The sequence below is a fragment of the Suncus etruscus genome, chromosome 3 (assembly GCF_024139225.1).
Source record: "Suncus etruscus isolate mSunEtr1 chromosome 3, mSunEtr1.pri.cur, whole genome shotgun sequence".
Lineage (NCBI taxonomy): Eukaryota > Metazoa > Chordata > Mammalia > Eulipotyphla > Soricidae > Suncus > Suncus etruscus.
This window is the reverse complement of record NC_064850.1, coordinates 102,042,895-102,187,073: the sequence shown is the minus strand read 5'-3', so window position 1 is coordinate 102,187,073 and position 144,179 is coordinate 102,042,895. Positions and strand designations below refer to the sequence as shown.

General features: G+C 33.3%; 2 non-coding genes across 2 annotated transcripts; one reads left to right on the top strand and one right to left on the bottom strand.

Annotated features, from left to right (window-relative positions):
* Window positions 1–59,996: 59,996 nt before the first annotated feature.
* Window positions 59,997–60,129, bottom strand: LOC126005118 (small nucleolar RNA SNORA51). The gene has a single exon (XR_007494294.1). It is a non-coding gene; the product is annotated as a small nucleolar RNA SNORA51 (small nucleolar RNA).
* A 21,013-nt stretch (window positions 60,130–81,142) lies between these two features.
* LOC126005769 (U6 spliceosomal RNA) lies at window positions 81,143–81,249 on the top strand. Its single transcript, XR_007494804.1, has one exon. It is a non-coding gene; the product is annotated as a U6 spliceosomal RNA (small nuclear RNA).
* Window positions 81,250–144,179: the final 62,930 nt, after the last annotated feature.

Here is a 144,179-nt window from a genome sequence, read left to right as displayed (position 1 = left end):
GGCGGCTACCTAGGACAGACTTTGGTTTGATCCTCTGGCATCCCATATGTCCCTCAAGCCAGAGGCAATTACTGAGCACATAGCCAGGAGTAATCCCTGAGCACTGCAGGGTGTGGGCCAAAAACCAAACAAAAGAAAAAGAAGAAAGAAAAGAAATGATGTATGCTAGAAAATACCTCACTTCAATAATATATATGCTAATCGGCCATACTAATAAAATAAAAACAGAGGCATTTATGAGATAAATGAAGTGGAGAAAAATAATCAAAATTGTTTTTAATTTTCTTTTACTGATTAGTCTGTCAGTGCTTGGGGACTCGCCCACAGAACCTGTGACAGTTATTTTTGGTCAATTGAGCTAAACAGTTAAATGTTTCTAAAATGATTTATTTGTGAAGCTATCATAATTATTATTGTTTTTAATAATAATTTATTCTTATAGATTGTTTTTGCTATAATAAAATTCAAGAGGGAGATGGGGCCATTGGTGGTGGAAAGATTGCACTGGTGAAGAGGAGCACTTTTTATGACTTTGTAATACTTTTTTAAATGACTGAAATCCAACTACAAACATGTTCCTTACCATGGTGCTTAAATAAAGATGTGAATAAAAACAACAAAAAAATAAATGCAGCTGACTTTTTTTTTTTTGGTTTTTGGGCCACACCTGGCTTTGCTCAGGGGTTACTCCTGGCTGTCTGCTCAGAAATAGCTCCTGGCAGGCCCGGGGGACCATATGGGACACCGGGATTCGAACCAACCACCTTTGGTCCTGGATCGGCTGCTTGCAAGGCAAACGCCACTGTGCTATCTCTCCGGGCCCTGCAGCTGACTTTTTAATGTAGGTATTATATTCTGTAACTACTAAATGTAATAACACTTTGTAGAATATTTAGGAATCAGCATAGCTTATGACATCTGCACATGAGGTTAAGTTTACTCTGTTTTTCTTTTTAGAATTTTTTATTTTCCTTTTCTTTATCTACTTTTAATTTTCATTTGATTGTACCTGTCAAAACTTACATGTTATGCTGAAGAGAGATGGCAAGAATGACTATTGTTTTACTATACAGGAATTCAGCCATTCCTCATTGACACAATTTAGCATTGGCTTTTTATTAAATGTTCCACATTTCCTGACTTCTTTTGACACATGTTAGGGTTAGGGTTAGGGTTAGGTTTGAAATTGCCCAGAGGATAGAGACCCAGGATGAATACAATCAACTCAACAGATGTGATGTTTGTTGATGTCTAGCTTTATTGTTTGTTTTGTTTTATTTTGGGGCTACACCCGGCAGCGCTAAGGGGTTACTCTGCTGTGTACTCAAAAATCGCTCCTGGCAGGCTTAGGGGACCATACGGGATGCCTGGTAACCAAACATGGGTCTATCTGGGGCCGGCCATGTGCATGCAGGGCAAACACCCTACCACTGTGTTATCAAGTTGACCAAACAAATGTGATTTTTTAATCATGATACTTTTATCATGAATCCTCTATTTTTTTAACCAAATGTTTTCTATATGTCTATTGAAAAATAATGGTCTTTTATTTTAATGAGTATCACAATGATTTAGTTACAGATGTGAAATCAACCTTGAAAACCAAGAATAAATATAATTTGTGGTAGAAAATACTTTGATGTGTCTTGAATATGAATAATATTTTATGGATTGTTTTACTTCTATGTGTTAGTCATATTAGTCTATAGATATATTTTTGTTAGACATATAGGCCTATGGGTATATTTTAGTATGTAACATTATTTTACACTTTGAGAGTTCATTGTGGAACTCATCAGTAAGTACCTCAAGGTATTGGGTTCCATAATATATTAGGGATTTAATTTTAGTGGGGAGTTAAGCAAATGCAAATATAAATGAGTAATATTGCATCAAAATAACTATTTTCATTATATCCTCATTAAAACAAAAATAATACATATTTCTAAATGAGAATGAAATTGCACATTTCAAACATCTGGCAAAAGGCTAATGTTCAAGATATGTTCACAAAATCAAAGCAACAATAATACAGGACTCCTTTGGAAAATGGAATACCTAAATAGACCTGTCATCAAAATGGGTATATAAATGGCTAAAAGGCACAAGATAAAATAGTCATCAACTAGAGTCAGAATACAGGATAATGGTTAAGATAGTAAATAAATTTCCTGCATATAACAGACCCCTCTACAATCTCTGGAGTCCCTTGAGTCCATGTGGAGTGATCCCTGAGCACTGGCATTTGTGGCTTAAAATTTAAAAAATAGGGGCCAGAATATGGTGTTTGCCTTGAAAGCAACCAATCCAGGACCTAAGGTGGTTGGTTCAATCCTGGTGTCCCATAAGGTCCCCTGTGCCTGCCAGGAGCTATTTCTGAGCAGATAGCCAGGAGTAATCCCTGAGTGCCACCGAGTGTGGTCCAAAAACAAAAACAAAAAAATTTTTTAAAAATAAACAAAGCCTATTATCAATAGTTACTACTAAAATGTAAACTAACACAGCATTTATAATTTTTATGTCACATCTAAGACAGTCACTACATCAAAAAGACTAGTAACAAAAAGTGTTGGCAGTGATTAACAGTTTCTCATCACAATCATTGTTGGTGGAAATGTAAATTGTTACAGTCTTTATAAAAACTGTAAAGAAACTATAAAGAAAATGTATAATGTAAATTGTAAAAAAAAAAAACTTAGTTATTTCTCCAAATATTAAAGGATTATTTACTACATGATGCATCAATTGCATTCTTCAGTATTAAACCAAAAAAAACCAAGCACTAATTTGATTTGATATATGCATACTCATGTGCAATTCAGTACTACTTGTAATATAAAAAATGTAAAAATAAACTGTGTCGGCCAGAGAGATAGTATGAGGTAGGGTGTTTGCCTTGCATGCAGGAGGGTGGTTCTAATTACAGCATCCCATATGGTCCCCTGAGCCTGCCAGGAGAAATTTCTGAGCATAGAACCAAAAGTAAACCCTGAGCACTGCTGGGTGTGACCCAACCCTTCAAAAAATTTAAAAAATAATAAACTGTGTCCTAGATCAGATAAGAGAATAAAAATGCATTTTATGTAAACAAACATAGTCATTAGGAAATACAGAATATTTTATTTTGTGAAAATATAGATGGAACTAGAGTTTGTAATGTAAGTCAAATTAGTCTGAAAGAGAATGAAAACAATTTTATGATCTAAGTATATAGAGGATATGGAGAATAAAGCATGTAAAAAGACAATACCAAATAGAAAACAATACTAAATTCTGATCACAGAGTTGAAATTATGAAAGAGAAACAAAGAGAGGGAAAAATAAAAGTGACTCAATGAATTATGTTAATAGGATACTTTAACTTGGTGGTAGGTTGTTTGTAATAATTTATATTTGAAGAAACATAAAATTACACCTTTATAATATTTAAAGTGTATGAACCAAGTAAAACTCAATTAAAAGTTATCAGTTATTATAAAAATTTAAAACATAAATAATTCATAAATTTTATCATTTTATTTGAGAAAGAATTACTTATCATATACATTATAATACAATATGTAATAGTATATATTATAATAATATGTGGTAATTGATATATATATTTATTCATACAATATTGTATACACTATAAGAGTGCCATATCTATTAGTTGTTTGTGCAAACTTTAAAAATATTTATTTTTTTCTAGATACTGAATTCAGTGGTAGAACAAAACACCAATCATATTTGAGGCTCTGAATTCTATCTTGGTACCTAAAAAAAAAAAGTCATTATATGACAAATTGAAGTAACAATGTTATTTTTCTTTCAAATTCTTTACTTATTGGAAACTACAGATAAACCTTTAAAATAGTACTTTAGAAAAGAGATCTACATTGAGTATTGAATGAATAAGTTAAAATATGCCAGATCCCATCAAATGAGCCACAACATACAAATTGTGCAGTTACATTCTAGAAAAGAGTAGACGAGATGGAATAACTAAATAAAGCTGACCCTTTCTATTTGGGCTAATACACTAGGACAGAAAGAAGAAAGAAATTGCTCCATGTGCAACCCAAAAGTCAGAAAGATTACTAGTGACATTTGCAATAAAGTTAATTTTTATACATCACTGCTAACATAAAGGCACAAATAAAACTTAAGTTATTATTTAATTTTGATATTTTCTCACTTAGGTTATCACCCCTCTATATTATATCAGACTCAAGTATATTACCTTTTAAAATGAAGGCATTGGCTGTGTTTTCTGTTGGAGTTGTGGATTGTGCTGGTTTCCTTTGCTTGGCAGACACTTGGGGGCCTCCCCAGGCATCCCCTGACAGCTTGCCTCGGCTGAGGTGAGTGTTTGGGGGCCGGAGTTGCGGATCAGGCTGACTGCTGGACCCCTAGGCCCGGCAGACATTTTGGGACCTCCCCCAGCCTGCATCAACCTGGGAACTTTGACCTCATTCAGCATTAATCTCTTCAAGGCGTGTCTCGCTGAGGCTGTGTTTTCTGTTGGAGTTGTGGATTGTGCTGGTTTCCTTTGCTTGGCAGACACTTGGGGGCCTCCCCAGGCATCCCCTGACGGCTTGCCTCGGCTGAGGTGAGTGTTTGGGGGCCGGAGTTGCGGATCAGGCTGACTGCTGGACCCCTAGGCCCGGCAGACATTTTGGGACCTCCCCCAGCCTGCATCAACCTGGGAACTTTGACCTCATTCAGCATTAATCTCTTCAAGGCGTGTCTCGCTGAGGCTGTGTTTTCTGTTGGAGTTGTGGATTGTGCTGGTTTCCTTTGCTTGGCAGACACTTTCCATCCCGCACTGTTTTTTGGGCCACACTCTGTTGTGTTCACAGCATAATTTACTCCCTGATCCGCACTTAGGGATTAGTTCTAGAAGGTTCAAAGACGGTGGATAATGGAACGAGGGTCAGTTGCATACAAGACAAACAGCCTACCCGCTGTACTACCATTCCAACCCAAGAGGTCAAACTTTCTTAAAGTTCCTGGGGTTAGTGAAGCTGAAATAAGAATATTTGTTTGGAATATGACCTGGGGGAAGAAGTAAACAACTTAGAAGTAATACATTCTGGTTCTTAAAATTTGGTGAGACTGTCAAAATGTCCCCTTCATTTATATTTCAGAGCATCAAAAAAAACTTGTGATCAAGCCTGGAAATGGTCAGAGATGTTCTCAGCATGAAGGTTTATGATTCATACAGACTCTGGCAAGATTATATCGTCATTTTATAGGTGACAATAAAAAAGTCTAATATCACAATCACCTTTCTGCCTCTCAAAATTTCAATGCAGTCCTTTCAAATAGTCTCTCTCACTTTTATTATAGGGGCAGAACAAAACAAACTAAAATTAGTACTCACGTTTGAATTGGGCCAAATGCATGTTTTTCTTCCTCATAAAGGTTTATAATTCACATGGAAACTGGAAGGATTCTCACATTCTCATATAGGAAAAATAAAGTATTGAATTTACAAATCAAACATCTCACTTATCTAAAATCTCACTGTGTTATAGGTCATGAAACCAAGAAACTTGAAAGTACAGTATTTACCTTAGAAAGCACCCATAATTAAGTAAATCACTTTGATTCTGTAGTACATTTGGTTTTCTTTCCTTTACTTCTATTCCTTCTTTTTATTGGCCTTGTGCCGGAGCTATAACGCAGCAGTAGAGAGTTTGCCTTGCACGCAGCTGACCTAGGATGGGCCTGGGTTTGATATTCAGTGACTCATGGATCCCCAAAGCCAGGAGAAATTTCTGAGTGCAAAGCCAAGAGTAACCCTTGTGGCCTCTAAACAAACAAAGAAACAAACAAGAAGAATATTATGAACTTAAACTAAAAAATTTGGCTTAGGTATTGAGCCTGACTGAAAATGTTAGTAGAACATTTCCCAGATGTTCTAGAAGTAATGTAGAAATATTCATGATGCAATTATGGCCTGTGATAACATTTCAGTCTATTCTGAGATATGCAATACTATAGTTCATATTTATTTTTGAGTCATATCATGGTATAGTTATGCCATCTAGAGAATTGAATCATCATCTAATTTAATCTTATGAAATGTTAAATACATCTAACTCAAGAAAAACTAAACTTGTGCTGAAATTTTCAAATATTCAGCTTAATGAAGTATTAAAGATGTATGTAAAAAATTTAGCATAAAAGATCTGTATTATATATTAGGTTACTGCTGCTCACATCCACCTACATAGATTCCATTTTTATACTTCAATGACTGATGTACTACAAACTTTTCTTACTGGTTAGTTGATTTTGAGTTCTACGTACAAGAAATGAAAGAGACAAACTGCAAGACATGAAAATATGATACAAAAAGTGCTGGTTTCTTCTGATATTGTGAGGTCAAAAGGATAATGGAGTTCCTATCATCCCCTTGTCCTGTAGTGATTTGAGTTTCCAGATTAGAATATTTTGATTCAAATCTGTATACAGACTGTATAGTCTGTATTTATTTAACTGCAACAATATTTTACTTCTTTAATTGATCTAAGCTTTACTGTGTACAATGAGCACAGTGTTTTTAAAAATTTAAACGCAGAAATAATTTTTTAAGGAAAAAATGTTGAAGTGCATTTATCATATGTGACCTGCAGCCCATCCTCCATTAAATCTCTAATAGTGCCTAGAAGGCACTTCATTCACTCAGACATTGATAAATATATAAGTGAAACCTAGAATAATTGAAGGTTTCTAAAGTGGTAATCCACTATAGACTGGATATGACTGGGAAAAACTATCATTATGTTAGTTTGTCTTTTTAGTAGGAGTGTTATAATCTTAGTGTAATGAGAGCCAAAAGAGTTTTTAAAACCTGATGGACATGCTATCAGTACCAAAATTAATAAGATGTATAGCATAGGCTGTACATAGTGACCAAAATTCTTTGCTATACAGAAATGTTTACAAACTCTATGCTGTCACTTAGAGATGCTAAGTTATTAAAACTTCAGGGCTTCAGACAACATATGATGGTATTTATACCATTAGTCCTGTGAATGGTCTAGTTTGAAAGGAGATTTCCCTGCCATAGTCTAAGCTTCAGATACACTGATTCCAGTTGATTTTCTTGCCTGTAGTATCATGAGAATACTTAGTACTATCCAGTCATACGTATAATGGGTTTTTCACCCTCAGAAACTCAGAAAAGTTTTTAATGCTTTTATGAAAATAAAATATGAAAATGATTTGTTATACAGATAAAATTATATAATATGCCTTCATATTATAGCTGGTGTAGTATGACTGGGAGAGCTTAAGAAAGAAATTGTACAGTTTGACAATATAAAGTTCTTATGTTTATTTCATAGGTCTTATCTGATTTTCATAACTATGAAGTGTTTGAATTATGGATTTAAAGAAAAGAGACATTGTGAAATCCATAATTATTTTAATAAGGCTATTAAAATATTAGCTATGTGTTATTACATAGCTCTAAATTTTTAGTGTCATTTATATCTTTTTAAGAAATAAAATTAAGGCTGAATAACAAAAAATGAATATATTTCAGAAAAAATGATTTAGGAAAACAATACTCAAGGATAGAATCTTTTATCATTATTTTTCTTTTAGATTCATACTTTTTTTTTAAACACCTTGATTACATACAAGATTGTGTTTGGGTTTCAGTAATAAAAGGAACACCACCCATCCCCAGTGCAACATTCCCATCACCCATGTCCCAAATCTCCCTCCTCCCCACCCGACCCCCGCCTGTACTCCAAACAGGCTCTGCATTTCCCTCATACATTCTCAATATTAGGACAGTTCAAAATGTAGTTATTTCTCTAACTAAACTCATCACTCTTTGTGGTGAGCTTCCTGAGGTGAGCTGGAACTTCCAGCTCTTTTCTCTTTTGTGTCTGAAATTTATTATTGCAAGAATGTCTTTCATTTTTCTTAAAACCCATAGATGAGTGAGACCATTTTGCGTTTTTCTCTCTCTCTCTCTGACTTATTTCACTCAGCATAATAGATTCTGTGTACATCCATGTATGGGAAAATTTCATGACTTCATCTCTCCTGACAGCTGCATAATATTCCATTGTGTATATGTACCACAGTTTCTTTAGCCATTCGTCTGTTGAAGGGCATCTTGGTTGTTTCCAGAGTCTTGCTATGGTAAATAGTGCTGCAATGAATATAGGTGTAAGGAAGGGATTTTTGTAGATTCATACTTTTAATGTTTGCTATCTGTAAGTTTCTACAAATCGTATACTTATTGTTAATATTGCTTACTTAAATTCTAAGAAAGTCTTTGTTCCTTTCCAGGTCTTCAATTTTTAGATTGTCTTTCAATTCCTAACCTTGGTTTCAATGATTTACTATAAGTTAATTGATGCTTTAAAAAACTGTTTCATGGGCCAGAGTGATAACACAGTGGTAGGGCATTTGCCTTGCATGTAGTTGACACAGGATGGACGCAAGTCCAATCCCCGGCATTCCATATTGTCCCCTGAGCCTGCCAGTAGCAATTTCTGGATGCAGAGCCAGGAGTAATCTCTAAGAGCCTCCAGGTGTGGCCCAAAAATAAAAAAAGTTTTCTGAAATAGAGTGATAGGACGGTGGATAACTCACTTGCATTTTGCTGAGCCTGTATTCTATCTCTACCATGACATCTGGTTCCCAAAGAACCCCTAAGAAAGTTTTCTAAGAACAGAGCTCTGATCACTGTCAGATGTGCCTCTAACCCAAAACATATATTCAAGAATTTATATGTATAAAAATATGTATAATATATATAAAATTTTGAAAAGGTATTTTTTTATTGAGTGAGGGAATAACACATCAGATTCTTTGTTACCAGCCTAATTTTGAGACATATTTTTCTCAATTTTGTTTTTCTGAAATTATTGTTATTGACAGTCCAATTAGAGTTTACCAAATGTATAAAGTAGTTTCTGTTGATGAATTTATAATATATAATATAGACTTTTTAAAATATAATAACATTATTTATAATATAATAACAGACTTTTATGTTTGTTTATATTAAATTATTAAGTTTTCTGAATATATGCTTTATCTTTAGTGTTTTATATCAAGGAATATCATTACAGGTATATTGTAACTATGATTTAATTAATACTTATTTCTTTATTTTATTATCTTTCCCATATTTGAAGAGTAGTGATAGCTTAATTTAGAGTTTTTTATCACTTCATACATATACTCAAAAGATATTACTAAACTAAATTCTCACCTCACATATAACATGGATAAAGATGTTCTCAACAATGAGAAAGTATTCTAAAAATGGCAAAAAGTATGTTTTCAATACCTAGCTAAACTAGGCCTTAAACATTTAATTTAATATATCGTATTTAATTATGGCCATGAAGTATTTAAAATAAAATAGAATATTGCTTTTTAAAAAAATAGCTTAAGGCTTATGGCACAATTAGTTAGATCCTTGGAAACAGTTATCTAAAAACATCAAAAATGTGGTTATGGGTGACTGTGAGAGACCTAGGGGACCTGTCGGCTTACTTGTTTCTCTTCTCTTCTGTCTCCTGAATATCTCCTGAGAGGGCCAAGAAGGGCGCAGCAAAAACTGTCTCCTGGAGCTGCTCAGGCACATAAAACATACCTCCATAAAATCAAGAGGACAGATTTTTGCAGGCTACCTTGGCTGACCACAAGGCTTTGAAATTAGATATGAACCACAAAGAGACAAAAGAAAAACTTTAACAACTGGAGGTTAAACAGCCTGTTACTGAACAACTAGTGGGTCCGAGATGAAGACAGAGAAAATCAAAACTTTCCTGGACACAAATGCCAATAAAGACACAAACTAACAGAATCTATGGGTCACAGCAAAATTGATACTGAGAAGAAAATTTATAGCTTTGCAAACACACATCAGGAATGAAGAAGGAGCATACTTGAATAGCCTATAAAATTAGAAAATGGTCAACAAAAGAAACCAAAAAAAAGGGAGAAAGAAGGAAATAACAAAGCTTAGAGCAGAAATCAATGAAGTGGAAACTCAAAAAACAATCTGAAAGATCAACAAAAACAGAAGTTGATTCTTTGAAAAAATAAACAAGATTGAAAGACCATTGACAAAAACTCACAAAGAGAGAGCAACTTGACAACCTGTATTAGAAATGAAAAGGTTGAGATCACTACAGATATTGCAGAGATTCAAAGGGTAATCAGAGATTACTTTGAGAAGCTCTATGCAACTAAACATGAGAACCTGGAAGAAATGGGTAAATTCTTGGACTCATAACCTTCCATATTTAAATAAGAAGGATGTAGCATATCTAAACGCCCTGTCACTACTGGACAAATTAAAATTGTAATCAAATGTCTGCCCCCCCAAAAAAACAATGCCCAGATGTATTCACGAATGAATTCTTTCAAACATTTCAAGAGGAACTACTACCAATCCTGGCCAGGCTCTTTCATAAAATTGAAAAAAATGAGAAAACTTTTAAATAGCTATTATGAAGCCAGAATCACCTTGATACCTAAACCAGACAAATATATTGCCAAAAAGAAAAATTATAGACCAATATCCCTGATAAACACAAATGCAAATATCCTCAACAAAATTCTGGCAAATAGGATTTTATGTCTCATCAAGAAGATCATTCACTACAATGAAGTAAGTTTCACCCCAGAAATGCAAGGATGGTTTAGCATCTGTAAATGTAAATATATCAACATAATACACAAAATCAACAACAACAAAAAATAAAAATCACATGATCATATCAATAGAAGCAAAGAAAGCATTTGATAAGGTCCAACACCCATTCTTGATAAAGACTCTCAGCAAGATGGGAATGAAAGGAACCTTTCTCAATATAGTTAAGGCCAACTACCACAAGCCAATGGCAAATATTATTCTCAAAAAAGAAAAACTAAAAGCCTTCCCTCTAAATTCTGGTACAAGGCAAGGGCTATATTCTCTCACCACTCCTATTCAACAGAGTAGTGGAAGTACTTGCTATAGTGATTAGGCAAGAAAAAGATAACAAGGGAATCCAGGTAGGAAAGGAAGAAGTGTTTAGGAGGTGTTTAGGAGCTCTCACTCTTTGCAGATAATATGTTACTATACTTAAAAAAAAAACCCTAAAGAATCTACCAAATAGCTTCTAGAAACAAAAGATTTATAAAGCAATGTGGCAGGCTACAAAATTAACACACAAAAATCAATGGCCTTTTTATACACCAAAAATGATAAAAAAAGAAATGGACATTAAGAAAACAACCCCATTCACATTAGTGTCACACAAACTCAAATATCTTGGAGTCAACTTGACCAAAGACGTGAAGGACCTATACAAAGAAAACTATAAAACCCTTTTCAAAGAAGTAAGAGAGATCACATGGAAATGGAAACACATACCCTGCTCATTGATTGGAAGGATTAACATAATTAAAATGGCAATACTTCCCAAAGTATTGTACAGATTTAATGTGATCCCTCTAAAGATACCTATGACATTCTTCAAAGAAGTGGATCAAACACTTCTCTAATTCATTTGGAACAATAAACACCCTCGAATAGCTAACGCAATTCTTGGGAAAAAGAATATGGGAGGCATTACTTTCTCCAACTTTAAACTGTATTACAAAGCAATAGTTATCAAAACAGCATGATATTGGAACAAATATAGACCCTCAGATCAGGGGAATAAGCTTGAAAACTCAGAGAACGTTCCCCAGACATACAATCACCTAATTTTTGATAAATGAGCAAGAATTCCTACGTTGAGCAAGGAAATCCTCTTTAATAAGTGGTGTTGGAACAGCTTGTTAGTCACTTGCAAAAAAGCAAACTCAGACCTCAGCTAACATCATGTATGAAGGTAAAATCCAAATGGATTACAGACCTTGATAAAAGACCTTGATAAAGTATATAGAACAACGTGTAGATATAACACTCCATGACATTGAGACTAAAGGAATCTTCAAGGAGGAAACTGCACTCTACAAACAAGTAGAAACAGAGATAAATAGATGAGAATATATTAAGCTAAGAAGCTTCTACTCCTTAAAGGAAATATTGCCTAGGATACAAGAGCCACCCACTGAGTGGGAACAACTATTCACCCACTACCCATCAGATAAGGGGCTAATATCCAAAATATACAAGGCACTTACAGAGCTTTACAAGAAAAAATAATCTAATCCCATCAAAATATGGGGAGAAGATAAAAACAGACACTTTGTCAAGGAAGAAATACAAATGGTCAAAAGGCACATGAAAAAATACTCCTCATCACTAATCATCAGGGAGATGCAAATCAAAACAACTATGAGGTACTATCTCGCACCACAGAGATTGGTGCACATCACAAAGAATGAGAATAAGCAGTACTGGTGGGAATGTGCAGAAAAAGGAACTCTTATTCACTGCTAGCAGGATTGCCATCTATTTCAACCTTTATGGAAAGCGATATGGAGATTCCTCCAAAAACTGGAAAATGAGATCCCATAGGATTCAGCTAAAACAGTCCTAGGGATATACCCTAGGAACACAAAAATAGAATACAAAAATCCCTTCCTCACTCCTATCTTCATTTCAATGCTATTTACAATATCCAGACTCTAGAAACAACCAAGATACCCTTCAACAGATGAATGGCTAAAGAAACTGTGGTACATTCACACAATGGAATATTATGCAGCTGTCAGGAGAGATGAAGTCATGAAATTTTCCTCTACATGGATGTCATGGAATCTATTATGCTGAGTGAAATAAGCCAGAGGCAGAGAGATAGATCCAAAATACTTTCATTCATTTATGGGTTTTAAGAAAAATAAAAGACATTTTTGCAATAATTCTCAGAGACAGAAAAGAGGAGGGCTGGAAGGTCCAGGTCATGACATGAAGCTCAGCACAAAGAGTGCTGAGTGCTGTTAAAGAAATAACTACATTAAAAAGTATTATAACAATGTGAATGAATAAAGAAAGTAGAAAGCCTGTCTAGAGTACAGGCAGGGGCTGGGTGGGTTGGAGGGATATTTGGGACATTGGTAATGGGAATGTTGCACTGGTGAAGGGGGGAGTTCTTTACATGACTGAAACCCAACTACAATCATATTTGTAATCAAGGTGATTAAATAAAGATATTAATAAAAAAGAAAAGAACCACTAAAAACGAGAAATTATAACATTGATGTTGGAAAATGTGCACTATTAAAGTTTGTTATACATTTTATAACTGTAACTCAATCATGAACAACTTTATATGTGAAAGAAAAACTGTGTTATGAATAACCTTGTAACCATGGTGTTTAAATAAAAATATATTAACAAAATAAAATAATGAAAAAAATTCTCTGTCACTGAAAAGATGGAATTAGTTGGGAAACCCAATACAGTTTGTCTTTATTGGAAAAAAATGTGGTTACAAATTTAGATTTGCTTTTTAAGCCCGTGTTCTACCTCAAATACATATATGACTTATTTATGTTTGTTTGCTTACTCACTTCCATTTTGGAATCACCTTAAAAACATTCCTTTTTCTCTTTCTCTCCCCTTACGTATTTCTAAGTACTTTTCAGTAAAATCCTTCTTTAAAAAATTGAAAGAAAGCAAAGAACCTGAGTTTATTTCTCTCAGAGGTATCAAGTGTTTTGACATTCAACACCATCAAAGAAAAAAATAATTTCCCTTTCTTTGAAGATAGGAAAGTCAGATCCTACAGGTAACAATTTGCCTGCACAGTCTTAAAAATCATTTTTAATAGAATAAAGTCTGGGAACACATCTTAAAGAAGGTTACTAAGTGTTGGGCACCAGAAATCTTCCACTCTTGAGCTGGTTCCCTAGTCCCCATATATCTGAAAACATAAACCGTAGGTTTCTCAGTAAAAATTTAATCTGACCTTGTCTTAGGTTTATGGGAAAAGACACAATAAAGACATCTAAATTGTCCAAAGGAGACCTTAATGTTTTTTTTTTAACTTTTAAATTTAGCTCTTAATTTCTTTTGGACTAGTTTTAAATCAGAAGATGCATGATCAAAAAGAAAACTTGACTTGGCAACAATTGCTTCTTTAATGACAAAATTATTTACCTTAATTACTATTTAAATATTTAAAGAATATACAATGAACTTATGATTCTTTACATTTTATTTTGTTTTCTAAAATTTTCATTGATGCACCAAGATTTTCAAAACTGTTAATTACACTTTATATGCATAATATGTGTCTATATATTTTCACCGTGATATCATCACCTGAGAATCTGGTTCCCTCTATCAGCATCCCAAGGGTTCTCCTAGTTACACATCTGAATGCAGTTCATCTTTATAGACAAAAATCTCCAGTTCTGATGACATTTTCCCTTTATAACTGAATTTTATAAAATGTACTAACTACCAGCAAAACAAATTTATGTCAGTATATAGTCAATATATCATACCATTAAAGTTTGTTAAAGAGAATATGTATTGTGTTTTCATCAAAGCAAACAAAATGTGTAAGGATATGGATATGTTAATAGGCTTTTAAAAACTTTTATTAGGCAAATGTTTTGTTTTAATTCTTTATTTTAAATAAATAAATTAAAATCAAAGCTATGAGAAAGGTAAAAAAGTTTTGCTAAAATGAGAGAAATTTAACGATACCACTAGGATACTTATGAAGAACTGGCGGTTGAAATTTATATCACATGCATATGGGATATTTATGATAAATTGAATTTATAAGTATGTGGCATCTATGGCTGTATTCCAAAGTAAGCAATCCTCAAAAGAACCAATCAGATTGTCAGAGGTAACAAAGATAAAGCCCTATTTGACAGGTGGTAAAGGTTTCATTATTATATGCCTGACAGAAGAAAAAAAAATAAGGACGCAATCAATCAGGTCAAATTTCAAATGTTTCCCTGGGTGGCATATGCATATTGGGGTAGATACCAAATAAATCGTTTTTCTCCAAGAAAGTGGTAGGCCTGATAGTTTCTGTGAAGCTGACTATATGTAAAGTTTTAAGAACTGTTCAAGGGTATAAGTTATGGGACCTCAAATATTCCCATGTCCAAATAATTTTTTTTAAAATCTGTACACATAGACACATGTGTGTGAGGCAGTATGATGATTGCACACTGGAGCAACATTGAAGAATTTGCCTATAGCTGTATTTTTCTTTTAAAAACAGAAGGTTGACAGAGTTTAAAAAATTTGATAACACAGGTTACATAATATGTAATATACATGGCTTTTGAGGAAAAAACTTAATAATAGATGTCATAAGCTAAATAAAAATGATCACAAATAGTAAGTTAATTTTGGAGTTTATAGCATGCTACTTTATGCATGTATATAATTAAATGAAATACATACCATAATTTGTTGCTTATGTGTACAAGAAATTATTTATAATCCTAAATGTTCACTCATAAAAGAAATATTAAATAATGTAAATATATTCAATTATTTAAAATATATGCATAATGAAGAAAAATTATCAATATAAAGTGAATAAAATAAAAGGTACAATGAGCTATTTTTTGTCTAAATATATGTACATATATGCATTTTCTTATAGAGGAATTATTGCTCATTGTGTAAATTGGTCTATTTTACAAACTTATAGAAACTTATGGGTGCATAATAAGAATTTTTATACATAGAAATTTCTGAATAAACACTATGAACAGAATATGTTCAAAGAGATTTCATTTGAATGTAGAATAATTCTCATTCTATCTTTCACTATTTTATTTAACACAACTTTGAGAAATCAAGTGGCTATAAAAGTGAATACATTTTGAGGCCGGAGAGATAGCACAGAGGTAGTGAGTTTGCCTTACATACTGCTGACCTGAGACTAATCTGGGTTTGATCCTGGTATCCTATATGGTTCCCTGAGCTTGCCAAGGGCAATTTTTGAGTGCAGAGCTAGGGGTAACCCCAGAGCTCCACCGGATGTGGCCAACCCCCCCCAAATAACAAAAAAATACTCTTGAAATATATTTCTTTCTCTCACTGTTATTTAATTACCTGAATTATCAGGACTGCTATGCCTATTAGTCTTATTCTTATTCTCATAGAAAATAAATAAGGTATACAAGATTCCAAAACATGCCTAATTTTTTTTATTTTCATCATTCAAGACATTGTGCCGTTGTGCATCTTCTAATCCTCTCCATCAATCATTCATTTTCAAATGATTAACTAGGATAACTTTGTCCCTGCATCAGGTAAAACTTTCTTATGTTTTTCACTTGTTCTTTCACATTGTTAATCAAACTGAAACCTATGTCTCCTGTGAGGGCTGTTTCCTCTCTAACCATATTCTGTAAGATGAATTGACCTTATTACTTTTATTACTAGAGCATTCTCCTTACCTTACCAATACACTCAGAACTAATTGTCTTGTAAGTTTTTCTATTGTGTCCTTCTTTGGTGTGACCTTCTTTGAATAATCCAGGCATGTTCTCTAAAATTTTAGTACCTATTTCATTGACACTGAGAATTACTTCTGTCATATTTGGGGGTATTAATGATACAGTCATCATTTTAATAATCTAAGATACAATAATTTTACTTCACTTTGTCAGTGACCAATCTTCCATCCTTTCTGAGACATGCCTATCTCTTGTCATTAGAAACATCAAAATCCCTTGCAGCTCAGTTTAGTTTTTCATCTGCAAGTCAAACTCTCAACTCTCAATATTATGACAGTTGTGTGATTCAATTGATATATTGTTGTGTATGTAAATATTTTGGGGATTATTATGTTACTGACCCTACCCTGATCCAGTGATTGTGCCCTACCCTAGGGTGTGACCTGGCATTCTGCACCCACCCTAGGGTGGTACCTGATTCTGGGGGATATAAACAAGGGTCTGTGGAAGGCGTGGGGTGGTTGGCTGGAACTGAGGCTGAGACCTTGGACTTCAGTCTTGTCCACCGAATAAAGCTAATATTTCCACAAGCCTGACTGTCTGCGAGCTGTTTACCCGCCGTTTCACCTCAGAACCGTCGGCTGAACAGGGTGGCAGACGCATGCTCCGAGCTGGAGAGGAAAGACCTCATCCTCCATACCTCCATCAGTCAACCTCTTCAGGGGCTGACTTGCAACAGTATATTTTATTGATCAAAGTTAACTTGATGACAGGATAACTTGATACTTGATTACTTAAACTGATTACTTCCTTTTCTACCTAATCTTACTTTATATTATATCACTTACTTTCTTTACCTCTTTGCTCTTTTGTAACTTATTTATAATTACTTACATAAATGCCAACCCTGAATGACATCCAATGTTATTGTGAATTTGTGCCTACCTGCCCAGCTACATATAACTAGAGATATGTGTACAATCAATTTATTAGAGTGACAGTAAACACAAAACCACCCACTCAGTGGGACCTATTTCTGTTATGTATTTTATACAGTGTTCTAGTCCTGTCCACCAGTGACTAGTCTAGTCTAATTACATTCCTAGTGAAATACACTCTTCTTTCCTAAAAGTTTAGTATGTTATATAATGTATAAGTATACAAGTGAATACTTAGGTGCAATTCTTATCATTGTGCTCTTTATTTTGGGGGGGTTTTGTTTGTTTGTTTTTGGGCCACACCAGGTGATGCTGAAGGGTTACATTTGGCTATGCGCTCGGAAATTGCTCCTGGGTAGGGGGACCATATAGGATGCCGAGAAATCAAACTCCAGTCCTTCCTAGGTTAGCGCATGCAAGGCAAAGGCCCTACCACTTACATCATTGCTCCAGACCCTGTGCTCTTTATTTTTAAAAGAAACTAAACAATCAGAAAAATAATATTAGCATGCTACTCCCATATAACTCTCACTATATATACATTTTCACCCAAGCAAAATTCTTTCCATCATGAAAATAAGAATGCATTATTCGGGGCCGGCGAGGTGGCGCTCGAGGTAAGGTGTCTGCCTTGCAAGCGCTAGCCAAGGAAGGACCACGGTTCGATACCCCGGCGTCCCATATGGTCCCCCCAAGCCAGGGGCAATTTCTGAGCGCTTAGCCAGGAGTAACCCCTGAGCAGCAAATGGGTGTGGCCTGAAAAACCAAAAAAAAAAAAAAGAAAAAGAATGCATTATTCAGTTGTTCTACTAAAGCCTTACTTTTAGATAATTCTGACAAATCCACTTATTCTCAAGTAGCTGGTAGTTTAAATAATAATTAAATACTAACTTTTGATAATAAAAAGAATATTATTTGTAAGCATGTACAGATAATAGCTTTACAAATTCAGCTTCCATTTAGTCCTGAATTTGTTCCAGACAGACTTTGTTCCAATTACTCTGCCAACTATTGATTTTTACATTCCCTCATTATACAACCACTTCAGAGGCCATGTCCTATAGAATCTATTGGAATCATTTAAAAATGTTGACTATATGTCTGTTCTTAAAACCCACATTTTGCTCTATCATTGGTATATAATTTTTTAACCCCATTGTCTTAGATATCTCAATTTCCTTTAAAAATTCTTCTATGGGGGCCGGGCGGTGGCGCTAAAGGTAAGGTGCCTGCCTTGCCTGCACTAACCTTGGATGGACCTCGGTTCGATCCCCCGGCGTCCCATATGGTCCCCCAAGCCAGGAGCAACTTCTGAGCACATAGCCAGGAGTAACCCCTGAGCGTTACCGGGTGTGGCCCAAAAACCAAAAAAAAAAAAAAAAAAAAATTCTTCCATCTCTTTCTCTGTCTCTGACTACTAAATATTTGTGCTCACTGATTTGAAACTCCGTTTAATTACTGTGGTATATTGTTTGCAAAATATTCGTCAATTTTTTTCATGACCTGAAATAACAATGCCCTGGCTCTTGTTATTAAAATATGGGGTATATTTTCTACAATTTAGTCTTGGTCACTTTAACAGAATACAACATAAATAACATTGTTCCAGGGTCTAAATCAAGAGATTTATTTTTTACTTTCTCTTTGAAAATTTCTATGATCATGTGGACAATACTGAGTTAGCTTGGTAGTTGAGGGAAAGACAATATTCAATAGCTATTTTTCAAAATTAGTGCTAAGAAACTGATCATAGAAGAAACAAAAATAAAATTACTTGTTCCTGGTTTACATGAGATTTGAACCCAGGCATATAGAAAGATAGATCTAGGGGCCAGAGCAGTGACACAAGCAGTCGAATGTTTGACTTGAAAACGCTAACCTAGAGTGGACCACAGTTCGACCCCATGGCGTCCCATATGGTGCCCCAAGCTAGGAACAATTTCTGAGCTCAGAGTCAGGAGTAATTTCTGAGCATCACCAGGTGTGGCCCAAAAAAAAAAAAAAACAAACAAAAAAAGATATATCCAAAAATCAACTGAGTCTAACACAATAGAATTGCTGATGTAATCATCAAGAAGAGGAATGAATCTATATTATTTTAACCAAACTTGCTAAGTATCAGTTATTTTACAGATATATGAAAGAAGAGAAAATAAAATCCTTTATCATGTTATAAAATTAGGGAAAACTTAATGTGAGGTAATTGATTTATTGTAGCCATTAAGTAAATTATTATTTATACTCTTCTGTATTCTAAGACTTCCTGCTTAATAAAAAATGTGAATGATGGGCCCGGAGAGATAGCACAGAGGTGTTTGCCTTGCAAGCAGCCAATCCAGGTCCAAAGGTGGTTGGTTCGAATCCCGGTGTCCCATATGGTCCCCTGTGCCTGCCAGGAGCTATTTCTGAGCAGACAGCCAGGAGTAAAACCCCTGAGCACCGGCGGTGGTGGACACAAAAACAAAACAAAACAAAACAAAAACAAGAAAAAATGTGAATGATGTCTCAATGTCATGGAGTGTTTTACCCTATGTGTTGTTCTTTTTTTGTTTGTTTGTTTTGTTTTGTTTTGTTTTTGGGGCCACACCCGGGCGGCGACTCAGGGGTTACTCCTGGCTGTCTACTCAGAAATGGCCCCTGGCATGCACGGGGGACCATATGGGACACTGGGATTCGAACCAACCACCTTAGGTTCTGGATCGGCTGATTGCAAGTGCAAACACCGCTGTGCTATCTCTCCGGGGCCCTATGTGTTGTTCTTATACCTTATGGTTTTTGGGTCTGATATCAGAGAATCTTTAATCCACTTCGATTTTACCTTCATACATGGTGTTAGCGGGGGTCTGAGTTTGCTTTTTTGCAAGGTGATTAACGCAGTTGTGTCAACACTACTTGTTGAAGAAGCTTTCCTTGCTCCATTTAGGATTTCTTGCCCTTTTATCAAAAATTAGGTGATTGTATGTCTGTGGAATGTTCTCTGAGTATTCAAGTCTATTCCATTGATCTGAGGGTCTGTATTTATTCCGATACCATGTTGTTTTGATAACTATTGTTTTATAATACAGTTTAAAACTGGGGAAAGTAATGCCTCCCATATTCCTTTCCCAAGAAGTGCTTTAGCTATACGTGGATGTTTATTGTTCCAAATGAATTTCAAGAGTGTTTGATCCACTTCTTTGAAGAATGTCATGGGTCTCTTTAGAGGGACCCTATTAAATCTGCACAATGCTTTGGGGGAGTATTCTCATTTTAATGATGTTAAACCTGCCAATCCATGAGCAGGATACGTGTTTTCATTTCCACGTATTTTCTCTTATTTTTTGGAGCAGGATTTTATAGTTTAATTTGTATAGGTCCTTCACATCTTTAGTCAAGTTGACTCCAAGATATTTGAGTTTGTGTGACACTTACTTTTTTTCTCTCTCTTTCTTTCTTTCTTTCTTTTTCTCTCTCTCTTTCTTTCCTTCTATTTTCTCTTCTTTCTTTCTTTCTTTCTTTCTATTCTTTCTTTCTTCTTTCTTTTTCTTTCTTTCTCTCTTTCTTCTTTCTTCCTTCCTTCCTCACTTCCTTCCTTCCTTCCTTACATCCTTCCTTCCTTCCTTCCTTCCTTCCTTCCTTCTTCCTTCCTTCCTTCCTTCCTTCCTTCCTTCCTTCCTTCCTTCCTTCCTTCCTTCTTCCTTCCTTCCTTCCTTTCTTTCTTTCTTTCTTTCTTTCTTTCTTTCTTTCTTTCTTTCTTTCTTTCTTCTTTCTTCTTTCTTTCTTTCTTCTTTCTTTCTTTTTCCTGGGTCATACCTAGCAGTACTCAGGGGCTACTCCTAGCTCTATGCTCAGACATTGCTCCTGGCAGGCTCAGGGGACCAGATGGGATGCCAGGATTCAAACCACCATCCTTTTGCATGCAAGGCAAACGCCTTACCTCCATGCTATCACTCAGCCCAGAGTTGTTTTCTTAATGTCCATTTCTTTTCTATCATTATTGCAGTATAAAAAGGCCATGATTTATGTGTGTTAATTTTGTAGCCTGCCACATTGCTATATAAATCTATTGTTTCTAGAAGCTTTTTGGTAGAGACTTTAAGGTTTTTTTAAGTATAGTATCATGTCATCTGCAAACAGTGAGAGCTTAGCTTCTTCCTTTTCTATCTGGATTCCCTTGTTGTCTTTTTCTTGCCTAATTGGTATAGAAAGTTCTTCCAATACTATGTTGAATGGGAGTGGTGAGAGAGGACAGCCCTTGACTTATACCAGAATTTAGAGGAAAGACTTTTAGTTTTTCTCCATTGAGGATAATGTTTGCCATTAGCTTGTGGTAATTGGCGTTAACTATATTGAGAAAGGTTCCTTTCATTCCCATCTTGCTGAGAGATTTATTTTTTATCAAGAATGGGTGTTGGACCTAATCAAATATTTTCTCTGCTTTCTATTAATATGATCATGTGGTTTTTATTTTTCTTGTTGTTGATGTTATGTATTATGTTGATAGATTTACAGATGTCAATCCACCTTGCATTCCTGGGATAAAACCTACTTGATCATAGTGAATGACCTTCTTAATGAACTTCTATTTGCCAGAATTTTGTTGAGGATCTTTGCATCTGTGTTTAACATGAATATTGGCATATCTAAGGAGAAAACAGCACTCTCCAAACAAGTAGAAGCAGAGATACACAGATAGGAATATATTAAGCTGAGAAGCTTCTGTGCCTCAAAGGAAATATGCCCAGGATACAAGAGACACCCACTGAGTGGGAGAAACTATTCACCCAATACCCATCAGATAAGGGACTAATATCCAAAATATACAAGGAACTGACAGAATTTTACAAGAAAAAAACATTTAATCCCATCAAAAATTGGGAGAAGAAATGAACAGACACTTTGTCAAAGAAAAAATACAAATGGCCAAAAGATACATGAAAAAATGCTCTCCATCACAAATCATCAGGGAGATGCAAATCAAAACAATGATGAGGTACCATCTCATACCACAGAGATTGGCGCACATCACAAAGAATGAGAACAAGCAGTGCTGGTGGGGATGTGGAGATAAAGGAACTCTTATTCACTGCTGGTGGGAATGCCGTCTATTTCTACCTTTATGAAAAGCAATATGGAGATTACATGTATGTACATGAAATCTATTATGCTGAGCAAAATAAGTCAGCGGGAGAGAAATAGATGCAGAATAGTCTCACTCATCTATGGGTCTTAAGAAAAATAAAAAAAATTTTTTTTGCAATAATTCTCAGAGACAAAAGATATGAGGGCTGGAAGGTCCAGTTCAGGACATGAATCTCACCACAGAGTTGTGAGTGCAGTTAGAGAAATAACTACACTCATAAATAAAATAACACTGTGAATGAATGAGGAAAGTATAAAGCCTGTCTCGAGTACAGGTAGGATGGGGTGGGGAGAAGGGATATTTGGGACATTAGTGATGGGAATGTTGCACTGTTGAAGGGGGGTGTTATTTAACATGACTGAAACCCAACTATAATCATATTTGTAATCAAAGTGTTTAAGTAAAGATATTATTAAAAAATGTGAATGATGATTAATGAAGAAGTTGTTGTTTCTAGAGATTGGAACTTAATAGTAATATTTAAAGACTGAAAATACATAGAGAACTTTTCTATTCAATATTCTTATTTTCATTTACATATTTTTATTACATATATACACATGTGTTTATATTTATGTACATCTAGTCTTTTCCAATTTGTGAGAATTTCTAAAAACCTTGAAATTTCCTGAGAGACAAAGGTGTATTTTGTTACATGGTTAAAGTTACATTTGAAAGCACATCAGGATAGGAACTGGTTATCAGGAGAACCAACTATGTGAAGGAAAATAGGAACTTTTCATTTATCCCTACATATTAAGGAAGCGAAAGAAGTTAGAGCCTAAACCAACTGATAATGAGCAGAATTTTAAGGAATCATGAGTACCTAATGAAGTCCCCATAGAAATATAAATGAACAGGGATGAGAATGCTTTTATTTTTAGGATCACATGGAAATTTCAGAAGTAATACATTTATAAATATATATATAATACATATATACACACATAATGTGCAAGCTTATGCACCTGCATCCCTTACCTTATGCACTGATGTTTTCCTACTAGTTTATTAGAACTATATTATTTTATAATGTCAGTAATCTAGCAAGTATAATGGTTCTAATATGATAAGTTTAAGTAGCAATTTAATTGATCCTCCAGAGGATGTCATGGAAACTTCTGATTTGTAGCCAGTAAGTAGGTACATAATAAAACTTTGGGTTCATAATTAGCATTTGAAATGGGATATTAGGATGGGAAACTTGTAGAATTGAACCCTCAACCTATAAAAAAATTATGCCTTCTTTGAGATAATATTCTAATTTAGTTGAATTATAGGGCACACAGCTCATAGTTGTTTGTGTTGTGTATCTAGAATCCTAGCCTCTAAGTACATTGGAAATCAGGTCCAGACAGATCCTTGAATTTAAAAGTGCTGGCATTTTTGCTCTGCATGCAGAGGACACAGGACTGATCCCCAAGAGTAACTCCTACTGTCACCAGGTGTAGCCCAAAAACAAAACAGAAAAATTTCATAAGTATCTCTAAGTAACCAGAATATTCTTCCATGGAAAATGAAGTCCTCACACACAAATTAAAATTATCCTGATCCAAATTTTAGAATTTAATTTTATACTTTGGTATAAAAGTTTGATAAGTAAGGTTCAAGTATATAGAGGAAAATAGTATATATATAAAATGTATATGAATTGGTGTTGCTTTCTCTGTCATAAAACACACAAGTACATACATTACCTCTGTTCTGGCACAAATGAACTTTGTAATTGAGAGCTATTAGGCAAAGCTAATTCACGGAATGATCAGTGACTTGCATTGTGTGTTGGGAACTAACACAAAAATGAAAAGCACAAGGAAACAGGGAAGCAAGATGTTATTTCATAAAATTCTATCACCTCATAAGTGGTCAATGCACTTCTTATTTATTTTAAGAGCTATTGATAAGATTTATGATCATTTCATTTTCCCATATAATAAAGCCTTATATGTTGTTTTTGTCATTTAGAAAACTATAAATCAAATAGAGCACTAAAGACACCCACAGTTGAGCATATTATCTTTTAAGATGTTAAGCATTTTCCTATTTCCATTTTATTTGTGAGAATTCTTCATTTTAATATATACTATACCATTATAGATTCATATTTATCTTTTAAGGAGGGAAGGAAAATAGAGTTTTGATAGCATTTAAAATGCTTGAATTTGTTAAGGTGTTTTAAAATTCACGTGGGCTAATTTTTATAGCTATATAGTAATGAGTGTGCCATCTATGAAAAGAATTTAGTTTTCTGAAGACACAAAAGTGTGATATAGCATTAGCAAAGACATTTTGGAATTGCTCTTGTGTTTGATAATTTTATGAGTTGATAGAGAGTTGTTAAAAAGCTGTGGCCTGCACTTTGATATGATATTTTGACATTTCATGTAAGAATAATCTCAGTCTTTTCTACTGCTTTAGAACTGGTAAGTTCATTTGAATTTAAGATGTTCTCAAATCAAACAGGCATCTAAACAGCCTTAAAATTCAACCATAAAAAATGAATTTCCTGCCTGACACGGATGAAGCAACTGTGACATCTGAAGGAAGCTCATGTTCTTAGATCATTGGTGACTTTCACTTCAAAATGCTGGTTTTTTTTTTTTTTTTTTTTTACCGCTGTCATGATAAATCTACCTGTAATGAAATGTTGCCCACATAGTGTTTCTGTAGCTTATGTCTCTACATTAGATAAATTGCTTTCCTTTTTTATTTTATTAAAATGCAGCATCAAAGAACCAGCTCAAGGAGAAATAAAAAGAAGGCACTTGAGTGTAATATTTTCATGGATTTTTTTAAACATTTCAGACTTTGATCATTTTTCATTTGATCAAAGAGCATTTGATACCCTTTGAAAAGAGAGAGAGAAAGATAAAGCTGTACTGCTGTAGTATTTGTCAGAGCTGGTCCACTTCATAATGACAAACAGATAAAAAGAATTAAACTTTTAGTATGCATCAACACAGTTTTATATAAAGCAATCAAACATATATAAAAAATATATATATAAATGTATCTAGTTTTCAGTCTGAAAATCTTTACCTATGTATGCATATACAATTATACACATATGCCTAATTTTCAGTTAAATGTCTAATCAGTGCTCTTGGGTAAACAGATGGCAGCACTCAATAAAGAAAACTAGAAAAAAGATAAACATTGAATTAAAAATATATAAATTTGATAGTATAATTATAAATATAAAAATATCTTATACCAATGTATTTTATCATAAACTTAGTTATGTACTTTTTATACAATATTTTCTAAATATTTTAGTAAATATATTTAGTCTAACTCTATTGACTTTTATATTTAAAGCTCAAAACAAAGGCACTGATTCCTCTGTCAGATTGTTAAATATCAATTTTGCTAGAATTCTAAGGCACTCCATGAATTAAAGCAATACACATAGGGAAAAAAAAAGGAAATAAAAATATAATTGGAAGAAAAAAATATTCACAGACTTTAATTTGAAAGTATTTTAAACTGCACTCTCCAAGCAAGTGAAAGCAGAGATTAACAGATGGGAATATATTAAACTGAGAAGTGTCTGCACCTCAAAAGAAATAGCGCCCAGGATACAAGAGCCCCCCACTGAGTGGGAGAAACTATTCACCCAATACCCATCAGGACAAGGGGCTAATCTCCAAAATATACAAGGCACTGACAGAAATTTACAAGAAAAAATCTAATCCCATCAAAAATGGGGAGAAGAATGGACAGACACTTTGACAAAGAAGAAATACAAAGGGCCAAAAGACACATGAAAAAAATGCTCCATATCACTAATCATCAGGGAGATGCAAATCAAAACAACTATGAGGTACCACCACACACCCCAGAGATTGGCACACATCACAAATAATGAGAACAAGCAGTGTTGGCAGGGATGTGGAGAGAAAGGAAGTCTTATCCACTGCTGGTGGGAATGCCATCTAGTTCAACCTTTATGGAAAGCAATTTTGAGATTCCTCCAAAAACTGGAAATCGAGCTCCCATACGACCCAGCTATACCACTCCTAGGAATATACCCTAGGAACACAAAAAATACAATACAAAAATCCCTTCCTTACACATATTCATTGCAGCACTATTTACCATAGCAAGACTCTGGAAACAGCCAAGATACCCTTCAACAGATGAATGGCTAAAGAACCTGTGGTAATATACACAATGGAATATTATGCAGCTGTCAGGAGAGATGAAGTCATGAAATTTTCCTATACATGGTTGTACATGGAATCTATTATGCTGAGTGAAATAAGTCAGAGAGAGAGAGAAAGATGCAGAATGGTCTCACTCATCTATGGGTTTTAAGAAAAATGAAAGACATTTTGCAATAACAACTTTCAGACACGAAAGGAAAAGAACTGGAAGTAACAGCTCACCTCATGAAGCTCACCACAAACAGGAATGAGTTTAGTTAGAGAAATAACTACGTTTTGAACTATCCTAATAATGAGAATGTACAAGGGAAATAGAAAGCCTGTCTAGCTTACTAAAGGCGGGGGTTGGGTGGGGAGGAGGGAGATTTGGGACACTGGTGATGGGTGGTGTTCTTTACATGACTGAAACCCAAACGCAATCATGTATGTAATAAAGTTGCTTAAATAAAAAAAAATAAAATGCAGCTATGAAAAAAAAGTAAAGATCACGTACAAAAAAAGATAATTAATTTTTAGTTGTGTTTTACCATTAATTTTTCTTAAAAGTCACTTGATTTTAAATTTGACTACACATCAGTTATTAATGCAATATTTAATAGAAGTCAATTTTATAACTCATAGCCCTCTACTTCATACAAGGTACAAAAATATGCAATAATCGTTGAAAATTCTCATATGTATCTCTCTGTAGAGAAATAAATAAATGCTATTATTTACCTATTTTTTTAAAAAGAAAGTATTTTAGCTATGTTTAAAATGTTCTTCATTTTTGTGAATATTAACATCTTAAATGAATCACAGTTCAATGAAAGCTTAATTATTTTATTTAGTTTTAAATTATTTGTAATCTGTAAAAATAAATCCTCGGATTGTGAAATCTCCTCACATGCATATTTTCACCCAGGTAGATGCATCTGATACAGATAAGATTAGTAAAACGAGCCAGCCAGAAGAGCATCGAGGAATCAATCAACTTGTGGTCTTTCTGCCTGAGCCCGCCAAAGCCCAAACTGCCCTTTCTTTATTAAAGCAATACCAATTCACTAGGAGAGGGAAGGTCAAGTGATACAGGTGGGATTTTACATATTGAAGGAGAAGTTTAAAGAAAAGGGGGGGGGACACTTTCGTTTTGTGTTAATAGCTGGATGTCATCTTATAGTAATCTTAATGACAAATATCATAAAATAAAAAGATATATGTACAAATTGAGTCCTTAAAATTTCATGTTTGACATAATTATTTTTTTAAGTTGCATATAAAATTTGAATTTGAAATAAACAAGTGCAAAATAATATAGAGATATATAGGTAATAACATAATAATACAGAAATATTTATACACCTGTATAAAGGATGCATCTCATTAGAATTATTTAGCTATATTTAGATTATGTAGATACTTGTGAATTATTTGAAATATTCCAAGCTCTTGATTGAGAAAAGTTTAGATAGCAAAGATAAGCTATTACCAAGTGGATTACTAATATTAATTTATTTTAAGAAATTTTACATCATAAAATTATGCCCAGTATTATATCATCTCAGTGATTTATGTTAGCATAACTGCATTAATTTTTAGAAGATCTTTAAAGATTATTTTTTATTTTTCTTTTCAATGAGAAATTATGGCCATATAGATCTCCATTTTTTCATTGATTCAGGTTATTATTTTTTTAGGCATTCATAATTCATAAATACAGTAGTATTCTTATAATAAAAGTGATTGACATTAATATGTTTGTGTTTTAATTTCTTAAAAAGGAGATTATTCTTCCCATTATTATATTATAAAATATATATAATATTTATATTCTACTTAAAAATTTATGAATATTTTGAAAAATTTTTTAACTGCTGAATTTCAATTTAATATTTTTAATAGCTAGGTTATTTATTTTTACTTTTTTGATTTTAGCCACACCCAATTCTCAGGTGTGACCCTTGGATTTTCACTCATAAATTAATCTTGGCTGGCTCAGGGGACTGTATAAGATGCCAAGGATCAAATTTTGGTTGGCCTTGAGCAAGCTAAATGCCCTACCCAGTATGGTTTCACTATGGACCCTAGTTAAGTATTTTTAATATTGTGTACTTTTTTAGTTTCTTTTTACAGGTTTTTAACAGGTTAATGCCTGTTAGCTCTCAAAATAAATAAGAAAAAGTAATAGATTATAGAAGCCTAATAAGTTAGTAAATATAATTTTATCTGTCATATAGAGAAAAATTAAATTTAAGAAAATAAAATGTGCTTTGTATTTTATTAATAATTTTAGAATACAGACACAAAGTGATGAAAATATAATCTAATTAAAAATACAACTAAAGGGCCAGAGAGATAGCATGGAGAAGGACAGTGGTTTGAATCCTGGCATCCCATATCCCTGAGCCTGACAGGAGTGATTTCTGAGCATAGAGTCAGGAGTAACTCCTGAGCACTGCTGGGTGTGAGCCAATAACCAAAGTAAAATACAATAAAATAAAAAATAAAAATAAAATTACAACTAAAACAAGCTGAAGAAATATGAAGGACATAAAATGTTATATTGCCTGTGTTCATGTAAAGTGGTGTATTTTTCATTGGAAAACTAGAAACACTTCAAAATAGTAAGCATAGTAATGTCATTTGATTTAACAAATCTACTTCTAACAGTGCTCAATAAATAAATAATGAATGCATATAATGACATGACACCTAATGACTTATGCATACATGTTATTATATTATCCATATAACCCAAACTGGAAAAGTCAAGTGTGCATTATTTGATGTTATATATAAAAGTGATTTAGTTACCCAATATTGTATTATTTGGCAATGAAAGATGACAATCTGGCTGAGTTTTAGAAACATTGAAGAAAGTGAAAGAAGTTATAAAGAACTACCAATTGGCAATCTTCTTTTTATTGTCCTTTGTGTTAGTGAGCTCAAGAGAACACTTAACAAAAGTTTAACTGAAGATTTGTGGCAACTCTTTATTGAACAAAATCTATTGTTCATGTCTTTTTTGCAGCATAAGATTGTTTTCTATCTCTCTCACTTTATATTAATTCTCACACTATTTCAAACATGTTCTTTGTTACTGCATATTTTATGGTAATCTGTAAAAAAAGACCTTTCATTTTGCTTATTAATCGGGAAGTTATGAATCTTGTGCAGATAAAACACAAGCAGCTCATACAGGCCTTGTGTGTTTTGTCCGCTTCACTAACTGGCCATTTTTGCAACTTTCTCTCTCTCCTTAGGAATTGACATTTTTTAGACAAGTTTATTGAAATGATATCATTTAAAATCTTTACCTTTCAGGGAAGACTAGATAGTACAATGGGTAGGACACACTTGTTTTGCATACAGTAAGCCACATATCACATATGATCTAGTGGGCACTACCTGGTGTACCCCAATATAACAAAACAAAACTCCAAACCCTCAACAACACAATCAAAATCTTCATATGTTCTTCTAAAAATTCTGGTGAGTCATAGTTCTCTCACTTTGACATAAAAATAGAGATGACCTATCTTAAATGAGAAAGATTCAAATTAGGACCCTTACACAACTGCTAGTCAAATTACAAATGCACAAAAAAGTTCTTCAAGAAAATTTAAAATGGTATACTCCAATGGAAGAATGTGAATGACATTAAAATAAAACAGCTTGGGACTGTAAAGATAGCACAGTGATCTACTGTTGCACTTGGTCCAATAGGCTTGATTCCCGAACTACTTGTATGCTCCTCTCATCCCTAACAGAAATGACTTCTTAGCACAGAGTCAATAATAATCCCTGAGCACCACGGATTGTGGCCCAAATACCAACCTCTTCTCTCCAGGTATATTCAATTTATTGTAGATATGGAATAAAATTTAGCAACTTGGAAGAAGATCTAAACAAACTAAAAATATTTTAGTAAAAACTAATCCAGAGAAAATTATTAACTCTAATTCTATGAAGAAAAAGAGAAGTGAAAAAGCTAAAATAAAGAAAATAAAATTTTCAAAGGTTAGTTAATAAGTTTTTAGGGAAGACGCCATTTTTATATTAAAACAGATCAAGGTGAAGCAGTAAAGCTGATACCGATGTGATAGCAAGTTCTTCAGGAAAATTACCTGAGGTAAATGATAAAAAATAGCTACATTAAAAACATATTTCTAATCTAAAAACTCTTACTATAGAATATTACAGGTATCATCTATATAGAAGAAATCAATGTCTGGTTTCAAACATTGAAAGGATAGACTGACTAGAAAGAGCTAATGAATTTAGTGGATGTCAGTGGAAGACAGTACTTATCATTGTAAAATCTGTAGGGTCCCAGAGAAATATGTTAAATCTCTTCTATCTGTGCTCTATAAATGGAACATCAAAACTTGAATGGTGAAATATCCAAGTATAACATGATTTGCTATTTTCATGTATAATGATTTTGTACCCCTAGGAAAGATATAAGGAATAAAAAAGTACATGTTTTAGAAGCTCCTGAATCCCTTGCACAACTATGATCCCTGGCACAACCCATGTTTCCTTAGTATTTTCAGAAGTGATCCCTAAGCAAAAAGTCAGGAGTATTACTGAGCACTGCTATTACTGAGCACTACTGAGCACTGAAACTCCCTACCTCCATACAAAAAAAAATTTTTTTTTGTTTCCCCTAAATTATCAGGAACCCTGGTACCTCTTTAAACAATACTAGCCAGTTGGAGTAGGCTTTATTGTTCAGACTTCAGACCACTCATGCAGTGAAAACTTCATAACCTTTCCAGCTATGTTCAGAGTCCACCAGGGCAACAGCTGGTAATGCTCAGATACCATTGGGTGTCAGTGCCAGGGATCTAACTCTGTGCCCAAGAGCATACAAACTATACTTTCCATTATCTCTCCAATCCAGGCACAATGTGCTCAGAAAGTTTTTCTCATTTAGGTCAAGCTAAATTTATTTTAGAATAAGTTTTGTGTAGGAAACAAGGAGCATATTCACATGTACAAAAATTGTAGCAAAAGGAAGTTAGAAAGAAAATGTGAGAAATTTGTAATGGAGAAGTTTTTATTTATCATTTAAAGTGAATTGGGCAGATTAACATCTGAATTTTTGCAACACACTGCATGTTCTGAATATATGATTATTATTTAAAGTTACTTTTCAAAATATTATGACTCATTGGCAGTGTTCCCAATAATAAAAAATCTCTGATAGGGAAGTTTAAGATGAATATTCAAAGAGATAAATGCACATTAACAAAATTGCCATTTTTATAGCTAATGAATAAAGGATTCATCTTAATTTCTAAGTCTTCTTGTTTGATAAATACATTTCATTCATCTACCATAAATGGTAATTTCTCTGATGAATATCTTTGAAGTCAATTAAAAACCTTATGTAAATAATTCAAAATTCTAAATGCCAGTAAAAATATTACTCATATACAATAAAATTGCAAAAAACAAATATTTATAAGAATTTGAAATAACAATGACTATCAACATTAGTAACTTGAGGGATTTTATAATTCAGTGGAAAAATAAATGCAGAAGTGTTGAGAATAAATAAAAAAAAGATTGAAAAGCCAATAAACATGACTAAATTTCTGTAATTTCAGAAAAAACTTGAATCAAAGAAATGCTTCTTTCAGATGAGCTAGAAATAAAAACACAAGATGGAATTTACAACTTGTTGAAGATTTTGTTAGAATGAAGGAAATTACACCATAAGATTTAGACTAGTATATGAGCTCAGTTCATAAAGTAATGGCTGATTTTAAAAGAATGAATCAAATTATCTATGTTCAAATATAGGTAAAAAAAGCTATTGGAATAATAACCCTACTATATGGTGAAATGCTTTGTAAACAGAAAAGCCAATTAATATGATAACCTTAAGTTTCTTACTTTGTTACAGCCATTTAACTCCCCATCAACTATAATCTGGATCAATTCTATACTAAAATCTATTGGATTTTTTCCTGTCAGAAGGTAACAAGCATAGTTCCAAGTCAATATCATGCACCTCAGTAGATATAAAGGTAATATTTTAGAAAGCTTTTATTCCATAACTTCAGATATATCTTTCAATATTTGGTAGTTCACATGCTCTTTAAAAAACAAAGCAGACTTTTGTCTAGTGTCTTGGTGTATATATTATTTTATATAAGTCTGTGATACTTATTTCATTATTTTTCACTATTTTTAAATTTTAAAGGTGAAAATGTCAGGTGCAAATGGTTTTTTACTTAGAATTTGACATTCCCTTCCGCTTATTTTCATGTAAACTGTCAAAACAAAATTCCATAATATTTTATTCTAATAATATTTATAGTTAGAATGAATAGAACACTGGTATTCTAAAACAAAGAAGTCAGATAATAATATTAAATTACAAAATTGCAATTGAGAGTTTTTAGTTAAAAGTTTCTTCTTGTTCTGGAGTAGTATTACAGCAAAGTGTATTTCTCTTATGTACAATAGATGCGGGTTCAATGCTCTGCACCTCATATGACCCTGTCATCTTATCTCCTCCAGGAGGGATCAATATGTGATGATTGATAGTTGTTTATGCCAACATTTGCATAGAAATCATAAATGATATATTTCTTACGTTGAAATTTAGATAGGGACACATGTGTATTCTTTATTATCTCTGATTTTATGTCTAATTTTCCTGATTGAATAAATATAGCAACATATTTTTATTTACTTTATCTCTATTCATTTTACTTATGCAAACAAAAAAGGATATGACTTCCTCCCAGTTCTTAAAATAAGTTAAAAAAGTCACCCATGATTTATCTCAAATTCATATCTCTCAATTTACTCATAATCAATATGTATTCTGTTTAACACTCCCTTAAATATTCTGTTTCTGTTACTTTTTTTGTTTTGGTTTTGTTTCGTTTTGGTTTTTGGGTCACACCCTGTGATGTTCAGAGGTTACTTCTGGCTCTGTGCTCAGAAATCGCTCTTGGCTTGAGGGACCATATGGGAAGATGGGGGATCAAACTGAGGTTTGTCCTAGGTCAGCCAAGTGCAAGGCAAGTGCTCTATCACTTGTGCCACTGCTCTGGGCCCCTGTTTCTGTTACTTTTTAAGCTCCCTTTTCTTATCTTGATCTAAGTTGCCATCAGTTCTTTTTGATTGCAAAATAGATATCTAATTTGACTTCATGCCCCAATTTGTTTTCTTCTTTGTACCACAAAAAATTGTATAAACACAGAAGCAAGAGCAAGTCTTTAAGTTTTATAGCAGGAAATAGCACCTCTGTGTTCAACACGTTTGAAGGGCACCTCATTTTATTTAAAGTTAAAAATGAAATTTACTAAAATGCCTAAGAGTTAGATAATATATGGACTCACTACTCCTTTGACCACAGATTTTTATTTCCCTCACTATTGCTCCCTGGATTGTACAAACAATGATTTCATTCTGTTTTCATGCACAAGACAAATATTTCCACCTCCTTATATGTTCATTTCCAATAAGCTCTATTTTATAGCAACACAATGATTATTAATATTTGAGTAAAAGTGAATTGTGTTAGATAAATATCAATACTGTTATTGTGGAAAGAATACAGATACATGTGACTATCTATATAGATATGTGCATGATTTATTTATTTTTATTTTTTATTCTTTTGGTTTTTGGGCCACACCTGGTGGTGCTCAGGGATTACTCTTGGGTCTGAGCTCAGAAATTGCTCTTGGCAGGCTCTGGGGACCATATGGGATGCCAGAAATCGAATCCAATTCAGTTCCATCTTGGGTTGGCTGCACGCAAAGCAAACACCCTACTGCTGTGCTAACTCTCCAGATCCAATATGTGCATATTAATTTCATTTTATAGTACAGATTTCTACTGAGCCCAAACTTTGACTTGATATATTAGAACCTGGATATTTTTGTTATTGTAAATAAGTTTAATAGTACTAGTATGACAATGTGAAATATATTTTATACTGTTAAATAATTAACTAAAATCTGCATTTTCAAAGGAATACAAGTGATTATGGCCTTAAAACTATACAAATAAGTAGGTTCTGAAATCAGAAACTAATATGTGTGTCATTCTGAGGATCAGAAACTTGGTGCATGGGTCATTTTACACAAAGGAAAAACAAAGGTCTTGAGTGGGTATCCCATTTCCATATGTTCTAATCTCATTCATTTAGTTGGTATTATAAATTTCCTTCCTTGTAGGACTGAGTCAACTCTCTTCTACTTTGCTATCAGATAGGCTTCACTCTCTTCCTGAAGTTACCCTTTGTACCTACTTACATGGCTGTCTCTTTAACAGGTTACCATATATTTGTTGTCTTACATCTCATATAGAATGTATTTTATTTCCTCCTCTCCTTTAAGAATCCACTTATATAGGTTATCTTTACTGAGGATAATCTGCCTTTAAATTAAGTTTAAAGTCAAGCAATTGAGGTACTTAATTACATCTACAAAATCCATTTTACCATGTAATGTAAATTAATCATGGAACTGAAGTTCCTTATATACAAAGATCCGATGCATACTCAAGAGGAGGGAATTATCCAAGGACAGATATCATTGGGACCTATTTTTTGAGAAGTTTCCAGTGTCACATTCTATTGTGTATAAAGTCTTTTCCCATGCCTTAGTGATTTAAGTTAATAAATACAACTATTTTTCTTGTTTTTGACTTCTAATGTGTACATACTTGTTGAGTCGCTGGTGTATTTTATAATGTTTATAAGTTAGAAAAATCATGAATTATACAGATCATATAAAATATTCTTAAGTCATGAATTTAAAAAACTAAAAATATTTGAAATTCCCATTCTATTTTACCTCTACCTTAACTCACTATTTCTTCACATGAGTAATTTGCCCATCACACTCCCTAAGGGACTGAGAAAATTGTACTTGTAAGTTGTTGCAAAAGGAAACTTCCGCGGCCTTCAAGTACAAGCTACGTTATTTATTATCAGATCAATGTCCTGGCAGTGTTGCTTGTAAGTAGATATACTGATTTAATCTTAAGATCAGTCAGGTGAGCTGAGTTTTGCCTTGAGGTATAGGATAAGAAATGTATCTTACTTTGCTAGTATATTTAAAGTCAAGTTCTGAAGAAAATATTCAGATATACAATTATTATAATCTTTTAATATAATTGAATAACAGATTGGATGCTTAATTGAAAATATTATATGCATACTTTTGAAATTTTAACAAATATGATTTGATGAAAATAAAAATGTTAATATGTAAATTTTGTAAATGTAAATTTACAAAAATGTAATTTTACATTTACATTTTACAAAAATGGAAATTTACAAAAAATTTAAATGTAAATTTTGCTATTATATATCAAAATGGATGCTCAATCATTTTTAATATAAACATGTTATTGAAAAACTATCAATACAACAAGTTTTAGGATAAAAAGTTTAAGTTCATATAATCATTTAGAATTAGACTGCCAATATTGTATTTATTGACCCACAATTATGATAACTGTGATAAAAGCATAGCAACCAAATTTATTTAAAAGGAATATCAAGTAAATTGATTCATTTTTTAATGACATATAGTTATATAATGCATTTGTGTGAAAGCAAATAATTTAATCTCAAGATAGAAATAGTGCATTTTATCAATGTAAGGACTGATTCTCAGTGCCCCTGTTTTATATTCCTTTATTTTTACTTTCAGAGTAACATTATTATATTAGATAGGTTGACATTTCTGAAGAAACGGCATCAATTTGCCATATATGTTGTCAAATAGTAAGTGATCATTGTTTGTTTTTGAGATTTTTTTTCTAACTAAAATTCTATTGCTGCTATTATAGTTACCTTTTATTACATTCTCTACCTGAAAATCATATAAAAACCTTTTTGATTAAAATTATTTTCATTTTTCTTAGGAACTAGAGATATTAACCAGGTCCAAATAATTATCTACTTAATTGAAATTTTTAACTATAGCAACTAATTTCACACTACCTTTTCAGGATAACTTCCAAATACTGTACTTCCTTCAACAATCATAATTATTTTCAATGTTGTCCTTTCCATATGTGCAAGGAAAATTTTTTTTAATGCAAGGAAATTTAATGATTGTATTTGTATAATCTTCAAGTTATATCTACTTCAATTAAACATGAAAAAAGTTACAAGCATCATTGGCTAGCTTTGCTTCTGAACCTGTGAGTAATGTTTATTAAAGCTATTTTTATTGATATAGTTTGATTTTGAGCACTGGGAGTGCTCAGTGGTTACTCCTGGCTCTGCTGCTGAAATCACTCTTGGCAGGCTAAGGGGAAAATATGGAATGCCAGGGAATAAAACCTGGGTTGGCTGCATGCAAGACAAATGCCCTTCCCACTGTACTATCACTCTGGCCCCTAAAAATATTTTTAAATAAAATTTATAAGACAAATATATTGAGGCCAGAGAGATAGCATGGAAGTAAGGCGTTTGCCTTTTATGCCGAAGGTCATCGGTTCAAATTCTGGGGTCCCATATGGTCCCCCATGCCTGCCAGGAGCAATTTCTGAGCATGGAGCCAGGAGTAACCCTTGAGCATTGCCGGGTGTGGCTCAAAAACCACACACACACACACAAAAAAGACAAATATATTAAAAGAGAAATGTAGTTACCACATGTTAATATGGTAAATAATGATGAACCACTTAATTAAAAAATAAGTGGGGAAAGGAATAAATAAAACAGAAAAAATGTTTTTCTCATAAGTATGTGAAAATAACTTTCAATCTCACTTGAAAATGGATAAATAAAAATTAAAACTGCAATGCAATGATGCTCCTTTTTTAAAAAAATGATGCTGAAATTATGTGATACATGGCTTTCAAAATTATAGAGAAAAGAATCTATTCATATGTTGATGAGGCATTTATAATGTTTTTTAATTTGATAACTATGTAGATAAATGTTTTAAAATATTTAGATCTTAAAATTTTTTTGAAACAATGTGGACAGTAATTTGGATTTACATTGGCTAATGTTAATATATTATTTAAAAGCATATGAGATGAAAATTTACCATTTCCAAAAATATTTAAACTTTTTTGTTTGTTTTTGGGCCATACCTGGTGATGCTCAGGGATTACTCTTGGCTATGGGCTCAGAATTCGCTTCTGGCTTGGGGGACCATATGGCATAAGAGCACCAGGGGATAGAATTGCAGTCTGTATTAGGCTAGCGCCTCTTGTGCCTCTTGTGTTACCTCCTGCGCCACCGTTCAGGCCCTGTTTCGAAGAAACATTTAATAATACTTTTGAATAAGAAAATAAAGCTGGGGGCCGGATTATGGCACAGCAGCAAGGCTTTTGCCTTGCACACGGCTGACCCAGGACAGACTTGGGTTCTATCCCTGGTGTCCCATATTATATGGTCCCCCAAGCCAGAAGCAATTCCTGAATGCAAAGCCAGGAGCAACCCCTGAGCATTGCAGGTTACTGGGGATGGCACCAAAACCAATTAATTCATTGATTAATTAAGCTGCTTTGCAACTTTCTCTTTGTTTTCTTTTTGGGCTACAACCAGTGGCCAGCCTCACATTTGCAACCTTTGTAGCCAGCAAATTTTTTTCAAAGGAAAAATAGCCTCAGGGGTGAAAAGAAAACCTAGATATACTCTGATCCCAAAAATTTGCTAAGGTGCTATCTTAATAAGATGCTATCTCATAAACACTAACAAAGGAAAAAAATAACAGTATAGGAATAGGAATAGATAAATAAATGAAAAACTTTTATATGTATATGTATCATTCTCAAGACTATGAATAGTTTCTTAGAGCAAATTTCATAGATCATAGCTGAAATTTATTTTTGCATACAGCAATAACTGTTTCTATTCTCATGTCCTATTCTCCCTGTTGGATGGATGACATGATGGTAATTGATGGACCTTATACATACAGAGGGGGTCTGTAGTAGAAGTTAAAAATTATGCATTTCAGCATTACATAAAAATTGTTCATCATCAGCTCTACTTCTCTTTCCAAAGGTGGGGGAGTCCTTATCTTGCTATTGTAAAGAAATCCTCTCCAAGAAAATAGAGCGAGATCCCTAAATATTTACTACATTCTGACAGGCAAACAAATAAATTAATCGTGCTGGGAGAAATAAACCTGCAAATCTCTCCACAGTGTTCTAAATTTGCATGACATGTTTACCATTCAAGCATCTTTTACTGAAAATCATAATAATTTTTACTCTAAAGGCCTTAACTATAAAAAAAGAAATGAAAAGAATATCCATAAAGTCTTACTCTGTTTCTCATGGTATGGCTTATGTCAAATTTTCCACTTATAGTCACTCACTGGAGAATTTGGTTAATCTTATCAACAGGATTTTTGACAAAACTTACAGCATGAATAAAAGTGACTGACAAGATAATTCAAAGCTTAAATGTGAGATCACCTATAGCCATTTGCCTCTTGGGATTTAAGATTCTTTAAAATAAGCAAATTTATTTAACTTTCTTCCAAACAGGACCAAAATAGGTTTTCTCCTGACAAGGAAACACAATTTTTATTAAGTGGTAAGAAGAAAAATCTATTTAGGATGGATTATTAAAGTATAAAAGTATTTGTACAACCTACTAGATCCTAAATTCTTAGTATGGGAGAATCTCTTTGATCTAGGAGACATATCTCTTTCCTGGGAGGGACTGAGAACAAAGGTCCACCTTTTTAGCCCAGTATTTTTCTTACGTAAATTTTACTCAAAATAATTACGAGGCCAGAGTGTTGCTTTGGGATGGCATAATCTGCTCACCATCAGTCCACAATGAGGAAAGCTAGGGCAAGATTCTTTTCTTTGTTTGTCTTTTGATTTTGGGGCCACACCCCAGGGTTACTCATGGCTTTTAGCTCAGAAATCGCTCCTGGCAAGCTCGGAGGACCAAATGGGATATCAGGAATTGAACCCTGGTCCATCATGGGTCGGTTGCATGCAAGGCAAATGCCCTACTGCTGTATTCTCCGCTTCCCCCCAGGGAGGAGGAGGCAAGATTCTTTGCCATAACATAGCTCGCCTTTGAAATAAAGCTGACCTTCTCAAAGAGAAGGAATTCCATCAATTGTGTCAGCTAAAGTTCGACACACGTACCCTCTTAATTAAGAAGGTAGTTACCACGAAAGGCAAAATTTCACTATGTGCAGTAGTTTCTTTAAAACTTGAAATTTTATTCTTTTGAAAAACATATTTTTACTTCCTACTGTGACCATACCCAGCAATGCTCAAGGATAACTCCTGAGCAGAGTGATCAGGAGGACCATTTGTGGTACTGGGAATTGAACACTCATGAACCACTTGAAAGTAATGCCTTATCTGCCTTTTCTTCTTTCCCCATTCCTCACATTGGAATGTCTCTGGTAACTACTCTACTTGCACACCACAGCTGGTATCAAAAACTAGAGGAGCTACTGCATTTATTTTTAGGTTTCACTTTCATTAAACACTATGATCGAAAATCATGACTTTAGGGGAAACTCAGAATTGAAGAAATCCCCTCTCTCTCTTCCTCTCCAATCCCCAGAGAAAAAGGTAGTGGCTTTGGCTTTACTTCAGGCTTTGGAGAGGAATATAGAGTTTTTACCATAAGAACAATAAAGTAAGAACAAGCCAAATTCTGGTCAGAAGGCTGCATTTTTTAATATACTGAATCCACTTGACAAGCAGGGCATTATGTATGGTTTGGTTTTTAATTGCTTTCCAACTTGTTAGCCATGGAAACTTGCATATTCAAGTCAGCAAGCCTCTGTGGGTCAAGCATTTAATTTAACAAGAGCTCTTCACTTGTTTCAAAAGAGGTGTATCTAGAAACCGTGTCCAACATTCCAAAACAGGTACTCATTCTATTTAAGCTGTCTTTCATTATATACTATTTTCACATTGGGTGGTAAAACAGAAAATAAAAAGACAATAGCCTTTTCTGACTTAGAAGCCCTCAGAAGTTAGCTACATGTATACTGTTTTCTAAAGCCACATAATAATGGTAAGCAGAGGAAGATAATCCTAATTTTATATTCCTCTTACTGGCATTTCTCCAAATGGCAATATTAGAGTGTTTGAGTGGAAAACTGAAAGGATATGACCTATATTAATTTTTTCATACATTAACATACAGAAGAAACATTAATTTAATCACCTTACTCACCTTTCAATACTAATGAATTATTCTCTTACCTAAGGAGAAACCAAAGTACTTATCTAACCTTGTTGATCCTCCAGAAATATAATTTGAGGAATTTTATTTTTATCTTTGATTTCCTCTTAGAGGAAACTATAAGGTTGTAGTTTTCCCAAACACATTTCAACAGTTTTGTGAATTCTCAGCTTCTTTTGCCTCCTTTCTCCAAAAATTTCCCACCCTCCCTATAAAAACAAACAAACAATAACTCCCAACAGTATGCAAGGCAAGAACCCTACTCAAGGTACAATCACATGTCATTTTCAGAGCTTTGCGTATGCTTACTGTTTCTTAAAACACTCACAATAATACTTTTGTCAGGATAAACACTTGGCATCCCATATTTGACTCTTTACATGTTGCAATCTCATGTTAACTATCCCAATTCCTCCTTCCTATTCAATAGTAAAGTATGTTTATTCTCTATTGGTCTATGATTTGTCCCTTTTCCTAGTATAAAATTATTTTGGTGAGATATTATTCTCATCAAGTATTAAAATTGTTTAGGATAGATAGTCTCTATGTTCAAAACACAAATGTCCATCTTTTAAAATTAAAAAGTAAAAACTAAAATAACTCTAGCACAACATAGCAAAGACATGAAAAATTATAGCAGAAAGTATGCCCATTTCTGTTCAAATGACCTCATTCAATATGTTCCTAAAATGAAAAGAATTAGTTCAAGTGTTGAAATAAGAAAAATATTTAGGATTAATTTTGGGGGGGGTTGGGCCACACCCAGTGATGCTCAGGGGTTACTCCTGGCTTTGAGCTCAGAAATAGCTCCTGGCTTGGGGGACCACATGGGACACTGGGGGATCGAACCATGGTCAATCCTAGGTCAGCTGCATGTAAGGCAAATGCCCTACAGCTGCACCACCACACCAGCACCCAATTATTTTAAAATATGTTTAAAATTTGTATTTCACTATCTGTGAAAATACAGGTAAAATATTATAACCTGTGAAAATCAATGAACTGAATGCCTATTTTACTAAGTATTTTTTTCACTGTACCTCCTACTCTCACAGAAGGATGAAGCCTTTTCCCAGCAGCCTTCACATGACATATAAGTGGCTAATGACTTTAGACTGTAAAAGTATATAATGCTTTTTAGGAGAAATAGCTTATGAAATTGTGTTATTTTTGCTCCAAACAACTCCATTGTTTCTGATGAAATAACTCAATGCTTTACATTTGAGGTTTTTATATTCTATTTTTATATATAGACAATAAATTCTAAAAGATAATCCTATAAAATATGATGGGGAGTAAACATATACCCATTTTCTGATATCATCTATAAGCTTATATAACTTACATTAAAAATAAGATAAAATAATAAGAAAGGAAAATATTGACTAACTGCATGGAGTCCTTTCTTGAATTTTTTTTGTCATATTTGTTGCTTTGTTTTCTAATTCTATGTTCAATAACAGAGACTATACCCTTGATTATAAATACCTATTAAGTTTAGCTGTTTGAGTGGCTCTATCCAAATTATGTTCCTATAGGATAAATACTTATTGTTCCATTTTCTCCCTCTACTTAAGGCCGATCATATGTAATGATGTTAACAATAATACACCCAGAAATATAGGCAACATTATTAAATCAAATACTTAGCACTAGCATTCTACTAGTTACATTGTGAGACTCCTTAAAATATTGAAGAAGGCACCTATGAATGTAGTATTAGTATGAAAGGCTAAATGATGGTCCTCTAAAGATGGCCTGTCACTAAGAGCTTTAAGTACAGTTACAGTACTCACTAGAGTGACTACTACCATGATAATAATAGTAAGAGAGAGAGCATAGAATGCCTGTCCCAGAGACAGGTAGGGGTGGGGGTAGGGAAAGAAAAGAGGAACATTGGTGTTGGGAAAATTGCAATGGTGAAGGATGGATTACATTTTATGACTGAAATCCAACTATGAACATTTCTGTAACCATGGTATTTAAATAAATAAATTTTAAAAAATAATGGCTTGTCCTCAAATCTGTGAATATGTTACCTTACATAGTAAAAGTGACTACAGATATGATAACATTAAGAATCATGCTATGGGGACAGAGGTGTTACATAAATGACATAGTTAAGACTCAGCTATGAGAATAGTCTTCTGGATTAGTGACTTACCTGGCACAATATATCTCACAAGTATCCACAAAGGTAGAAAATAGAATCAAAATAGAATAGAATCAAATAGAATCAAAACCTGAGAAAGAATTTTTGAAAATGAAACAAGAGGTTGGAGACATGTATTTTAAAGGACACAGTGGCTGGAGATAGAATAAGGAATGAAACACTGAATAAGGCCAACTCTAGTTCAATCCCAGCATTAGGTTCCCATGGCCTACTCCTAAGTTCAAAGTCAGGAGTAGCCCATAAGATCTAGTGGGTATAGCCCTAGTAAACAAGCAAAGAGATTACTTTATTAGTAGAATAATAATGGGTGCACAAACAAAGGAATTCAGGCAACCTATAATAAATGAACAAGTAAAGAAAAGGATTAGCTCTCCAGGCTCTCTGGATAAAAAAAACCTTAATTTTAGATTCTGATTTTTAGTACCATAAGAGAATAGCTATATGGTTTTAACACACTAAATGTATGATAATTATCAGATCAGCAAAAGGAAACTAATTCAGTGACAAAAGAGCAAAAAATTTATTAACAATAAACTGTTAGCACATTTAAAAAAAAATCTCCTCAAAACAATTTTGCATTTGACTTTACACTAGGCTTATCTTTAAGTTTATTAAAAAGTCTTCCTTTTAGAGCACTTGAGTATAAGGACTAAAATATGCTTTAAGAGTTTGTACTAGACAGAAATAAGTCCTTTGTCTGTGAAGTAAGGAGGGAGGAATCTGTCCTTACTGTCGTGAATACCACTGTGCTTGTTGAGTATGCATATTTCTCTACTTTTTTGTCTCCTGAACCTCTCTTAGTGGGCCCAGAAGGGCCCAGCAAAATCGTTCTCAGGCTCCAGAGGATCACTGCCGCTCTGCTTTGCTTCGAGGCCAAGAGCTCTGTCTAACAAATAAACCCAACCATAACATGCAGAAAAAATCACACTACAAGCGTGACAATGGGGAAACCTTGCAGGCAAACACCATGCACAAGGAATGAAGATGATAGCTCTGATGACCCAAAAAATACAAACCATCTGATTAACCTCTCAGATAAAAAGTTTAGAATAGAAATATGGAGGATCCTCATGGAAAATAAAGAAAACATGTCTCTAGCTGAACAGAACACAAAGACAGAAATCAGAAAACTTCAAACTGAAGTAACAGGTCTGAAAAACATAATAGCTAAACTGAAAATCACAATGGAAAACCTCTCCAGCAAGGTAACAGCAGCCAAGGACAGAATCAGTGAACTGGAAGATCAAATACAGAACAACTCCATAGAGCAGAAGAGATTGGAAAAGAACCTTAAGACAATGATCATACAATGGAAAAAGTACTCAAGGAATGTGAACAGATGAAAATAGAAGTCTTTGATAAACTCAACAGAAACAATATAAGAATCATTGGAGTCCCAGAGGCCCAGGAAGGAGATCCCCAGAAGAATCAACAGTCAAAGACATCATCACAGAGAAACTCCCAGAGCTAAAGTCTGCATGCAATCAAATCCTGCATGCCCAAAGAGTACCAGATAAAAGAGACCATAAAAAACACCCTAAGACACATCCAAAGTCACAATGATGAATCCCACAGATAGAGATAGAATAGAGAAAGCAGCAAGATCCAAAAGAGAAATTACATTCAAAGGAGAATCCTTAAGACTTACAGCAGACATGTCACAAGAAATTCTCAAGACCAGAAGACAATGGTGGGATATTGTGACAAGACTGAATGAACTGGAGGCTTCAACTAGAATACTGCACCCAGCACAAGTCACATTCAGGTTTGAAGGAAGGATACATGGCTTTACGGATAAGAAACAGCTCATAAACTTTACAGATGCAAAACCAGCCTTAAAGGAAAAACTGAAAGGTCTACTTTAACACAAGACAGACCAACAGACACGCCAAACTTATACACAAAGATGACATTAAATCCCATGTCAATTATATCGCTCAATGTCAATGGACTAAATGCACTAGTTAAGAAACACAGAGTGGATAAATGGATAAAAATGATGAATTTAATCTTCTGCTGCCTACAAGAAAAACACCTGAATAGTATGAACAAACATAGAGTAAAAATCAAAGGCTGGAGGAAATTCATCCAAGCAAACAACAACCTTAAAAAAGCTGGAGTGGCCAAATTAATATCAGACAACAGAAACTAGGCTCATATAATATGTAAGAAACAAAGATGGACCCATACTAATCAAAGGATATGTGCAACAGGAAGAAATAACACTACTAAACATACGTTCACCCAATGAGAGACCAGAAAATCATCTAGTACAACTATTGACAAATTTAAAAGAGGACATTAATAATAACACAATAATTGTGGGAGACCTCATTATGACCCTGTCATCACTTGATAGGTCAACCAGAATGAAACTCAACAAAAATACACTAGCCCTAAAAAGAGAAATGGAAGAAAGAGGCCAAGTAGATATATATATATAGAACACTCCATTCCCAGAAACCTGGATACACATTCTTCTTCAATGTACATGGGTCATTCTTCAGGATAGTCCACATGCTGGCACATCAAATATATTTTCATAAAATAAAGAGGATAAAATTTTTGCAGACTACCTTCGCTGAAAACAAGGCTCTGAAATTAAATGTGAACTACAAAGGGACACAGAAGAAGAATGTTAACAACTGGAAATTAAACAGCCTGCTACTGAACAACCATTGGGTCTGAGATTAAAGCAAAGAGAAAATTAAAACTTTCCTGAAAACAAATGACAATGAAGACACAAACTATCAAAATCTATGGGACACAGCAAAATTGATACTGAGAAAAAAAATTTTAGCTTTGCAAGCACACATCCGGAAGGAAGAAGGGGCATACCTCAATATCCTAATGATGCAGCTCATAAAATTAGAAAATGATCAACAAAAGGAACCAAAAATAGGGAAACAGAAGGAAATAACAAAACTTAGAGCAGAAATCAATGAAGTGGAAACCCAAAAAACAATCTGAAAAATCAACAAAAGCAGAAGTTGGTTCTTTGAAAAAATAAACAAGATTAATAGACTAAGGGCAAAACTCACAAAGAGAGAGAGAGAAACTTGATAACCCATATTAGAAATGAAAAGGGGAAGATTACTACAGATATTGCAGAGATGTTTAAATATATTGAATAAGGAAGATATTTAAACACCCCCATCACCATTGAGGAAATTAAAACGGTAATCAAATATCTGCCCAAAAACAAAAACACAGGCCCAGAGGGATTCACTAATGAATTCTTTCAAACCTTTTTATTTATTTATTTATTTATTTATTTATTTATTTATTTATTTATTTATTTTAGTTTTTTTGGGGCCACACCCGTTTGATGCTCAGGGGTTACTCCCGGCTAAGCACTCAGAAATTACCCCTGGCTTGGGGGCATCATATGGGACACCAGGGGATCGAACCACAGTCCTTCCTTGGCTAGCACTTGCAAGACAAGGACCTTACCTCTAGCGCCACCTCACTGGCCCCTCTTTTAAACCTTTCAAGAAGAACTACTACGAATCTTGACCAAGCTCTTTCATCAAATTGAAAAAATGGAAACACTTCCAAATAGCTTTTATGAAGCCAAAATCACCTTGACCATAGCCAGAGAGAGGTGCTGCTGAAAAAGAAAATTATAGACCAATATCCCTGATGAACACAGATTCAAATATACTTAACAAAATCCTGGCAAATAAGATACAATGCCTCATCAAGAAGATAATTCACTATGATCAAGTAGGTTTCATCCCAGGCATGCAAGGATGGTTTAACATCTATAAATATATCAACATAATACACAACATCAAAAACAAGAAAAATAAAAATCACATGACCATATCAATAGACACAGAGAAAGCATTTGATAAGGTCCAAACTCACTCTTGATAAAACTCTCATCAAGATGGAATTAAAGAAACTTTTCTCAATATAGTTAGGCCATCTACCACAGGCCAATTACAATATCATCCTCAATGGAGAAAAACTAAAAGCCTTTCCTCTAAATTCTGGTACAAAACAGAACTGTCCTCTCTCACCACTGCTATTCAACACAGTACTGTAAGTACTTGCTATAGATATTAGGCTATAAAAACATATCAAGTTAGTCTAGATAGGGAAGGAATAAGTCAAAGTCTCACTGTTTGCAGATGACATGATACTCTGCTTAGAAAATCCTAAAGACTCTACCAAAAAGCTTCTAGAAACAATAGATTCATATAGCAAGGTGGCAGGCTACAAAATTAACACACAAAAAACAATGGCTTTTTTATACACCAATAATGATAGGGAAGAAATAGATATTAAGGAAACAACCCCATTCACATTAGTGTCACACAAACTCAAATATCTTGGAGTCAACTTGACTAAAGACCTACACAAAGCAAACTATAAAACACTGCTTCAAGAAATAAGAGAGGACACTAGGAAATGGAAGCACAAACCTTGCTCATGAATTGGCAGGATTAACATCATTAAAATTGCAATACTCCCCAAAACATTGTACAGGTTTAATGCTATTCCTCTAAAGATAACCAAAATATTTTTCAATAAAATGGATCAAAAACTTTTGAAATTTATTTGGAACAATAAACACCCTTAAATAGCTAAAGCACTCCTTGGGAAAAGAAATATGAGAGCCATTACTTTTTCCAACTTTAAAATGTATTACAAAGCAATTGTTATCAAAACAGCATGGTATTGGAATAAAGAGAGACCCCTCAGATCAGTGGAATAGGCTTGAGTACTTAGAGAAAGTTCCCCAGACATACAATCACCTGAGTTTTTTATAAAGGAGCAAGAAATTCCAAATGGAGCAAGGGAAGCTTCTTCAACTGGTGGTATTGGCACAACTGGTTAACCACCTGCAAAAAAGCAAACTCAAAACCCCAGCTAACACCATGTATGAAGGTGAAACCCAAATGAATTAAAGACCTTGATAACAGACCAGAAACCATAAAGTGTATAGAATAATATGTAGGTAAAACACTCCATGTCATTGAGACTAAAAGCATCTTTAAGGTGGTAACAGTGCTCTCCAAACAAGTGGAAGTAGAGATAAACAGATAAACAGATGGGAATATATTAAGCTGAGAAGGTTCTGCACCTCAAAGGAAATATTTCCTAGGATACAAGAGCCCCCAACTGAGTGGGAGATACTATTCACCCAATACCTGTCAGATAAGGGGCTAATGTCCAAAATATACCAGGTACTGACAGAACGTTACAAAAAAAATCTAATTCCAATCAAAAATGGGGAGAAGAAATGAACAGACATTATGATGAAGAAGAAATACAAGTGGTCAAAAGGCACATGAATAAATGCTCCACATCATTAATCATCAGAGAGATGCAAATCAAAACAACTATGAGGTACCATCTCATGCCACAGAGATTGGCGCACATCACAAAGAATAAGAACAAACAGTGCTAGTGAGGATTTGGAGAAAAAGGAACTCATTCACTGCTGGTGGGAATGCCATCTAGTCTAACATTTATAAAAAGCAATATGGAGATTCCTCTACATGGATGTACATGAAATCTATTATGCTGAGCAAAATAAGTTACTGGGAGAGAGATAGACACAGAATAGTCTCACTCATCTATAGATTTTAAGAAAAATAAAAGACATTTTTGCAATAATTCTCAGAAACACAGAGAGAAGAGCTGGAATGTTCAGCTCGTGACATGAAGCTAACCACCAAGAGAGGTGAGTGCAGTTAGAGAAATAACTACACTGAGAACTACATAACACTATGAATGAATGAGGGAAGTGGAAAGCCTGTCTAGAGTACAGGTGGGGTAGGAGTGGGGAGGAGGGAGATTTGGGACATCAGTAGTGGGAGTGTTGCACTAGTGAAGGGGAGTGTTTTTTACATGATTGAAACCCAAGTACAATCAATTTGTAATCAACGTGTTGAAGAAAAGATAGTAATTTAAAAAAGAGTTTGTACTAATAGAAAAGCTTTAGAATAGAACATGTTTTATTCAAATGTGAAAGAAATGATCCAAAATTATTATTGAGCAAGTTTTATTTCCATAGTTATACCTAGAATAAAACTCCAGCTGGATTTGTTAAACTACTGTGACATTAAACATTAAAAATTAATTCTTTAGGTTGATCACATTTGCAATTTATCACATTTTATGCATCTTTGTGTCTGACATTCTGTTACTTTACTTATCTGTAAGCAGCATAAACCACTTAGACTTGTGATTTTGCAACCCCTTCACTATCTATTCTGTCAATTAAGCATAATATTCTCACACTTAGCTTATATGGTCCAAGTTCTTGAGTGTAAGGAAGTTGCCATTTACTGTACAAGTTTTCCCTCCCATTAGATATTAAATAATTTGCAGTAAATACTTGTTAAAATATTTCTATCAATATTGTGCTTTATTATATTTCTACAATGTCCTTACTCAGGGTGAGGGAGAGGAGAATCAATTTATGTGAAGAGAAAAATCCTGTTAATATTCTTCTAAAACGGTGGATCAAAGATTCACACATAGCATTTGTATAACTCACATCATACCAGAGTAGCATATGATTACTCAATGCAGAAAACATCTCTAAGTATTGATGTTACTATTTTTGTTGTTGTTGTTGTTGTTAGTAATAAGAAGAATTAATATTCCCCAAACACCACATAGAAGGAAATTTTATCATACATCTAGAGTCCTTGAAAACTGCTGTGTTTGGCCCTCAGACCTAAAAAGAAATAAGAATAATTTATTTTGCTATCTGCAAAATGGTTGTTTAATTTAGCATATTACAAAGTCATTTGCTTTTTGTCTTTTACTACATATTATAAAGTAAAAATAGTTAATACCATCATAAAGTTTTGAATTTTGAAAATTTATACATAAATTTTATACATAAAATAATCAAAGTATATGATTCATTAGCAACCTTAACAATGCATGTTAATAAAATAAATGGAATATATCATTATTATTTTACTAAATTACTACAAGTTAACTTACTAATGTTGCTATATAAGATTTTAACATCTATATATTTTTATTTATTGTTTATTTAGTTGAAAAAATATGAATAAGACACAAATTTTAAAGATCTTTTTGCATCACAGAATTACACAGGCAATTCCTATTATATGAAAACTCCAAAATTGTATATTAGTTTTCTAATACTGGACATGTTTATAATATGTTACCTGAATTAGAAAACTAGTACTGGTATATATATATATATATATATATATATATATATATATATATATATATATATATATATATTTATGGCATCAACAAGTTTATGTTATTTATAAAATATTCACAGTAAATTGTGAACATGAAACCATATTCATAATAGAAAATATACATTGCATGGGTATAAAATCTTTTACTATGATTCAATGTCACTTATATTGTTATATCATTTTTTAAAATAGCCAGAGCTTTCCAAATATATACAAACAAACCACTTGCTCTTACAATTTTATCCACACTGCTTTCATTTTATACATTCATATTTTAGCTACATGAATTTTTCCTTTATCTTTGACTTTAAGAGGATAATTGCCCAAGTCCTCTCATTACTCATTTGGACCACCAGTTTCCAATAATATAATATTATAGGTACAAATGAACTAGTTCAGAGTTAATGAGACTTGATTGTTTTACTGTTTTTTTTTCCCTTTCTTCAGTTAAAACATCTCTGATGTGCAGACTGTATCCAGGAAAAAAAATTCTTCTTTCATGAGCTCACAGTCCTTATAAAAACATATGTCTTGTGACATATATCCATGCATCTATAAGTGAAATAATTTATTCTTAGTAACTACTATTTTTTCATAGAATAAATTCATTCTTCTCTGCTCTCTTATTCCTCATATACTCCTGAGAAAGTCAAATGATTATTGTATACCTTGATAACTGTTACTTCATTTTATCAAAACTCCTGCTTGCAGAGGGCAAGTCCTCAAAGTGCCTCCAACCAAAAGACACTTAGAAGTTAAGACTGCTGTCTAATTGGGAGATCCCTGGGGTTCTCAGCATGACTGTGGCTGTATAAGCTTCCTAATTCTGTACTTCACTATTAGAAGGCTGTAATTGCCTCATACCTGGGAAGTATTAAATGTGCTATTTTGAACTCACTTTTGTTATATACCTTAGTGCTTTAGGTTTTATAGGAAAACATCCCCAGCAGGGGAAAGAGGGCAATGATTTGGGGAAGGTAAGTTAAAATTTGAAGTGAAGTGTTAGTAACTTGTGTATCAATCAAGAACTTGGTGAAAGGTAAAAGGAGAATTGCAAGTATTAAAGTGAGGTGCCATGACTGAGGCTTCAGTAATTTTAGATAAAGAACATTAAGTGTTAGTAGTAGTGAACAAAACTAGCCAATAAGAATGTGTGATTTTGGTTGGATTATTAATTATTTGTAATTGTTGTTTTGACCTGAAGATTAATAGTAGTAAAATTATGCCTCATGGCTCTTTTCTCAGTTGCATGACTTTCTTTTATCTGAAAATGCTTAAATTAGATTAGACTTTAAACAAGTTTCTTCATGGGCATTTTATGTTGGCACTGACCTTTAGTCCTTTTGACCAAATATGTTTATCTATTTTTAAATGGCGGCAAGAAAATAGAATTCATTGGAAAGAAAGTAAAAGACAAAACAAGAAAGTTTGAGACATAACAGTGCAAACAATATCAAAATGTTTTTAAATAGGATGAAAACAGCTCATTCATGTACAATTACTTGAGGATGATTAGTTTGGAGTAGAAATTTTTTTAGATACAATGGCAAAAGGAAATAAATAATCTGTTGACTTCCATAATTATTAACTAAAGCTCCAAAATAAGAGGTCAGCTACCAAGCCTTGAGACCTCTGCTGAATCAATAAACTTGAAGATTTATTCATGTAGTACATAGATATCTAAGGCCTATTAGTTTCTGCACTCAGGGATAAGTGAACATGGGGCAAAATGATTTTGATTTCCTATGGGTTCTTATGGTTCAGAATTTACTCTATATATATTCAGGTCAATTAATCAACTATATTTTTGCATCAGTCAATTATACATCAATTATACATTGATGACCATGGTTTTGCAGATTAAATCACAAGTATAGTGTTTTGAAGAGCATATGGTAGAATGTTTTATTTTCTGTCTCTTCATGTTGTTATAGTATATAGTTCATGAATGATGAGGATCTATTTTCAAACAAAAACAATTTAATGCACTCTTAAAGATAAAATTATATTTTAAATTGTATTTATTTATAAGCACTATAATTTATGATTACATCCATGGTTGATTTTCATGCAGAAAACATTCTAGCACTAACCCTTCATCAGAATATTCACGTCCCTCGGCCATTTTCCCAGTAGGCCACAACCCCTCTTATTTTCTCTGTGCCCCCTGATCATAACAGCTTCAAGAAAAATTTTAAGTTAAAACAAAAGTTGAGATTGCAATACTCTGATATCAGAAACAAATTATTAAAATGAAATGACATACACAATTGACATGCCCTGTAACAGAAACTATCTATTTCTGAAATTTTGAGGTACTTAGAAAGAAGGCAGAAATAACTCTAATGTACTTATTTTTGGAAGAATCTTTATTTATTTCTGCAAACACACATATGTAAGCATATAATACAAACATATGTACATATATTTGCACAGAAATTATACAAATTAATTCTAGTTAAAAGCATTAACTGAAAGTATAATAAAAGAATAAATTCACTAGTTAATGGATTCTGGTATCAAAATATACAATCCTGGTTAAAAAAAACTGTTTTGTCTAGACTTTAGAAATTAGCCTGTTTTTAAATTCAGTATAGATAATATTAATTTTGTGATGACTTTGTATCCTTTAATATATCTATATGTGTTACTTTGTAGTGATTGGGTCCATTCCCTAGAACTAGTTTCACTCCTGAACTTAAAAATAAATTACATCAGTGAGAAGTAGCAGCTTCACAAATGAACAAAAATCTATTTAAGAATCTCTGTAGGGGCCGGGCGGTGGCGCTAGAGGTAAGGTGCCTGCCTTGCCTGCGCTAGCCTTGGATGGACCACGGTTCGATCCCCCGGTGTCCCATATGGTCCCTCAAGCCAGGAGCGACTTCTGAGTGCAATAGCCAGGAGTAACCCCTGAGCGTCACCGGGTGTGACCCAAAAACCAAAAAAAAAAAAAAAAAAAAAAAAAGAATCTCTGTAATCTTAGAAGACAAGAAATTATCAATGTTATTTGACTCACATTTTAAACTTTATATTTTAATTGCAAATCAATGTAGAAATCAATTTATTGTTGACTTAAATTTACATAGGCTCAAATTTTTAAGTAAATTTAATTTCTGGGGGCCGGTGAAGTGGCGCTAGAGGTAAGGTGTCTGCCTTGCAAGCACTAGCCAAGTAAGGACTGAGGTTCGATCCCCCAGCATCCCATATGGTCCTTCCAAGCCAGGGGCAATTCTGAGCGCTTATCCAGGAGTAACCCCTGAGCAGCAAGCAGGTATGGCCCACAAAAACCAAATAATAATAATAATAATAATAATAATAATAATAATAATAATTTATGGCTTTAATTTCAGCATCATTAATTCAAACATAGAATGACTTAATTCTTTTTAAAACTTTTTTCCTTTGTCAGTTAATTTTCTTGAAGAGTTCTGATAGAGTATCTTGGAGTGATAAAACAGTGGTAGGGCTTTTGCCTTGCATGCAGCCAGACCTGAACAGACCCTAATTCAATTCCCAGAATCCCATCTGTTCCCCCAAGCCTGCCAGGAGATTTTTCTGAACTCCAGAATCAGGGTAACCCCTGAGGACCTCCAGGTGTGACCCAAAAACAAAACAAAGAAACAAAAAAAAAGAGTTCTGATCCAATATGTTAAAAAATACAGTAAGAAAAAATTTAAGTTGGAAGTAAAATGAAATATCCTTTCAGTTTACATAATCGATGCATGGTTATTACCCATTGTAGGCCTCAATTTTCTACAAAAGAATTTATAATGGCACATTGTTTACATAGGATCTAAGTCTTCTCCATCCTACTAACTTGAATATCCTCCTTTGTAATAGTTTAATAGGTGATCACAGTAGATTACAATAAAGAAAAGCAAAAATTTAAAACTAAAGTTTATTATGAGACTACATATTCTTTATTTTTTTTCTGGATAAAGGGTGCTCAATTAAATCAGTGATATTTAAATTATATTCTTCAGCTCTTTTGTTTTATTATCTCATTTGTTGGAAACAGGAATCAAACCCAGATCTCATGCAAAGAAGGCCTATTGTTTAATATGAACCATATATGTGCCTACTTCATCTTTTTAAAAGTTTTTTAACCTCTGAGTTTTTCTGTCCACAGACATCCTTGGATACAAAGGGTGGATAAACCAAGATGGCAGCTCGGGATACCACACGAGATACCATTCCTAGGTGGCACTACAAGATGGTCCCGAGAAAACTCTTTAACATACACTTTTTTTCAAGGTTATACCTTCTTTTAGGAATCGAAGCACGTGGCCAGTCAGACCACCGAAGCAGTACCCGTGACATACGGACTTAAACTACTGACTATACTCATCGATCACACTCAAGCAAACTCACATTCCCTTACTATTCTCTCCTCTCTTCTCACTACTTTCTCTTTTTATCATTTCTTCTCCACTCTTATCTCTACTTTTTTTCTTTCCTCTTTTCCCTTCCTTTCCAATGTATTTTCTCGTTTCTCCCTTCCTACCCCTACCATATACCTTCCCCTTTCCCCCCTTTGGAAATCCAAGTACCCCCTCATCCCTCATTCCCATCCATACTTCCCACTGTATTAGCACTCTTCACCCAATTTAAAAAAAAAAGTTTTTTAATCTGCTTTATTTAAAAAACATGTATTAAATTGTTGACATAGTTTATCATAATACATTTTCTTCCAAGTATGTGGCAGGGAAATTATTTTAAAAAATAAGAAAAAGAAGGAAAGGTATGCATTAGAAGTTTCAAAATGACAAAGGGTGAAGAGAGTAAAGACACAAGAAGAGGGGTCAGAGAGCATATGTAAGTACCACAGCAATAGCACAGTGGGTAGGGTGATTACCTAGCACACAGCTGAACCACGTTAGATCCCCAGCATTCCAGAGGGTCTCCTGAGCCAGTCAGTCATGAGCAATTTCTGAGCCAGATCCAGGAGTAACTTCTGAGGACCACCAGATGTGCCCCCCGACAAAAAGATGAAAAAATGTGTTTTCTGTTTTTAAGTAGGCAAGACCTTGCTAATTTTTAAACTTCAGATTAATAATTTATCTCTAGACTTAAAGAAAAAAGTCATAAATGAACATTATTTGATATTCTTATTGTATCCATGTTTCTCTAGGTAAATGCTATTGATTTTATTTGTTTACTATTATGAAGATCATAGATTATTGTATTAGATCCTTAGATCTAATGATCATTAGATCATTGTAATAGATCATGTATTATTAAAATATATTCTGTTGAGAGAATTTCTGTTTTAGACACTTTCTTCATATTTGACTTTTTATGCTGTGAGAGATATGAGTATAAAATTAAATTATGTTTACTTTTAGTGTCTTCCCGAGAAAAGAAGAAACTTAAATATTTTCATGAATGTCTTTTTCATATGTATCAAGTTTGCCAATTTGATCTCATAGTGTATTTGTAGATTTCATATATGTTTAATTATCATTGGAAAGTGACTGCCTGACATTTATTTCAAAACTACAATTCTAACAAGTAAAAAATACATTAAAATTAAATCAACTGAGGCTCTTTAAAAAAAGTAACAATTTTTTGACATTGCTATATAAAAAATTTAGAATCACTGTAGTAGATATCAAATTGGCAACTTTCCTTAGACTGATATACTCATCAGAGTTTCTCATTAGCATGAAAAATAAGTCTTTACAGCATTTTTGCGCGTTAGAAGTATGTAATGAATGAAAATAAGAAGGCATATAAAATATGCCAGTATTTCCAAGTAAAGCACTAAACAAAAATAATAAAAAGAATACACAACCATCTTGACTTCAATGCTAATTAGGATGATTTGTTACTCATTTAAAATGAAATTACATTTAAAAGATGTTGAGTCATTGAACAAAGTGGAAAATATCAGAGGAAAGATTACTTGGCTATACCACGTAGAATGAGCAAATTAAATCTTCTTGAAAACGACACTATAAAAGCTCAGTATTACAGTTAGAGACAACTTAAATAAATTAATTTTGCATGATAACTTTAGAAAATAAAGCTCAGCCCACGCTGTCATTGAGTGTGTTAAGTGATGGACTTGAATTTTAAATTCTGGAAGCTGAACAGTTTATCTAAATTCTTATTTAATAGTTTAAGAATTGAGCTAAAATTTCCCACGGTAGTAAAAGCCAGTACTAGAACACCAACTCTAGAGAAATGTTCTAAATATTAATCTAGATAGCAAACTCATAATTAATCATCTTGAGATACTACAAAAACCCAATTAATCTGCCAATCTCTTGAATACAATGGAGAATGTGATCTGAATCAGAACTAAGCATTTATTTATCAGAGCAGGGAAGGAATTGGAGATGCTGATTTAATAGAAATAATATAATCATTCAATAAACTATCATCATATATCTGAATCCATCAGGGAGGAATGAAGATCTTCACCTCTATATTGAAAGTCAATTGATAGTTTTATAGGCTAATACAAAAAATCTGGAATACGACAGATGACTTAGTCTTACACATTTTACTATAGGCACTCAAAACCTTTCCTAAACCCTTGGGTTCAGTGAATATTAAAGGCAGATACCATTTTTTATGATCATTGAAACACTGTTACTTGGAGTGAATATCTTAGGATAGGTCTCCATATTTAGTATTTAATTTGGCACTAATTGTTATTGTAGTTGCTTTAATCTCAATTTATTTTTTTATTTTAATTTTCTTTTTTTATTTTTACACAAGAGGGTTGTTGGAATACCCAGTTGTTCAGGATGTACTTCTAGCTCTGTGTTCAGGCATCACTCCTCATAAACATCACATGTGATGATTACTATAGCTCCCCAGGACAATAGTTGATGAAGAGACTCTTAATATTTTTTTATTTTAATTTTTTTAAATTTTGATTGTGACCAAAGTGTATTACAAATCTTTCACTGCATCATTTATGGTACATAGTGACAATGAATGAGGGGCATTCCCACCACCAGTGCTGTCCTCCCTCCGCCCCTGCTCCCAGTATACATCCCATATCTCCCTCCATTACCCCCTAGAATGCTAGTACAACTGGTCTCCACTTTGCTGTAGATTGAGCATCCATTCCACCATCATTGAAGATAAAAAGGATAAGAAAAAAGGGAGAGAAAAATTTGGTAACAACTACCAAAAAAAGAAAGAGGAGGGGCCGGGCGAGGTGGCGCTAGAGGTAAGGTGTCTGCCTTGCAAGCACTAGCCAAGAAAAGATCGCGAATGCAGTTTGATCCTCTGAAGTCCCATATGGTTCCCCCAAGCCAGGGGCAATTTCTGAGTGCTTAGCCAGGAGTAACCCCTGAGCATCAAATGGGTGTGACCCGAAAAAAAAAAAAAAAAAAAAAGAAAGAGAGGGAATAGTGAAAAAGAAAGAGAAAAGTGGAAGAAAAAAGAGAAGGAAAATAAAGTCAAAAACTAACAAATCAAAACAAAACAAGAAAAATAAAAAGTAGGGGTGCTGGAGTGGCAGGGTTTGGCTTTCCCACCACTTTTTTTAGCATATTTTAAAAATTGTTGCAAACAAATGTTTTGCACAATTTTTGTGTTATACAATATGTTGTAGAAAAAAAATAATCCTTTTATTTTCATTAGTCCTCAAAAATAGATACTAACAATAGCTCCTTTGTGGCTGTCAAGGGGCATTAGCAGTTTTAAAATGCATGGGATGCATATATTTATATTTTTAATAAAGAAACTTTGGAACTTGATGTCCAGCCATCATATGCAGTCATGTTTGTGTTTTGTTTATTTTGTTTTACTGCCAGTCTTTTTCAATAAATCCCTTACCCTAAATTTGGTTCACAGCCACACAATTTTTCTGATCAATGCTTTGTCAAAGAGAAACATTAAAACATAAAATTTGACACCACCTTTTAGATTTCATGATAAGCAATACTTTACAAATTAAATTATTTTATTTTATAATTATGAAAGGAAACTATGAAAACGTCCATATTACTCTCATTGTTCTTACAATTTTATCAACCTGCTTTAAAGAAAATTTTAGCTTAACAGCATTTCCTCAATTCATTGTTTCTAGAATTACTTTTGAAAAATGTATTGGCTAAGTTTTTACTCTCATTCTATAAGGGCTTGTATTCAAATTTGAATTCTTTCTTCAAGCTAAAATATATTTTCCATAGTTTGGTCTATCAGATCATAAACTTTTATAAATTGTTCTGAAATTATATCAAATTTATTGTTCAAGTAAACTTTAGGAAGGTGTTGGGAGCTATGGCTAGTGTTCTCAGGATTTACTACTGCTTCAGAAATTATTCTAAAGTTTAGAGATACAAAGGATATGATACTGGGATTTGACCCATATTGGCTGTGTGAAAGACAAGCATCATATATTGCTGTACTATCACCTGTCCCTCTTGAAGCAAATTTAAGGTTATCTACATAGAATATTAAACATATTTTAATTAAATAGTTTATGAATAAATTGATATCTCATATATTATAAAACAGTTTGGGATATTTTTCTTTACATTTAAATAGAGTCAGAGTTTAATTTCATTGGATTAGTTATTCTGATTTTTACAAAATATTCAGATTTGTAAAGATATCATCAATACTACATTTGAAAAAATTAGATGAGCTTATTTCCTACTTTAAATGGATCTTTCCAGCTTATATGTTATTTGGTATTTTTTGTTGAAGTAGTGCTATCATATTTTACACTTTTAGATTTACTTACCTAAATATAACTCTGATGTTCTAATTATGAAGCAATGATTATATTGTGTACTAAACCCCATTTCACTAAGGGCTTTCTTCTGGTTTTGTGCTTGTAGTGATCAGGGGACATGCTGGAGATTGAATCTAGGTCAGCTGTGTACACGGTACTTTACCCCTGTTCTAACTCTTGAACACTTTTTTCTAATAGTTGTTTATACTTGTTGAAATACATATTGTTTTTCTTTTCCTTCTTAAGGCTGCTTTTCTTTACTGCTTTAAGTCTTTCCTATGCTGGTTTAGTCTTCACATTCATGCATGATTCAGAGGTTAGTCTGATACTTATGTGGGTGGTTCATATGTCATCCCAAATGTCAACTTTCAAAGGCTTCATTATACTGTTTGGGTTGATCTCATGCTGTGCAGCTTATGTGTTAGACTTATGTCTGGGTTTATAAATGGGTTCAGTGACTCTTCTCACTTTTCTTCCTCAGGAATTGCTCTCCATTCTATGGTTGAAGAGAACCATTTCTCTGGTTAGTTTGTGATGAAAGATGAAATTTTGATCTTTTTCTCTGAGAGTAAGTACATCTCTGCAATGATTTCTAGAATTATATGAATAAAACAAGATTTATAGCCCTTTGTGAATTTGACATCCTTTGACAATCAAGTGTGCTTTATTTTTATATTTTATTCCAGAAATTGGCTTTGTGTGTTTCAAAAGGAATTTAATATACCATTACAGGAAAGAATAGTATGTAAAATTTATCATTTAAAACTAACAAAGCAAAAGCACTAGCCATGGAAGGACTGCGGTTCGATCCCCCGGCATCCCATATAGTCCCTCCAAGCCAGGGGCGATTTCTGAGCGCATAGCCAGGAGTAACCCCTGAGCATCAAACGGGTGTGGCTCAAAAACCAAAAAAAAAAAAAAAAACTAACAAAGCAAAATAAAAAACAATTCTTAATTTTTTATTAAGTAAAAATATATAATATCAAAATAGTTTAAAAATCATTGTAAACTGTTTAGTCCCCAAACCTTGATTTATAAATAAAAATGTATATTTTAATTAAAGTTAATTATTGGCATAATTAACATTATTCATTTATGAAATATCACTATTATTTATTTTCTCAAATTTTTATGAAGATTGAGATTCAAGAAGTAATTTAGTCAAAAAATATAGGTAAATAATAAATATTTTTGTCCCCCAAGTCACAATACAGACCAGGCAAAGGGCCTGGGTTGAGGGGTATATGGGGTGCATTTACTGTACCTCCTCTTTTTATACAGTCAGTGTAAAGAACACAGCCTGTGGTAAGAATTGGGAGGCATAATAAGTATTGATGTTAATATTGGAAGTCATATATGCTTTTTTCTTCAGTAAGTTTTTATTGGGTCTCAAAAATACTTAGTAATCAAGATGATAATTGACAATATTTTACAAATATTATAGTCTAAAAATTATTCAATGTACTTAAAACTATTTTAACATATGTATGGATTCATATTAAAATATACCTTATGTAAAGAAACAACACTGAAATTTATCCTAATTGATTATTGTATTAAAATTATATGACTGTTACTTTTTGCTTTATTATATATTTAAGTACAAAAGTTATTCTTGAGTCATTTTAAATTCATATATGGTGCTTTTATACAAGAACTTAACAAACTTGGGGGCGTGGTAATGTGATAGCACAGCTGTAAGGCATTTGCTTTGCATTTGGCCAACAGACCTAGATTTGATATCCACCATCCCATATGGTCCCTGGAGCCTGCCAGGAGTGACTTCTCAGGGCAGAGCCAAGAGTAACCCCTGAGTGCCACAGTGTGTGACCCAAAAGCAAACAAAAAAAAAAGAATTTAACAAACCCAATATGCCCAAAATTATGGTATAATTTTAAATTTTGCCACTTCAGAGAGAAACCTTGCTGATGAATTTCTCTCCCACCATGCAGATCTCTTGAAACAAAAATTCAGGGCAATTTCCAAGGAAGTTTTATTTTCTACTTTCCATGATACCACCAATCATACTGCTCATGACTCCATTATTAATTAGGAAATAAATTTAGAAAAAAATATAGAAGGAAAAATGACATTCTGCGTATTTCTGAATTTAATTCTTGGTGGCCATACATTATATCCTTAAAAAAATAAACACAGTACGAGCTGGAGCGATTGCACAGCTGTAGGGATTTTTCATTGCACTTGGCGAGCCGGACAGACTTGGGTTCAATTCTCGGCATCCCATATGGTCTCTGAGTCTGCCAGGAGCTATTTCTGAGTGCAGTCGGGAGTAAATCCTGAGCACCACCGTGTGTGACCCAAAAACTAAAAACTAAAAATAAAAAAAATATTGACACAGTAATAAGATTTATCTGTGGATGGCAGAAGTTTCATATATATATTTTCTCCTCACCCAATTCCCTGCAAATTTATTTATTTATATATTTTTCATCATTATGGTATTTCTATATTCTTGTGTTGGTGAGAATCATATACTGTCCTTGGAAAATTTAGAAATTGTACTTGGTACTAAACTATATTAAAAGGTTTGAAGTACTATGAAGCACAATTTGTTGGTTCTTTTCACAGAAATTTATAGTACCGTATATAATTTAAAATTTAGAGAAGATCTTGGCATCCAAATAAAGAAATTAATTTCTTTATTTGAAAATTTACTATAACTCACATATTTATTAAAAACTTTCAGTGCCCACTAATTTCTCCTATAGATTATGTATGTTTGGTAGCCACATCCTTGATATTATTATTTATCAGTACAAAGGTTCTAAAAATTTCCCTATTAAATATTTTAGGGAGGGTCTGCTCCCAAGTGTTGTTCAGAAGATAGGGGACAGTCTTCTTGGCACTCAGTCAATCAAACTGTTAAGTCAACGTGAGTCCAATACATTGTTGTTGTGTAATAGATTACCTGTTCACCCAATACGAACTTCAGAGCCACACTTGAACTTCTTGGAAATTTGGGCTACACTCAGTGATACTAAGAGGACCATGTGTTATCAGGGATTTCACTGAAGATTTCTGCATGTAAAAACAGTGTCAATCTTGGTACTATTTCTCCTGCACATTAAGAAAATTTTATTGGGGCCCGGAAAGATAGCACAGCGGCGTTTGCCTTGCAAGCAGCCGATCCAGGACCAAAGGTGGTTGGTTCGAATTCCGGTGTCCCATATGGTCCCCCGTGCCTGCCAGGAGCTATTTCTGAGCAGACAGCCAGGAGTAACCCCTGAGCACCGCCGGGTGTGGCCCAAAAACCAAAAAAAAAAAAAATTTTTTTATTTGGGTTAATTAAATATTCTAACTTCATATAAAATCATAAACTAAATCATTTTCCAGAGCTTAAAGAAAAGACCAAACAATAGAGAAAATATTAAGTTATTAACATAATTTATGGTATAAATTATTAGCATAACTTTTTAATATTTTGAAAAAATGAATTGGCATTGCAAAATGAGTTAATTAAAAAGTTCATAATATTTTTTTAAATTTTGCATAAAAATTAAAAATACATATGATAGCAAAAATAATTTTCATTAGTAAAAGATGAAAACATTCATACTAAGTTAATTCAAGTACATGATTTGGTGTGCTTCAATAAAATTTTTAATTATTCCTGAGATTTCTCCATAAGTTAAGTAGGTATAAAATATTTAAGTTGAAATTAATTGTAATATTTTTCAGGTATTTACTGTTCTTTAAAATATACCTAATTTAATAAAGGTATTTCCATCCTACTTTTTCCCCACATTACATCTGTCAGGAATATTTGATAATAAACAAAGAATAATTTTATGTACTGTAAATATATCTTTTTTTTTTTTTTTTTTTGCTATACCTAGCAGCTCTCAGGGATTACTCTTGGCTCTGCCCTGAGAAATTAATCCTTGCAGACTCAGGGTACTATGTGGGATGCTGGGGATCAAACCTGGAATAGCTGCATTTGAGTCAAATACCTTACCTACTATGCTCTAGCCTCCGAAACACATTTTTAAGCTTTAATTACATAGCAATTTATCAGTTCATTCCCATTAGTGCAACCAAAAGGTCTAATTAAAAGTCACATTTTAGAATGATATGACAAGCATTTCTGAGAGTTTTATATCTAATAGTGATATTCACCAATTAATAAAACATATTTTATATATAATATTGTGCTTAATCCTACATTATTTTCCCATATAAATGTTCTCAATGAAGATAGATTCTTTCTATTATTAAAACATAATAGTAACATTTTGGACTGACTATGTCATTATTTTATCTTTAATTGTATTTTTACTACAAACTTTCTTTATAACAAGCATATTTATTTTTCATATACTGTGTATTTCCTACATTTTGACGATATATAAATGATCACTGTTACAATATATTTGCATGGCTTTATTTTTAATTAATAACTTGTTTGAATTTTTTGTTTTTGGTCCTATGAGTATATTTAATTTTTTCAATATATTTGAAACCATTATCTATCCCAATCTATTTAAAAACTATTTACTAAAAGTAATTTTGAATTACTATGTATATTAATATTCTTTATAACTAGAAATTTGATGATCAGTTGTCTAGCAGGACTGTCATATCTAGAAAACTCAAACAAATGTAGCCTTAGGATTTCTTTCTGGGATAATTTATTTCTCCCAGTGAAGAAAATTTTAATTTGCCAAAAGTATGCTAATTAACTTGGCATGTGTTGCAGAGAGTTCTTGATGTTTAGTGAAAGAGGAGGCTAGATATTCATTATTTACTAATGATGATTAACTTATTGGGCACTTTTTTATGCCAGGTGTCATTTTATTTTATCCTTTACTTTTCAAACAAACTTATGAGCGGTATCAAGATATTTCTATATTTGTCAAGTATTAGGTCATATACAATTTGGTGAAATAACTTATCTAAATTTGCAAAATCTAGGTAAGATAGTGGCATTGTGCCAGAGAGATAGGACAGAAGACATTGACATGCCTTCCATAAGCTGACTGAGTGCAATTCCTGGTATAATCTGCACACTGTCATAAGTATTACCTTAGCACAAGATCATAAGTAAATCCTGAGAACATCCAGACATGGTCTAAGTCTCACCTCCACTCTCCAAAAACATTAATTTTTCTATAGAATAATTGCAATTTATATTTATATTTGAATCATTTGAATACAGAAGGACTTCAGCATAAATTGCAAGTGCTGTAAAGGCTTGTTAAGTAAGGTTTTTGTTGCTTGCTTGTTTATTCAACTTGTTATTATCTCTTCCAAAGAGGAAATGTTGACAACTGTTCAGATAATTTTCTTTTTTTAATCTTACACTATGTTATTAAAGGTGAAGAAAGAAAGATATGACAAATTTGACTTTGATATATAAATAAAGACTATGTCTCAAATCCATGGTAAGTATTGAAGACACATATTTTACTATGATCACAGATTACTAATAACAGAAAATTATATGATCATTATTCTGCCATGTTTTGGGATACATTTTCTGTCTTTACATAAAATTTTCAAAAATGTTCTTCTATAATAACTGTAGCCATACTTAAACTGCAAACTACTGAGGCAATTTTATTTTCCATTCATAGATTAAAAAAGAAGTGATTCAGTAGTGCTGAATTTAACATCCAGCATGTTCAGAGATTACTCCAGCTTGATACTCAGAATTTACTCCTGGTAGGCTCAGGGACTATGGGGTTGGGGGAGGTTTGGTATCAAATCTCATGTCAGCCATATACAAGTGCAAACAGTGTACTGCTGCTCTGACTCCCAAAATCATTTTTTAATTTAAGTCTCTTTTAGTAATTTTTTTTTATTTGTATGGAGGAGGGCATATCTAGTAACGCTCAGATGTTACTCTTAGCTCTGCCTTCAGAATTAATACTGGTAGTGTTTGGAGACCATATAGAATACTTTATATTAAACACATATTAGTCACATGCAAAGAAGGGCCTTATCTGTCCTACCTACCTGATGCTGGTCCTAATATTTAAGACATTTTATCAAAGACAAATTATAACTTCTGGCCATATGTTTTTTTGTTTGTTTTGTTTTTGTTTTTTGAGTCACACCCTGTGGCTCTCAGGGGTACTTCTGACTGCCCTCAGAAATCACTCCTGGCAGGCTTGGAGAAACATTTGGGATGCTGGGAGTCAAATCCAGGTCAGCCATAAGCAAGGAAAATGTACCATTGCTGTACTATCACTTCTGCCCTCATGAACATATCATTTTTGAATTTAAATAGGATAAGTTAAAAGTTTTGGGTTGTTACATTTTTTTAGCATTATTAGTGATTCATGAAGCATATAATATAATTTCAAAAGCCATTGTACTATAACATAATTTTATTGCAAATAAGTTGGTAAAGGAGAACAATAACAAATAAACACATTTGTAATAGTATCTAATATTGAACAACTTTATAGTTCTGAATAACGTCAACTCTGATTTCTCAACCTCTTTTTCCTTAATAGTTTGACCTTCAGTTTTTGTTTGTTTATTTGTTTGTTTTTGGTTTTTAGGCCACACCTGGTGACGCTCAGGCATTACTCCTGGCTATGTGCTCAGAAAATTGCTCCTGGCTTGGGGGATATGGATAGTAAAGGATATGGGAAGCCAGGGGATCGAACCACAGTCAGTAGTAGGCTAGCACAGGCAAGGCAGACACCTTACCACTTGCACCACTGCTCTGGCCCCTGACCTTCAGATTTTATCACACTTATTAATCTAAATAGTAATTTTTATTCTTCTTTTAGTGCATTTGATATCAATACTGTTAATCCAAAAGGTTCATTCTTGGCTGTTGTGCAAGAAATCATACCAGATGCCCAAAGCATTCTTAATGCTGTTTCATTATTCTATTGCTTAATCTGTCAGAAGAACAATTTTATTTTTCTCTATTCTGTTGTTTATAATGAAATGTTCACAACTTTTATAAAATAGTCACTTCAGTCATAATTTTATCGACTTTTTATTGCTAATCAAAATATTTTTAGAATTCAAAGACTCTTTTCTCTGGGGAGATTGAACTATATCCAATTGTAGTCAGTTGACTCCTTGCTCTGAACAAGTGTTCACTTCTAGCTTAGGATACCTTAGGGATGCCAGGAATAGAATTCAGGTTGGCCTCATATAAAACAAGTGCCCTACATGCTATATTATCTCTCTGGTTCCAAGAATTTCTTTTCTTCATTAAATAACTAGACTTATTTATGTCTTGCCAAATATTTTTATTTTCTTTTTTGGGAAATGTCTCATCCAGTGGTGATCAGGACTTACTACTTCCTCAATACTCAGGAAACACTCCAGACAAGGGTTGCATCGGTGGGAGGATTATGAGATGCTAGGCAAAAATCATACCTCTATTTTTCTGGCCTTCTTACCAAATGTTTAAATTTAGTTTAAAAAATATTAGGAAAATATAGAAAATGTTAGATAAGGTGGAAGCTAAGGAAAATTTTCATTCATAATTAGAAGGTACATGGGAATTATTAAATGGAATTAACACTAATATTTCTTGACATTAGGGTTTTAGGCTTAGTATAGAAATACTTGCATTGCACATGATTGACATGAGTGAAATCCCCAGCATTCTATATGGTTTCCCACCCCAGCCAGGAGTTGTTCCTGAATATAGACACAGGAGTAACCTCGAGCACTTCCTAGTGTGTCCCCGTCCAATATTAACTGATTACCTTCATCTAGAACAATATTCACTAATTAATTCCTACCACTTCAAAATGAGCCTCAAACAATTTTATTTTATGTGTTTATTAGTGTTTTTGTTTATTTGTTTTTGATTATTGGGTCATACCTGCTGTGAAGAGGGACGACTTTTTACTCTATTCAGGAATAACTCCAGGTAGGCTCTGGAGACCAAAACAATTTAAAAAGTAAAGCATTTTTAGTCTTGCCAAAATTAAGCAATTTATAACTTTATTCATTTTTTTAAACCTTTCTGTCAAATCTATATGAAAAAATTAGTCTTTAATAATAAGACTATAGCTGATGTGTGGTGGTTGTGGTGGTGGTGGTGGTGGTGGTGTGTGTGTGTGTGTGTGTGTGTGTGTGTGTGTGTGTGTTTGTGTTGTGGAGATTGTTTACTGGAAAACAGAAAGTAGTGAGACCACTGTCCAGAAGAACAAGCGGAATATGTGAAGATGCATGAACTATTGTGGAAATAGTTTGTGCAACAGAGGAATTAAGGACGAGAAAGTAGTTGTTATAGCAAAAATCTAATATTATTGTACTTAGGGAGATTGCTCAGTATTCACATTTGAGGTGTTGCGACCTCTGTTAGATACCAGCTCTGCTCATGGACCCCAAACTTCACAGGGTGTCAACCTTATGACGGCCAAAATAGAACCACATCACAAGCTCAAGACAGTGTTTTCTTATGCAAGGAATTTCCTCAGGGTTTTCTTAGCACTGCTTGGGAAAGCGACATACCCATGACCAAAAATATTGATACTTAACGCTAAGTTAATTTTTTCTCCTTGGTATATAGCATGAATATCAAGACATTTATTTATAATGTCTTAAGTTGGTTTGCTTTTGTCAACTTTATGTATGACATACTGAAAGACCTTCCAAAGAATATCAGTTTATGGTTCTACAAGTATTGAGAGTATAGAATTAATGGGAGAGAAAGAGTTGATGGGACCAAAAAATTAAAACAGATTGAGGAGAAAAACAGAATGGGCAGGACCCTAGATGTGAAAAGTCATTAAAGGGGCCTCTGGGTAGAAAAGCGGTGTCCTGTGACTGCTTTGACTGCTCTTTCTCTAGAGGGAGTGAGCACCCATTAAAATAAATCCCAAACCAAAAGTTTTGTTCCACAGTTCAGTCCTTTTGATATGCACTGAGTTTAGCTGATTTAGAAACTCACTGAAGAATGTCTCCCCCTTTTGTTTTTGCAATTTCTCCTTATTCTACGTAATAGATACTGAACACTCAGGGCAGTCCAGGCTCTCAGCCCACAAGGCTTTTTGCCTCAGCCTCTTGCCTTAGAGTTTTATTTTGTGTCTTCTTAGTCCTCGAAGGTGGCATCACTTCAACCATGCTCAACTGCGGCTGGTCCTGGACAAGAGATAAAAAATATTTTAAGGAAGGTTTTTATTGGAACTGTCATCAATTTGGTTTCTTAATATTTTTTGTTTCTCTGAGGGAGGGTGCAGTTCCCAGCAGTGCTCAGATCTTCTGCCCAGCAGTTATTGGTGATTGGTTCTATCACTGCCTCATCAAAAGGCACAAAGGTTTTGCAGTGCTGGGGTTGATCTCTGTGCCTCTGTGTGGGAGGTTCACCCTCAGCCCTCTGAGCTATCCACAAGCCTATATTTTTACTCTGATAGAAAATATGATAAATGGACTACATTCGTGCTCTCCTCTGAGAAAGAAAAAAAAGAAAATATGATAAATGGAGAAAATATATATTCTCATACAAAGAATGAGATTTTATTTTAATTATTTTATTTTATTTTTATTTTTATGTATATTTTATTGTATATTATAATATACATTGTATATAATATATTGCAATTTTATATTTTATTTAATGTAGATTTTATTTTAATGTATATGCATGTACAAGTGTTACAAATATTTTGATCAAAATTAAACATTTTACAGGGTATTTTTTGTTTTGTTGCATGAGTCATGTAAAAAAACTGTAATAATACATAAATACAGAAAAGTAATACCTTTCTTCAGTTTCTAATCTTTGAACAGAAATGAGATTATATTTAAGGAGTAAGTTTCTTTTTGTGATGGATCTGAAGGAAAAAAATATTTCAGTGAACGCTTAATTATGCCCTTATATGGGAATAGTCTATCCACTTAAAGAGCTGCACAAGTATAGTAAAACAAGAACAGATGCTTAAGACTTAGATGAATTTCCTGTTTTGTATTATAAACCATGTCTCTACAAATTATGATGCTCATTAGAAAACGTTTGTTTTGTGCATCTATACTTGGACTAAATTATGTCTTATATTATGTCCATTCCTGTTAAATGTGTCTGTTGTTGGCAAGAAATAGTGTGTAAAAGACACTGAGCTGGAATATAAAGTGTGGAATTGTTTCTAACTAGACACATAAAATTTTGTTCATATTTTTACAGAGAAGGGTGCATATCTTGGAAGAGCTACATGAATAATAGAAGCTAATGATTTAGGAAAGAGATATACAGAGGATATTTAAAAGACAAACAAACAAAACAAAATAAAAAAAATAGAATTCTGGATTGAGAGAGGACAAAAGCAGAAAATATGAAAGAGGCAAACACCAAATGGTCAGGCCACTGCCACATATTTCTCTTGACATTGCTGCTAGATCTGTGTGGAAGCAAAGAAAATTAAGAAGACATAGTGGTGATTGTCTTTATTGTGCTTATTTTCCTTCTTTTTATCAGTTGCCTTCTATAGACCAATTCTATGAAGCAAATAAGGTAACCTGTAAATTTATTTTAAGAGAAAAATAAGAAATGAAAGCATAAAAGGTAATAATAAGTATAGAGAACATATGCTATCTGTTCAGAAAAACATCATTTTATATATTATTAATTTTGTTTTTTGGTTTTTGGGCCACACCCAGCAACACTCAAAAGTTACTACTAGCAGGCTCGGGTCCTCATACAAGGTAAATGCCTTATAGCTACACTATTGCTCTAGCTCTTCTAAAAATTTCTGTTTCTTTTGCTTTTTGTATGTTTGTTTCTTACTTTTTGGGTCGCACTCAGTGACTCTTAGCAGTTACTCCTGACTATGTGTTCAGAAATCGCTCCTGGCTTGGGACACCATATGGGACACTGGGGAATCAAACCAGGTTCCATCTTAGATTAGTGCATGGAAGGCCCTACTGCTTTCATCACTGCTCCGGCCCCTATATCTTTTTAATTTTTAAACTGAATAAACATGAGATACACAATTATAAAGTTGATAATGGTTGAGTTTCAGTCATACAATGTGTCAACACCTATCCTTTCACCAGTGCACATTTTCTGTCACCAGTTTCCCTCCTACTCCTTTCTCTTCCATATTTCTTCTATGGCAGACTTTTTTTTTTCTCTCTTTCTCTCTGGCACTGCGACTGTGGCTTCCAATATTATTGCTGAAAGTTTGTCATGCATATCACTTTAGCTTCTTTGAGCACCCATTTCTTGTCAAGAGTGATTGTTTACAACTATTATTTTTATTGTGGTCCTTGCTCTTTCCAACTACACTCCCCAGCACATTTAGTCCTTTTAGCCCTTGTCTCTCATGTCCTTTGCTATCCTCATCTCTACAGTATTATTATCACATGATGCTTGTTTTTAATAGTTATATTTCACAACTGATTGCTGTCAACCTATGTTTATCCTTCTCCCTCTAACTCACTTTACTCAGTTATTCTCCATGTATAAGAAATTTTTATGAGTTAATTTTTTTCCTAACAACTGCACACATCCTTAAAAAACTTAAATCAGAGGTATTTATCTCTGATTAAGAAAATCCAAAGATATTCTGGATAATTAAATCTTGCAGAACTGGAGAGATGGCACATATTATATGTTTTTTGCATCACATTTGACCAAGTTTGCTTAGACCCTTGGATTCTCGTATAGTCCTTTCCCCCAGGAACAGCCAAGAGAGAACTCTAGTTTCAAAGGCAGGTATAAATCCATACTATGATCTTAGTACATCCAGTTGTGGTCCAAATTTATAGCTCCCCCAAAGCCAACCTTCTTGCTAGCAGAAGTTCAACAAAGAACTAAAAGTCCTTAGTGAAAATAACGTGATTAAGATTGCTGATAATTTCTATTACAGAAAAACTCTACACTTGATTTTTAGATAAGATATAATTTATGCAATCATAATAAAATACATTATATATTGCTTGAACTATGACATATCACTTGTTCTGGTGGGCCACACCTGAAATTTATCAGAAATTCTGCTGACTTTGTTTTCAGAACTAACATCAGGCTGCATTTGAGGTATCATATTTGATGATAAGGATGGAACAAGGATCAGTGGTCTACATAGCTGGTGCTTTTACTCTTGACCTATCTGTTGGACCCCAAAACATTACATAGCTGGTCATTATAGTATCACTGAAATGGCTATCACAATTTAATTTTAATAACCCCATATTCTCTATATTAACCCTATTCTAATTGAATTTGTAAACATACTGATCCCTATGTGCAACTTTATAATTTGCCATTTTGTACACTTATTCTTTTCAAGTTATCTGCTCTTCAACTTATCACTTCTTATCTACTAAAACTTTAGTTTCTGAGATTAAGCATATCTATAGTATACATATATTTAGAGTATTCTATATGTTTTTTGCCTTTAAAAACATTTTATACAAGGAAGTGAGCATAAAGCAAGCATTGTATTAAAATCTGTTATGGGTTGTGATGGAATGGCACTATTTCAACTTAAGTAATTTGAATCACAATGGCCAAGTATAACCTTATCGTGTGTATATGAATTATACCAGTGATGGCAGACAAATTTGGGTGGAATTTAAATTTGGGTGGAATTTAAAGGTATAAGTGCAGCAGAAGTCATTATATTCATGGTGAAGGGTTCTTTTAGGGAGATGGTGATTATCTTAGGTACATGGATATCTGCTATATCACTTTTTTTTTTTTTTTTTGGTTTTGAGGTCACACCTGGTGCTGCTCAAGAGTTATTCCCTGGCTCTATGCTCAGAATTCGCTCCTGGCAGGCTCAGGGGGACTATATGGGATGCCGGGATTCGAACCACCAACCTTCTGCATGCAAGGCAAATGCCTTACTTCTATGCTATCTCTTCAGCCCTGCTATATCACCTATAAGACTACTGGTCCTCATCTCTCAGACTTCCAGTTTTTAATATTTCAAACTGTGTCAAATACTACAAAATGAAACAGATCATTGCATATTCACCTCAGTGTTGGCAGTTGATTCTCTCAGAATCTGAATTGTCCTCTTAGGCTCTAGTAGATTCCTCATAATTTTCTTTTTTTCCCTCCATTTCATATTTAGGACTGTATTGTCATGTTATCTCCCCAGTACCCACAATCTTAACTTGAAGTCTTCTGAATTGCAATACAATTTAATACAAATATTTTGTGACTAGTCTAAGATTTTTGACTAGATAAAAGAAGTTGGAACTTCAATTTAAATCTGAAGTCTCCAAAGTGACAAATCACACATATTAAAAATAACAAGTATTGGGGCTGGAGCTGTGGCACAGCGGTATGGCATTTGCCTTGTACACATCTGATCTAGGACGGACTGTAGTTCTATCCCCTGGCTTCCCATATGGTCCCTAAGCCAGGAGCAATTTTTGAGCGCATAGCCAGGAGTAATCCCTGAGTGACAGTGGGTGTGGCCCAAAACCAAAACAACAACAGCAAAAAAAAACAAACAAAACAAAAACAAAAAAAACCTAAGTATTGTCTGTGAGTAGTCAAACAACTGTATGCATTTCCTCAGTTCTTAAAGCTGCACCTAAAACTTTAAGACTTAAACAAGAAAAAATTACTGTGACTGAAGAAATAGTACAGCAGGTAAAGTGCTTGCCTAGCATGTACCTGACCTAGGTTCTATTCCCAGCATCCCATGTGTTCCCTGGTATTGCCAGGAGTGATTCCTAAGTGCAAATCCAGAAAAAACTCTTAGGTATTTCTGGGTGTGGCTCCAAAACAAAAACAACATCAAAATGTTCAATAAAAACATAGGTTCAAAGGTAAACTACATTGAATAACAACAAATATATTATCAACATATACATATGTATATGTATATGTATATATATATTTAAATTTTCAGGGTCTCACAATTCAAATTCTAAACAGTGGGTTTGGAAAAAGTTCTAATAAGTTATCTTTTTCTTTTTTTTGTTAGTTGATTTTGGGTTTGGTTTGGGAGCCACACCTGGCAGTTCTTAATATTTTCTCCTGGTTCTGCACTCAAGATCACTCCTGAGGAATTTGGGGGATATTATACAGGATGCAGAAGATCAAACTCAAGTTTGCTATATGCAAGGCAAACTCCCTACAATCAGTCCTATAACTGAATGATAACTTGCCTTCTTATCTAAGTCTCTGAAATAATAATAATGCTACCATTCCATTGATCCTACATAGAGATCCTCAGAAAATAAAATAAATGCCTTGTCACCTTTTCCACATTTTGCTTTTTCTTCTCTTTCATATTTCTACTTTAATGCACTGACAAATTGTTTCACTCCTATTTTTTCATATATAATGCAAAATATTTTAAATACCTCCATAATTTTCCCTAAATTATTTGAGATGATTGATACTGCAACAATACTGTAATCATTATATTATAATAATATATAAATGCTAATCATAATAATCTTACATAGAATCATTATTTAATATTTTACATTAAAATTATTATATCTGAAAAATATAAGAAACCACATCATTTTTACCATTCTCCTTTTTAGAGTTTTATCAATTTCTCATTGTCTGCTATTGATTTTTCAAATAATTTAATAATTGTGAATATCTAGATTTTAGTTTTTATATTACTTTCAAATTTTAAAATTCTGATTTCTATGCTGCTGTTTTTTGGGGCCTCACCCAGTGATGCTTAGGGCTTACATCTGGCTGTGTGCTCAGTGATCATTCTTGGCAGACTTAAAGGATCTATTGGATGCCAGGGATTAAATCCAGGTCAATTGCATGCAAAACAAGCAATATACCCAACATACTCTTTCCAGCCTTAAATGGGTTTTAATTAATTTTGAAAAGGCTCCCATAAGGCATATAAATAAACATTTGAAAAAATATTTTTCCTCAAACACTTTTATATGTATCTCTTATAGAGACAAAGATAAACTTGTTATAGAGCTTAAAGTTAGTATGCTAAGAAAAAGTATGTGGCTAATTTTAAATTTCTATCAGTATCAGAAAATATAATAGGAGAGTTTTCCAAATTGGTGTGCTAAATATGGCAATAAGACGACTTTAGCTTTGAAGGCAGTATAATGTTCCAGAAGGAACATTTGGTAAAGAATCTGCCAACTGCTTTTATTATCATCTGAACTACCTCTAAGTTACAGGTATTATCAGTTTTGTCCTACAGGTAATTTAAGCTCCATCTGTGGTTGATGAATATTTTTCAGTATGCCATTACAAATTATGACTTGAAGCACCATAGTACCTTCTATTTGCAAGCATAATATCACAAAATATTGTGTTTCTGGATTCTGAATATAGTTGTATAGAAGAAAATGCAGTGAGAGAAATGGAGGTACTATTTTCTGTTGTAATTTGTTTTGGGTGTGTTTCTATAAGAAGCCTGTTAAGAATTTGAAGCCCCTATAGGTCCTTATATGTGTTTAGGCAAAAAAGTACAAAAATGTCTGTAGTACACATTTATAGGAAAGTAAGAAGTGAATGCATTATTGGATTAATAGAAAAATGCAGTAATAATATACTTGGCAAGTTTGGTTTACAATAAAAATATTTGATTATATTTTATTGTGACTAATTTATGAAGTGAATTATAATGCATTTTGCTGCATTTTTATCTTAAAATTTTAAAAATAATTTAGTTTTGTTTTTACTACCTCCTAGCTGCTTTCCTAAAATAGTTTCATAAATTAGATTTTCAAATACTGAATCTGTTTATACAGATGGCTCAGAGGCCTACAAGGTCAATTATACTGGAGGTGAGAATAAGCCAGACAATTAAATGTGCTGCATGGTAAATATGAACATGAACATGGAATTAGGGGTAAAGAATAGACAGAGTTTAGACAACTTGAAAATTCACATTAATTAGCATGCAAAGCAAGTAAAAATGGCATATAAATAGCATCATAAAAATAGACAATTTTGAAATTTTTCTCTAAGATCCTATTGTGTACCAGAATCACATTCAAGCAATTGCAGGTCTAAACTTGCCTGCTTTACATAATCCACTTGACAAATCTGTGACTTTAGAAAATACTTTTTTCTACCTCTGAGATAATACTGTGAAATTTTCTTTCTAATCTGTTAATGTGATAATTTCATTACTTGATATCTAGCTAAACCACTCTAATGTCCAAAGGCAAAGCTTAATGATGAAGATTTATCTTGGATAAGGTACAGGATTTAATATGCTAAATAATAGGAAAATTTGCATTTATATTAATATAATAAGATTGACTTATTTGATTCCTTTATTTACTGGAAGATGATTTGGGCCAAACCCAGCAGTGCTTAGAGGATACTCCTGGCTCTGAGCTCAGGAGTAACCCCTGTCAGTGTGCATGGAGCTATATGTGAATCAGGAATTTGAACCCATATTGCATAAGCACAATCCCATACAAGGAAAATGTCTTACTTTCAGTACTACTATCTCTCTATCCCTTCACTTAGTTTGTAATAATCTTTCATCAATATGGTATAAAGATATTAAAGTCAATTAATCTGTTTACCTATATGTATAATTGGTTAGCCCCATAATAGTTTTATTTTGGTTTTTCTAAAAACTATCTTTACTCTTTCTCAGAGATGCCAAAGCAATTTTTATTTCCACCAATAGTGAATGAGAAATTATTTACTCTACATTTTCCGCAATTGTTCCTTGTCTTTTTAGTATTTGTGGGGTGGCACAACCAGTGGTGCTCAGGGGTTACTCCTGGCTCTATTCTCAGAAATTACCCCTGGCAGGCTCGGGGAACCATATAGAATGCCAGGAATTGAACCTAATTTGGATGCATGCAAGGCAAATGCCCTTCCACTGTGCTATTGCTCCAGCCCCGTTTCTTGCCTATTTTAAGTGGGCATTCTCAAAGTAGTGTGATGATGCTTATTGTAGTTTTGATTTGGATTTTTTTATAATAAATTATTATGAGTATGTCTTCATGTGCTGTTTATATCTATACATATTTGAGGTAAAGTGTGTTAGATAAGATCTTTTACACATTTTGTAATGTCTTGTTACTTAGTCTCAATAAATTCTGTATGTAAGCTAGTCTTTTGTCAGATGTATGTTCTAAAATATTTTTTTTGCATCAAGTAGTTGGTTTCTTTTTAAAAAATTAGTTTTATTTTGTTGTATGGGAGTTTTTCAAATTTATATAACACCATTTATTTTGCTTTCATATTCTTTGTATGGAGTTGAATTCCCAGACACCAATAGAATCCCATCATTAAATATTTGGCACTGTTTCTTTGATGTATTTTATGGTTTTATTTTGGACTAATTTTTAAATATGGTATGAGAAAGTGAAAGTATTTTATTATGTGCATGTGAAAATAAAGTTTCTCAACATTATTTTTAAGAATTTTTGTTTGTTTTATTTATCCTTTTTGTTCATTGATTGCAAGATACTTGTCGATATATCTGCATGTCAATTTCTGAATTTTAAATTACATTTCTTTGATATGTGTGTCTTTTTCTATTTGTTACCATAGTTAAAAAAAACATAAATTTACTGAACATAAACATAATAAACATAAATTAACTGAATTTCAGAAAATTCTCTTTTGTTCTAATTTCTTCAGGTCCATGTTCCTTGTTATAATGTTATCATTCTGGTCAAATTCACTCAAGTATCAAAATGATTATCATTTAAATAAGCAGAAAAAGAAAATAAGAATATCTTTCAATTGTGAATTAAAATAATTTAATCATATAAAGTAATAAATAGGAGAACTGAGGAAATTCAAAGGAAGAAGTTATAACTACACTAAGAAGAGAAAATCCATATGACTTACAGAATGTTTATAAACTTGCAGGACTTGGACTAGTGACTGCAACTCTTTATCAATATTTCTTTCCTACAAACTTTCCTTTCCTACAAAGTGTAGAATTTCCAGCTTCCTCAAGCGAGTGGTGGGCTACTCAGTTGAGTCACTTATAAAAATAAGTGGTGGGCCAGAGCAATAGCACAGCAGTAGGGCATTTACCTTGCACTCAGATGACCTGGGATGCACCCAAGTTCAATCTCTTGCATCTCATATAGTCCCTTGAGCCGTCCAGGAGTAATTTCTGAGCTCAGAGCTGGTAGTAAACCCTGAGCGCAGCTGGGTATATCACAAAAGATAAGTGGACATTGATGGATATATATAAATATATATGCACTTTTATATATAACTATATACTGATCTTTTTATGGTTAAGTCTAAAACACTTTTGACAATATTTTTATGTGTATATTTAATGACATTGTACTCCATTTATTATTTTCATCTCTTTAATTAAAGATTTATGGCATATTTTAAAAGAAATCCATGTCTCCATTTTCCACATAATAATTTGTGATAGTTTTTTGCCTCTGTGTCACATTTAGGTAACTCTAAAAATATTTTCAATTTTTCATTATTGTTATATTTGATATAATAATCTGTGCTAAGAAAGCTTTGATTTTTTTTATAATTGTTTTGGTCACATCACAAAATAAATATGGTAATATTCCATGAAAGCTTTGTGTTCTGAGTATTCTAAAAACTTGTCCTTATTGCTTTACCATTCCCTCTTCACGGAAATTCTTGTTTGAGTACTATCACAGTATTGAAATTATGTCAATTAAGAACTCTACCATCCTGTCTGAGTACTCAAATGAGAAGTTTATTATTTATTTTCCATATACAGAAAAGTTTCTGCTTAGTGAGGAAACAATTTTTAATGTGGTGGTAGGTCAAAACTGAGGCCCCATATAACAGTTCACAAAGTTAAATACTGCAAAAGAAAAGTTCTAAATTAAATCGAAAGTGGTCCTATGGGAAAAGAATTATAAATATGCAAAAGGGTCTTATTTGTGATGTGAACAAAAGCTTCAGTGATGTGGAGAAAGGCTTAAGAGGAAAAAGTGTTAGTGATCTGAATAGAAAATCACACCAACTTTAGAACCTTAAACCAGAATAAAATTCAGAAGAAAATCACATGTCTTCAACTGAGTGCAAAGTTTAGGAAGTGATATAAGATTTTTAAGTTAGCTACATACATTTTATTAATTTTAAGAAGCTATATCATTACATAAAAGTACACTGCAAATTTAGAAATACTGATGCAGAATTTGTAGCAAGTTCTATAGATCATCTAGCTAATATCAATAATGAGGGTCTGATAGATATTGCAGAAGTTACAGTGCATAGCTTAAAACCTGGTTTGATCCTTGACACACCTGAGCACAGTCAGTGCCCACTTTTAAGCACAGAACCAGGAATAGCCCCTAAATATGAACTAATATTGATTATGAATTAATTCTATCACCTGACACAAAACAAAACCAAAGATAGATCATTAATAAAATTAGGTATAATGGCAATATATATTTTTTTCATTTTTGGTCATACCCACCGATATTCAGGGTTTACTTCTGACTCTGTCCTCAGAAATTACTTCTGGCAGGCTTGAGGGACAAATTAAGATGCCTGTACCTGGCAAATTACGTCTCCACTATCACTCCAGCCGCAGGCAATATATTTTCAATGTTGAACAACAACTCCTATGTTGGAGGAGGAAGCAATATAACACTATTTTTAGCTAGAGATGAAACTTCAATTTTCAATTTGAAGTTCAAATAATAGACCAGACTGGTTCTAAACTAGTAAAATTAATGACTTCAAATCAAAGCAAATGCTCATTATTTTTATAATTTAAAAAATGTCATGACTATACCAAATTGATGTTACTTGTATACTATAAATTAAAAAATAAAGCCTAGATGTTAGATCATCAGACATGTTATCTGCCCATAACATGATTTGTTAGGCATTTTAAACACATGTTGAAATCTACTCCTCAGGATAAAGATTCATTTCAAAATATTATTGCTTATTAACAATTACGTTATCCTCTAAAGTCTCTGATTGAGATATTTATGGCAATGCATACTATGTTTTTGCCTACTAAAATGGATCCCCTATCAGTAACTCAAAAGTTATAGTGTCATTTAGACTTTCACGTCTTATTTCTAAAAATTACATTTTGTTTAGCTATTGCTCCCATGGGTGATTATTTATCTAATGAATCTGGGGAAAATTAACTATAGTCCTGTGGAAATAATATACCCTTCTAAATTTCGTATTTTCAGTGTTTCAAAATATTAACAGAGTATAATTTTGAAAAATAATTGTGATGTTATTTGAAAACTGAGGTACTTAAATTTTAAGTGGAGGAAAAATGCAGATGTGAGAGAAACAGTTAAAAACCATTAACATGAAAGTGAAATACAGAAATTGTAGCCATCCAGCTACAAACTCATTCATCTGAATGAATAAAATGTGGCATGTTAGAAAAGAGCGATGTAAATGTTTTCTTAAATAAAACCCCCTCATAGAGCTGAAGAGATAGTACATTGAGTGATGTACTTGACATTCATGGGGCCCATCCAGATTCAATCTCTGCCACCCTATATGGTCTTCCAGGATTTCCAGAAATGATCCCTGAGGACTTCCAAACATGGTCCAAAATACAACAAAAAAGGCAATTTACTCCTGGGAAGACACTGGATATTGTGAAAATAACAATACAGGATGTGGCCTGTAACATTTTTGTTGATAAGATAGTGACACGATTGGTGAGAATTAAATTCCACCTTAAAGAGCATTGTGAATAAAATGTCATTAAAACACATAGCATGCTGTCCAGAAATCTTTTGAGAAAGAGTTAGTTGATTTGGTATACATCTTTTTGTCTTATTTTAAAAACCTGCCAGTGTCATTATGACCTTTAGCAACTTGATACATCCATCAAAAAACATTAATATCAAAATGAGAGCCTCTGGTACAAAATAATGATTGACTGAAGACTCAAATAGTGTTTAGCATTTTTAATTAATATAATGCATACTAATGAAGATCCATATATTTACCTTTATTCTTATTGTACTTTTACTGTTGATAGATTTTCACATAGCATTATATAATATAGAAAGCAAAGGATGCATGTATTCATATGTACTGAATTGTGTGTGGTGATACCTGCAATATTTCTAAGATATACATATATTTGGATTCCGGGATGTCAAAATTATTGTTTTATTCAATGTAATGGAATACTATTAATATCTAGTGTATTAATATAAATTGTAGTGGTTTCTTTATATATTTACATTATTATTTTATTATACTAAATATTTTTATTTTTATAAAAAAATTTAAATCATAACGTTTTGGAATAAAAAGGGATTCTTAAATATATTATTTGGTGGACTTGGCAATTTGGCTTGTTTTCTCTAAATAACCTGCAAATACACACAAGCTAAGATCAATATATATTGAATGAAAACATGTTAGATCAAAGTACACATTATAAATTGTTAGAGTCTGTTTAATTCTAAATTTGCAGTAAGTATTGAAGGAACACATGAGAGAGCTCTTGATGACCTAACCATGATTAGTAAACAAGCACTCCACAGTAAATAGACAGTAAAGAGCAATAATCAACCCTTGACTTTGAAATATAGAACCATTTAACAACAGGAGATCAGGTCAAGGTAGAAGAAGATCTAACTAAAATATCCTGACAAAGAGTGGTAGAGGGTTATGGGCATCTTAATGATTAGAGGGTAGTAAGTTTTTATTCAAATATCATGTATATTTTAAAACTATTATAATTTCCTGAACTACATTAATAAAATAAAAATAAAAGTAAAATAACAGAAGTGTTATAGTGTTACCCTGTGTTGAAAAACATTGACCCACATAACAAAAAAAAACAAAAAACCCAAAACCTTCTGATCAATATTCTTGATGAAGGATATATATCAAAAATAGAATCCAAAAATTCATCCAAAAAAGTATTAACCATGACCAAGTAGGTTTCATCCTAGGGATGCAAGGATGGTTTAACATATGCAAGTCAGTCAACATAATATGCAATTTCATAAAATAAAAAATAAAAATCCTGTTTAAGTCAATAGATGCAGAGAAAGTATTTGATAAGAACCAGCACTGATTCATAATAAAAACTCAACAAGACGGTAACTAAAGGACTTTTATTCAATGTATTCAAAACCATTTACTAAAAGATCATAGCAAAAATTATACTTAATGTAAAAAATTAAAACCTTTTCCTCTAATATCTGGCACAAAAAGTGGCCTCCTTTTACATTTTTATTTAATCCGATACTGAAGTACTTGTCATTCCAGTTAGGCTAAAATAAATGAAGGTCATATACATAGGAAAGTAAGAAATCAAGCCTTCCTAGAAACACTAGTTTTTTTATAGTAAATTGGCAGGCTACAATTCATAGCTTTTCTATATATAAATAATAAAAGAGAAGGAAATATATACTTTTAAAAATCCTATTCACAATGCGTCTCAATTAATCAAGTACCTCTGATTCTACTTAAATTAAAAGACCAATAAAAAGAAAATTATAGTACTTGCTTTGGCAGTACATATACTAAAATTGGAATGATACAGAGAAGATTAGCATGGCCCCTGCACAAGACTGACACTCAAATTTGTGAAGCATTCCATATTTAGAAAAAAGAAAACTATAAAACACTGTTGCAAAAAAAACTAAAGAAGGCACAAGGAAATGGAATGGAAGTACATATGCTCTCATGGATTGGGAGAATTAATATTATTAAAATGGCAATGATTCCCAACTGTACAGATTTAATGTAAATCCTATAAGGATACCTATAAATAAATAGATCAAACAGATAAACAAATGATCAAAAAAAACAGATCAAACACTCCTGTAATTTATATGGAACAATAAACCTTCACAATTATAAAAAGCAAACTGGGAAAAAGAAGATGGGAAATACCACTTTCCCCAACTTCAAACTGTACTATAAAGCAATAATCATTAAAACAACATGGTATTGGGGCTGGAGCAGTTGCACAAGTAGTAAGGGATTTGCCTTGCACATGGCTCACCTAGGACGGACCTGGATTCAATGCCCCAGCATTCCATATGGTCCCCCAAGCCAGGAGCAATTTCTGAGAACATAGGAGTAATCCCTGAGCATCACCAGGTATGTGCCAAAAAGCAAAAACAAAACAAAAACAAAAAAGCAAAAACAAACAAACAAAAATATGGTATTGTAGTAAAGATAGACCCTTAGATTAATTTTTGTTGTTGGCAATCTGATGGTACTCAGTAGTTACTCCTGACTCTGAGTTCAGGAAACACTCCAGGCAGGCTTGGGGGACCATAGGAGGTGCCAGAAATTGAACTCAGGTTGGCCACAAGACAAACCCTCTACTCACAATACTGTTACTCTGGTCCCATAGACTTCTCTTTAATGAAGTGCACAAAAGTCAAGTCAAAATGTATTAAAGACCTTGCTATAAAGCCTCAAAGCTTAAAATTTATAGAAGAAGATGTAGGCAGAACTCTTTATGACATTGAAGCTAAAGGCATCTTCAAGGATGAAACACCACTTATCAAGCAAGTGAAAGCATAGATAAATAAATGTGACTACATTAAACTGGGAATCTTCTGCAGCTCAAAGGAAATTGTGACCAGAATATAAAACAGACCATAAATGGGAGAAACTATTCACCCAATACTCGTTTGATAAGAAGTAAGTATCTAAGATATGTAAGAAACTGGTAATATTTAACAAGAAAACAACATCTGATCTCATAAAAAAAAATAAATAGAAACTTCCTCAAAGAAGAAATACAAAGAGCCAACAATATGTAAAAGTACATATTTAAGTGTCAAGGAGATACAAATCAAAATAACAATATAATATTATCTTACACTACAAAGACATCAAAAAGAACACATCAAAAAGAACAAGAACAGCCTGTGCTAATGGGGATGTAGGAGAAAGTTATTCTCATTCACTTCTAGTGAGAATATTGACTAGTCTAGCACTTTTGGTAATAATATCTAAAGATAATAGAGACATGGACCATAAGGAACAGTCCATGGTAGGAATCTAACCACAAGTAGTGGGGAGTATATGTTAGGGCAGAAAAGGGACCACGATGACAATGATAGTTGAAAACACTTTTGGACAATAACTGGGTGCTGAAAGGAGATAAAAATGATATACATGATACCCTTTCCATAAGAACAGTGCAAACCACAGTGTCTAAAAGTAAAGAGAGAGAGATGAAAAATTTTAGCCATAGTAATTTCTACCAATGTTCTTTTAATTAAATTATATATATATATATATATTTAAATTTTGGCAGTAATCAAAGCTAAATCCTGGTCCTATGCTCAAGGATCACCCTTGGCAGTACTCAGATAGCCATACAGTTTGCTGAAGATCAAATAGGGGTGCACTACATGCAAAACAATTGTCTTAATCTATACTCTCTTCTCATATTCCCCCAATATTGTTAATAATTCTCTTTTCTTGTTTTTTCTTCTATTACTAAGGACTATTCATAAATTATTAATTTTCTCCCTGCATTTTTATGTGGTGTGTGATGATAGAGAACAGTAGAAAAGGGAATTTAGATTAGGGATTTTGCAATGGAATTTTTAAGATAATAAATATATTTTTGAAATTAAAGTCAGTATAATGTGAGCATATTGAATAAGGCAACGCTGGCCTGAGATTCAATTGAAAATAGCTCTTATGGTCATATTGACTCCTACATAGTTAAGAAGGAAAATTCAATCATTATGCATGGTTAGATCAGCTATATTTAAATAAGGTCTTGAAATTCATAACAAAAAGCTTATTCACCTATACAAAGTATATGAAGGCAACTGAAATTATTCCAGAACACTAAGTATTTTATTTATTTATTTATTTTGGTATATTTTCTCTTATCTCAGAAAATCTGTTATTTATGAGAAGCATATTCCTTATATAATAATGAACAACATAAGAATTTTTCAAATAAAAATGAGTAAATTATACTAAAGCAATAGATAAAATTCATATGACAATACTGCTTTTCAAGATATTTGGAGGTAATTACTGCAACTTTTAATATGATGAGTGAGAAATAGAAAATAATATACCAACTGTTTCTTTAAATGTTAGGTTATACATATTAGATTGTAAAAATAGATATTGTACAAGAGATATATGAGCATAAATAATAAGTACTGTAGGATAATAGAAAATTAATAAGATGGAATATATAAGAAAATATAAAAAATATATATAAGAAAATATATAAGAATATATAAGAAAATATATTAAAATATATAAGAAAAAAATAGCATACAAAATTAAAAATAGTCAATTTACAGAAAAAATTTCAAGTAAAAAACAATGTGATAAAAATTCACAACAGAAAACATTTATGTGTGGGAGGCACAAAGAAAGTAAATATCAAAGAAGTTATAACTGTTTAAAGGTTTTCATTTATAAAAATAAAAAATTCAGAACAATTTTATATTGATTTTAAAATAATGTGGTTGTAAAATATTTGCTATGTTAGAAATGGTTACATTTATTTTGTGTTTTCCTTGTTTTGTTTTGCTTTGGGAGCCATATCTAGCAATATTCTGGGCTTACTAATGCTCAGGGATAACTCCTGACAGTAATTGGGAGACGTTGCAATACTAAAGATAAAACATGAGTTTAGTGCATTCAAAGCAAGCAATTTAGCAAATGTCCTATTTATCCAGTACCAACAATAACTATTTTCAATTTTATATTTTAATAGACATAACATAACAATGGCCTTTTTCATAAACATTTGCTGAACAAGGATTAACTCATGTCTTAATAGTAGGCTATATATATATCATATATGCATGATTATATATGTATATATATATATATAAAACAAGCCCAAACAATTACTGTTCCAGATTTAAAAATATATCACTATTTATTATTATCCCTGATAAAATTCTTGCTTAGAGAATAAAGAACAACATGAGGAGCATAATTAAGAATGGTGGGAAGGATTTGTGTCTATTTCAATAGAAAAATTAATTATCTTCTAGAATAAAATAAAATAAAATATTTTGTCTCTAGATATGTAGAAGAAATTTTTCAGGAGATATCAAAGTGTAACTTATGGGAACCCATTAGATATACTTGGATTTAATTTGTTCATAATCATGAGGTAAACTTTAATTTTTTACTATAAACTCTTTATTTGAGCACCATGATTACAAACATGATTGTAGTTGGGTTACAGTCATTAACAGAACACCTCCTTCACCAGTGAAACGTTCCCACCACCAATGCCCCCCTCCTTCCTTCCCATGATAAACTTTAATTTGTGTTTTATCTAGCACACTTTATTTTGACAATGACTAGCCTAGACTAAGCAAATAGTTAAATAGCATATAAACAGTATACACCAACAGACTTGTTGCTTCAGATCTTGACATAAAGAGGGTCAATAAAAATCCATTAGGCTAAATTTTAGTCTCCCTTTTGAACTATTGATACTGAAATTTCTAGCAGAGTTGAGGTGGTAGGTGAACTTAAATATGTATGAGTTCACAGATAAAAACTCAAAATCAAACTCATCAGAAAAAGCATTTTTATATTTTACTACTAATTGCATTTAATCTATGAGCTTTATGTAGCTTTTCAGGAAGGTCTATAAGTAACAAGTATAACTGATACTCAGAGTGCTGTCAGGACTGTCCATTGGTTAAAATGAAGCTGAGTAGATTCAGTATCTTATTGTTACATAAACATCAATAATAATTAATATTACTATTGCTACAATGATTTTCCATTATTGAAGGTTTATTTGACTAAGGCCACACAATAAAGCAAATATTTTCATAATGTATATGACATGGCTTTGGGGGGTTTATAAAGTATAGTATGTTTACATCATGCTATAATTTGTATAGTAAAAGTAGTGTACATAAAAATCAATATATCTTTATGACATAAAATTAGTTGTGTAAATACTATTTGTAAAATAGAAAAGCAGCATCAATAAATGACAGACTTTTGTCAATATTGCTATATATTGTATGTATATATGTAAATGTACATATACTATGTGTTTGTATTTTAAACTCTAAAATACAAAAAAATGAATTAAAATTAATAAAAATGTATCAAAATGAGAAATGTCTCTATTTTCTTTATAATACATGACTAAAAATGTGGATTTGGGTCTCAGAGATAGTAGCTAGGGATTTGCCTTTCATATGCCAGACCCTGAATTGGTTGACAAAAAAGAAACACAAAAAGCATATTTTGGATTTTAATTTTTTTTCAAATTTCTCAAGAAAATATTTTTAGGTTTTCAAACTGACTTCCAATTATCACCTAGTTTACTTTTCCAGTAAGGAATTATATTTATTTATTAATGTTTATTTTTATTCTTTTTTAATTAAATATAATTTTTCTTTTAATCATACTGGCTTACATATCATTGACAATAATATTTTAGGTACATATTAACATAAAATCAGGGAAATTACCATCACCAAATTGTCCTCCCTCCACCTCCATTCCCGTCCTTCTTCCCATAACCTCTTCCCTTACCCCCAGGGCTGCTAGAATAAGTGGTCCCCTCTGTGCCTAGCTTACTACTTAGTGGTCTTACACCTATTTGGTCTTGGTACCTCCCTTATTCCCCACCCCAGTTGGGAGGCGGGACTAGATAGTTCAAGTTATGTGGTTTTGTTTGAAGAGAAAAGTAATAACCTGGAGAAGAAAAAAAAAAATCAGATAATCAGATACTCCAGAAATGGGCAGAGTCCTTCTAGAGGCTTTCATCCTTGGTTTGAGAGACGAAGGGGAAAAAGGTGAAACACCACAACAGTACATAAAGAACTGTCAAATAAAATATCCAGTGAGCATTCCAAAAAACAAACAAAACAAAATAAAACAAAAGGGTAAGCACCATATAAAAGCCATAGTATTAAGATGAAAAAATGTGTCAGAGCACATAAGAAAAGAAGAAAATAAATAAATAAATAAATATAAATGGATACATCCCACTTCAATAGCCAAACCACAACAATGAAATCAACAAAAAATAGATAAGTAAATAATAATAAAAATTGTTTTGTGCTTTTTTTCCCCTCCTGCAGATGCACAGTAAATATTGGGGTCATTCGAAAAGGAATTTCCTTTGCCTAAGAGATACAGGATTTCTCCACCTTTGCAAGTATATTGTCATGGGATTAACTATAGACTCCTTTCAGGTTCATTTACTCTCCCCTTGGTGCTTTTGTGGTGTATGGAAGACTTCTGCTCCGTTCTGGGTGATAACATCAGACCTCTATATCTAGAGGTCTCGGTATCTGTACGAGTCAAGGAGTTGAACTTACGATTATGTCTTTGTGGGTCTAGAAGTTCTGTTCCCTCAGTGTCATTTTAATCCGTCTTCTGTGGTTGGCGGTCCTGGTCTTTGCACTGATCCTATGATGGGCCTGGAATAGCATCTTCCGTTATGTTTCCAGAGGTCCCCTTCCATTGCAATAGTCTCAGACAGACCACTGGAACTAAGGATCATAGTTGTTATGCAGGTCGTAGCTCACACCCTAGACTAGAGCTTTTTTATTGGTCCCAGGATACATACAGTCTGGCCATGGTTCTGTCAGCCAGTCATCTGTAAATCACGATCTTGGCATTTGGACAGACCATAGGGTGACAAGTCTTCTGATTTTGTCTTATCATTAGCTGGTGAGGTAGGATAACTTGCTCTTAGGTCAAGTTGTTCCTGTTTTCCTCGTTGTCAGGGTATCATATTAGGGCTGGCACTTCTTGGTGTCCAAACACTGTTAAGGATGTCCTGGTTGGGATTTGTTTCCTGTGGCTGTTTTGAAGAAGTGTGTCGTTTCTATGTCTGTGGTTCAGGGTTCAAGGCTGGACGGTTGGTGTCTAATCACCTGGGGTCTATGTTGGGTCCACATGACATATTTTTAAAGTGGGAGATACCCCTGTATTGTAAACAAGTATGAGTTCTTATCCCTAATAAATAAGAGTTCATTTTTATACGTAAGATTTTCCCTTTTTTTAGTGTGCCTTTGCAGGGAGAAATGGTACATTATATTGCCAGTGCATTTGAGGGTGGAAAGAGAAGAAAACAAAAACAGGTCAAACAGCCAAAAAAGATAAAAATAGAAATAAAAAAATATGTGCTCATGTATATATATGACAAGAAAAATGATTTTTAAGAAATGAAGTAAAAATTAATTAAAAGAACAAGGTAATGCAAGAAAGTATCTTGCATTTGGGGAAAAGTAAGTAAAGTGGTAGTATAATACAGGTCTTATACTTATGATGGTAGTATAGGTTTCCCCATTGTTTTTTGAGATTTTCTTGTGGTGTGTGGGTTCCCGGGCGCCTTTTCATCTCCCAATCTGATCTTCTACAGATTGGCAAAAGATTTGCGGTAGGGTGGACTTGGGAAGAGTTCATGCATTGGGGGATACTTGTAGAGCTAAGTCCGGTTTCAAGTAACAGTCCACGTTAGGAAGGGTTGGTAAGGAGGACCACGCAGCATGAGCCAGCAGGGGAGTTGGTTGCCTTTTCTTCTAGGGGGCGAGGTGTGGGTTTAACTGGTTGTCCCTTCGCTTGGGTGCTGGGTACTGGTTCGCTGGGGTAGGAGGTCATTCTTGATGCCTAATGGAATAGGAACTGAGGGTGAAGAGTTTTAATGTGGGAAATCTGGATGGGATTTCAGGGTGAAGGGATAGTCGAATTTTCAAAAGGGTGAAAGGGGAAAGTATATGGAAGGGGCAGGAAAGAAAAGAGAAAATGAATGACAAAGAAAAGGAGAAAAAAGAAAAAGAAAAAAAAACAGTAGTTAGAAGAGTAGAGAAAAGAGCGAGGGAATGCTAGTTTGTTTGAATGTGTTCGATGAGTAGGGCCTGTAGTATAAGTCTATAGATCACAGTTGCTGCTTCAGTGGTTTGGGTGGTCACATGCTTCAAGTCCTAAATGAAGGTATTACCTAGGGATAAAGGGAATGTTAGAGAGTTTTATCGGGACATTCTCGTAGTGCAAGTTGGATATGGTATCTCGTGTGATTGAGCCCTGAGATGCAATCTTAGTTTGCTCACCCTTTGTATCCAAGAATGCCTGTAGACAGAAAAGCTGAGAGGTTATTTAAGTATAGAAAGATTAAGCCATTAAAACATATTTTTATGGCATGCTTCTGTTGGAGTCAGTGGTTTCCCATGGTATCCTTTACCTGTAATCTTGTATAAGATCCCTAAAGGCTTATTATGAGCCTTTGTAGTAGAAGGCTGATTACTTACCTGGTCTTTCTATGCTGCTGTTTCTGCTGTTGCTGTTTTTTTTTTGTGGTATAGTGTGTAGTCAAGAGTTTGTGTTGTTCCTCTTTTATGTGTTTTGGGCACTGCTTTCCAGGATATGTTGACTGTTACAGTGTTTGGGGTTTCTACCCTGTTAAACCCTGTTATTTGATTGTTGAGTATTAATTGTATGTAAGGTGTATATTCTAGGTGCTTCAGAATAGTGCTATCATTCTGTGTTTATCTTTCATCTTTGGCTTACTTGATTTAACATAATATGTTCTAGGTCCATCCAAGTTGATGCAAAGTCTGTGATTGTATCATTTCTGACTGCCATGTAGTATTCCATTGTGTATAGATACCACATATTAATGATACATTCATCTGTTGTTGGACATCAATGTTTGTTCCAAGACTTGGCTATTATACTGAGTGCTGCGATAGTGGGGTGCACACATAATTTGGAATGAATGTCCTTCCAACCTGGGGGTAGATACCTAGGAGAGCAATTGCTGGGTCAAATAGTAGCTCAATTCTGAGTTCTTTGAGCACTCTCCAGACTGTTCTCCATAGGTGTTTGACTAGGGGGCATTCCCACCAGCAGTGGATGAGAGTGCCTTTCAGGCCACATCCCTGCCAACATAGACTGTTCCTATTATTTTTGATGTGAGCCATCCTCACTGGTGTAAGGTGGTACCTCATTGTTGTCTTTATTTGGATTTCCCTAATGATGAGTGATGGTGAGCATTTTTTCATGTGTTTGTTAACCATCTTTGGTCTTCCTCAGAGAGGTGTCTGTTCATTTCATCTTCCCATTTTTTATGGGTTTATTTGGTTTGGGGGGGCTCAGCTTTCTGAGTGTTTTGTATATTCTGGCTATCAGCACTTTATGTGATATGATGGGTGAAAAGATTTTTTCCCAGTCAGTTAACTGTCTTCTTGTGTTAAGTAGTGTTTCTTTTGCCATGCAGAAGCTTTTTAGTTTGATGTAGTCCCAATTGTTTATGTTTGACGCTAAAGTTCTTGCCATTGGTGCTCCATCCTCGAAGACCTTTTAGATATGTAGGTCTTGGAGTGTTCTGCCTATTTTCTTCTCTATAAACCTTATAGATTCTGGTCTAATTTCGAGGTTTTTTTATCCATTTTGAGTTGATTTTTGTATAAGGAGTGAGGTATGGGTCAATTTTGAATTTCTTGCATGTGGTTTTCCAGCTGTACCAACACCATTTGTTGAAAAGACTTTCTTTGTCCCACTTCAAGTTCTTGGCTCTTTTGTCAAATATCAGTTGACTGTATATCTGGAGGCTTATGTCTGGAAATTCTGTTCTAACCCACTGATCTGAGGCTCTGTCTCTGTACCAGTACCATGCTGTTTTGATCACTATGGCTTTATAGTATAGCTTCAGGTTAGGTAAGGAGATGGCATCCAGCTTCCTGTTTTTTAGTATGTGTTTGGCTCTCCAGTGTCTTTTGTGGTTCCAGATAAATTTTATGATTAATTTTTCTAAGTCTTTAAAGAATGATGTCTAAATTTGGATGGGGATTGCATTAAATCTATATAGGAGTTTGGGTAAGATGGTCATTTTGACTATGTTGATTCTACTTACCCATGAGCATGTGATGTTCTTCCCTTTCCCAAGATCCTCTTCAATTTCTTTCTAAAGTGTTTTGAAGTTTGCCAGGTATAAATCCTTCACTTCCTGGTAAGGTTGATTCCTAGGTACTTGATGTTTTTTGATACTATTTTAAAAGGAGTTGTATTCTTAATCTCTCTCTCTTCTACTTTGTTATTTGTATAGAGATATGCTACTGTCTTTTGTGTATTGACTTTGTAACCAGCCACTTTGCTGTACTGGTTTATTGTTTCTAGGAGTTTTACTATGGACTCTTTAGAGTTTTCCATGTATATCATCATGCCATCTGCTAAAAGAGATAGTTTTAATTCCTATTTCCCTATTTGAATTCCTTTGATTCCCTTCTCTTGTCTGATTGCTATTGCTAGGACTTCTAAGACTATGTTGAATAAGAGTGGAGAGAGTGGACATCCTTGCCTAGTTCCTGACCTTAGTGGTAATGCTTTCAGTTTTTCACCATTAAGGATAATGTTAGCTGGGGGCTTTTAATAGATAGCTGTAACTATCTTGAGAAAGGTTCCTTCCAGACCTATTTTGCTTAATGTTTTCAACATGAATGGGTGTTGGATTTTGTCAAATGCCTTCTCTGCATCAATTGATATGATCATGTGTTTTTTGTCTTTTTTATTATTGACATGGTGTATGATGTTGATTGATTTGTGTATGTTAAACCTGCCTTGCATGCCTGGGATGAAACCCACTTGGTCATGGTGTATAATCTTTTTGATGTAGTGCTGGATTCGGTTCGCTAAGATTTTGTTGAGTATTTTTGCGTCTATGTTTATTAGTGAGATTGGTCTGTAGTTTTCTTTCTTGGTGTTATCTTTGCCCTCTTTGGGAATCAGAGTGAAATTGGCCTCATAAAAGGAATTGGGGAGACTTCCTGTCTTTTCAATGGTTTGGAAGAGCCTGTGGATCAGTGGAAGTCATTCTTCTTGGAATGTAAAACCATCTGGGCCTGGACGTTTGTTCTTGGGGAGTTTCTTAATTACTGTTTCAATTTCCTCTGACATGATTGACCTGTTTAGGCTTATAAATTCTCCTTTTCTAGTCTTGGAAGCTGTTATTTTTCCAAGAATCTATCACTTTCTTCTGGGTTCTCTAGCCTAACTGAGTATAGTTCATAATATGTCCTCATGATGTGTTGGATTTCTTGGTTTCTGTTGTAATCTCTCCCCTTTCATTTGTGATCCTGCTTATTTGGGTGTTTTTCCTCTTTTTTTTTTTCGTGCGTCTTGCCAGTGGTTTGTCTATCTTGTTTATTCTTTCAAAAAACCTACTCCTGGTCTCATTGATTTTCTGTATTGCTTTCTTAGTTTCTATGTTGTTTATTTCTGCTCTGGTTTTTATTATTTCGTGTCTGCTTGTTGTGTTGGGGTTTCTTTGTTGCTGTTGTTCAGCTTCTTAAGATGGTCCTTTAAGGTGCTAATTTTGTCATTTTTCTATTTTCTGACATAGGATTGTATTGCTATGAGTTTCCCCCTGATTACTGCTTTTGCTGTGTCCCACAAGTTTTGACAAGTTGTTTTTTCATTGTTGTTTGTCTCAAGGAATCTTTTTATTTCTTCCTTGACTACCTCTTTGATCCAGCTATTTTTGAGCAGCATGTTGTTTAATCTCCAGGTGTTGGATTTTCTCCATTGTTTCTTTTTACAGTCAGTTTTGACTTCTATTGCATAGTGATCTGACAGGGTGCTTTTAATGATCCTTACCTTTGTGATTTTATGCAGGTTAGATTTGTATCCTAAGGCATAATCTATTCTGGAGAAGGTTCCATGTGGACTTGAGAAGAATGTATATTCTGCTTTCTGGGTGTGGAGGATTTTATATAAGTCTATTAATCCTATTTCTTCTAATTTTTCATTTAGGGTTCTTATTTCTTTGTTAGTTTTCTGTCTGGTGGATCTGTCCAGTGGTGATAGTGGAGTATTAAGGTCTCCCACTACTATCACATTTCCCTTCATGTGTTTCTCCAGTTTTGCAAGAAGTTGCCATACATATTTTGCTGGCTCTGCATTAAGTGCGTAGATGTTAACCAACAGTAGCACTTCTTGGTCTAGTGTTCCCCTGATCAGTAATTAGTGACCCTCTTTGTCTCTGATCACTTTTTTGAGGTTGAATGCAATTTGTTCTGATATAAGAATGGCCATCCCTGCTTTTTTTATTTTTATTTCCATTGGTCTGGGTAATTCATTTCCATCCTTTTATTCTAAGCCTGTGCCTATCTTGTACTTGTAGGTGTGTTTCTTGTAGGCAGCAAAAATCTGATTTATGTTTTCTAATCAGTTCTCTATTATGTGTCTTTTAATGGGAGAGGTTAGTCCATTAACATTTAATGAGATTATTGACAGAGAGGGCTGTTGTGCAGTTGTGTTGTTTAGGATGGTTGTTACTATCTTGTATAATTCGTCTCTGAGTAGGTCATTTTGGGTCGGTTTTGTTTGCGCAAATAGTGCAAGTTCATTTTTGTTTGAGAATGATTTTAGTCTTCCCTCCCATATGAATGAGAGTTTCGCTGGATAGTGGACTCTAGGTTGAAAATTTCTTTCATTCAGTTGTTTAAATATGTCATTCCCTCTCTTCTTGCTTGAAGTATTTCATATGGGAGATCTTGTTTGATTCTAATGTTCCCTCCTCTGTATTTGAGGGGTTTTTTCTCCTTTATTGCTTTAAGTGGAGTTGGTTTGTTAGGGTCTATTTTGTTGGGGACTCTTTTAACCTCCTGGATTTGCTCATATGTGTCTTTCCAGAGGGTGGGGAAATTTTCCGCGATTATCTCCCTGACAAATTGTTCTTCCCCTTTTCCTGTTTCCTCCCCTTCTGGTATACCTAGAATTCTTAGATTGTTTCTTTTGTCTTTGTTCATTAAATACTGGACTTTTACTTCCAGTGCTTTTCCTTCTATTTTTTTGTTGACTTCTTTGTTGTCTTTTGATTGCAGTTTATCTTTGAGTTGTTCTATGTGATTCTCTAGCTGTGCGATTCTGCTCTTCTGGCTTTCTATGGTTTTACATATTTCATTTAATTCTGTTTGTATGGAGTCTTTCATATTTTGTAGGAGTTCTTGTTTAAATTGGTTCATTTGTTCATCTACTGATTTATTGTAATCTCTGGCCAGTGTGTCTTTCATTTCTTCTAGCATGGCTTGGAATTCTATTCTCATGGCTGCTTTTAGGTCTTCCTCTTTTGGGTCTGTGCGTTTTGGTGGACTTGGGAACTTGTTCTGATTTCTCTCCATCTCCCCTGTTGTTAATGTTTTCCTTAGTTTACCCATCTTTCTTTGCATTTATTGGCTTGGCTTGGAGTGCAGTGCTTTCAGGTTTCAACTCGCTTTTGCCACCTGTGGTGTGGGGCTGGGTCTCTTCTTGGGATGTGGCTCTACTTGAGTATGTTGGGTGATGTCGCTGAGTTTTGGACCTTTCCTTGTCCTCAGTCCAGCCTGACCAATCACCACTCCCTTCAAGCCAGACAGTTTAGGTTCACTCTCTGGCCTGTCCCTGATCCCTTGAATGGCCACTTTCCACTCGCTCCAGTTGGCGATCTCCTGCACTCACTTTTGCCTGTTCCAGGAGCTCAGGGTTCCTATTTTTTATTCTTTATACTCCATTTACTTATACTATAAATGAATACTAGTAAGATTTACTTTTCTTGACCAATAAAGTATATTAGGTGATAATTGGAGAGTTTGAAAACCAGTCAGGAAGCAGTTAATATTTTAAGTAATGGTAAGTCTCCAGGTTATATTAGAAGGTCAGATGTGGGGCCAGAGAGATAGCATGGAGGTAATGCTTTTCCCTTGCATGCAGAAGGTCGGTGATTCAAATCCCGGCATTCCATATGGTCCCCCGAGCCTGCCAGGAGCGATTTCTGAGCATAGAGATAGGAGTAACTCCTGATCGTTGCCGAGTGTGACCCGAAAACCAAAAAAAATAAGATCAGATGTATTGGTGTAGGTAAACTAGATAAAGATAAATTTAGGGATGTGGTTCAGGACTAAGTATAGTACTATTTGTGAGACCTGGGTTTCTAATAATTAAAACATAGAAAAATGTATGTAAATATTTGTTTATATTAAAACTGAGATCCTCAACAAAGATAACACATTAAAATCTAAAATATTCCTAGAACTGAAATTTATTAACTATTTGAATAAATGTAAGGCTTTGTCTACAACTACAAAATCACACCCAGATTGTTTTACTTAATCATTGTATGTATAATCAAACAATAAAATACCCCAAACTGAAGCAATGTGTAAAATGAGAATAAAGGAGTACACATCCATTTCTTTAATCTTAGGCTACGCCAAAGTCCATAGTGATACATAAAAATCATAGGGAAATTCCAATTGTAATAATAAAAACATAATTCTTCAAACATTTAAATTAAAATTTTTATATAACCAAATACCCACAATCAGGTGGGCAAACTAAATAGCATAATTGAAGAATATTTCTAAAATATTAATTTATAAAAACATGCTACTATTTGACTCTTTAAAATATTATTAATTTTTATATGTCATACTATTTTCTGCTGATACATATGTATAAAATTAAGTATATGGTGGGGCCGGGAAGGTGGCGCTAGAGGTAAGGTGTCTGCCTTACAAGCGCTAGTGTAGGACAGACCACGATTTGATCCCCCGGCGTCCCATATGGTCTCCCCAAGCCAGGGGCGATTTCTGAGCTCATAGCCAGGAGTAACCCCTGAGCGTCAAACGGGTGTGGCCCAAAAACCAAAAAAAAAAAAAAATTAAGTATATGGCTTATAATATAAACTAAAACCTATAACTTTGAACATTTTTGTTTTATTTATTTATTTATTTATTTATTTATTTATTTATTTATCTATTTTGGTTTTTGGGCCACACCCGGCGTTGCTCAGGGGTTACTCCTGGCTGTCTGCTCAGAAATAGCTCCTGGCAGGCACGGGGGACCATAGGGGACACCAGGATTTGAACCAACCACCTTTGTTCCTGGATTGGCTGCTTGCAAGGCAAAAGCCGCTGTGCTATCTCTCCAGGCCCCGTTTGTTTTATTTTTAACCATATCTTTGATTGAAATTCCCAGGTGCGTGCCCAGGGGTCATTACTGATAATGTATAAAACCAAAAAGTGATGAAAAATGAAGCTAGTTATTGAATCAACATTAAACAAATTTACACATGTTCTTTAAGCTATATCCAAAGCTCTAAATTTTTAAGAACATTGGGGAAAATCTTAAGGACACTGCTACTTCTAAATTAAGAGATAAATAAAGTATACACATATGTATATGTACATATAAAATCACAAAGGTCATAACTAGTATGCAGTAACTAAATTTCTGAGAAAGATAAAAAGAAAAACACAAATCCCAAATTTACTTAATATGTTTTCTATATAATCATGTTTTTAATAGATATACATAATTATATCAATTAAAAAGGAAACTCAATAAGAAAATAAGAAAATGAATGCAAATAAAAAAACACATAAGAAAAGCATGCTAAGTATAAATGTAGAAAAGATACCAAGTAGCAATATAAGAAACTACAATATTAATTCTGTAACCACTTAATTAGTTGGCTAACATGTTAGAGTGTCAGGTAATGTGTGGTGACATGTTTTAAGAAATCGTTAAATAATATTTGTAAAATACTTATAGTCTTATAACATTCTTAATTAAAATAAATACTTCCATAAATAATACATTTAGTTAGAAAATTCCCTATTAGAAAGATATGAGAAAATACTACTATTGTTCTTTAACCTACAAGTGCACTTCTTACACAAATATATGTGCATGCATAACAAAAATGATAATTGAGTCATTGTTTACAACATATAAACGACATATCTATCCATCAGATAATTGGAAAATAAACTGCACTCACCTTCCAATAAAATTATACAAGTTAATGAAAATATGTACCATTAATCACTTTCCCTATCAATGTGGCTTAGTTGTACAAATACAAACTGCTAGTTGTACAAATGAAATACTGCTGGGTGTACAGTAGTAGTGAGGCAGAGCTCAATTGTCTAAGAAGACTTATAGGACTTCAAATAACAATGCTGTCATATCAACAGTCAATTGCAGGAGTGCCAACAATATTGAAGCAAAATTCAGTTAAAGGTTTATTTCAGTTCCATTTTGTTTCAATCATAGTCTCATAAAATGCCTGGTTATAGCTCCTATTTTGCTTACTCTAAAAAGAGAGCACATATTTCTATGTAGAACAATTTTATAAGAAACCCGAGTTGCACAGAATTTACCCCAGAAAAAAGTCATTTAAAATAAAAATTTGGGTCATGTTTATAGATTCTACAAGTCATCTAAGTGCATACTTATTATGCAACCAGCTAATGATAAAAACAATCTAGCTTTCAATCTTTACTCTTAGTTTTATGAATAAGTATAGCAAGGTGGTACAGTGAACTCATATTTCTTATTTTTGTAACTCAGTGAGACACTATCAGTATATTCTTTGCCATGGTTAATGTCAAAAAAAATGTAGGCAAATTCAGATTTAAAAAGGACTGACAGACTTAACTTTTATCTCATACTAGAGCAAAAATGTTAAGAAAGCTATCTGAAGGGAACTATACTTTATGTAAAGAATAAGCATACTTAAAAACCAGTAAATAATACAAAGAAATTATAATATGGTCTAAATATGTTGTTTAACATGTTAATAAACTTAAAATTTGGAGTTGAACATATCATATAAAAAAGACAAATGAGGGTATTATAATCCCTCACTATAAACATATTAACTTATAGAAAGAATGGCAATTGAGTAGTTTTTCATAACAGCTTTAAATTGGTAATATTGTATTTCTTAAGTGGTTTTATGTGAATAATACTTGGCTAAGAATCTATTTCAATACCTTTTGTTTTAAATATTTTATAATATTTTTAAAATAACTATAACCAAAAAAAGTCAAGAACAAAAGAATGGATGGTAAACAGTGAGTCATTAAAGCATAGAGTAAAGAATAAATAACTGCTGTAATTGCAATATAACATAAACCATCTGACTATCAATGTCATGCTTGTCAGGAGATTGAAATTGATTGACAAGAAAGCACAAACGAAAAATACACAAGTGATTATTGAGTGCATTTAGGACTAAGAAATTGAGACTTTGTTTTCTATTCTAGGCAAGAACACCCTGATTCTCATCAGTGTATTTCTTATTCAAGTAAGCATAAATGTTGATGATGCCATAACTGTAATTAGAACATGAAAGCTCTATAAGATGTGTATATTTATAAATTATAATATATATGCAAATATATATTTAGGAAATGGTTCTCTATGTTTGCCTATTGACTTGAAGTGGTCTAAATTCTAGAACAGCTATGTAACTGCAAATTTTAATTTGGATGAGCAATAAATCATTTTTCCAGTTACTAGTGTTAATCAGGACAGTTATAATGAAATGAACTAATTGGCCTATTTTGTATCTATGACAATCATTATTGAATTGACTCTAAAATATTCCTGATAAAATAGTATTACTGGTGTCAGAGCGATGGCACAGTGGTAGGGTGTTTGCCTTGCATGTGGCTGACCCAGGACCGACCTCGGTTACATCCCTGGCAGTCCATGTGGTTCACCAAGCCAGGAGAGATTTCTGCACTCATAGTCAGGAGTAACCCCTGGTGTCACCTGGTGTGGCACAGAAAATTAAAAAATAATTAATTAAAATAAAATATGTGTTACAATTTTCTTTTTTCTTTTTTTCCTTTTTTGCATTTTTTCTTTATTTAAATATCTTGATTACAAATATGATTGTGATTAGGTTTCAGTCATGTAAAGAACACTCCCCTTCACCAGTGCAACATTCCCAACACCAATGTCCCAAATCTCCCTCCATCCCACCCCACCCCCACCTGTACTCTAGGCAGGCTTTCCAGTTCCCTCATTCATTCACATGATTATAGAAGTTCTCAGTGTAGTTATTTCTATAACTGCACTCGCCACTCTTTGTGATGAGTTTCATGAAGTGAGCTGGAAATTCCAGCCCTCCTCTCATTGTCTCTGAGCATTGTTGCAAAGATGACTTTTATTTTTCTTAAAATCCATAGATGAGTGAAACTATTCTGCATCTCTCTCTCTCTCTCTCTCTCTCTCTCTCTCTCTCTCTCTCTCTCTCTCTCTCTCTCTGACTTATTTCACTCAGCATAATAGATTCTGTGTACATCCATGTATAGGAAAATTTCATGACTTCATCTCTCCTGACAGCTGCATAATATTCCATTGTGTATATGTACCACAGTTTCTTTAGCCATTCGTCAGTTGAAGGGCATCTTGGTTGTTTCCAGAGCCTGGCTATTGTGAATAGTGCTGCAATAAATATAGGTGTGAGGAAGGGGTTTTTGTATTGTATTCTTGCGTTCCTCGGGTATATCCCTAGGAGTGGAATAGCTGGGTTGGATGGGAGCTCAATTTCTAGTTTTTGGAGGAATCTCCATATGGCTTTCCATAGAGGTTGAACTTGACGGCATTCCCACCAGCAGTGAAAAAAAAGTTCCTTTCTCTCCACATCCCTGCCAGTACCAATTGTTCTCATTCTTTGTTGTGTGTCAATCTCTGTGGTGTGAGATGGTATCTCATTGTTGTTTTTATTTGCATCTCCCTGATGATCAGTGATGAGGAGCATTTTTTCATGTTCCTTTTGGCCATTTGTATTTCTTTTTTTTTTTTTTATCAAAGTGTCTGTTCATTTCTTCTCCCCATTTTTTTATGGGATTAGATTATTTTTTCTTGTAAAGTTCTGTCAGTGTCCTGTATATTTTGGATATTAGCCCTTTATCTGATGGGTATTGGGTGAATAGTTTCTCCCACATGGTCGAAGGTTGTATCCTGGGCACTATTTCTTTTGAGGTGCAGAAGCTTCTCAGCTTAATGTATTCCCATCTGTTGATCTCTGCTTCCTCTTGTTTGGAAAGTGCAGTTTCCTCCTTGAAGATGCCTTCAGTCTCACTGTCATGGAGTGTTTTGCCTACTTGTTGTTCTATATACCTTATGGTATCAGGTCTGATATCAAGGTCTTTAATCCAATGGATTTTACCTTCGTACATGATGTTAAGTGAGGGTCTATTTTCTCTTTTTTGCAAGTGGCTAACCAGTTCTGCCAGCACCACTTGTTGAAGAGGTTTTCCCTGCTCCACTTAGGATTTCTTGCTCCCTTGTCAAAAATTAGGTGATTGTATGTCTGGGGAACATTGTCTGAGAACTCAAGCCTATTCCACTGATCTGAGGATTTGTCTTTATTCCAATACCATGCTGTTTTGATAACTATTGCTTTGTAGTACAGTTTAAATTTGGGGAAAGTAATGCCTCCCATTTTCCTTTTCCCTAGGAGTGCTTTAGCTATTCGAGGTTGCTTCTAGAAACAATAGATTCATATAGCAAGGTGGCACGCTACAAAATTAACACACAGAAATCAATGGCCTTTTTATACACCAATAATGATAAGGAAGAAATGGACATCAAGAAGGCAATCCATTCACATTAGTGCCACACAAACTCTAATATCTTGGAGTCAACTTGACCAAAGACGTGAAGGACCTATACAAAGAAAGAGGACACATGAAAATGAAAACACATACCCTGCTCATGGATTGGCAGGATTAACATCATTAAAATGGCAATACTCCCCAAAGCATTGTACAGATTTAATGCGATCCCTCTAAAGATACCCATGACATTCTTCAAAGAAGTGGATCAAACACTTATGAAGTTCATCTGGAACATTAAACACCCTTGAATAGTGTTACAATTTTCTAACTCTTTTAGGCTCTCAGTCCTTTATATAGGCTTCTTAAATTTTCCTTTGATGACCCCTTTTCACCCCCAAATATTTTAATCAGCACTGGCTATACTGTAGTTTCTAAATTAAAATATTTAATAATAAATAACCAAAATATTAAAGACTATTAATCGAACTTCGAAGTTGGATTGTTATATAATGTTGAGACCTCTTGATTTATAAAGCTAGGTCACAGAATGTGGTTCTGTCTTTCTACTTCTTTTAATTTCTCATAGGTCCTTTAACTTCCTCAGACCATGGATTATTGTCCTGTTTTACTTAGAATAGTGAGGAAAATTAAAAAGGAGTTTTGCAACATCTACAATTTCATGTGCCTTTTATATTCACATATCTTATTTCTGATGATATGTTCCCATGCCTAGACTCCCACTTCTGTCTCAACTTTATAAAATGTCCTTCCCTCCTCCTTCCTTTTTTATTCCTTCCTTCCCTTACCATATTTCAAAATCTTCAATATAGCACTCAAGTAGAGGTATTATAGTAAAATCAGAGGAAAGAGAAAAGAAGAAAAAATTTAAAGTAAACTTTAATAAAATTTTAATGAATATGAATTTACTAACTCATAAAATGATTATTTATACAAGTACATTTTATACCAATATTTAATAAACTTTGGTATATATTTAATATAAATAAAATATATTTATATATGATATTTAATAAAAATATTTAATTTCTGTAGGCACTGAATACAATGAAAATTATTGCTAACCTGCAGGAAAAAGTGATCAGTATAAAAACTTGAGGAAATAAAAATATTTATGAGTATATATAATACTGCTTTTAAAAAGATGTCTTACTTTATATAATTAAATAAATTTTATATTTACATTTGACAAATTTGAAAACAAAATACTTAATTTTCAGATAATACTTAGTAAAATACACAAATATGAAAAACATAGGAAAAGTTGAAAATTTTAAGTACAAAAGGCAGAGTTGTGTAAGTCCTGATAATAAGAATTAATATCATTTTATCTTTTTATTAAGAGGAAGCAACTACAACATAGTTTAAAACCATATCAATAAGTCAAGAAGAAAAAGAAGAGAAGAGGAGTATAAATAATATTTAGCATAATTTTATAATACATGAAAAGTAATATTTAGAACTACACTATAATCATAACTCCAGTTTATTGTATGACAGTAATTTACTGCTAGTATCAAGAAAGTAAACAAAGTCAAAATTTTTAAATCTGTGGTAACAAAATGGAATAGCAATGATAATTTGCCTTGAGTAACTGAATTTCCACAGGTTTTGGTAACATCTCAGTTTCCCCTAAACATCAAAACAGAAAATCATCTGAGTGTTCTTAAATTCATACAAGGGCATATGCTGTGGCCTCCAATAGTCAAGGAAGATGATATTCTTATTAAATGCGTATAAAGCTTTGTGCTTAAACACAAAAATAAATCCAAATGCAATTATAGACTAAAGAGATGCCTAAAGTTGCAAAGTACATGTCTAGCAGCTGTCTTAACTCCCTAACATCCTATGCCCTCTATGCACTGCTTGGTATGACACTGAAACTCAGGCAGGCTCTCGAACTGACCCATAAGAAATGAATCTGTCAAATGCACTGAGTATTGCATATAGTTAACTTAATCCTTTCAATACTTTGCAGTGTGGGCCATAAAAAAATAATATACCCTGAAGTGAAAGATTCTCACATGAATAAAGTGCTTCAGAATAACTTAGAAGAAATTAATCATAAATATTGAACATCAGGCTCACACAAAATAACAAAATTAGAAACACAAAGCAGGATACGAAGTGAAATATTTATAGGTTACAAAGAATGTTATTTAATATCAAAGCTAATATAATAAGGTGTTGGTGTCATAAAACAAAGTGTCAAAATCTTTCAAATAAATACAATGAGAAATTTAAGTTCACGAAAAGAAAGGACATATTCACTTTTTTATTTTCTACTTAATTATCATTTGTTATTTACAAAATTTGTAATGAATGAATTGATTTTAAAAAAAATCAGTTTCTGGGGCCAGAAAGATAGCATGGAGGTAGAGTGTTTGCCTTGCATGCAAAAGAACAGTGGTTAAAATCCCAGCATTCCATAAGGTCCCCCAAGCCTGCCAGTAGCAATTTCTGAGCGTAGAGCCAGGAGTAACCCCTCAGTGCTGCCAAGTGTGAATCCAAAAACCCAAAAATATAAAAAATAAAAAAATAAAAAAATTCAGTCTCTGTGACTAATGAATCTATTACATATAAGAAAGATTATATTACCAAAATGTCGTAATTCTGGGTAGTAGGAGGGGAGAAAGAATTAAATTTACCTGTGAGGGAAAAATAAAGTTAACTCAATAAATACCAATATGGTATATGCTTGTATAAAGCCTATAGGATCAAGACATTGATAGTTTCTCTGCCAGGAAATAGTAGATTGAAATGAAATGAAAGTTAAAATATATTATAAGAAAACAAATATATAATCAAATGATTATCTTAAAAATATAGCTTCAATAAAATACATTAGTTTTTCATAGCCTAAAATATTACTATATTTTATATCAGAGCTGGGATCTTAATATTATCACTATTGTTAGGAATTATGTTTGGAAATATAAAGCAAGAAAGAGTATAAAAAGTATACTATCATATCTAGAATAAATAATTAGATATAAATTAAAGCATGTTTAGGGAACCAAGCAGAATGAAGAGTGGGGTGTTTTACATAGGATAGTAACAAAAGAGTAGAGAGTGTAGCAGTTATTCAAGGTTCAAGGAGAAAGAGGGTATACATGCCATAGTTAACCATGGAGACAATTTCAGAAAGACAGAAAGACAACAACAAAAGTGAAGATGTGGTTGAAATGTAATAGAGAAACTGCGGATTCTAACTCACAGTGGACAGTAAAGCAAAGTAATAGACAAAGGCAAATTAGTAGCAATGATTAGATTTATAGGGGAGCAAGTGATGAATTTTTGTTTGGAGAAAATTCACAGGAGAGTTGATGAGATTTATAATGATTTAACTTATATCATTTCCTTTTTTTTTTTTTTTTTTTTTGGATTTTGAGCCACATCCAGAAGCACTCAGGGGATACTCTTGGCTCTGCTCTCAGAAATCACTCCTGGTAGACTCGGGGGATCATATGGGATGCCAAGTATCAAACTCTGTCCTCCCTACTGCTATGCTATTTCTCTCCCCCCTATTCCATCATATTTTCATGTGGAAAAGAAATGTAGATCAAAGGCAGTAGTCATAATACTGACTATGGAAAACCATGATTCAAACAAACTGGCTTAAATCAACACCTCTATAAAAGGTGTGTGGTTTTCATTACATTTTATGTCAAATGAAATAATGATGGCTCGAATGTAAAATAATTAAAGGTACATATTTAAAAGAACTTTAGTTATTTAATCTAAATAAAATATAGAATTTACAAAGGGGGAAATATTTGGGGGACATTAAATTTTATGATGAGATATCAGAAGTAAAATCTGAAAGATTTAAGTGTCAATGTTAAATAATTTGTTTAAATACAGGTTTAGACATTTATAATTTCCCAATCAGAAAATGTTACTTACCCTAAATATAAAATATATATAACCTATCAAATTGCCAAAGTTAAAGGATTAAAAAATATTAACAGGAAATTACTATATAATTAAGCAAAGTGGATGTAAATGAAAAAAATCTACTGAGCAATAATAGTGAAAAATTAGTTAACAAAGGCTATAATAAAAATAGTGGACATTTTTGTTGAAAGTTGGTACACTATATGATAATAAGTATTGTACAGAAAAATTATAATATACTGTAAAATAAAATAAAATACTATAAAATAATGAGTATTAAGAAACTAATAAAACAGTGCCTGAGGATATGATCCCTGCAATTAGTTTCTTGAGAAAAGAAAGTAGATGGAATTCAGTGAAGAAGTAGAACCAAACCCTGTTTATTTATAGAACTAAGGACAGATTTATAAAAGTAATGATAATTACTTGGAAATGAAATGCTAATCACTTTCTGTGATTTTTATCTATTTTTCAGGTGAAATGGAAGAAATTTACAAGTGAGATGGGATTAGAGGCTGTGTAACATTTTTCAATAAAGAGAAGACAGTGAAAAATAACTCAGAGAGAGTGAAGGGGAATTACAGGGGGATTTCAGAGCTATATTAATGATACACATGAGATTAATGATCATAATTTAATGTGAGTCCTGTCAAAGAAGTTGGTATTTTTGCTTGCACCGAGTTGATGGAAGATTCCCAGTTTGAGGAAGCTTTATGGGTAATATAGATTATGTAGGCTTCTGAGGATATTTCAAGGGAGTGATAATATGAAAACCTATAGATAATGCAAGAAGCAAAAAGTGAGAAAAGGTATAGGTGACGACCAGAAAAGTGGTGACAGGATCAGTATATTGTCAGTTTTTATGAACCCAAATAATATTAGAGCTACTGAGAGGCTTGATTAGATATATCAGGCAAATTAAGTAAATAATAAGTATTTCTATTTAAGAAAAATAGATAAAAAGAAATAGAAATTACTTTTAAAGTAAAGAAATAATTTTTGTTCTTTAGCACTCAAAATCCTTAATTTAGGTTTGAAAGCAAAGGTATAAGTATACATCATTTTAAAAGTTTTATAATTTTAAGTCATGTTCCTATAAGAATTGAGGGCATATACTTCCAAATTGCTCATTTTTTTCAAGTGCATAATAAGTGCAATAGCCAAAATCTTAAAATCTATTTTAAAATAAAATGTTTTAATTTCCATTTAAAAGGGGGAAAACATTTGGTTTCCGGGAGAATTGGGTGCCAGGATTTAATATGTAAGAATGAATACTTATAGGCAGAAAAGACTACATCAAGCACGGGGGGGGGGGAGAACATCTCATAATTAATTACCAATTTCTGTTGGCAAATAAATCACCTCCTTGACAAATAAATCTTATAAACTTATAACTGAACAAGTCCAATGAACCTTCCTTTACATAGCTAAAATTACTTCTCACCTGCCCCCACCTCCCCTTCTCTCTCACTCCCAGACCCACTTAATTTTTTTTCTCCATACAGCTTTATGATGAAGAATTTCTCTCATTTCATAAGATTAAGAAAAAGAAGATTTCAAGTGAATTTCCTGGTTCATGTGAAATGTAAATGTCCTAGAACTTTGACTAATGTTTTAAATTTGTGTTTAAATAAAATAGGTTTTTAATATTTTTTCAAGTGCTGAAAAGAAATAAAGGTTAATACCCTTAGCAAATAAATTTAGGCTATGATATAAAGCCTGACATTTAGAAAGGTTTAGAAAACCAAATACTTTTAAGTGTTGTTTAGTAATATAATAGGAAGAAACTCCCTCAAAAATTAATAAATATGTATGGCAACAATAGAAACTCATTTAATAATATACAGCATTAAAATAATTTTACTTATATCTCATTTCTATGGTGTTGTTGCAACCACCAAAATTTATAATATACCTGACAAGATGATAGACAGAGGTAAGGAGGGGGGGGTGAGAGATGACAGAGGGTGAGATTTGACATTGGTGGTGAGATGGTTATTGAAATTGGTATTGAAATATATTATGCCTAAAATTCGACTTTGACTAACTTTGTAAACCACAGTTCTTTAGTTAAAAATATTTAAAAATAAAATAAAATGCTTTCATTGATGTAAAAAAAAAAAAAGAATGAATACAACAAAAGCATCAAGTGATAGTTCCAAAGAAAACTGAACAACTTAAACAATAACCCTAAAGTAATAAGAGTTAGAATATAGGGAGCAGGTCTCTTACACACACACACACACACACACACACACACACACACACACACACACACACACACACACACACACACACAAGACGACAGCTGAGAGTTTAGCTTAGATTTGGAAAAGCTTCTTTGTCTTCTATTGTGCTGTATTTTCTTCTTCTTTAGGGGACATGGGACTAGTAGTGGTAAACCACATATGAACTGACACAGTTTAGGTAAAATGACAACATACAGATCAATTTTCCAAGGACATAACCCTGGATAAATACGACAGTATATTCCAAAAGGAAAAAAAAATTAAATTTAGGATTCATCAGGACAATTCCTCAAAGTTGGTTTAGCTTGCAAAAAATATATAACCCAACCTAAACAAGCAAAAGAATGTGACTGCTTTCAGCTACTTTTTCCAATGAAAAACTGTTAACCAAGATTTTTTTTCTGGTGAATGCTTTTAATCAAAGTCCTGTGGGTAAGTTACAAGGTGTCTCCACAGTCATTTTACATGTTTCCTTTCAAAAAAGTTGGATGAAAAATGCTAAGAACACCTTGGCCTGCGTCCACCCACAGAACTTGCCTCTGTGGCCACTAATGACCATATCCATTAGCTCTCAATAATGATTCAATTTACAGTTGAAAGTCTTGTGGTTTCTTTGCAGGAAACACAGTTACAGAGATGTATCCAAACTGTTAAGTGACAATGCCTATTGTTATAGTCTCAATTTTGTACCTCTGAGTGCTTGGAGTTTTCTTTTTCATCAATTTTTTATTTATGAAGACTTGGAAAATACTATAGAAAAACTGCTTCTTATCTCTCTGCTGGAGCAAAAGCGGTTTGCCTGAGAATTTAACCAACACATTCATTTAAATCCTGTAATAGTTGTAATACTGGAGAAAATACATGTCTTAGAAAACATGTTGAAAAGAACGTGAAGACAATGTTGATGCTTTTATTCAGTTTAATTTTTAGGCTGTATATTCGACACATATGCCAATATTCTTGGTAAGAAATAATGGTTAGAACTTTTGAAATGTAATTATATTTACTTTATTTAAAGAACATATATAACACAGTTGACATAATTGGTCATAATGCATTTGTTTTCCAGGAAAGTGGGAGCAAGACTATTCTTAGAAAAATAAAAATACATTTTATTTAATACCATAAGACCAAAAAAAAAAAAACCAGCTATTTAGTACAAATTAATTATCTATTTCTCTGTTCTTTCCCCATCTTTTCAAAGAATTCTCTACTTTATCTTTATTAAAATAATGACTCTTTGGACTACTTGGATGATATATAGTGATATTTTTTTAATAATTTTTATATTGACCATATTGACTAACATATCTTTCACAGTAGTATTTTAAGTACATATTAACATTGAATCAGGAGAATTCCCATCACCAAATTTGCCCTCCCTCCACTCCCACTCCCATCCTGCATCCCCTATCCCCACCCTCATCCCTCAGGCTGCCAGTACAAGTGGTCCCCTCTGTGTCTAGCTTACTACTTAGTAATCATATTTCTGGTTTGTCCTGGTACCCTCCCTTATTTCCCCCTCTTTTTGAGAGGCGGAACTAGATAGTTCAAGTTATGTGGTTTTGTTTGAAGAAAGAAAAAGCAATAAAATGGAGTAAAAATCAAATAAGCTGAAAATAGGTATAGTCCTTCTAGAGGCTCTCAACCTCAGTTTGAGAGAGGACAGGAAATAAGGAATTGAAATACCACAACAATACAAAAAGAAATATTGAATAAAATATCCAGTGAGCACTACAGCACTAAAGGCAAGCACCACTTAATAGGCTCTGTTCTGGAATAAAACCATGCGAGTGCACAAAAAGAAAGAGAAAGATGAAATAACATAAAATAAGATTGGAAACATCAACTTCAATATCTACAACAAAACAAGTAAAAAAAGATAGAAATAAAAAATAAATGGGGGTCAGAGAGATAGCATGGAGGTAAGGTGTTTTATATGCATGCAGAAGGATGGTGGCTCGAATTCCGGCATCCCACATGGTCCCCTCTGAGCCTGCCAGGAACGATTTCTGAACATAGAGCCAGAAGTAACCCCAGAACGCTGGCAGGTGTGACCCCAAAACCAAAAAATCAAAAGAAAAAAAAAGCAGATAAATAAATTAAAAAAAAAACTATTTTGTGCCCCCTCTGTTTTTTTTTTTTTCCTGCGAAGGCATAATAAAAATTGGGGGCATTAGAGAGGGAATTCCCTTAGCCTAGGACGTACAGGGTCTCTCCACCCTTGAAGTATACTGTCATGGGATTGACTGTAGACTCCTTGTCTGTTCATTGACTCTCCCCTTGGTGCTTTTGTGGTGTATGGAAGACTTCTGTTTCATCATGGGTGATAAAATTAGACCTCTGTATCTAGATATCTTGGTAGCTGCACAGGTCAAGGAGTGGAGCTTATGATGAAGCTTTTCTTTGTGGTTCTAGGAGTTCTGTTCCTTCCATGTCGTTTTAATCCATCATCTGTAGTTGGTGGTCATGATCATTGCACTGCTCCAAGGTTGGAGCCAGGGATATAGTCTTTCGTTATGTTTCCAGAAGACACGTTCAGTTGCGATTGTCTCAGTCAGATCTCTGGCATTAGAGACCTTTATTGATGTACAGATCATAGACCAAACCGGCTAGAGCTTTGCTGTTGGTCCCAGGATGCATACTGTCCAGTCATGGTTGTAACGACCAGTCATCTGTAGACAGCAATCTTGGCTTTTGCACAGATCAAGGGGTGACAAGTCTTCTGATTTTGTCTTATCGTTTGCTGGTGAGGTAGGACAACCTGCTCTTGGATCAAGTTGTTCCCATTTCTCGTTCTCAGGATATTGTTTTAGAACTGGCACATGTTGGTGTAAGAGCAATATTAAGGGTGCCCCGGAAGGGATTTGGTTCCTGGAGCTGTTGTGGAGAACTGTGTCGTTTCTATGTCTGGGATCCAGGAATCAAGGCTGGACAGTTGGTGTCTAATTCCCTGGGGTCTAAGTTAGGTCCACATGACATGTAATCAAGGTGGGAGATGCCCCTGTGTTGTAAAAAAGTAATAGTTCCTATCCCTAGTAGATAGGAGCTTGTTTATGTGCGTGAGATTTCCCTTTTTTTTTAGTATGCCATTGCAGGAAGTGGTGCTACATTATATTGCTGGTGCATTTGAGGGTGGAAAGAGAAGAAAACAGAAATAGGACAAAAATTTTATATATATATATATATATATATATATATATATATATATATAAAGAAAAATTATTTTAAAAAATTCAATAAAAAAGTAATTAAAGGGGCAAAGTGATGCAGGAGATTACCTTGCATATGAGGAAAAACAGGTTAAGAGGTAGTGTTATATCGGTCTTATACTTATGATAAAAGCACAGGCTTCCCCATTGTCTTTTGGGATTTTCTTGTGAGGTGTGGGCTCCTGGGCGTCTTTTCATCACACACCCTGGGCTTCTTGAGATTTAGAAAAGATTTGCTGTGGGGAGGTCTTGGGTAGAGTTCTTGCAGTGGGAATCCTTTTGGACCTAAGTCCGGTATCAAGCCACAATCCACTTTAGGGAGAGGTAATAAGGAGGGCCACATTGCATGAGTCAATAGGGGTGCTGGTTGTATTTTCTTGCCGGGAACAAGGTGTGGGTTGGGTGGGTGTCTCTTCACTTGGGTGCTGGGTACTGGTTCGTTGGGGTAGGAGGTCGGTCTTGATTAAGAATTTAGGGTGAAGAGTTTAAACAAGGTGGGAAATCAGGGGTGGGATTGAGGGGTAGGGGAATAGTTGGATCTCTGAAGGGGGAGGGATTAGTATATGGGTAGGGCTATATAGGCCATAGGTCTGGGTTGTATATTTTATGTTTGTCTTTCAAGCAGGATTCCTATCTTTTTGTGCCCTTGCCCACATATACATATATAGAATTTAGCTTAGGTATATATTATGAAAAGAGATGGGGAGGGTAAGAAATAAGCTGAATACAGAAATATGGGTAAATATAGTACATGTAAGGTAAAGAAAGTAATAGATCAAGATTTGGATACATATAGGTTTCACATCTCGAGTACTAAACATTGTGTTAGTGTTGTCTATCTATATAAATGTTTACCATTAGTAGTATTGTCTGCGGCACCTAATATATCAGCTTTCCATTCCTATAAAGGAAGCAACACTGTGGTTTTTATTTGACATGGATTGAACTGATGATAATGAGGAGGAAAAGGTAGAAGAAGAAGAAGAAGAAGAAGAAGAAGAAGAAGAAGAAGAAGAAGAAGAAGAAGAAGAAGAAGAAGAAGAAGAAGAAGAAGAAGAAGAAGAGAAGAAGAAGAAGAAGAAGAAGAAGAAGAAGAAGAGAAGAAGAAGAAGAAGAAGAAGAAGAAGAAGAAGGAGAAAAGAAGAAGAAGAAGAAGAAGAAGAAGAAGGAGTAAAGAAGAAGAAGAAGAAGAGGAGGAGGAGGAGAAAAGAAGAGAGAAAAGGAAAAGAAAAGAGAGTTGTGAGAAGAGAGGAGGAAAGAGCAAGAGAATGTTAGTTTGTTCGAACATATTCAATGAGTATGCCCTGTAGTATAAGTCTGTAGGTCATAGTTGATGCTTCGGTGGTCTGGCTGGTCACGTGCTTCAGGTCCTAAAAGAGGGCATAATCTAGAGATAAAGGGTATGTTAAAGAGTTTTATCAAAACATTTTCATAATGCAAGCTGGACGTGGTATCTCATGTGGCTGAGCACCAAGGTGCCACACTAGGTTGTCCACCCTTTGCAACTAAGAATCCCTATGGACAGAAAAACTGAGAGGTTATTTTAAATATAGTAAGGTTAAGGCATTAAAACATTGTTTTGAAATGTTTCCATTGGATTCAGTAATTTCCCATCGTAATCTTTACCTGTGACCCTGTATAAGATCCCTAAGAAGTTATTATGGGCCTTTGTAGTGAAAGGCTGATTACATACCTGTTCTCTTATTGCTGCTGATTCTGCTGTTGCTGGTTTCCCTATGGTATAATGTGTTGTCAGGCTTTGTGTTGTTTCTCCTCCCTTTGTTTTGGGCACTACTCCCCAGTATATGTTGATTATTACTGTGCTTGATGTTTTTACCTGTTAATCCCTGTTATTTGATCATGGAGTATTGGTTGTATATATGGTATATATTCTAGGTACTTCAAAATAGTGCTATCACTTTGTGTTTATCTTTCATCTTCTGGCTTACTTCATTTAACATAATATTTTCTAGGTTCATCCACATTACTGCAAAGTCCATGATTGTATCATTTCTAACTGCCATGTAGTATTCCATTGTGTATAGATACCACATCTTAGTGATCTACTCAGCTGTAGTTGTACATCGAGGTTGGTTCCAAGACTTGGCTTTAAGACTGAGTATTGTGATAAATAGTGGTATGCACACATACTTTGATATGAATGTCCTTCTGACTTGGGGGTAGATACCTAGGAGAGCAATTGCTGGGTCAAATGACAGCTCAATTCTGAGTTCCTTGAGCACCATCCAAATTGTTTTCCATAGGGGTTGGACTAGGGGGTATTCCCACTAGCAGTGGATGAGAGTTCCTTTCATACCACATCCCCACCAACATAGATTGTTCCCATTATTATTGATGTGAACCATACTCACTGGTGTAAGGTGATACCTCATTGTTGTCTTGATTTGGATTTTTCTAATGATGAGTGAAGGTGAGCATGTTTTCATGTGTTTGTTGGCCATCTTTCAATCTTCCTCGAATAAATGTCATTTTATTTCATCTCCCCATTTTTCTATGGCTTTATTTGGTTTTGGGGGGACTCAGCTTTCTGAGTGCTTTGTATATTCTGGATATCAGCCCTTTAGCTTATATGTTGAGTGCAAATATTTTTTCCCATTCAGTTAACTGTCTTCTTGTTTTAAGTTGGGTTTCTTTCACCATGCAGAAGCTTTTTAGTTTGATGTAGTCTCACTTGTTTATGTTTGTTGCTAACGTTCTTGCCATTGGTGCTCTAGCCTCAAAGACTTTTTTGATATATAGGTCTTCGAGTGTTCTACCTTAAATAGTGATTTTATTATTATAAAATTATATCACAGAGAAGGTAAAATATGGGGTACTGTATGGATTAATATTTAGATATTTTAATAATAAGATATGACTTCAAGTTTTGTTTGTTGCTAATAGCCAAAGAAAGTAAAAGGAGCTTCTGAATGTTATAAATGTGTAATACATCATTCATGTGCATTACCTTGTAGTCACCATATCATTTCTGGTTCATATTCTGAAAAAGCCAGTAGACAGGATTTCCTTTTATGCTAGATTTCAGCAACACAAGCAGATGGAAGCTCCAACTTCTTGATGTTTCTTTAAACAAAAATCAACCTAACCATCTGAAAAGAACTTTCAGACGTAGTTCTTAATTTTACCAGTTCTATTTCTATAGAGCAGGTAAAAAACCCCAACAGGAGCCAGAGAGGTGGCGCTAGAGGTAAGGTGTCTGCCTTGCAAGCTCTAGCCAAGGAAGGACCACGGTTCGATCCCCTGGCATCCCATATGGTCCCCCAAGCCAGGGGCAATTTCTGAGTGCTTAGCCAGGAGTAACCCCTGAGCATCAAATGGGTGTGGCCCAAAAAACAAAAAAACAAAACGAAACAAAAAACTCCAACAACTTAATTTGTTTGTCTGTCTTCTCTCCAAGTATCTAAAAGTACAATTATCTGCCTGTTAGACCTTATCAATATGTATGCCTTTTGTTGTGGCTGTGATTGGGCTCACTTCTGTTCTATGCTCTGTGCTCAAGGAGCATTCATAGCTGGGCTAGGATGGAAGATAAGCTTCCTATCATTGGGCTATATGTCAAGCCACCAAAGATGGATCTTTTAAGATCTATACATCTATTAGTTAGAAATAGTAGAATTCATATATAAGAATTCATTTTAATACAATTTTAAATTATGTAAAATATTGTAAGGTATGAAGCTCTAATCTTATATATATATATATATATACATATATATGTGGGAAGCAGAAAGATTTCATTAACATGATTATTTCTGGCCTACTGCTTTGACTTCTTTTCCTACCTATGAAAAATCTTCTGCTTGACTACAAAAATAATACAAAAATCATAAAATTTTTTGAGTTATAAATATTATACTATCAATTAAGTGGCAATTTAGTTATCGGTGAAGATATGCAAATTGCAAATAATGATATTTCAATTATATAAAACTTAAATTCCTGTCTTTGATGACCAGAAAGTATACTCTTTCATATAAGTATGCTAATTTCAGAATGCAAAATAATAGTGGTGCAAATTAATTTATTGTAATTTAATCCTTTGATATACAGAGTTGTTGATGTTTGAGTTTCAATCCTGAAATATTCCAACAAACCTAATCCCTTCACCATTATTTCAATTCTCACTCTTATCACTAGGTACTAGGTAAGGCCATAGTAATAAATATTTTTAGATGTTTTAAGGTGTTTAAATTCAAGCCTATAGATTTTAGAGTATAAGGTGAAAACAAAATGATTAAAATGTCTAAGCATATTTCTTATTATATTTTTGTTTTTTGAGTAGTGCCTGGCAATGCTCTAGGCTCACTCCTGATTCTTCTGAGGGATCATTTCTTTGGGTAATTGAAGGGATCATAGGGAATGTTGTAGATTAATAGTCTGAGTTGTGTGTGTATAGGACCAGCTGCAATATCCTTCTGGTCCTATGCATATTTTTAATGGTATATTACTTATTGTATCTTAATAGCTTGTTGATGAATTAACAAAGCATCTTTCAAGTACTGTTTAAAATATTACCCATTGCTACCATTTTCTATAATAAAAAAGATGCTTCTAATGTTTTATTTGGTTCCAAATTACAATATAGAAACTTTTAGTGAGTATAGATGCTAACTTCTAATTTTCTTTTTCAATAAACTAAAATTAAAATGAATAAAAAAGTTATGAAGTAGGCCTAAAAATACATTTCATCCTTAAGAAAAAAGACAAAAGAAAAACAAAAAATCTCATACTTTATGGAAAGTCGTGCTCATTGGAAGAAATAATTTGGATCTCTGTTATTTGATACCATGCATATATTAGTTCCTTATTTTACTTCTATTCCTACAGATACTAAGTTTTATTACTCTTAAGAAACAGAAATTTAGGAGAGACCAGAGTTGTCAGAGGAAGGGATTTGTGCCTGAATACAAGATTTGCAGCACAGGACCGAATTAACAATAGCTGTGTACCGAGGATCTTTTAAACCTTTCATGTCTATTTTCAAGAGCCATTGCTTTTCATCAGGAACAGTGTAGTCAGCTGGTCTTCAGGTGCCTAAAGTGACAGCTATGACACAGGGCATTCTGGGAGACATACGCCAGAGAGAGAGAGAAAGAGAGAGAAAGAGAGAGAGCAAAGAAACATCAAGTGGTCCTTAAACTATAGCCCATGGGCCACATATTGTATTTGTTCCCATTTTGATTCTTCATTTCAAAATAAGATATATGCAGTGTGCATAGGAATTTATTCATAGTGTTTGTTTTTACTGTAGTCCGACCCTCCAATGGTATGAGGGGCAGTGAACTGTTAAAAAAAAGTTCTGATTTCAATTACGCAGTCACCAGGGCAAATTTTTTGTTTTTGTTTTTGTTTTTGGGCCACACACAGACACTCAGGGGTTGTGTTCAGAAATTGCTCTTGGGTTGGGGGACCATATAAGACCCCAGGGATTGAACCCAGGGTGCTCCTGGGTTATCCAAGTACAAGGTAAATGCCCTACTACTGCACTGTATCTCCTGCCCCAATAATTTTTAATTTTCTTGCATGGGAAAAAGTTTAAAACCAAAGACCTTTGAAATGTACCTACAAGGACTTGAGAGGTATTTCTGAGGAATTTACAGGTTGGCCTTCCTGATTCGGAATACAAAACAATTCTTTGTCTACCTTACCATATATAAAGAGTACAATAATTAAACTTTAGAGAAAGGATAGAGGAGAGATCCTACCAACTCTTACAACACTCAGATTCACACAAACCCAATGCACATACATGAATACACACTTGTAGAAACAACCCAAAAGGTGAGTGCTAAGGGAGAGGGTATGTGGGGAGAAAGAAACTCTCATTTACAGCCTTTATGGAAAACAATATAGAGATTCCTCAAAAAATGGAAATACATTTCCCATATGAGCCAGCTATACCGTTTTAGGAATATAACCTAGAAACACAATGCAAAAATGCCTTCTGCTCACCTATATTCATTGCAGTGCTATTTACAATAGTTAGAATCTGGAAACAACCCAAATGCCCAACAACGGATGAGTGGCTAAAGAAACTGTGGTACATATACACAACAGAACATTTGTGAGGAGAGATGAAGTTATGAAATTTCCTATACATGTATGTACATGGACTCTATTATGTTGAGTGAAATAAGTCAAAGGGAGAGAGATAAACACATAATAGTCTCACTCATTTATGAGCTTAAGAAAAAAAAACATTATTGTAAAAATACACAGTGACAATAGATATGAGAGCTGGAAGGACTGGCCCAAGATATAAAGAGTGGTGAGTCCAGTTAGAGAAATAACTACACTGACAACTATCATGGCAATGGTAGTGAGAGATATAGAATGCCTGTTTTGAATACAGGGAAGGGGTGGAGTAGGAGACAGTTTGGGGGCATTGGTGGTGAGACTGATACATTGGTGAAGGGGTGGGGGGTGTTCCTTGTTATAACAAAACTCAAGCACAAACATGTTTGTAATCATGGTGCTTAAATAAAGATATTTTTAAAAGGTGAGTTAAATAGCCTCAAAGAAATAGGAGCATTGTTTCTATATAAATTACATTTCTTACCTAAGACAGAAGATAAACTCTAGACTTCACTGATTTACCAACTAGTAACTAAAAATAAGTTTATTGGGAGGTTGAGAGATAGTTTGCACTTGAGCCCACAAGGAATGATACCTGAAAGGAGAGCCAGGAGCACAGTTAAGTGTGACTCTCACAAAAAGTTTAATAAATAAATAATAAATAAATATGTTTAATAAATAAACAATTAATAAATTGTTTTCAGTAGCATGAAAGTAGAGGTAAGACAAAAATAATTGAGATAAAACCGTCTTGCTTATAAAGCAAGACCAAAATAATTTGAGATTAAATTTAGCCTTTTGCATAAATTGCACATCTTATGAAAGAAAACATAAAACTTATGGTGAGAAGCATATCATTGGTTAATATGAACTAGTGGTGAGGAGTTAATGGAATGTAAAGAATTAGAAAATTTAAGTAGGATGGAAACAACTCTAAATTTTTTATTATTGTGATATTTATAAGTATATCCACATTTGCCTAAACTCATAACATTGAACATTTAAAATAGCTGAATGTGTAAATATTTATTTCCATAAAGTGTTTTTAAAAATGGTTCCAAGCTGGAAATATTAGGAAGAAAAATGTTAATCAATATAGATCTGAAGGATCTCAAAAATAAAAAAAAGGAAGAAATTATTTGCTGAAACTTTAATTTGAGAGAAAGGTTCCATGTGGGATCATCCTAAGGACAAGTCTCAGCACCAGAGCTTTAGTGAGCTGACAAAATATTTGGCCTGAAGCAAAGGCATGATAGAACTTACATTCTAAATTAAACTCATTCTCTGAAAAAGCCTATATTGGCTCCAGATGGCTGATGGATAGAAAAGAAAATAACACAGGAGAGAATTTAGCAAACAGAGAATGAGTGAGGATCGAAAAGTCTACTATATATGTTTAATCAAATACTAAATAGGTCAAAAGCATAAATGTATGTAAATACTTTGAAAATAGAATGAATGAAAAATATCAAATCTCCTAAATTCTCAGTTATAGAAAGAATTGTTTTATGTGCATAGAATATGGTGTCTGGAAAATTTATCAATTGTAGGGTACTTGCTAAGTGTCATGTTGAGGCAGAGTTCTGTTCTTGACACAGCTTCATATCAAGATCACATGTTGGGATGCCACAATCAAGTGTGTATGAGCACTCCGGCTAAGTGTGAGAACATCCATACAACCCAACTCTTTTAACAAAGTAACAAAAGACGGGCAAATATAAAGAGAAAGCAGGGAAGAAAGGGAGTCTATAAGATAAATACAAAAATAAGTAAATCTAACCGAAACATAATTAATTACAAATGTTTCTAATTAGAAACATAATTCAAGTAAATATTTTAAAATAAAATATTTAAAATATCCCTGTCAGGTAGAAAAATACTCAGAAACAACTTATGCCTCATTAAGGCAACTAAAGCTTGAGACAGTGTTGTATATTTTGGATGGAATACTAGAGTACATTATAAGCCATTCATATTTTGTGTCCTGATATAGTATTTTTTAAATTCAAAGTTTCACAGAGAAAATTCCTAAGTGCTAAGAAATTAGCACTAACCAATACAAAATAATTGCTCTTTGAAAAACATTTATAGAGGGTGGTCAGATTTATCCTTTGATTTAAATGAAAAATTTGAAATGTGATTCAGGAAAAAAATGATAAACTGTGATTGATATAAAAATTTAGATATATATTTGACTTTAATATGTGATTCATGAATGACATACTACTTTGTCAAGAAATAAAAAGAATCGGATTTATAGCTAGAGGCACTCTCTGACACCTCATATGGTCCCCTGAGCATGGCCAGAAATGATTCTGATTGCAGTAAACAGAGTATGTCCTGAGCAAAGTCTAGTCTCTAGTGTGTCCCAATCCCAGTAAACCAAATTAAACCAAACAAAGCAAATTCCAAACCCCAAAAACTTTGTTTGAGTTCCTGGAGAATTTGGAGTATGCCTCCAGAAACCAGATCATATAACAATGTATCACTCAGGTACTTAGTAGCATGCAACATGCCCTTCTTGTGACTTCCAAAGAAGTTTTTTTCTTATTTTTTTTTCATCTCCCTGAACAAATTTTTTTCTAGATGTTTAACCTCTTTACAGGTTTACAAATAATGTTGTTTTATTTATATCAACGTCATCTCTTCTGAATTTGGCCTCTATGATGAGAGCAAATAAACATGGATTCAGTAAATAGTCTTCTATAACTTTAGCTATATCATTCAAAATACACCCCCTAATAAATACAATATTAAATATAACTAAAATTAAAATATTTAATTATATTTTAACAGAAAGATACACAACTTACTTATCTCGTATACTACATTAAACAATAGGAACTTATGGGCCTTACCCAGCAGTTTTCAGGAGACTGTTTTGGCCCTGTGCTCAGTAAAGTCCCATGGTGATAACTGAGGAATCATAAGCAGTGTGGCACACAGGGGTTAACTTATATAAATATATATGTATATATATGTTATACCTATGAGTTATTTATCTTATATAGAAAAACAATAAATATGTAATAAGTTTTTAAAATGCTATTACCAAACTTAATTCACTGTCATCCTGGTGACTGCTGAGCACTGTGACCAGAGAAGTGTTGGATGTGGCCCTTATAAAAGAAACGTCAAAAGATAACTTGGCCTATATAGGAATATTAGTTTTTTCTTTCTATGTTTTATTAAACCTTTCTATTAAATATATATAGAAAGAAATAGGTACAACATGTCAGGATATACAGAAAATTAAAAGTTAAAAGATAGTACAAATTATAATTCAATTAAAGTGGATTTATTGAGCTAGATAGTACAGAGGAAAAGTTTTTACCTTGCATGTAGTAGACCTGAGTTCAATTTCTGGCAGCATATTTGAACTCCTGGGTACTACCAGGAGTTATCTCTGAACACTGAGCCAGGAATAATTCCTGAACATAGTCACATGTGATTCCAAACCCAAAAACTAATATAAAAATTTAAATTAGAATTATTATATTTTGAAATTAAATTATATATTCCAAAATAATTCTATTTTGAATTATAAAATTATAATTTTAAATGAAATCCTGTGTTATTTTAATCAATATAATATATGAGTATTATAATAATCTATGCCAAAATTAGCTACATGAGCATATTTACATGCTCCAAACTAAACCAGATGGTACAGGTGATAAGTGATTATCTTGTATGTAGCATACTTAAGTTCAATTTTTGGCAGCATACTTGGTCCAAGCTACATTACCAAAGTTGATTATATATATATATATATATATATATATATATATATATATATATATATATATCAGATAAAAATGTATTTATGTGAGCCAGAGAGATAGCATGGAGGTAAGGCATTTGCCTTTCATGCAGAAGTCAGTGGTTCAATTCCTGGTATGCCATATGGTCACCTGAGCCTGCCAGGAGTGATTTCTGAGCATAGAGCCAGAAATAACCACTGAGCGCTGCTGGGTATGAGCCCCCCAAATGTATATATGTAATATTTAATTCTGCACAAAACATATATTATTAAAATATAGGCAACCCTATAATCATTAAATAAATTAAATGACTAGTTTAATATCCCATCACAAATAATAGACACAATTTTTTTCTGCAGTTCTCTATATTTTCAAATTATACTAATAATGTGAATTGATGGCATAAAGGGAAATATATTTGTGAAATATATCGGACAATATAACAAGCAGAATTATTATTTTCTCCTTGAACGTCCTGAAGAATAGGACAGGCTTTGTTCCGATAATTTACTTAATAGCTCTGAAGGCAATGGAGTATGCTATTCATAAATATTTCAAGAAATCCTATTGCAGGAAATACTAACAAAAAGCACCAATACTATAATTTTGGAATCATCACTTGACATATGCTGAGATCCCAATTCTATTCATTCAGGAACTAACCATCAAGACCTTGCTTAGACTCCAAGATTGCTCTTGGAGTATATTAAGCTCAGCTTGATATAATATATTAGCTCTTTATCCTAAATTATGATTTTTTCCCTTCTCCTTGGTCACAAACTGTGATGCTCATGGGTTATTCCTGGCTCTGATTCAGAAATACTACTAGATGTGCTAAGAGGACCTTATAGGAATGCTGAAAATGAATCTGGGTAGATAGAGTGTGTGCAAGGCAAATGCTCTACCTGTTGTACTATTTTTCCAACTTCCTTAATTATTCTTTTCTATAATTTTTATGTCTGATTTTCACTATTTATAGAACAAGTATACTCCCTATAACTTATGTATTTTTAATCTTTTTTCTCTACAGACATTTATCCCAAAAAAATTTTATGGGCATCTACTCCAAACTTAGTGCCTGCTTTTCAGGGACATATTATCACCATACCTAATACTCAATTATTGTGTAATTGTCATTATGACAAGGTTCAGACTGAAAATGAGAAAAATCACAAATAACAGTTCTGTGAAAGGGAGTTCTAAGAAATCAAGTTGCATTGGTAAGAATCGAGATAAAAACATTGAGATTGAATTTTTTAGATAGTTTATCAAGTAAATAAGAATTTAAGGGTAAATAGTAAAAATTTGTTGACTTTTGGGCATGTTTTTCAGATGTTACATTCAACCCCATATAAGTATCCCAAAACAATGATCAACCTTTTAGTTCTATGAGAATCTGGGAGAAAACAAGAAATCATATTCAGTCAAAAGGAAAATATTTGAGTTAACTCAGAGCATTGTAAAGCAATATTCAGTTCAGCAAGGAAGCATATTGTATTTTAAAAAAACATCACACTAATTGAAAATCCTATTTCATGTTAATACCATGGGAAATAATACACTCAAGATTATCAACAGAGTTTTAGTAAATTAGGAGCCAACAATCTATGTGTTGTTTAGAATCTTCTGAAAGCCAGGTCTTACGTGTTTTAGGTAAAATAAGGTTCACTTAAGGTTACAGAGTAGAACTATTTATTATAAATTTATATAAAAAAACTGAAGTACTAAGTGTACAGTAAAGGGTTCACTGGATTTTTGGTTCCAGTTGACAATAATCTCATTATTATACAGTTGATATAATCAGTTGATATAACCCAGTTGATAATAATATCCAGTTGATAATAATCTCTTCTCTTGAGACTTTCAGTCTTATAAAATTGTCCTTACACTACCAAGACAGAGGTATTAAAACAAATAATTATGTTTATCGCAATTCTGAAAATGAGAATAACTTTCTTTTTACTGAATCCTTAGTCTTTTGATTTTGTGTGTGCCAAGAAAGTGAGAGAGTGAAAGAGATTATTCTTTTCTTATAGTTATTAATCTTATGTTAAGACTTTACTAAAAGATAACTCCTTATCTTTTCAAGCCCCATCTTTGAATAGTCACATTAGTTATGGGTACCTTACCATATAATACTTGAGAAACATAATTAGCTTGCAGCACAAAGTATATATTTAGCATTATTATATTTGAGAGTTGAAACAATTCCACATATAATGAGGGAGTAGTACTGATACCATAGCTGCTATGGAAATAGTGGATTATGAGGCAAAGTATTGTTTTGGCCAGAGTAAGAGTAAAATTGTCATTAAATATACCTGCTGAAATAAGAAGTTGGTTGCTTAGATCTGGAATAAATAAGAGCAGGCATGGTCAAATTTGCTATTTTCACAGCATCAGTTTACAAATAGTATTTGATATCAAGAGATAGCATACAAAATATAGTTAAATAAAAACTCAAATTGGACCAACCCCTGAGCTATGCATCATTCTTCAAGTTGTATTTTAAGTATAAAATATAAGCAGACTCACATATTTGAAAGCTAGGAATCTGTCAAAAGCATATTTATTCTTTGCTTCAAGCTTTTGACAAAGGATGAAAGCAAAATATTGCAGTCAGCTCAAAATACACAAACATGCTTGGAAAGTTATTTTAGCTTCTTTTTAGAACAAATAAAATAAAATAAAGAGAGAAAAACTGTTTTATCTATGTTAAAAAATATAAATAAACAATAACAGATAGCATTTTATTTACTAACACCTTTAATCCACTCCAACTTCCACAGTTTCTTCAAAAACAGTAATTCAACAAAAATAACGAGTGGGAGTTTTTGGAGTTAATCTAAACCTCATTGTTAATGTTTGTATTTCAGATAGACAGGCTCGGTAAAAAATTAGCTGTAACAAATAATATTTTGAAGTGGTGGATGGAATTTGAGGTGAGGTCACTCTCAGGGTTTTACTCTTGGCTTTGTACTCAGAGAGTACTTTTGGCTGGAATTAGGGTACCAGGGCCAATCTCTAACTGGCCACATGTAAGCATATGCCTCACAGTTGTTTTCTATCTCTGGTTCCTAGTAAAAACATTTGTATCTCTTGGGGCCGGAGTGATAGCATGGCAGTAGGGCATTTGCCTTGCATGCAGGACGGTGGTTCAAATCTAGCATCCCATATGGTCCCCAGAGCCTGCCAGGAACGATTTCTGAGCATAGAGCCAGGAGTCACCCCTGAGCGCTGCCAGGTGTGATCCAAAAACCAAAATAAAAAAAAATAATTAATTAAAAACCATTCGTATCTCTTTGTTTTTGAGCCACACCAGAAGGTGCTTATGTATTACTTCTGATTCTGTGCTTTGATGCTGCTAAGGGGACCATATGGGACGCTTGGGATCAAACCCTGGTCAGCTGCATACAAGGCAAATGTCCTACCTACTATTGCTTTGGACCTCAAATTCCTATCTTATACTAAAAGGAAAATTATAATGCAGGTGATGAGACTCCTTTAAATGACCATACTCAATTATAGAGTTAATTATCTCAGTGTCATTAGATACCAAAAGTATTCTATTTTCTTCACTATAGAGTTTTTCAGTACACTGATTTTTAGCTTTTCCAAGCAAATAAAAATTCATAGAACAGATTATGAATTTTCTGTTCTGTGAATTTTCTAGACAGAAAGATGCAAAAATTTTAGTTGTTAGTTGACAATAACATTGGTAATCATTTGGTCAATTTCAAACTTCCATGACAATGAATATAAACTTCTTAATATGAAACTAGCTCATTAGATATATATAGGATGATGAAGAAGGAAAGGAAGGTGGAAGAAATAGAATGAAGAAGGCTGAAAGACAGCACAGAACAATTTTAAATAGAGAAATTTTAAAAACACCCTAATTGAAAAGTAACTAAAAGTTAATGGAAAGGGCAAAAGAGATATTACTTGTATTAAAGTCCTTGTCTTGCATACTGTTGAACCCAGTTTGATATCTAGCACTGCGTAAAGTCCTCCAAACCCCAATAGATCTTTGAGCTCAATGTGAGGAGTAATTGCTCAGAATAGCCAGAAGTAGCCAAAAATCCAAGGATGAATGAATGTCAAATAATTCAAAGATGGACATCATTACCATGCTCATTCACCATTACACTGGATATACTGTAACTATGATATTACCTCCACTGACATGAGAAAGCATTTAATTGAGATAAAAATGAGAAGTGGAAAGATAACTTTATTTAGCAATGTCCTGGGAGGTTTAAGTTGGCACACTTATATCTCAAAGGGACCACTTTGTTTGCACTGTCACATGAAAGAGAAGAAAACTGACCCCTACTGACTCCTACTGACCTATCTTGTCTGCAGAAGTCCTGTGAAACAAATTGCAATGTTTCTGAAAACCTGACCAAAAATTCTGCTTTAGGATTTAGCCCTCTATTATGAAAGGCTTTTAAGAAAAGACAAGATAACCTTTTATTTCCATTTTGAAAACTCTACAAGGAATATTTTGTTTTTGTTTGTTTGCTTTGTTTATATTTGTGTCATTTTTTGTTTTTGTTTTTTTTTGGGGGGGGAGGGTCACACCTGACAACATTCAGGGGTTACTCCTGGCTCTGCATTCAGAAATCACTCCTGGCAGTCACAGGGAGCATATGGGATGCTTGGATTAGAACCACTGGGATTCAAACCACCTGAATTTGAACCACTGGGATTCGAACCACCTTCTGTCCTGGATCCACTGCGTGCAGGCAAACACCCTGCTGCTGTGCTATCTCTCCAGTCCTATATTTGTGTCTTTATAAATTTTGAAATTAGCTAGTTTTTTTAGGTTAGTTTTAGTAATAGTAAATTGAACAGTGAAATTAATGTATTTGCTTATGTCTATTAAGTAAATTTATGTGTATCAAATATTTATATAATGTATAATAAATCATTTTAGATGAGCTTTTTATAGGTTATGATAAAAAGAGTAAATCCCTAAAATTATTTGAACAATATGAAATTCTAAACTTGGGCACATTTTGTTATATATATTGATCTAAAGTAATTTTTCATAAAATTGATAAAAAGTTCAAAATATAAAATTAGGTTATAATACTTGATACATTTCATACATTTACCATATGAATATTAAGAGTATGTTAGGATATCTCAAAATGCCAACAAGGGCAACATAAAAGCTTCACTAAGTAGTCATGTAGATACTATTTTGTGTACCAAATTTTAGAATATCTCAGAATTTTAAAAATCAAGATTATATCCCCCTTTTATTTATTTATTTATTTATTTGTTTGTTTGTTTATTTAGGTTTTTGGGGCATACCTGGTTTTTGGTTTGGGGGCCATGACACTCCAGGGTTAATTCTGGCTATGTGCTCAGAAATCGCTGCTGGCTTGGGAACCATTATGGAATGCAGGGGATAGAACCCAGGTTCATTCTGGATCAGCCATGTGCAAGGCAAATGCCCTACCACTGTGCTATCACTCCAGCCCCAATTATATTCCTTGATATATTTAATAATTATAATGTAATTGCAATCAGATTTTTCCCTAGTGATTTTGATAAAATAAAGCTTTAAATAAAAATCTAGCTCAACTTATACTCAAATTACTGAGCATAATTTGTATTCAAATTATACCTAAAGCAATTATAAATACAGAAATATTAACTAAAAATGAAAAGTTATATGTTACTTTTTTTACAAAAGCAGAGGCTTCCAGTTTTCTTCCTGACCAGAAAAGAGCCAGGAACTGAAAATCAGCTTTTCACAGATTCATAATAGAATCACAGTCACAGAACAAACTTCTTCCCTTAAAACTGGATAGAGGAGAATGGTGAGAATAATGACTTACTGGACACCGAATCCTCTAGAGTCAGTCAACAGAGAAAGACTAAAAGTGTGATGGATGAATAATTGGAGTCCCAGTGTGAAAGGACTCAAGAGTAAAAAAATCAAGGGTCAGTATTATAGAAAATCATACAGTTTTTTGACATGACTTCAAAAATCTTTATCTGGTTTAAACTATAATTTTTTAATCTCATGCTTCCAGAAAGAAGTGAGCAAAAGTAGTCATTTTGAAATATATGTGCAGCATTTGTCCTATATCATATATTTTTGTAATGAGTAAGTTATCTTCAGGGAGGGAATATTAATTGTTCTGGAAAAAGGCAAATATGCAAGCTCAATCTCCTCTAAATAACCTAAATATAAGTAAAAAAAAAACAATATAAACCTCTTATTAACGTCCTTTTTTCTGGGGTTTTAACCTGAGAGGAAAAAAATGAGTAACTATAAGATTCATAAAAAAAAAAAAATCTAGAGAATACTTCTCTACTGTAATAGCTTTCCCTACGGGACTTCAGAATAATTATAGTGAATTAAAGTTTTATGACTTTGAAGGACTTGACTCTTTTTAATAAAGAAATCCAAATTAGCAATATCAAAAAATTAAAGAGAGACTATGTAAACTATTATCAACCTTTTTTTATACCTGTGGACTGGTAGTGGTCCTTGGATTAGCAGTAGGGAATCAACTGAGAGCTAAGTGGCAATAACTTTTCATAGACCAGCAGGAAACAACTGATAAGTCCTGGTTTTATGGACTGGCTGTTGAAAATACATAAATCTAACTTTTTTCTATATACATTGAAAGACTAGTAAAGGTAATTATGGCACAGTTCATCCTCATTCTAGCACTCAACCTTTAACTGACTTGGCTAAGTAAAGATAGGAATGACACTTGTGTCCTTTGAGCATTGTTAGGGATTCCTCATTCTTAAAAAGAGGAATGAAGGCATATCATGAACCATTCAATTTATACATGTCTGATAGCTAGGTAGAATGTATCATTTACTTAAAAGCAGATTCTCAAACTCACACAGGGCAAATAATTATATAAGCATATGCTATGAAAGATATTTAATCAATAATTAATTATCTTTTCAGTGAAGTACTAGCCTCAGATGATTCCCTTTTCAAATTTAGTAAACATTTAAATGAGAATTTAAATCAATTATCTGCAGTGTGATCCAGAAATAGAAACTGATAAATACTTCTGAACTCTTTCTAAGAGCAAGAATTACCTTGTTGCAAAAACTAGAAAATAATTCTGCAGGCCAATATCTCTCATTAGTATAGGTAAAAATGTCAACAAAGTGTATATATATATATACATATACATATATATATTCTAATAATGTATGATGACTACAGAATTTCTTTCAATTATAACAGACTGACTAAAATTTAAATGAACCAATGCAATCTGTCAAATAAGTGTCATAAAATAGAAAAACTACAATGCATAAAATTGTTTTCAAATTCAATTCCATTTATGATAAAAACTAAAAATAACTGAGAATAACAGATCACACTGTATTTTGTGGTTAGAAATGAAACATTCTCCTCATGTGTTTCAGAATAGAACAAGAAAAAAATATCTGGAAGTCCAAGTTAGAATATTATGGCAGGATAAAAAAGTTTAAAAAGCATTTTGGTTAAAAAGAAAATAAAAAGGCTCATATTTTATGTAATTATATATAAAGAAAATACCAAAATATAGGAAAAACTTTGAACAGGTAAAAATCAGGATATAAGGCTAACATAAGTCAACTTATTTTTTATTATAGCAATGAACAATTAATTAAAAATAAAAATTAAAGCCAATTTATAATCATCAACAAGAGAAAAATATTTAGAAATATTTTGATATAAATATTAATGATAGATGAATATAGAGTATAGTCATATGGGGAAAACTACCACAATTATCAAGAAAGCATAAATAAACTTTAAAAAATAAAAAACATACTAGCCCTGAAAAGAGTAATGGAAGAAAGAGAACTAGTAGATATATATATAGGACACTCCATCCCAAAAAACCTGGATACACATTCTTCTCCAATGTACATGGGTCATTCTCCAGGATAGACTACATGCTGACATATAAAACATACCTCCATAAAATCAAGAGGATAGAAATCTTGCAAGCTACCTGAAGAGAAACCAATATTAGCAACCTATATAGCCTTTCTTATTAGGACTTTAAAGAGAAAATTGAACTCGGATAAAACTCAAAAAATCATGAAAACCACAGCCATAAAGACACAAAGATATAAAAACAGAAATGAGAAAACTTTAACCAGAAATGATAGAACTGAAAAACTGAGTAGATGAAATTAAAATCTCGCTGAAAGGCCTCACTAACAGAGTACCAGTTGCTAAGGACAGAATTAGTGAGCTCAAACATAAGCTAAATAATATCTTCAGACAACAGCAGAAAATATAGAATCTAAAAATAAATCAAGAGCTGAAAAGAGTACATTGAATGGATTAAAAATGAATAGCATAAGAATCTGAGACATCTTAGAGGCACAGGAAGACAACTCTATAAAGAAGCAATAGTTAAAAATATCACTACTGAGAAAATCCCAAAACTGTACAGTGTGTGTACCTACATTCTAGACACTGGACTAGCTAAAATGATATCCAAATATAAATACTCCAAGGCACATCGTGATCATAATGACAGAAACTATCAACAGAGATAGAATACAGAAAGCAGAAAAATAAGGCAATCACATACAAAAGAAAGTCCTTAATATTTATACCAGATTTAACAGCCCAAAGGCAGTGGTCGGAGAAAGAAAAAAAATCAACAAAATGAATACCTCACCAAGAATATTTTACCCAGCCAGACTTTCATTAAGATTAGAGGGAATGATACACAGCTCATAAACAACAGCTCAGAAACATTATTGATTAAAAACCAACTTTAAAAAAGGGACTAACGTAGACATGTAAGATAAGATAAACCCACAAATATATAAAACTTTTACAAAAAATGGCACAAAATTCTTTGAAAATAACCTCTCTCAATGTCAGTGGACTAAATGTACTAGTTATGAGACACAGAGTGGCAAATCTGATCAGAAAATCGAATCCAGCATTCTGCTGCCTGCAAGAAACATGTTTGAATAGTCAGGGCAAAAACAGACACAGTTAAAGGTAGGAAGACAATTTTGTAAGCAAACAACTCACTCAAAAAAGCTATGTATTCTATCTCTTGATTATTAAGAAATGATCCACTCTGCCTCTTATAAACCTTTTGTGCCTGATGTCTATGTGTCTATGTGTCTACATCAGGCACAAAAGGTTTATAAGAGGCAGAGTGGATCATTTCTTAATAATCAAGAGATATGTTCATCAGGGAAAAAGCACAGTTCTAAACATAAACCACCTAAAAATCACCTAAAGAGTGTCCAGCAGAATACTTAACAGAACTACTAAGAGACTTCAAGAAAGACGCCAATAGCAACACAATAGTTGCTGGAGATTTCAGCACTGTCAACTAACTTGTAAGTATTTACAGAAACAAGGTTTTTAAACAAGTCAACAGATTATATGCACTCCATTTTATATAATTTTTAATCATCAAATTTTGCATACTGTTATCTATCAAATGGACCTAGATAGGCAAATATATTAACAAACTTCAGTACATCTATATATTAGTGTGTTACTCGGCAACTTTAAAAACTGAACTGTCATTCAGGAAATACATAAATAAATTTTTTTCTTCTGCCTTTGTGCCATAGTTGGAGGTGTTCTGGGAATACTCCTAAACTTGCAATTAGGGATCACTGTTGGGGGAGGGCTAAGGGGTGCCAGGAAGTGAATGTAGTTGAACCACTGCAAGGCAAGCACCATGATCCCTGTACTATCTCTCCAGTCCAATGGACAAGTCTTAGTTACGTTATTCTAAGTATAAGAAATCAATTAAAAGGGGATACAATGCTTACCTCAATATTTCCTTTTATGTATTCTGAAAAAGATAAAACTTGGTGCATAAAAAGTTTAGTGAGTGAATACCAGAGTTTTCAGGAGGGAATGGCACAAAAATGTTACATATGAGAATATTATGGAGTAGTGATGTTATATTGAAAGATTCAAAAATGGTCTATTAAATATATCATGTTATTTACCTTATAAATTCATAAAAATGTATAACAAAAACATAAATTGTCATGAAAACTAAGGACTTTAGTACAAATGGTATAAGTAATAATCCATTAATAAACACATAACACACTAGAACAAGATATAAAAAAAGAGAAAAAAATGTAGGACTTGATTACAAGAGCCTCTTTAGGAGTGAGTTCTATCTAGAAACAAAATCAGAAATAATCCTTGAAAACTGCAAGTGTGATCTAAATCTTCACCACTTTTCTTTTAAAAATAAGCATGTATTTACATAAAAATATTTTACTATTTTTTCTATAAACTTCAAACATCATGGGATAGTTATTTTCCAAGAGGATGACATAATTGGGCAAGTATTTTAAAACTGGTTGCTATATTAATTTAAATTTTTAAATGTTACAAATTTTATAGTAGGGACTGGCGAGGTGGTGCTAGAGGTAAGGTGTCTGCCTTGCAAGTGCAGGCCAAGGAAGAACCTCGGTTCGATCCCCCTGCGTCCCATATGGTCCCCCCAAGCCAGGGGCGATTTCTGAGCACTTAGCCAGGAGTAACCCCTGAGCATCAAAGGGTGTGGCCCGAAAAACCCAAAAAAAAAAACAACAAACAAACAAAACAAATTTTATAGTAAAAATTATTTCATTATTATACATGGAGAAATAGAGCACTTTATTATTCTCCATAAAGAATAAAATATACAAAGTTATAAACATTGCCATGAAAATAATTTGTGTATAGTTGTTATGAATATTGAACAGATAATAAAGATTTTCAAAAGCTGTATATAAATGAGAAAAAAATTTATTTCATAATATCTAGAGGAATAATATATGTCTAGTTTTAGCTTATTTTTCTAGTTACATCAAATAATTTTTATCTTTTAGTTTTATAAATCCAATATTTTTTAAAGTTCATAAATCACATTTTGATAACTTTATGAAAATAATTTGAAATTCATTATTTTGAATGATTTTCATAATTCATATGACCTAGAAGTTGCATTAAAATACTGTGAACACACTGTTATATATGTGAATGTAGGTCCAATTACTTTTGTATTAATTCACTAACTCAATTTTGACAGTAGCTTTCTGGGAGATATGCAGATGGACTTAAGTAGAAATGGTGAAATAGTAGAAAAAAATGATGACTTTTTATCTATCAGTTGATTCATTAATTTTCAAATTTTTTCTTTATAATTTTTGTGTGTACTATTTTTATTTGGGGGTGGGCCACACCCCACAGTGCTCAGGGACTACTCCTGACTCTACACGCAGAAATCGCTCCTGGCATCCATATGGGATGCTGGGGATCAAGACACGCATTGTCCTGGGGACACATGCAAGGCAAACTCCCTACTGCTATGCTACCACTCTGGCCCCATTTGTGTACTATTTTTAAAAGGTCTATCTCTGTTTAAATATCCTTAGTTGTTAAAAAAAATAGTTTGAATCTTAAATTGTTGATTTAATAGTAAATTTCGATAGTCATTTAACATACTTCTTATTTTTTATGACTGACCACATGAAAAACAAATTACAAATCTACTTTCAATATGTATTACAGTTCCTATTGTTTTTCAATTTGGGACACATGTTTGAGAGGCCACCATTAATTTGTTCCCTTCATGTGTCCTAGTACTTGAAATTTTATTTTTATACTCATTCTGTATTTTTGTTATGAAGTCTAGTCTGTCACTTGTTAAAAATTATTAAGGACTCTCCCAAATAATATTTTAACATGTCAAATATTAAAAAATTGTATATAATTATGTCAAGTTTATATACACCATCTTGAAAATAGCAGAGTAGATTTGATATAAATATAAATAAACTGTGTCTGCCTATTTTAAAAACCAATGTATTTAAGAGAGGTCCTAGGTGTACATAGAATGTATCTACCAAATAAAACATATATGAGGTATTTTTCTATTTCTTAGGACTCCGTATTATACAAAGATGTCACATGTACATGATTTCTTGTGGTTTAAGGAGAAGCACAGCTGGTAGCTATCATCAAAGCTCAAACTCACATCTGTTGTGTTATCGCTGAAAGAATTTTGCACTGATTTATGTAATGAAACATCTTCACCTACTACCTCTCCTCAGAAAAGTACAAGAATTTTCCAAAAACACATCTGGACTCTGTTTAAAAAGAGTATTTTTTACTTTATAAAGTATTATTTTCATTGAATTTCAGCATTAGTTGCTAATATTTTATAATGATACACATAAAATTTTGTTAGTTTCAGATATGCTATTGATTCATATTTTAAAACATATTTTCAGAAACCTCTATGATTACTTTTATTGTTTCAAGCTAAAGATATCTCAAGAGAGCAAATTATGTACTTCCTAGTATAGCATATTTATTTTTGTCCTTATTTAATTCCCTTTCTCAAGCTCAGTGCTACATAAATCACAGGTCTCTAAATGTTACTTTAAAATAATTTTAGTAGTATAATATCAAATCAACTCTTTATAATCATATACATTCAAAATGAATGTTCAATCAAATAAAAACCTTTTTTAATTTGTTATAATACATAGTAATTGTACTGTTTATTTAATTTTAAGTATATTGACTCTTACAAAGTACATTACTGAGTTAACATTGATCGAAGCTAGCCATTTTCTAAGTTTGTAGAGCTTACAATTTAATATTTATTGATTATCTATGGCACAGTATCTTTTTCAATTAGAATGCATAAAAGAAGGCATTATAAAATAGTGAAATGCCATGCAGAGTTATAAAAAGTTAATCATGACTTAAGATAATTCCTTAATTAGGGATATTTATTAAAGTTATGAGATTGTTGAATATAGAAAACAATTTTTTTCAGAAAAGTTCAAAATAAAGCACTGTAGTGAATTTATACAATAGTATGCTCATGACACTATTGATTCTCCTTAAATTCAAGGTGTATTTTAAAAATTATCACCCTGTTTTTAAAAGTGTTTACTAGTGTCATTTATACTTATTATCTTGTATTAATCATTATCTTTGAACAATTTTGTGATTTGATAATTGTCCGCTAAACAGAATTGTTGTGCTTGTAGTCTCAGAGATAGAATACAGGCATGAACTCAATGACTTAAATTTCTTTATAGACGTTGATATATCACTAGGGTTAAATTTACAAGCAGAAACCAACTTTGATCTTCACTATACAACTATTTCTTAAATAAACAAATAATCCAAAAAATAATGGAGCATATGCCATCATCTAAAATATATTTTTTAGTGGAGTTACATATATTTCAAGTTAAAAAAATGATGAGAACGAGCAGTCATGGTAATAGGTCAGCATTATTAAATATTACTGTTTTGATGGTTAATTTAAGTAGTGTCTATATATCACTGTGGAGAATTATTAATTGCATAGCTTGTAGATCAAGTAGGGGAAGGTATAGGCTACTGTAGATTTAGATCCTTTTGATGTACATTTATTTGCCTTACTTTGTAACACCCTGAGTAAGCCAATCTAATTGCTTTCTTTTGAAATAATTTTTACGTTGTGATTGCTAAAAATAGTAAAAGCATACCAAGACCTGCTGCACTTGGCTTGTGTCAGGCAAGAACTATGGAGGGGGTGAGGTGGCGCTAGAGGTAAGGTGTCTGCCTTGCAAGCCCTAGCCAAGGAAGGACCACGGTTCGATCCCCAGGCGTTCCATATGGTCCCTTCAAGCCAGGGGTAATTTCTGAGTGCTTAGCCAGGAGTAACCCCTGAGCATCAAACGGATGTGCCCCCACAAAATATGGACATATTTGGGGTCGAAGTGATAGCGCGGTGGTAGGGCATTTGCCTTACAAGCGGCTATTCCAAGACAGACCTCGGTTCGATCCTCAGGGTCTCATATTTCCCCCAAGCCAGGAGCAATATTTGAGCTCAGAACCAGTAGTAAACCTGAGTGTCAACGGGTATGGACCAAAACCAGCAACAACAAAAGGAAAAAGAAAGGAAGGAAGGAAGGAAGGAAGGAAGGAAGGAAGGAAGGAAGGAAGGAAGGAAGGAAGGAAGGAAGGAAGGAAGGAAGGAAGGAAGGAAGGAAGGAAGGAAGGAAGGAAGGAAGGAAGGAAGGAAGGAAGGAAGGAAGGAAGGAAGGAAGGAAGGAAGGAAGGAAGGAAGGAGGGCAGATTTTTTTTTATTATTTTCCCCATAAGTTACTTTGGAGGGAAGATTCTTGAAATGAGTCAAGAATAAGAGTTAACTTTATAATAAAACACTGTTTATATGTTTATATGCTTCTTAGCACATTAAATAGGTACCATCATATTTATTTCTATATATACAGATCTTATTGTATATTGCCTATTAGAAATTTAACTTAAAACTAGTAGGTGTAACCATTTCCTCTTTTACAAGACCAGTTACCATAAAAAACTTTTATAATTCCATACTGATATCCTTATTTAACTGACTGAACTATAAACACACTCTACATTGAATAATAAGAGCAATGGGGACTCTAGATTTGCTATCATATGGCTCAAATGGCACTTTATACTGCAGCTTGAATCAACTGAACAGTCTGTACTTGTCCTGAAAACTTAAAAACTCATGATTTCTTTCAAGTTTATTTGAAATAGTGACTGTGATACTTATGACCTCCACATTATAAAAAGGTCAACCAAGGGTCATACCATTCCTTAGGGATAAGGAGTGAACAATTTAGAAATCACTATTCAATTTTAGAGACAATATTTGACATGCCCCAGAGCACAGCATTTAAGACATTTCACTGTAACCAATTTTGTGACTTATTTTTCCCATCATTTGTATGTACCATATATATTTCACTAGGTCACCCCTTGTGACTCTTACCTCTGCTCTCACCCTATTTTACAAAAATATAATAAATCTTGGTGATGGCTGGAAAATGAGAGATACACAAATGATTCTCTATACTACATAATGACATAAATCTTAACTTAGAAAGAAATATTGTTACTACTGTCAGATAATAAGAGAATTTTTTTATTATTCATCAGTAACTTGGAATAGAAAATAAGTTGTTAGCCTGAAAGTGTCATAAAAGATAGCGGAATCTATGCTGATTTGGTAGAGTAAAATCACAAGACAGGAAAAATACCTGCACAAAGATTTAATGCTTGTTATGACTATAATAATCTTACTTATTGCTCTAAGATTCATTATTTTTCTAAAAGCTAAATAAACAAAAATAATAAAATTAATACCAATCATAGCTTGCAGCATTTCAAATAATTGTTAGTGACATTAATTTCTGAATTCTATGACATGTGGTATTGTATGCCTCTTATTATTTCAGTAAAGAAGAAAATAATGTCTTCACTAAGCCCCTCTTATCACAAGGAATTTAGGTGGCTTGTCTGAGAGGTCCTAATTGCAAGTATTACTCTGTGATAAATGAACACAAGTTGAGCTAACAAATGTATGATACTCTTTTGAGATGTACTTAATTCATCGTTTGAATCTTTAAATTTCCAGGTGAGTGGTAAAAAACAATGTTTTTCTGTCATACCAGAAATTAACTTAAATTCATCAACTATAGTGCCAGTATATTTCTTTGTTTCTCTAGGCCATGAAAAAGTAGTCACATGAAAAACAAAAGCATTTCTTGCAATTAAGAATATTTTGTCTTAAAGTAAAAATTTTTATCTTTATTTAAAGTATTTTTGAGTGTACTCAAGCTCAGAAATTTATTGAAATAAATCATTTTCTATAGTGAACCATTAAATATATGTAAAGATTTAAATCAGAATGCTTTCTATAGATGTAACATTTTATTATCTATCTGTATATCTATTTATCTATTACCTATTTACCTACCCATATTCCATCCATCCATCCATTTTTTTTTTTTTTTTGGTTTTTCGGCCACACCCAGTGACTCTCAGGGGTTACTCCTGGCTATGAGCTCAGAAATAGCTCCTGGCTTGGGCACCATATGGTACTCCACTACTCCAGCCCCAATATTCCAACCATTTTTTTAATCTAAAATTCCAAAATTTTTTATGTTTTAAAACCCATCATGCCCACCAGTGCTCAATGGTTAAACCTGGCTCTGTATTCAGGGATCATCTTTGGTGGTGCTTGAAGGACCACAGGGATAGACCAAGTGTCAGAAAAGTGTAAGGAAAGTGCTTTACCAGCTGAACTATTTCTCAGTCCCACAAAAGCATTTTTAAATTCCTTATTTTTCAATAGTCTTTGCAAATAATCTGGAGTTCAAATGTTGTAAATAGGATTGACTAGCTATTCACAAAAGTCAAAATAGTCTTTCAAGTTTGGATTATTTCATGTTGCAGTTACTAAGGCTCTCTAGTACAGTACCATTATTTATATAGAATCTAGAAACTATTCTGTTATTTGTGATGAAATTCACTTACTACAAATAGAAAATTAAAAGGTTATATTGCAGTTTGTCTGTATTGTTTTAGATTCATTCATTTCTACTGACCCAGAAAGCACTGAAGCAAGTTCCACTGTAGAAGGTTTTCACAGTAACATCAGTAAGCCCTGAAACTTTTACTAATATATTTGACTCTATATTTACTACATATTTACTGTTTACTTGCTAGTATATTTTATTTTGTATCCTTAAACTAGAAGTCAGTTAAAATAATGTAATCTTTCTATTTTCTATTTTTCATGTCAAGATATCTGATTCCAGTTTTCTTTTGTTATTCCTTCATTATTCCTTTGTTATTCCTTTGATTCTATATGAGTTACTTATTTGGATAATAGTTGAGAAGTTACAATAAAATTATTATAGCTATAATCATTTTAGTATAGTAAGGCTAGCTGCCTTGTGTAATATCTTTCCTTTATGGATACCAACCCCTAAATACCTTACTTGCACATATTTTTCATCATATTATAAGTACAGAATATAGTGATTAATAATTTAGACAAATATTACACAAATAGTACAATAGTAAATAGCAATACCATTACATTCCTAAATTACAATTTCATGTTATTTCTAGTGTAATTTTAATTGTATAAAACTTCATCTTAAAATATTGTTTATTATATGACTACATTTTTCCAGCTATAGGAAAGAAGAACATAAACATTCTGTATTTATTTATATCTTAATATTTCAAACTCATAAATACCTTATAAATAAGCACAGAGTATTCCCATATTTTCCTCTCCTTGATTTCCCTTTTACTGATCCTACATAGATTTTGTGTATCTTAACAAAATAAGGATATATATTGCTACATGATTATGAACTCCTTACATATTTTATCCAAATTTCTTTTTACCTTTTTGTTTGTTTGGGGATAACCTCAAATTAAGTTAGGATTAGTCCTGACTCTGGCTCAGATATCACTCCTAGTGGTGTTCAGGGGGACATATTCATATGTGTTGGCTGCATGCAAGGCAGACATCCTAGTCTTTCTTACTTAAATTTCTTTAGTTTACCTGATTTCTTTGATCTGTTGTAGAATCTATTTCAAGATTTTTAATTGTTATGATTCTCAATTGTTATGATTGTCTCTGAAAGTTACATAAAACTTCCTTGGGTCTCATGACTTTGAACATTTTCTGAGTAGTTTGCCTTATTCTGGGTCTTCTAGAGAAGGCTAAAGGCTGAAGACTCTTCAGAGGACCAGGATGCACCACCAACCTGCCCAGATGAGAACAGATTCTCTTATCACAGGCAGTTTCACAAACCTCTCCACTGCACCAAGGCAGTCTGAGTGTGGACATGTGAACCCCCATCTCCCTTAGGACAAGATGAGCATTGCCTTGTGCCTAGTTAGACTTCTAGTAGGTCGAGAAACACAGGGTTTACTCCTGGATAAAATTCTCATTCTATGTTCCTCCTGCTGGCAATTCTTTCCCTGGCTATGGACACTTCTGCCATCTTAAATGTCAACATGATCTCTAGGGTAGCCTGGAAGAAATCCTGGTTCAGCCTTCTGCTGTCCTTTTTAATATCTGCATATGGAGATGCTGTAGCTCAAAGGAACATTTTGGGCCCCTTTTAAATTTTATTTTTAATTTTTTATGTGTTATTAATTTTTCTTTCTATTTATAATCTTACTGATCTATTTGGGAGGGAGAATAAAATAACTTTTTTGAGAAAAATGAGAGACTAAGAAAGAGTATATGCTCAAGGAGGTAATATGGGCTTCTCTAGAATGGAAAAGGAAAGTGTCTATGTTTACATTTAGGCACTATGACTTATAATACTGCTAATGAGTTTGATAAAAATGCATGCTAGATACAAATATGAAAGATACAGACACTTTCAATTGTTTACACGGTCCATATCTTTACCGACCAGGTCATAGGCCATAGATTTTTTTGTTGGAATTCTACCACAATTTATGTACTTCCATTCTCTGAGCCCTGCTATTTTTAAGTGTAGGGCACTCAGATATGTGTCTTTAATGTTCCAATAAAAATCTTTTTTTAAAATAGCCTACACATGGAGCCGGAGAGATAGCATGGAGGTAGAGCATTTGTCTTGCATGCAGAAGATTGGTTGTTCTAATCCCGGCATCCCATAAGGTCCCCGGAGCCTACCAGGAGCGATTTCTGAGCATAGAGCCAGGAGTAACCCCTGAGCACTGCTAGATGTGACACCCCCACAAAAAAATAAAGAAAAAAGGAAAAAGAAAAAAATAGTCTACATACATATTCCTCTCTTTTTAAAAGTTGACTTGTTAACACTTTGATTTTATACATACCTTTATTATTACCTGTTGTCACTAAACTCTAAGACTAAAGGGGAAAAAGTGCAAGCAGTATATGGCATCTGTTTTGCTGCAGCTGTTCCAAAGGGAGTGACACGAGATATTGTGAGATATTGGCTCGCCTTTGCCCAGAGACTACTTATTACATCTAGAGTATAGGTCAGATCTTTTCTGCTTTTACTGATTTTACTTTAGATTCTAATATCACTATCTGGGAACATAAAGCATTATCATAGTAGTGAAAATTTGTTTTATCTCATTTGGTTGAAAGTCTCTATAGGGATGCTAGATTTATATATATATATATATGTATGTATATATATATACATATATATATAATGTTGGTATATTTGAAATTTATAAGATAAACTATTTAAATTTTTTCTAGCAATAAAACATTTATTTTATGGGTTGGCAATTATTCCTTTGATTTTATTCCCTCTACTATCAGGAAAAAATGAACTTTCATGCACTCTCATGAAATGAGAATGAATTCATATTAGTATCTTTGAAGTAGTATTAAGAAAAAAATATGTTAAGAGTTTTAAAATATTTGTTGAATTAAAACCCTGTTTTATGTTCTGAGAAATAGAGAAGATAGTCAAAAAGTGTGCATGTGTGTGAGAAAGATAGACTGACAGAGAAAGAGAGAGAGAGAATCAAACTCACAAGAGAGAATGTGGGCTTCCCCAGAGTGGAGAAAGAGAATCCTAATGCACATCTCATCTGTAAAGTATGAAATTCCACATTTCATCAACACAATATGCAGGGAGCCTGTGCTTGGGTATCATGTACCCAGGCAACACATCAGTACAGCTATAACTCATGGTCACTGGCAGCATTTGCACACTTTAGAATATTTTTGTTTGTTTCTGGTCCAGAACCCCTGTGAATCAGGTTTACTACAGCTTATTAGCTCAGGGATCATCCTGGTTCTGCTCAAGGGTCCATATATAGAGCTAGAGATTGAAAATGTCTTGGCTATTTTCATATACATTAACTATTTTACAATCTCTTTGGCCCACATACTACCTTAAGTTTCAAGTATGTAATTCTACTCATTTGAAGTAATCCTAAATTATCAAAATTTAATAAAAATATAGAGTATGGGTTAAGAAATGGGTTGAGTATGGGTTAAGAACCAGAATTAAATTTGAGTTCTATATTAGTTTCTTCTTTTATAAGGATACTAAAATAATAGTTTTACAGAATTAAGCTAGTACCTCAGAACCATAAAATTATTGTTTAGTTATAATATAATCATTATAGCATATTTATAAAAATTCCTGATTTACATGTTTGCTTTACTATGGTGCAATTTTCCATTTACTAAGATGTCTTCTGCTTTGAATGTGATATTTTGTGGTTAATCTTTATTTTTAAATGTTTATCATAGTTAACATTATTTTGTAAAAATATAGATAATTCATTCAAGTCTAATGAAATGATTGTATTAGTTATAATACAATATAATACAATAATACAATATAATACATTACTCATTCTTTTGGTACCTTAAATAAAACGACTTATAGAATCAGTGAGTACACACTTACACACGAAATCATGCTCAAGGGCTATTCCTTACATAATGCCACAAACCTATATGCTATAATATCTTGGGGAAAATGTGGTGTTGGGGAAGGACCTTAGGAACTAATACGTAAAGCATATGCTCTAAGCTCTGAATGTCAGTTACCACTGTTTAATGGCAATGTACAAATGCATGAGTCACAATTTTCTTTTAAATACCTCTCAGTTTTTATGTATGAGACTGTGTCAATGTTTCATTTTCTCAATTGATAACTGTTCTTTCTTCCTCCAGTAATGTTGATCTTTAACCTTTTCAGGCAATATTTGCTTGACATTTAAGGTACCTAGTAATACACAGATGCATTGAATAATTATGAAAAGCTCCCTCAGAGGGACTATTCTCCTGCCTTGGCACATGTAATGGGCCTTCACCCTGATTTCTGAAGTGTGGAACAGAGGGTGGATGGCCAGTCTGTTTTGTACTGATTGTAAATGCTAAAGGCACATTGTATTTCTCTCTGTTGTTCCAAGTCCACTTCAGCTTTTGTGTTTTTGTCACAGGGTTTATGACATGTATGATGAATTACGAAACAATTTATGTCAGTTTAATCTGTCTTGTTATCTCACAAATTTAAAACCAAGTATGTTTTGGGTTTGGTAATTCATATAACCAGACATGTTTGGGCTCTGCCCATTCTTTTATTAGTAGTTTGATTTCCTTTTTACTGAAAGTAGAAAGTAACTTTTGAAAATTATCCTACTAAAATTCTAAAAGAGTAAAATTCTAAAATTATCTCATCACCATTTGTGTGAGCAAGTTTTTCAAAATATTTTATTTCTGTGACTACATTTTCACATTTGCAGAGGGATTGTGAAATCATAAATGACTTAAAACAAAGATTCTTGCCTCCTTAGAGTAGTTTTTTTCCCAAAGTGTTCAAATCATCCTCCTCGTGAATTTTGGGTAGATTTCAGGGGAACAGGCACATTTACCAGATTTAGGTGCTATTAGAGGACACATCCTATTTGTTTTCTTTTAAAATAATATATTTACTTAAGCACCATGGTTATAAAAAATGTTTGTAGTTGGTTTTCAGTTATAAAAATACATCTCTCTTCACCAGTGCACCTTTCCTGACACCAATATCCCTCACCTTCCTCTTCCCATAATCTCTCTCCTCCACCCACACCTACCTATCTTCAAGACAGACATTCTATTTCTCTCACTCACTATCATTGTCATTATAGATGTTAGTGTAGTTATTTCTCTAATCGTACTCACCTTTGTGAATAAGCTTTGTGGTAAGCTTCATATCATGGGCTGGTCTTTCCACTCTACATCTCTATTGTCTTTGGGTATTATTACTATATTGCCTTATATTTATCTTAAATACCAAAGATGAGTGACACTATTTTGTGTCTATCTTCGTTCTTCTGAATCATTACACTCAGCTAATAGTTTTCATGTCCATCATGGATAAGAAAATTTCATGACTTCATTTTTTCTGACAGCTACATACTATTTTATTGTGTATATGTACCACAATTTCTTTAGTAACTCATCTCTTGTCAGAACTCTGGTTACTTCTAGATTCTAACTATTATAAATAGAGCATAAACATAGGCATGCAGAAGGCATTTTTGTGTTGTTTTTGGTTCCTGTATATATCTCTAGGAGTAGTATTGCTGGATTATATGGTAGGTCAATTCCAGTGTTTTGAGGAATCTCCATATTGTTTTCCAGAAAGGCTGAATTAGATGGCATTCCTACCAGCAGTGAATGAGAGATCCTTATTCCCACATCCATGCCAGCATTGATTTTTCTTGTTCTTTATGATGTGTGGTGTGAGATGAGATCTTTGTGGCATGAGATGGTACCTCATTGGTTTTTTTATTTGCAGATGAATGATGATGTGGAACATATTTTCATGTTCCTTTTGGCCATTGGTATTTTTTCTTTGTGGAAGTGTGTGTTCATTTCAACTTTTCATTTTTTGAGGGGTTAGATTCTTTTTCTTGGTAAGTTCTCTCAGTACCTTGTATATCTTAGATATTAGCCCTTTATCTGATGTGTATTGGGTGAGAACTTTTTCCCTTTGTGTGAGTGGTCTTTGTATCTTAGTCACTGTTTCTTTTGAGGTACAGAAGCTTTGCAGTTTAATTAGAAAAAAAATTCCCATTCACAATAGTGCCACAGAAATACCTTGAAATCAACTTACCTAAAGAGGTGAGGACCTAATCAAAACTGTACTTCAAGAAATAAAAGAGAAAACAAGGAAATGGAGACAGATAGCCTATTCATGGATTGGGAAGAGTACCATTATTAAAATGGCAATATTTCCCAAAACATTGTGCAGATTTAAGGAAACCCCCCTAAGGATACACATGGCATTTTTCAAAGAAGTGGAACAAACACTCCTGAAAATCATTTGGAACAATAAATACCCATTAAGAGCTAGAGCAACCCTTAGGAAAAAGAAATGGGAGCCATAACTTTTTCCAACTTTAAATTGTATTACAAAGGAATAATCATTACAACAGCATTACATTGGAATAAAGACAGACCCTCAGATCAATGGAACAGACTTGAGTATTAAGAGAATGTTCCCCAGACATACAATCAATTAATCTTTGATAAAGTGTCAAAAAATACACAAAATGAAGCAAGGAAAGCCTTTTTAACAAGTGTTGTTGGGGTAACTGGTCAGCTACATGCCAAAAAGCGAACTCAGACTACCTTCTAACAGCATGCACAAAGGTCAAATCCAAGTGAATTCAAGACCTTAATATCATATCCTGAAACATAAGATATGTTGAAGAACACTTAAGAAAAATACTCCATGACTTTGATACTAAAGGCATCTTGAAGGAGGAAACACTAACTTCCAAACAAGTGAAAGCAGAGATAAACAAATGGGACTACATTAAACCTGTTTGTTTTCTTAATGAAGTTTGATTTTTATCCAGATTAGATAAACTGAGTGATTTTATTTCTAAAAAGAGTCAAATAACTTTGGGAAATTTAGTTTGAGGAACAATGCCTCCAATAGTTCTTACTACTACTACTACTACTATTACTACAATTACTACTACTATGACTAAAAATAATTATTTATATGATACAGAATGACCTAAATTAAACTATTTAATTTTTCAAATATTATTGCATTATTATAGATACTTAAACATTTAATTTAGTTGTTTTCAAAATATTGATATTTTGATATTCAAATGTAACCAGTTTATATTTTCTAAATCTGGACATGTCCTTTTATTAAAAATATTTATTCTAGGGACCAGAGAGATAGCATGGAGGTAAGGCATTTGCCTTTCGTGCAGAAGGTCATCGATTCAAATCCCGGCATCCCATATGGTCCCCCGAGCCTGCCAGGAGCGATTTCTGAGCGTGAAGCCAGGAATAACCCCTGAGCGCTGCCATGTGTGACCCAAAAACCAAAAACCAATATAAATAAATATATATATATATATACATACATATATATACATATATATTCTACTAGTTTAATATAAATAATTAAGTGTCTGTGATTTATAATTTATTTAGAAAAAAATATAAGCAAACATATTGAACATATTTATGTTATTTTAGGGAATTATAACAGAAAAAATAAGTAAAGAAAGTTAATTTCCTACCTTTTTTGTTTTTGTCATTAAATAATTTTACTAATCAGCCCTAAACTAAAAGTTAGATATTCCTAATATCTAGGTCTTTAGTATTATCTAATTATTAAAGTAAAATTATTGAGAGAATGTTAATGGGTACATGGGCAACAAACACTGACAAGATTTTATTTTATTTTTATTTTATGTGGTTGGTTGGGTTCAGATCTGATAGAACTCGAAATTTCTCTAGGTTTGTGTTCAGGGCTTATTCCTTGTGGTTCTTGGATACCATATGTAGTTCTGTGATCAAGTCAGAATTAAGTACAAGGCAAGACCCTGAAGCCATGTACCTTCTTTGGTTCTGACAAGATGTTAAATTATAGAGTTTTGTTAACTTCCAATTTTATTCTACGTAATAACTACCATCCAGTCCTTCACCCTAAATATTTGCATCTTAAAGAAGTCTTTCTAGCATGGAGGTAAGGCGTTTACCTTTCATGCAGAAGGTCATCGGTTCGAATCCCGGCGTCCCATATGGTTCCCCGTGCCTGCCAGGAGCGATTTCTGAGCACAGAGCCAGGAAAAACCCCTGAGCACTGCCGGGTGTGACCCCCCAAAAAAAAACCACAAAAAAAAAAGAAGAAGTCTTTCCAAAAGAATACCTACCCTACGTTACTTCTTCTTCTCTCCACTGATTTAGACTAACTCTATATTTTTTTCTTCTTTTTTTCTTTTGGTTTTTGGGCCACACTTGGTGATTCTTAGGGGTTACTCCTGGTTATACTTTCAGAAATCACTCCTGGCTTGGAGGACCATAAGGCAGGGCATCAAACCGCTGTCCACCCTAGGTTAGCATGTGCAAGGCAAAAGCCCTATCATTTGTGTCACCACTTCAGCCCTTAGACTTATTCTATAATTCACCTTCTATTTCTGTAATATTTTAGGAAATTATATGATTAGAGTTATGTTTTTCCTCCCAGTTTCTCCATATAATATCCAAATGGCAATATATTACCATTCTATCTTAACCAAAGATGATAATTTAGATTCTCGGAGCTGATGAGATGAATGAGATGCTTGCCCTTTTAAGAGCAGTTATTGCAAAGCTTCTTTCTTCTCTATCCCACCAGCATAGAC